Source organism: Tiliqua scincoides, chromosome 1 (genome assembly GCF_035046505.1).
Source record: "Tiliqua scincoides isolate rTilSci1 chromosome 1, rTilSci1.hap2, whole genome shotgun sequence".
NCBI classification, from domain to species: domain Eukaryota; kingdom Metazoa; phylum Chordata; class Lepidosauria; order Squamata; family Scincidae; genus Tiliqua; species Tiliqua scincoides.
The window spans coordinates 53,338,835-53,483,013 of NC_089821.1; the positions used below are offsets into that span (position 1 = coordinate 53,338,835).

Genomic DNA, 144,179 nt, shown 5'->3' on the forward strand with positions numbered 1-144,179 from the left:
ACGGTATGAAAAACCTTGCACTACACCAGCCATTTTCAACCACTGTGCTGTGGCACACTGGTGTGCCGCAGATGGTCTGCAGGTGTGCCATGGGAGTTTGGAGGAGGATCATTTGTCAGTAGGGCTACTGGGGGATGTGAGCCCCTGCTGTCAGTGCGGTGTGCCTTGTCAATTGTAAAAAAACTGATGGTGTGCCTTGACAATCTTTGTGCCTTGTTAGTGTGCCATGAGATGAAAAAGCTTGAAATTCGCTGCACTACACCATCCCCTTGAGGTCACAAGGGCTGAACCCTCAGGTGAGGGGGACTGAGGTGGGGGTCTGGGAAGGGGCGCCTGGACCCTCTGATGATGGGTGAGGCTCAGCCCGGGTTCCAGAGCCACTCTGGGGGAGCCCCTTCTGCAGCCACGTGCGTCCCTGGCCCAGCTGCGGGCATGCGTGGGGACAGCGCGGCGTGGCGCCCTCTGTCTCCCGGCCGGGCAGCTTGGTCCTGCTGAGTCAGAGCGGCGCTGCGAAGCCGGCTGCGCTGGACGTGTCGCGGGGCACGTCCCACTATGGCCTGCTCGGCAATGCCCTCCAGGGCGCCCGCCCCCCCGACGTCAGGCGCGGCATCGCTATTTAAACGCCCGCCGCCTCGCCTGTCCGCGCGGTACTGCAGTAGCGGCAGCAGCAAGCAGAGGACTCGTAGTCAGCGTGCAGAAGCTTCGCTCGGGCCACGACCGGGTAGGGGAGCCGCGCTGCTTGGGGGGCGCAGTGGCATCCTCGAGCCTGGGATGGCGTGTGGGGAGAGCGGGCGAGTGCGATCCTCGAAGGGGGTGCGCAGCTGGGGGGGACCGTGGGGGCATGACTCTTTCCCCCCCTACACACTGCAGGGAGGGAGGGAGGGAGAGGATGATGCTCTGACCCACAGGTTATGTAAGGGGGGCGGTGGAGGGAGAGCGATGCTTTCTGCCTGCCCAGGTCAGTGCCAGCGAAAGGCAGGCTCCTCCTGCCCCGGGCCCCCTGGCGAGTGTGGGGCGGGCGTTGTCTGTTGTACGTGCAAAGCTCTGCCAGTTGGATGCTCGGTGCGCCGGGAGGAAAGGGCTGCGCGCCTCCTGAGATGAGATCCTGTCGGGGTTGCTGCCTGTGGTCCTTCCGAGGCTCGGGAAAGAGGTGCAAGTCATGCGCCCGTTGACTCGCCTGCCCAGTGGCGTAGCTGGAGGGGGGGCAAAGCAATAACTTTTACAGCGAGCCTCCCCGCAGCGTGCAAGAGGCCCCTTCCCTCGGAGCCATTCCGGGCGGGGGGGAAGCAAAACGGAGGCATTGGCCAGGCATTGGCATTGGCTTGCACGCTGCGGGGAGGCTCGCTGTAAAAGTTAGTGCTTTGCCCCCCCTCCGGCTACGCCACTGCGCCTGCCCTCTGTGCAGGGCTGGCTGCTGCTGCAATTGCACTCCTTGCCACACACGAGGGAAGTGAGACTTGCTTTTCGGAAGCCGTTGGAACTCCGTCACTTCTCTGTGGGGAATCAAACAAAAGGGGGGGGAGATCAGGGGTTCCCACCTTTGACTGCTTTGGAGGTGCTCAGTCGCCCGTTCATGGAGGGGTTGGCAGCTCGTGTGGGGTGATTTGCAGGTTGCATATCCTCTTTACCCTCCCCCCCCGCATGGCACTTGTGCCTGCCAGGCCCACGAACGTGGTTGAGGTTGCAGTCTTCTGCACTTACCTGGGAGTAAGCCTCATTGACTATAGTGGGACTTACTTCTGAGTAGAGAGGCATAGGATTGGGCTTTCAGGCTGCAATCCTATCCACACTTACCTGGGAGTAAGCCTCATTGACTATAATGGGACTTACTTCAGGGTAGCCATGCCTAGGCTTGGGCTGCAAGACTCGCAGGCGTGCTGCTTGAATTCTGCCCTTGGGCTGGCAACGGGCGGGGCCGCCGAAGTTCCTGGGAACTTTTGAGTCATGCTTCGGCCGCTGCAGTCAGGTTGCTTAAGGGCCTTAAGGACTCCCTGGGCGAGCCCATCCCATTAAGGAGAGCTCAAGCCAGACTCGCAAAGCAAAGATGTTAGCATCCCTGGACCTTCCCACCCCCCATCCTGCGCGGCGCTACATCTACAGTCCCGCCTTGGGCTGGGTGGGTTGGTGGGTGGCTGGCGGAAAGAGAGGCATCCTACTGCTTAGTGTTCCGGAAGCAAGCTATGGGATGCCTGGGAGAGTACTTGGGAAGAGGCCATCAACACATCCTGCTGAGAAGGCAATCAGTGCCCCTTAATCACTCTATTCAGGGGTTGTAATCCTGGAGTAGCAGGATCTAGTACTCCTGGATCCCAAGGAATCGATCTCGTGTTTGTGGCTACAGTCCTATCCACACTTTCCTGGGAGTAATCCCCATTGAGTCTAATGGAACTTTTGAGTGGACAGGCATAAGATTGGGCTCTCAGGCTACCATCCTATCCACACTTTCCTGGGAGTAATCCCCATTGACTCTAGTGGAACCTATTTCTGAGTAGACATGCATAGGATTGGGCTCTAAAGCGCTGCACTTTACAGCGAGCAAGAAGGAGCCAGGCATGGAAGAGCGCCCCCTCCCCTTTTATTGTGCACACTGAGATTCCAGTGGTAAAACTGTGCGAGACCCCATTGAACATAACCCAATAGGAGTCATACAGTCCTCTGCTCAGTCCTCATAGGACAATAGGATTCATACAGTCCTCTGCACTGTGTTTTAAAGTGCGGGCTGGTTGCTTGAGCCACTGCAGCACACAGAGTTCAGCTTTCTAAGGCTGCAGTCCTATCCACACTTACCTGGGAGTAAGTCCCATTGGTCCCATAGGATTTGCTTCTAAGTAGACATGCATAGAATTGGGCTCTAAAAGTGACTGCAAATATAAATCCAGCTTTGCTTGATGTTTACCAAAAATACTGCTCTGTCATTGCCTGTTAATCCTGGTCTTCCTGGATCTCAAGCCTGTGTGCATAGACCTTCCACCTTATCCTCAGAGCTGCCCTTTGAGACTCTTTAAGTGAAACCTGAATGCTCAGCACACCCAATAACTGCCATGGCAGAGCTGGAATTGGAAACCTACTACAGTCAGTCCACTTCTTGTCTGCAGTAGACTTGCACAGTTCTGCTACTAAATATAAGCTCTGGCAGGACCCTGATATCGGGGAAAGAAACTAGTCTCAATTCTGGCCTGTGTGTCTTTTCTTTCTTTTTTTTTTTTAAAGAGATAGCACTATTATTCAGCAATTTTGAATACTGTATATGCAATTTTGACTTTAGACACTGACTCTGGAATGTAACCCTCTTGCAAGATGCCGGTGACTTACTTTGTAACATGAGACCATACTACTCTTGCATGTGGCTGGGGCTGCATGTGGCTGGCCATAGGCAGTGAGGTGGTGCAGAAGAACTTGAAGTGACTGCCTCAGAGCCAGACTGGCCTTGAAGCAGATCAGTGCCCATGGAGAAATAATAATACGATTGTGTAAAATACAGCACCACTGTAGAGACTAGCATGGTGAGCTTACAAAGAAATCCAGCGCACCTTCCTTTCTGAGACCATGCTGTGGGCCTTCCGCCCCCCGCCCCCGTCTGTTCTGCTCATTACAGCTCTTGGACCAATTTCCAAAGTACTATGGTCTACATTTTTTCTTCCTCCCTTATTACACATGCCTGATTTTGTCTGATCTCGGAAGCTAAGCAGGGTCAGGCCTGGTTAGTACTTGGATGGGAGGCCGCTTGGGAATACCGGGTACTGTAGGCTTATACCATAGTCTTTCGAGACTGAAGGTTGCCAACCGTTTTATTAAATTTAGTATACCCAAAGGCACAGAGCAAGTATCTTTTCTTAGCATCAAATTTGGAGCCTCTTCCAGACTTTTATCAGATTTAAGAAGTGTATTCAGCCACTTACAAGAGCCCTTGTAATTCAGAAATGTTTTGGTATGATGTAGTGGAGTTATCTTGCTTTCAAAATGGGTGTCAGGTGTGCTGATCTCATCCTGGAGGTATGGTTGTGGGAGGAACTCCTTCAGGCTACAATCCTATGCACACTTTCCTGGGAGTAAGCCCCACTGAACATAATGGGACATACTTTTGAGTTGACCCGCATAGAATCGCACTGTCAGTCATGTGATCAAGAACACTGAGGAAGGATATCTACATGGCATAGCTAACTGGAAAGCACTCTGCACTTACTTTCCATGGAAAAAGTCACAAAATAGCGCCATCCCAAGCATGTCCAGAGAGTTTCATAGCTGAGCAGGGATTTGAACTGGAGGCTCCCCTAGTGGTCTAGTCTAGCAGTTTTCTAACTACAGTAGAACCTCTTTAAGTTGACCACCCAAGGGACTGGAGGAATTGGTCAACATAGGGAGGTGGTCAACATGGGGGGGGAAGGCATTTAAATATTATCATGTTTAGCTCCCAGGACAACAAATGCAAGGCCAAGTTATTATTAGATTTTTAAAAAGTTATTGCAAATATCAATGAGAATTGATCCTCTTGTGATGCTTACACTTTATATCATCTATATCTATATCAAGAGACAGAGAATAAATAGCCCACAATCAGTGTTTAAAAAAACCCCTGAAAATTCATAAGCTTAAAAAAGTTAAAAAAAAAATGCTTGATTTCATAGCAGACAGGCAGATCAATGGTATCCCTTACCAGCCTATAGCATGTAGCATGTTACATAGCCCCAACAGCTAAAAAAAACAAAAACACGTTTTTACTTAGGCTGCCTGGCCTCCACTGGTTCTCCTCAGATTCACTAAATGCCAGAAGGTGTTTGATACTGTCCCTCACTAAAAGCTGTTGAGAAAACTCCACAGTCAGGGAATAAGAGGACAGGTCCTCTCACGGATTGGGAACTGGTTGAGGACCAGGAAACAGAGAGTGGGTGTCAGTGGGCAATTGACAAAAAAAGTGGGGAGAGGTGGAAAGTGGAATGCCTCAAGAATCTGTCCTGGGACTGGTGCTTTTCAACATCTTCATAAATGATCTGGAAACAGGGATAAGCAGAGAGGTGGACAAGTTTTTGGATGATAGTAAACTTTTCTGAGTGTTGAAGACCAGAAGGGATTGTGAAGTGCTCCAGAAGGATCTCTCCAAACCGGGAGAATAGGCAGCAAAATAGTTGTGTTTCAATATAAGTGTAAAGTAATGCACTGGTGATGGGAACCAAAGTGAAAGGACAGTGGCTTCACTATGCACAAGCAACCTCATGTCCCTCACAACTTGGTATGTGTCCAGGTACAATCGGCAGCCAGCGCAGGTCTGTCGGCTATGTACAGTGTGCCCACCTGTAAAAACCCTTTCTCATACATACTAGCAGGCATAGGACAAACCAGACAAAACACAGGCCCACAGTATCGCATTCAGTGGGCAACTTACGGCAGGTAAATTAATACTCTGTGCAATGGTTGAAGTGGTCAAGATATAACTTACGGAGGTGGTCAATATAGAGAGGTTGGTCTCCCATAGTGTATATGCAATGTCTGTCCATACTGTGAAAATTTGGTCAAGGAGGTGGTCATTATAGAGAGGTGGTCAACTTTGGAGGTTCTACTGTATTGCGTCACACTGGTGTGCATCATTGGAAAAGACCTACAAATCTGCTCAGCCACTTGGCAGTCTTCAGTCATGATACAGTTGGAGCTCCCCAGTTCTACGCCTCTTCATTTATTTATACTGGAATGTGGGTTTCTCAGCACAGGTTGTAGCTGCAGTTGATGAAATGCCATATTCAGTTTCTTTATGGATTGCCATTTTGTTTGTGTCAAATGTAACATGGAAAAATGTAGCTTAGTTACTCTGTCCAAGGCATAGTACTGCAGTTTGAGAATGCATTCTAACAGGAGGGTTAGAATTATGGCAGCCCTAAAAAGATAGTGTTTCATTCTGTAATATTACTAATCAAATGGAGACTTTACAACATAAAAAAACAATTTGACACTGGGCGTGAGTCATACTTCTGTCTGTACCGCCTAGCTGTGTACTAATCTTTCAGACTTTTATGGGCAAGGACCTCAAGCAGTGGCTTTTGGTACATGCTGTATGGGTTGACTCCTGCAGCTTAATAGCCAAGTTCTCAATTTTATGACTTTTGAAAATTCTAAGCAGGTGCACTCACCACCTGCTTTAAAACTTGTGATTGTACCCACTGCATCTTGGCAAGCAGATGCCTTAAATATAGATAGCTTGCTATGATTGCATGCAAATTTGCTGTATTCCAGACTATGGCTTGGTCATAATAATTTTTAAATATACGCAGTGCATAAACTCTTCCACATACCAATTACTCATAAATGACTAATTTTTTTTACAATGTGCTTTATGACACACAATGCAAATCTAAGCATGTCTACTCAGAAATAAGTTCTATTTATTTCTTACTATACTTACAACAGGGCTTAGTCCCTGTAAGTGTGTTTAGGAATGCAGCTTTCATAGTTCCTTTAACTAGTAAGTAAGCAGTGATTTTCAGATGCTAAGAATGTCCATGTGTGGAGGGATGCTGTTGCCCCAGTCAATTAGAAAGAAAGATATATTTCAGCAAGGTGCTCAATAGCAATACACCAAGGCTCTACTATAATGCTTCCCAGACTTACATGGTTCATGACACCCCTGCAGCCTCTTTGTGTCACAGCTGGGTGCCTCCATCTTGGATGTTGTAAAATTTCACAAGATCCAAGATGGTGGTGCCCAAGAGAACAGTTAGGAGGGGCCACCAGGTCATGCTTCAATGCCCTAGACATCACAGTGCACATTTTGGGAACCCCTGCTCTACTGGTTTAATTTGTCTTCCCACATGAATGGCTGTCATTGAGGGGCGTCCAGCCCAAATGTTTCCTTCCTCTGCACTGCTGCAGAATGAAGCTGTTCTTCCAATTTGGATTGCAATCTTTAATCAAACAGCGTATTATGTGAGCGTTTCTAAACTTCATGTTGAATCGTGAGTTGTGAAGAGGGATGTGTCCTCTTGAGATATGACTATCAGTGATGCAGAGGACTGCAGATTCTGTCCTGGCCTCTGTCTGGTGAAGTCCTACTGCCTTTCTTCTGCCTATGTTTCTCCACCCATCTTATCTCAGCATGCATGTGTGCCTCTCCACCAGTATATTACATGTCCTCTGCAGCCAGATTTTGCCCTCTTGTACCACTTTTGTGGTTGGGGATATACACATCCCTCCATCTGATCGCATCAGTCTTTGGGCAATTGTTTACTCCTGATTTTGATTTGGTGCCATGAGCATTGGCATCCTAAACTTTTGTGGTCTCTATCTCTGTCACCTCTGTCTCTGTAGATGAGCACACATTGCTCATCTATTGGCTGTTTTGTTTCCTGTCTCTCTGATTTTATACTTTAGTCCTTTATACCCTTGTATTTGTGCTTTGGTCTGGAGATAGATGCCTTCTGTTGCAGATCCAAAGGCCTGCTTCAGCAGAACAGCTAAGAAAATCCCAAACAAGGTTGGAGCAAGAATACAGCCCTGCTTCACTCTGCTTCGGATGTCAAAGGGGTCTGGAGCCATCAAAGACAACAGTGCCCTTCATGTCCTTGTGGAAAGATTTGATGATGCTGAGGAGCCTGGGTGGACACCATTTTGATATTGTCCAGCCTCTTTCTTTCTTGACTACCAGAGGCTGATTCTTTTTCAACTAGCCGAGCTTCTGACTCCACATTACATCTTGCATCAGCCCTGGTCCCAAACCTTCCATCCTGGGGATTTCCATCTTTCTCCTGGCCAGTTTTGGGATGATAGAGCTCTGCCAGCACTTACATGCTTCCTGTCAAATGCATACCACAGCTAGAGTGCAGTATCAGAGGTGGCAGAGAGTCTATCCCAAGAACTTATTTATAGTCAAGAAGTTTAATCCATGTTTAGACTGGCTTCCTATAAAATGAGACACTTAAGCCAAAAGTGTATTTGAAACATAAAAGCAAACAGAGAACAAGTATATGAGCTAGTGTTGGTTTGGTAGGACAAGCAAGCACTGAAATAGACAAAGTGCAGGTGGGACCTCAGTATCCACTGATTCGACTTACTACTGATACCAAAGTCTATCTTTAAATGCCTTGTAACAATAAAATAAAGCACCAAAATCAAATTCCCTGCCTTCGTGCTGTTAAATAATATAACTTCATTCCATTATTCACCTCCTCTAGTGGCTGAATGCAGTATAATGTCTATACCAGTGATTTTCAACCTTTTTCGTCTATTATTATTATTATTAACTATTTGTATACTGCTTTTCAGTGGAAAGTTCACAAAGCGGTTTACAGAGAAAATCAAACAAATAACTAATGGCTCCCTGTCCCAAAAGGGCTCACAATCCAAAAGGATGCAAAAGAACACCAGCAGACAGCCACTAGAAATGACAGTGCTGGGGTGAGGAGGGCCAGTTACTCTCTCTACCAGTGCTAAATAAAAGAAGAGCACCCACTTAAAAAGTGCCTCTTACCCAGTTAGCAGGGGTAAGTCTCATGGCACACTGACAAGGTACTAAAATGGTCAAGGCACACCACCAGGTTTTCGATAATTGACAAGGCACACTATGCTGTCAGTGGGGGCTCACATCTCCCATTAACCCTGTTAATAAATGACCTTCCCCCAAATTCCTGTGGCACACCTGTGGACAACTCACAGCACACCAGTGTGCCACAGCACAGTGGTTGAAAATGGCTGGTCTATACCAGTGCATCCTGGGGCAACTATGGAAGAGCAAGAAGTACAGCAGAAAGCTGTACTTACAGTCACAGGCAGAGCTTCAGGACGCTGCCAGGACAGCCAGTGTGGTACAGCCTAAGCAAGGAGCCCCATGTTTGAGCCCCCACTCTGCCATGAAGCTCACTGGGTGATCTTGAGCCAGTTAGGCCACAATCCTATCCACATTTTCATGAGTGTAAGCACCATTGACTTCAATGGGACTTATGTCTGAGTAGACAAGCCTAGGCTTGGGCTCTAAGATTGCAATCCTAACCAAACTTTCCTGAGAGTAAACCCCAGTGAAAAAAATAGGACTTTTGAGCAGACCTGGTTAGGATTGTGCCCTTAGTCTCCTTTCTCAGCCTGACTTATCTTACTGGGTGGTCATTGCCTAGGTGTCCTTGGACAAATGACAAGGTAGGTCTGGGTCCTGTCCAATTATTCCAACTCCCATCTAATGTCCACTTTTTGGCTAATTAACCCTTTCTTCTTCAAAGAACAGCAGCTGCAGTGTGCAAAGGAAGTGACTAGAACTCCTTATCAGTTTGAGCAATTAACCAGAATTTATTGCTACAAACACAGACACTCTCTGCACTTCTTGTCCAGAGGCTTTCCCTCCCCCAAGCTCCACTTAATTTAGTGGGTAAAGGTCTGAAGCCTCCAGTCCAAGTCCACAGTCTCCAGAGCACAGTCCAGTCTTCCCAGTGTCAGTCTGTCCTCCAGCAGGGTCCTATAGGTCCAGGTCCTGTAGGTCTGGGGTGTCCCATGGGTCTTTGCTCCTTCTGAAGCTGCCTTTTATCCTTGGATGTTCCATTATCCAAAATGCAGCTCAGTTGTGAGCTACCTTGTTAGCCCATGACCATTCAAAGCCCCATCAAGGTCAAATGAAGCTCAGGTGTCCATCAGAGCCTTGGCCTTGATTGATTACAGCTGTGGAGCCAGCCCTGCCCTTCCCAGAGCGGTCAACCTGCTGTCAAAACATGGGAATTGCTGTCAACACCACATCATCCACCTGATTATCTTTTGATCTTCCATTACAATCTCTAATAGGGATAATTCAGGGCTCTACTATAATTGAAAAGAAGCTGAGCTTCTTTCAGTTTTTAAACTTTTGGCTCCATTGGGTGTTTTTATTGGTTGTTGATAATGCCTAGTTTTGGATTGGTTGTTTTCCAGTTTGTTTGTTTTTTATTATATTTGTGCTCTGAGCTGTCCTGAGTTCCTATAAAGGTGGAATAGAATTGTTTTCACTTCCTGATGTTTACTTTATTAGCCTCAGGGAGGATTTATGATCCTGCAAGGAGTCCTTGTTCTAAAAGTTCGAAGGCCTCTATCTTTGGAGGGTAAGGGCCAAGCTACACATTACTGTACATTAAACTTGTGGTTTGGTCCTGAGTGCTTGCTTTATTGTACCTTAAATAGCAATGGGGGGGGGGGCAAGTGGCATTGGAAACACAGCATGGAGGGTTTGGCTTCTTTTTTTAAAATCTTACCTGCCATGGTTCTGGTCTGGATTGAGATTGCTTTGGGGTGGATAAATCCCCCACCCCTCCCACAGTCCCAATCATGTTTGCTCCTCTTGTAGCTCCTATTTAAATTGCAAAGAATAAGCACTTGGGGTCAATTTGCATGCTTAACATAACTGGCATGTTAGGGTCAATTTCTGGGGTGAACTTTGGATTGGACTTTTTTTCCCTTCCTCTGATTCAGAACAAACACTCCACTCCTAAACTTACATGGTCCCTTTGATTTAGTAATATTTATCATGCTGCAGTTGTAAACCCTTGCTCACTGGTCTGTTCCACTGTCCTCTATAGTATCTCTTTGGTTTTATGCTCCATAGCTTGATGTGTCCTTCCATTTGCCTGAATTTTACAAGTGACCATATCTCTAGCTTTTTAAAAAAAATCCTGTTTCTGACCTCCGACTTTCATTTATGACAGTTCAGCATCTCTTGAAAGAGCATCTCTTCCCCCAAGCATACTAGGATGTAAAAGCATAGGAGGGAAAGCCTTGCTGGCTTAATAAATACCTGCGGTCTGGAGTTCAGTGAGGTTGTACCAGGATGTACAGGACTGGGTTCATAACTCAGTAGCATTCCTGGTTTTTAACTTGACTTAGGGCCCAGTCCTATCCAATTTTCCAGTACTGGTGCAGCTGTGTCAATGGGACATGCACTGCATCTTGTGGTGAGGCAGCAGTCACAGAGACCTCCTTAAGGTATGGGAACATTTGTTCCCTGACCTTGTGGCTGCACTGGTGCTGGAAAATTGCATAGGATTGGGCCCACAGTCACTTGCGCTGTGGCACTTCTATGATCTATGCACCAAGTACTTTTCCAGAGAAAAACCATACAATTGCTTTTACCAGTCTTGTTTGCATCAGTGTCCCTCAGTTTCTCAATCGTAACTTAGACTTCGTACCTGAATGTGTACTGACTGGCAGAGGACTTTGTTACATTATGCCTCTCCCATCATGGCTTGTCCTTGTCAGATCCTGTGATAAGCTACAATATGGTTTCAACTTGTACATTCTCCTCTTTCTGAAAATCCCAGTTTTCCACTGGCAAACCCTCCAACTTTTTAATCCATCTGATTTCACAGGACAGTGAAAATAAAGCTATGCAAACAATGTGTGTGAAGGCTGAGAAAGGAATGACACAACTGAGTGTCTGTCCCCAGTTGTGTTCCTGTCCCCATAAAGAAATTGCACAAACTTCCAGGGTATATGCCTTTCCTCTCTGTGTCCTTGGTGCTTATGAAAATTAATAATGCAAGCCTATATGTGCCAACTCAGTGTTCAATGGGATTTCCTCTTAGGTATGTGTCTTTAGGGTGGCAGAATGAACCTTTGGTTCTCATTTGCACTATGCATATTAATTTAGAAGGACAGGGGACATTGAGAAAGTCTGGCTGACAAGAGCCATATGTGCAAATGAGGTGATGTGGATCTTTTTTTTTTTCAGTGCCACAAGATGTCTCTCAAGGAAAAGCTGATTGCAACAGTCCACACAGAAGAGCACCCTCATGCTCACAACAAGATCACCGTGGTTGGAGTTGGTGCAGTTGGCATGGCTTGTGCCATAAGTATCTTGATGAAGGTGAGTGACAAGTAGGTTGCTTCTTTGCATTGTGGAAGAAGCAGGCTCATGGAAATGTGCAGCTGTGAATGGGATGGTTTACTTGTGCTGTGATTATTTGTTCTTCTAATTTTAACAGAGAGCACCATGGATCTGGTCCTTTAAACATGGAATATTGTACTCTAGCCTATTTGACTATGGAAATGGTAGTTTTCATTTATATTGCTATAGACATATGACTAAGGGTAGTTCATACATGTCTACTCATCATTTGTTTGACTCATCAAGTAATGAGTTGCATGTCTGAATGAGTCATTAGAGATTGATCTCCACAGAGAACTGCCAAATCTCCTGATGTGCTTTTAATTGGAGACAGTACACACAGGATCAAGTAGTGCACATATATGTGTGTGTGAAACAAGCTGGTTATTGACTATCTGCACTCTCACATCTGTTTCCGTGGGGGATGTGCATGATGACTGAGAGCTCAGTCCTGTCACCGACTTTGGCTAGTGCAGGCCCCCTGAGCCAGCCCAGGAGTGTTGCGTATGTGCATTAAAGCATGTTCATGACTATGCTCGAGCTGACTAGGCCAGCACTAGGATGTGCACCAGATCCGGACTCGGTGTGGGGGGTAAGTTTGCACTGGCCCAGGCAGGCTGGCACAGGGGGGTGGGAGAAGATGGCGGGAGGGCATTCCAGGGGTGGGGAAGGGACATTTTTGGGTGGCGGTAAGAGGACCAGGAGGTGAAGTGGGCCTGGGAGGGCGGTGGGATCAGTCGTGGTAGCATAGGTGAAATCCTGACCCTCGCACCTGGCCCAATTGGCCTTATGTGGGCCGTTCAGATTTGCTGTTGCAGATCCAAGTAGCCCCATAGGGATGGCTGGGGTGCAACAAGCGGTAAGGGGAACAATATCCCTTTACTCTGAGCTGTGCTTCAGATGATCTGGATACAGTGCAGGCCATTTGGCCTGCCTGTTCCAGCGCAAGTTAGGATTGGACTGCCCGTTACATTCTTGAATATAGGGTTACCAAAATACAAATATGGGTCTTCTTGCTCCTGAGGCACTTTTTTTGTAGCTGATAAATTGGCACCCAAAATGTCAAGGGCACAGAGCAAAATAAACTCATAGAGGTACAACAGTACCATGTGTTGGGCCTTGCAAATCTGCCATGCATCATGTCAGTTGCAGTCCCATTCAAAACTGTTAGTGCCATGGATCTGGTGCATTGGTTTGTGCTGACAGAGAGAGCTCTCTGATGGCATTTAGAATGGTGCACAGTAACTATTCCTTATCTGGCACTTCCTTATTTTGCCCTCTGCCTGTTATCAGATGAACATAGTACAGTATAACAGCCATCCTGCCCAGCTCTTTCATGCAGTTTGCAAATGGAGAAGAAACCTGAAGGTTGAGACATTACGTAACTTCAGTTGTATGAAAGGAAACTGTATGAACAAGCATGCTTAGAGCTTCTCTGCTGAGTTCTGTGTTGCAGGATTCATACATATTACAGTGGGGGCTTCTTTGCTGTAAGAGAAAATGTTCTGTGGTGAATCTCAGTTGGAGGGGTCTTTGCAGGCAACTCGGTATATCTAAACAGCTTGTTGGCTAGCCTTGATCATCAAATCACAGTTGTAGTAGCCTTCACCAAACACTCCAGTTTTTCCCTACCTCTGTACTCTTCCTTCTCCTGTTCTAGAGTAGGATAGGCAGGAGTGGACCATGGCTATTTGGCCACATTTGGCAGAGGAGAACTGGATGCCTTCACCAGTTGTCGGGGCTCTGGATTCCGCCAAGTAAATTCGTCCACCCTGTGCTTTTCTTTCCTACTCTGGAGCAGGAAAGAAAAGTCTGGGAATTTGCTGTTAGGCCATGCTCAGCTGAGGCATTTAGGGTTCCTCAGCTGTCAAGACTTTGGTAAAAGCCCATAGGGTTACAACCCTTTAATTTTGTTCTAGAACTGCATACTCTGCATGATTAGAACTTAATCAGCAATACTTGCCTTTAGTCACTACTCTAAAGCAGGTCTGCCCTACCTGTAACCATCCAGCTGAACACTGACGCCAGTTACGTAAGGTCTGTACGTAAGCTTCGTAAACCTCTTGTCTTCGCTGCCTGTTCAGGCCTGCAAAAACAGGAGATTTATCAAAAACAGGAGATCTATGCTCTTGGCAGGTGGCATCACATGGGTGGTAGGATGTGTTTTGCCTGATGGGTCTCAAGTTGGGCAGATCTAGTAGAGGCACAGAATTGTGTGTATCATGACAGTGGAACATTTAAAAAAAACACAACCAGTGGAATTGCATTCCCTTTTGCCTCTGGTAGGACTTGGCTGATGAAGTTGCCCTTGTTGATGTTGTGGAAGACAAACTGAAGGGAGAGATGCTGGATCTTCAGCATGGCAGCCTGTTTCTCAAAACACCCAAGATTGTCTCTGGCAAAGGTTAGTATTTCCCTTTACTACACACGCGGTCCTTTGTTTTGGGTGTCAGTGTTCATGCATCCATGGAAGCTGCTGTCTCTACTGTGAAAACCGAGCTTAGTTTTAGTGGCTTTTTGCTCTCATTTTAGTGGCTTTTTTTTCTTTCTGAGCTGCCAGACTTAATATGCTTGAATACCAAGCAACAGAGCTGCAAGTTGTGGCATAGTCATGACTATTGTGCACCTTCTCTTTTCAGAGCAATACAATCGACCATCGTAACTCCAAAAGGCCTGGGCTATATACAAAAGCAGCTGGATTGGTTGCACTCTTGTTGTTCTCTTTTAAAAGTCAAAATGCACACAAACAGGCCCAACCCATGTTAAATTGATGCCTGAAGCAGGACCCAAAGTGTCCAGCCTTGCTTCTTAAAGTATTTGTGTGTGCAACAGCATATGCATCCTGCCACCACCATCTCTTCCTTCTCATTCAGCTATTTTTTAAAAACAGGCTGGGCTCTAGGTATTGTCACTCAGCCTGTTTGAAGAAGCAGCTGGGTGGGTTAGGAAAGAGCAGGGCAATGCAGTGATCAGAGTGCCCTCTGACCTTTTACCCCTTCTAGTCCCCACCAGGGACTGGTGATAGACTGGATACAGCATGCTGGAAGCAGCTGAAGAGTCTGCTATCAGCATGTTACGTTCAGCCTGTTATTTGTATTGAACCTAGTTGAAACAGGCAGGCAATGGAAGTAAAGATAAGGGGGGGGGCCTCTCTGATTTCTCCTTTGTTCCACAGCTGACCTTTTGGATAAGGGGATGAAGCCAGAGTGATCTTGTTCTGATCACTTAACTGGAATGGGAGCGATAAGAACAGGCTTGCTGCTGCCCCCCTGCCACTTCTTCCTCAAGCACCGCAATACACTTGCTTGCAGCACCAATGCTGGAGGAAGACATGTGTGGCTGCCGTCCTGGTCCTCCTCTCCGTCATTCTCAGTGGACAGGAGGATTGGGCACATGATGAAGCAACTGAGTGGAGAGTGGGGGGGAGAGCAGCAGGCAGGCATGGGTTGCAGGGCACTCCTAATCAGTTTGCAGCCTGCACGAGCCTGTTGCTCCAAGTAGCCACTGCAGTCTGCCTTGTGGCTGGGCCAGCCCCACACAGAGGCTTTTTGTCCTTTCGGGAAAGGAAGTAGCAGAAAAATGTTACAATTATGATGTAAGGTACGCACGTGTCTTGTATCTGAAACATACAAGAGCATTTCAGACAAATACAGACTTGTTTTCAACACTCTCTAAGCAGCCACGTCACATTCCATAACGCTTTCTTCATGCTTGCGTGACTAAACTTAACTAAATGGTGGGATTTCACTAGTCAGCATGGAAATACCAGCTTCTAGGACTCATGGGACTCTTTAGACAGTGTTGTGGGAAGAACAAATTTCTAGCCCTTCATTATAGAATGAAATTCTTGGAAATGTGTAGTAGGCAGTTTCTGCAACAGGCTAGGGAAGTGGGAGATCTATGCGGGACTTCACCTTCTCTTCTGTGCACAGTTCCAAGCCCTTGCAGGAATCCATACCTCTCACTCGTCCCCTGGATGACATCTCCCCTTCCTCACTTTCCACGGTGCTTTATCCATTTCATTTATCTCTATCACAGCTGCACTCTGTAAACCAAATTTTGGTCAAATGCAAATTCTGTTTTGTTTTTTCACAGACTATGCCGTGACGGCACACTCTAAACTGGTTATCATCACTGCTGGAGCTCGCCAACAAGAAGGCGAGTCTCGCCTTAACCTGGTCCAGCGCAATGTGAACATCTTCAAGTTTATCATTCCCAATGTTGTCAAGTACAGCCCTGACTGCAAGCTGCTCATAGTTTCTAATCCAGGTTTGTCATATCCTACTTTGCCTGTTCATGGATTGCTGTTCATTTCCCAGTGTATTGAAATCGGGGCTCGCTGGCGTGATGAAGGAAATCAAGAGACTGATGTATAGACTTCTACCCATTTTTTTTCTCTGACTGGGAAAATAGAATAACTAAAATGTGCAAATTTTCTTAGTAGCCTATAAACCGCAATCAGTTCATGGGTGGTGACATTTGTCATCAATGACAGCTAACATTGCCATCAAATGCTCCTCTCTTGCTTGTGAACTCAAAGAGAATTTGCAGATGAACCCCCAAGTCCTCTGCAACATTTGAAGGATTCTGGCATGGTCCTCTGTCTTGGATGGGGCATCTGGGCAGATCAGATGTGATTCTCTCACATGCCCTTTCTGACCTGCCTGAGCATTCCACAGGAAATGAGTGTTTCAGTACTGCTCATGCAGTTCACTATCCCTAAGTCTGTCTAGCTCCCAACCACATTCTGAAGTAGGGGTACCTTGCTTTTTAATGATCAAGGCTGCCTTGTTTATTTGGAGATGCAATCTGGACAAGTGTGTGTGGCTTAAATTCTCAGACGTCACAATTTCTGTATCCGTATTTGTGTACAGTGCTTGATGGCCATTTGCTAAGCTAGCCGTTTTGTCTCTTAACAGTGGATATTCTGACCTATGTGGCCTGGAAAATCAGTGGCTTTCCTAAGCACCGTGTTATTGGAAGTGGTTGCAATCTGGACTCTGCCCGTTTCCGCCACCTCATGGGCGAGAGGCTGAATATCCATCCTCTTAGCTGCCATGGCTGGATAGTTGGAGAGCATGGAGACTCCAGCGGTAAGCATGGGGCATTTGCCCATTATCTTGTGAAAACAATAAGAATTGCTCTGGTGTAGAGAAGAAGAATCAGTCCAGATTGCTCTCTTCTAGTGAGCCCAGGACTGTGGAAAAGGTTGATACGCTGTAGCCCTCTGGGAACCATTTTTTTCTATTCAAGAGATCTTCATGCCGGTTTTCTGTGGCTCAAGCATCATAGATACGGTGTTAGGTTCTAGAACCTTCTATATGGTCTTGGAGGGAGCTAGAAAATACTAATAAACGTTTAGGCTTGCTGTCATAAGCTTGCTGACATAACAGAATGCTTGATGAAAAGAAGTAGTTTTAGACCAGTGCTGAACAGATGAAGAAAGTTTTTCCCCTACCTCTACCTCATGTTAGGAGTATAATCTATCCTTCTCTACTACATTAAGTAACACTAGATGGTCTATATTTGACTTGGGCAGATCTGCTCAGAAAAGGTCAGCCCTGTAACCCAAGTAGGCCAAACCCAACCAGGCCAAATTCTACCCTTTACTCTTAACAGGCGACTTCAGGGTAAGTTCCTTCATGTAAAAGACCCCCTGATGAATGCTGGTGTTCTTTAAAGTCGCTTTTTGAAAAGGCATCTAGCTTGCTGTTCTGTCAGTCTATATTTAGGAGTTAAAATACAGGGTCAGGTCCTCGCAGTTGTTCGTTAGTCTAGTCTCTCGGCACAACATGCAGTGATAAGTGGAGTGGTTTCAAAAGAGACTTGGCACTTCCTCGCGGTTCATGGCAGAGAAAAACCTAGCGAAGTTCTAGCTAAAACCTAGCTAAGTTTAAAAAAAATCATCCAAAACAACAATAATACTGCTAACAGACCATGTTTGATATCAGTGCTTTGCTTCCCAGCCAAGTGAATGGCAGGACATCTTCTCCAAATGAGGTCCTGTGTACCTACAGGAGCGTACTTCAGTGAGTGACATGAAATACCAGGATATTCTTGCTCTCTGAATAATAAGATGTTTTGGACAGTTATAGAACTTCCTTGGCAACTTTAAGAAAATGAAGTAAAGGCATGCTTGAGGTATAGAATGTCTGCTTCAAAGACAGGATGAGGCACTGAGATCCCTTCCAGTGCCAGGACCTGCATCTGCAATAACCCAGCAGTGCTGCTAGACTTCTGCTTCAGTGTGTGAACTCAGAATTGTTGCATTAGGCTTAGGGCGCAATCCTAACCCATTTTCCAGCACTGACATAAGGGTAATGCAACTTTGAGGTAAGGGAACAAACATTGCCCTACCTTGAGGAGGCCTCTGTGACTTCTCCCCAACAGCAGGATGCAGCGCATGCCCCACTGACACAGCTATGCGCCCTTAAATTGCCTTTCATTGCACTAAGTCTTCTTGACTTGGAAGCCCATGGGAACAGCCAGTGATGAATCTAAACCTGCCACTATGGGAAGAGGAGCACAGGGATAATAATAATAATAACAACAACTAGGTATTTATATACCGACTTTCTGGTCATTGGATTACTCCTCTGACTTTATTCAAGGCGGTTTACATAGGCAGGCATATTCAAATCCCTCAAGGGGATTTTTACAATCATAAAGGTTCTCTCTTTCAGGAACCAACAACATTTCAGAATGGATCTAACTAGTTTGGTCTCACTTCTGGCCTCCAGTTCTCCCAGGCAGGCTGACAAGCAGCTCCATCTCTCACATGGAGGGCAGCCAAGATGCTTCTTGCTCACACCAAGAGCAGGTGGAATCACTCAGCTGGGTTTGTCAGAGGCTTCAAGGTCTTGCCATTCTCAGCCGTTCAGGGAGCTGCTGGTGTCCTCGAACTGGCGACCTTCTGATGTTATCTTCGGGCTAACTGAGGCTCTACCCTCTAGACCAGGCCTCCTGCTAAGATAGTCACTTAATGGAGCTTTTGGGGTCAAAGAAAATAGGGGATGCTGGAAAAACATCACCACTTACTCAGTAACAGTTTGCAACCCTGTAGTAGTCTTTCTATATCATTAACTGCACAACTCAAATGATAAGAGAATGCAGTGAGAGGGTTCTGAAAGGGAGTGTAGCTTTCTAAGTCACACTAAAAATGTTGTGTCTTTTTATTCAGTGCCTGTCTGGAGTGGTGTGAATGTTGCTGGCGTCTCCCTGAAAAGTCTACATCCTGAGATGGGGGCAGATGGTGACAAAGAGAACTGGAAAGAAGTCCACAAGCAGGTGGTAGAGAGGTAATGTTTGTAGCTGACATTGTCTGAAGAGAAAGAATATTGGAGCTAATATACCTGTACTACATTGAAAGCTATCATCACCTAGGTTTGCAAGGGTAATTCACCAGTATATAGGCTTGCTGGTCAGCACCTACCTATTTATATGTTGATACATATATAAACCAAGTTCTTGAGGAACCTATTGCTGCCCTTGGAACAATGCAGTGTTCATAAACTTCTGTCCCTTGAGCAACAGAACTATTTACAAACTTCTGCTTTGGGTGCTGAGACAGTTCTACAACCAGGAAAATGAGGCTTTTTTTTTTGTTAAATTATGAAAATTGATATCACCAAGAGCTCAGCCTCCCTACCTGATGCCGTATGGAATTTGAAGAGCAACAGCCCCAGACACTCAGCTAAGTCATTGGATAGACATTCTATTTTTGCTTGGTAGATAAGTAGTTAATTTTTTTAAAAAGACTCATCCAGGAGCATTACTGGTGTTAACTTCTTCATGTCAACTCTTGCAGTGCTTACGAAGTTATCAAACTGAAGGGATACACCTCATGGGCTATTGGCCTCTCTGTAGCTGATCTAGCTGAAACCATCATGAAGAACTTAAGGAGAGTGCATCCAGTTTCTACAATGGTGAAGGTGAGGTCATTATGAGGGGCCTTCTGTTTGGCAGTTCAGGTGTTTAGTCATGAATTGCTTGTAGCTGCTTCAGCATAAATTGGTTTTTCAATGGAACAAAAGCTGGTTCATACAGCAGCAACTAGGTTGGTTTTCTGTTAGAACTTTCTATGCCAATCCTGTTGAAAACAATCCTGATTGGTTGTGAAGTCATCTTCCTCTGTGACCTTCATGTTGGAAAAGTTCACTTCAAGCATGTTACACAACCTGGTATTCTAGAATACTTGTGCATCAAATAGAAATCTGATAAACTGTGAATTGGGCCCAGTTATAGTTCTACACCTATGCTTAGTGACAAATGTGGATTTTATGAAGTTAGCTAAACTAGCAAGAGTAGCAGAAGAAAGTGTTAGAAATCTGGTCAACCTGAGGAGTCAAAAGTTGAGCAGACCTTGCGGCTTGTGGGGAAATGGAAGGAGGTATGGAGGCACTCTGCTACAGTGCATTAGCAGTTCCATCCTTGTTCTGTCAGTGATTGAAAATGCACCTTTGGTAGCTGGTTATGTTGTGCAATAAGCCTGTAGCACCAATTTTTTTTTTTTTTTTTGCTTAATCGCTGCTTTGTTGATAGTTTGCTTGATTTTATTGTATTTTAGCATATCAGCTGCCTTTTGTGCCTCCTCCCTAGAAGGGGAACGGCAAGATACTTAGATTTTGTCATGTTCTTTCACTAACTTCAGCCTCATTAACATTCTCTCCTTTACAGGGCATGCATGGAATTAAGGATGACGTCTTCCTAAGTGTTCCTTGTGTCCTGGGCTACTCTGGCATTACAGATGTGGTAAAAATGACACTGAAGAGTGAAGAGGAAGATAAACTGAAGAAGAGTGCAGATACACTGTGGGGAATCCAGAAGGAGCTTCAGTTTTAAGCCAAGCATTCTCTCTTCACTGCTTACTAGTGTCAGTGGATCTTAGTAATTGTCATGTTGCACTTTTCAATTAGGTCAGCTCCTTTACAGCGTGTATTAACTACAGAAACACATACAAAGCTAAATTATGAACAAATGTTTCCTGTTCAGTAGGAAACTTGCCACTCTTCCTGTTTACCACAGTCTTGATCTGTTGCCAGAACTGGATCATAACCTAGTCTTAAGTGGTGTGAAGTAGATCCAGCACACTCTGAAGCAGCACTGCCACATGAAACCCTCTTGCCTTTCCTCAGCTAAATCTAACATAACTTCAGAGGAACAAAATTGGTCTTCAAACATTGTAGAAAACCAAAGACTATATGTTGTGATCAATAAGGATTGGCAAACACTGACCAATGTTCTCTGTTGACAGATGACTTAAACCTCCACTAATGAGCAGCTCTAAATGTATTTTTCCTGCTGCTTATGTCTTTGTGCACTCTTTCAGGAGAACTGTGTATTTTAGTGGAGTAGTAAGGTGTCTTAATGTAAAGTAAAAACCTCTGTATCCAACGGTTACACTGCTGCATTGTCCAACTGTAGTACCAGCCCAACCAATAAAACAATCAACTGTTAACTTCTGTGTCTTGGTATGTATTACAGATCTTAACATAATTCCATGCACCAAACCTTAAACTTTATTTCAACCTGTTTAATATTAAAGTGTTAACTTGAATGCACTGTTGCATAAGAGAGTGCATTTCCTTATAGCTGCAATTTTCAAACTCTCAGGCAGTTTGAAAAATGCAGTAAGTCCTTGCAGGGGAGGGGAAGGGGGGGCAGTGGGGCAGCAAAGCAATCCCCAGGATTGCTTAGCTCAGGGGAGCTGCAGGAACTGGGATGCACTCCCTGCAGCAGCCGTCCTGGGGTGCTGGGAGCCCTGTAGATGGTTGTGCAGGGCTCCCCAGGCTTCTAGAAGTGGAGCGAACACGCTCCACTTCTGGTTTTGCAGAGGTGGAGCATGATCGCTCCACTTTCACTTTTGAAGACATGAGGAGCCCTGCAGACACTCACACAGGGCTCCTTGCACCCTGGGAAGGCTGCTGCAGGGACTGGTAAGTGCATCCTGGTCCCTGCAGCCCGCCTGAGCAACGCGATCCTGGGGATCACGTTGCTGCCTTCCCCCCGCCCCCACCCCTTATTGGGGCAGAGGCCAGGCCCTCAGGCTGAGGCATCGCAATGCCCTAATTTGAATACCACTGCCTTATGATGGTGGAGGACTGGCTATACTTATTGTGTACATTAAATATTACTGGTGGCATCCTGACAAGCTCTTCTGCTGTTGGGAGCTCCCTCCTCCATTCAGCTTTCTTTTCCAATTCAGATGAATTGGAAGGAGCAGTCTAGTTGCAGAAGCAGTTCTTGCGCAAGTGGAAGTAATAAACTAAACTTTTTTTAAGATGCAGACTGTTTTGTTGCAGAAAACATGGAAAAGTACTAGACAGGGATTGTGTCTTCAAAGGAAAGAAACAATCTAAAGCTGGAATCAGAAAACAATGATACTTGTATTATAGGATAATGGTTTCCAACCACAAGTTAGATTACTTATGACTAAGAAGCAGAATAAAGAAAATTTGACCACCACACTGCCCAGGAGAAATACTGGGATTGCTTTTACGCATCTTAAAAGAAAAAGATGCTTGGGTCCTAGCTAACATGATGTTGAAACAGTTCAATGGCCAAAACTCAGTCTTGATCATTTGGAGAGTAAGACTGCTTGTCACAATGGGACTGAATCTCAAATTCTACCTCTACAGAAATGCTATTTGTGAGTTCTATGAAGGAGCCTTCCATTTCCACAGAATTGTTGCCTGCTTAACAAAACAGTAGGAAAGGTTGTACCTTATACATTTTAGGCAATATGATCATTGCAACTTAAAAACAGTATATTAATAACTACAGTTAGTGTCAAGGTCTATTATTCAGGTATCTTGAAAAAACATACAGCCCAGGAAAAGGCAGCCTCTTTTTTTTTTAAGACAGTCTGGTTCTTTGTATACCCTAGCAATGATACCAACACTGCAGAGATTCATGGTACAAAAATAGGTCAGTAAGGAAGCAGATACAATTTTTTAAAGCAGATACAATCTAAATCAGGGTGGTCCAAGCTTTTCAATAGGATGTGGTATGAAGCAAAGCCAATCCAAAGTAATGAGTGCAATCTGAAATGCTACCCTTCTTCCTCCTAATTTGGTTTGACTGCTTAATGACTCCTTTACTTTTACCTAGTCCAGTGATTTACTTCCCACAGTGGTCTAGATCAGGGGTCTCCAAACCCCGGCCCGGGGGCCAGATGTGGCCTGCAGCAAGCCTCTTTCCAGCCCATGGCTAACGTCCCCTGAAAGCCTCTGGCCCACTCAACTAAACATGACCAGAACTGTGCTCTGATTGCGTCTAGAGGATGTTCTGAGGGCCAGGGAGGTTGAATGAAGGAGCCCATTCATTCATTGATTCACTCATCTAAGTTCCATCTCTAATTTATTAAAATTTAATTTTTTTCCCAGCCCTCCACACCACGTCAGATATTTGATGCGGCCCTCTGGCCAAAAAGTTTGGAGACCCCTGCTCTGGATGCTACAGGGAAATCCACAACCTTGGCATGAAGTTCACAGCTCTCCTGTGCTGTTCCTTCCCAATAACTAGTATTTAGGCACAGAGAGCCTCTGAAATTGGAAAGTTTCACATAGCTACCATGGCAATAACCATTGCTAGACCTACCCTTCATGAACAAAAACCCAATTCTCTTTAAAAGCCCTCTAAGCTAGTAGCCATCACTACCACATCTTGTAACAGTGAATACATAAAGTGGTTCTCAAGCTTTTACCACTGCAACTCACTTTGCAGGCCACAGTGGCTGCATCACACCCCAGAATGCAAGGCAGTCCAGGGTATGACACAGCCATCAAAGTGGGCTGTATGGCAGTGCTACCCAGAAGCTTTCCAGGTCACGCCAGCCCTGTGACCCACCAACAACCAGGTCACAATCCCATACTTTGAGAATCACTACAATAAAATACATAAGGAAAGGCCCAAAGTTTGAAGCTGGTTATAAACTAGCTTTTGGAGATAGTCTCAATAAATTGATTTGTAGGTACTGGAGATCGGATCCTGTGCTCACTGTGTGATGGGTTAGAGCAGCAGTTCTCAAACTCTCAGGGAAAGTTTGAGACGCAGTAAGTGTGCACAGGGACCGGGGAAGGCAGCAATGCAACCTGCTGGATTGCACCACTTTTCAAGGGGTGCAGGGGCTTACTGCCACTTAACAGAAGCTGCAGCTGCCCCCAGGTGTGCAGAGAGTCCCCACGCTGCAGAGACCCTCAAAATCACGATCACTTCCGGTTTTGCCTTCACAAACCTAGAAGTGGTCACAATTGTGATTTTGAGGGTCTCTGCATGTTGGGGAGCCCTGCAGGGGCTGGCATGGGGCTCCCTGCAACCCCAGGAGGCTGCTGCAGGCTCTGGTAAGTGCAGTATGCCCCTGCACCCCTCCAAAGCAGCCTGATCCAGAGGGTCAAATCGCTACCTTCCCCCCTCCCCGCCCCTCAAGGGGGCAGAGGCCAGGGTTCGCTGGCTGGGGCATTGCAATGCCCCAGTTTGAGAACCATTGGGTTACAGGATGTCACATCATTTGCCTTTGCCTAGAGGTTGGCCTCCATCAGTAATTTATTATCAGTGTCCATATCATGCAAAAAGTGGCCCTTTTCATAGTCACACACTCAACTCCACCAAAAACACAGCAACCAAAGTTTTGAGGAGAGGCTGTTAATTGTTTCAGTGACTTTTGTTCTGTGTCCAATGTGCACAAAAGACAATGCTTCTAATGTTACATTGTAATAACCTTGGGTTAAATATAATAAAATTTAGGTATTAGGTCGTTAAAGGCCACAATCCTAAATACACTTACTCTCTAATAAACCCCACTGAACAAAGTAGGATTTATTTCTGAATAAATATGCATAAGATCAAGCTGTAGAACAATATTCCAGGCAAGATAATACACATTTTAACCCAACCTCCAACTATTTTGTGCTTTTATTATAAATTAAGGTACACAGATGAGGTTTCCAGCAGCAGACAGCATTGAGAGAACCCCAAGTTACTGCAGTATATCCTGCCTGCATTAAATTAAGCTGGTCTTTTCAAAAAGAAACTTAACAGCATATAGGGGGTATTCACTACACAAATGTTTGAAGAAAAAAACAAATGTTACGCAACAAATTTTATTCAGCCATCAGTCCACCAATGTAAAAGGCTTACAGAGAATAGAAAGTGCATTAATAAAAGCTAGTCCCAAAAAAGAAAAAGAAAATATATTATCCATTCAAAATATCTTACAATTGAGTGATGTAATAACTTAGTCTGGCCACCTACTGATTAAAAGAAAAAAAAACTAAGTGAGAATATGACCACTTCATGTGCATCACTTTTCCTAAGCCATGGGTCAGTAGAGATCACTAAGTCCAGCAGTCTTTCTGGCTTTCTGCATAAGTGCCCTCAGCTGGAATTGCTTGCGAGACAAGAGACGGACATGCTGAGAAGACATAAAACAAAACCAGTGTCATAATCTAAGCGTTAAGAAGACAAAAACGTTACTGCTTTCATTTGAACTCAAACTTGAACAGGTTGTCTCCTTTACTGAAATGAACATCTGGAATTGCAGGCCCAGGTCCTTGTGGCATTTTAAGAGCCTGGTATGTAATTAGTGGAAGACACTATTCAACAGGGAAATAAAAGTGGAGTATTTATTCTGCAACTCAAAGAAAATCATGACAAAAGGTACACTGAAATTAATGAGACCAAGTCACAACTAACTTCAAGTACCTACTTATGACTAAGTTTCTTTGCATGCAACTCGCAGCATTCAAAACCCAACCTACTAATCAGTAACCTTGCCTGAAATTCAGGCCTGTGCATTGAACTGGCTCCTGCTAAACTTGCTCTGTCGATCTTAGTGTCCGGTGTGAGAAGCACGTTTTAGGCTCCTTTTGGTGTCTCAGACTGCACACAGTTTAATTTCTTCCACAAAACCTGAGCTAGTTCTACCTGCTAACCCTGCCTAGGTTTCTGTTCAGACCAGAATGCAACAGTGTTGGAAAACTTGCTTTAATCCCCAACTAGTTTAGCTCTGATAAAAGAAAGTCTTCTTAAAATTTGATGAACAATTGTTTACAAAATTTGTACAAAGAAAATCTGGTACAAACATCTCAAACCTGACAGAGTACATATGCTCAAAAGCAGACTCCTCCAAAGCATAATCATGTTGACTCTATGAACAGATGGTAAAGAGTTCATCTACAAAAGACAGATTTGTGGACTAAAGCATGCCTCCTTCCTTTTGCATTTGAAAAAAAATCTATTTGATCTGGAGAGAAAGAATGCAGTTTAGGTACACAGAACAAAATGTGAAAGAGATATGACATCCAAAGAAAAGATGTAGGTTTCAGTAGTTGTGATGAAGTACAGAGACTAGGGAGGGGAGAGAAAGTGCTTGTGGAGAGGCTCTAAACTGCAGGTTTGTTTATGATGTGGAGAGAGAGAGAGAGAGAGAGAGAGAGAGAAGGAAAACATGTATTTTAGTTCATTAATGGTTCCAAAAGAAACCACCAAGATATATATCTGTGTTAATTTACTCAGTGACCTGGAAAGACAGAAGTGACCAGTCTCAAAGCACTCCCCATTCTGTCATTCACACACACAACCCTTTGTGTACTTTGCTATTTTGTCAAACCTACCTTTAGAAAAATATCAAGATCTATAACTCCACGTCTCAGTGCTTCACCCAGATAAAAGATGGTATCTTCGATGGCATTTTCCTCAGCATACAAATTCAGAATTTGCTTGTAAAGTGGTGCTGTGGGAACAATGACTTCATCGATGTCATTATTTTCGGATTGACTTTCCATTTTTTCCAAGGCAGAGCTCAGCTCTTCATCTTTCTTTTTCAGAAGGTCAATGTTCTTGTCAACATCAGCCTAAAACATAATGTATCTTAAAATGCCTTCATAACCATTTAATGTTCTAAATCTCATAATACCATTGAACATTGTTCTATGACTAATACTTTGAACATATTCATGTATAAAGCAATTATCTGCTATTTAAAAGATAAATGTCCTATTTCATTTTCAAAACCTGCTACTGTCCTTACAATCAACCCCGCTCCCCCCCAAAAATTTCTCTTTTACCATCATAGTCCTATTGTCTCTCACATACCTGGCCCAGGTCTTCCCTGCTGCCTAGGGTTTGGTGTTGCCTTCCTAGTGGTATGCAAAGCATGGTGACCAAATCTTCCCTCCCAGCCCCTGGATCACACCAGCCACCAGATCAAACTTCTGAGAAGAATCTCACTGGGTAATGCGGAAAACAAAATGCTGGACTCAACGAAAACACTAGTGGATCCAGCAGGGCTACACTTATCAGGGCTGGTGCCAGGCTGCACCAGGTTCCAGAACCATGCTAGAATCCAGGCCCCTGCACAGCTTATTTCCGTCTCACCTCTGGTAGGTGAAAAATTAGTTTTAATGCCTCTGCAGTGTGTGAAATGCAACTCCTTTCCCATCCCTACAGCATTTCTTCTTCTTGCCCTGTTCACTGGTTACTGGCAGTATTGCAGGAACCATCCAGGAGAAAGTCCATTGAACTAGTCAAGAACAGAAGCATGCAACAATTTGATATTTAACTCTACATACAACAAGCAGCAAGTTGCATTTAGAGACAATATACAGAGTCACTGCACTGTTCAACATTTGCTTATGCTTACTAGTTCTAAATGCCATGACTTCTGCAGCAGCTCCTATAGGACTTGATTCCTCCTGGTTGGGCCTTCATGTCAGCTCTCAAATCCATGCTGGTATCTTTGCCCACTCACAGCCCAATCCTATCCAACTTTCCAGCACCGCTGCAACTGCAATGCAGCCCTGGGGTAAGGGAACAAATGTCCCCAAACCTTAAGGAGGCCTCTGTGACTGCACCTCCAACACAGGAAGCAGTGCAAATCCCATAGGCACAGCAGCACTGGCACTGGAAAATTGGATAGGATTGGGCTCCCATGACTTTGGTTAACAATTCTAGATTAGCTTTCTTTACAGTGAACCCCTCTCTATTCCCACATCAACAACCTCACCTCGACCTGCTCATCTCACAGCTATTACTCCTCATGTTTTACTGACCCTCATGGGTCACCAGAGATGTGGGACTAACTAATGTCAGCATTGTACATGTATCTGTGCATTCAGAAAGTCAGCTGTGCAGTAGAATAGAAGGATTGCAAGGGTAGGGATAGAATCCTCTCTAAGCCTTACAATTGCCTTCCCATCATACAGGGGATGCCTTTTAGATGAGTACCACATTCACGAAGAGTTCACATTCACAAGCAAGGAAAAAGTTCTAGGTACTCTGAGCAACCAAACTGTCTGCATTATATTTCAGAAGCAAGGCATGCACTCAAATGATTAACAGTGTAAAAGGAAAAATAGATATGCACAGCAAACGTCTCATTTTGCTTACCACTTCTTGATCAAGGCGAGTTACCATCTCTTCAAGTTTCTGATGACCCTTTTTCAGATCCTCTTCTGTTCGTTTCAAGGCATTAAGCTCTGCCTGGGCACGGTCCATTTCTTCTTTCATTCGCCATCTCAACTTATCACTGACTGCCGAAATAAGAGAAGCTCGAATTGTATCCTCGCTGATTGTGCCATCTCTGCTGGGACCTGCAGAATAAGAGTCACAGTCAGAAAAATCCTTCCACTTCTATCTCTGAGGGGATTTGTGGGACATGACTATTCTTAAAAGCCTTGCAAACAGACACGTTGGAGTACATTATATCAGCTTAATTTTCAGCAGTTACACTTTAAAGGATGTATCATGAACTTCCAAAGAATCTGCTTGTACTTTCCCAACTTGTTTCATCAGAGTGCAACTGAAAATTTTAAATAAAATTCTTCTCTACAGAATTCTGCATTTAGAGAAATAAGAACCAATGGTGTGTTTGTGCATTCATTAAACAACAACAAAAAACCCCTTGTACAAAGGTTTGTCCTCATACACTTGAGCTTCATAGCTATCCCGTCCTTCTTGAATTATTCATGTGTAAATGGATACACCCCAGAATTTAAAAAAATTATATTCTGGAAACAGAATTTGGGTTGCACAACTACTCTTATTCATCATTTGAGAAATTGGAGAAGGAGCTGCAACAGAGCTACATGCCATGAACAATTAAATGTTGCTTTATTTTTGATACAAAATCTTGCTTCCGCATTAATATTATGTTGTATAAAAAAACTACACAGCGAATTTTATTACCATTTAACATATAATTCCAAACATTTGTCAATCATGCACAGTTTCCTTATAAGATCCTTCCTTCCATCCACTACAAACTCACAGCACACATTCGAATCTGCAGTTTTTCCACTTTCTCCTTTCAGGCGATTTACAAGTTTCCTTTACATTTAGGATTTGAAGTTCTATCATATAAATGTCCTGTCTGAACTATGGCTATTAGTAGGCTAAATATATTTTTAGTAAGTATTTGATACACTGTACAAGTTACACACCACAATACTGAAGCTAGCAAAAATTAGGAACACCACTCTAGTATAAAAATCATATTTTACCTTAACACACCAACTCAAAGTGCCCCACAGGTTTCATATGTAGTCAGAATTTGCCGCCATCCATACGTTGCTTATATTACACTCTTCTTCTCAATTAAACTTTCACAATTAGTCCATTCTTTTTCTTTTAAAGTGTGTCCAGCGCCACAAACGGCATTGAGTTGACAGAAATCATTAAAGTGTGTCCAGTGCCACAAACGGCATTGAGCTGATAGAAATCATTGTGTTATGGTCCATCCCAGCAATTTCCTAAGCAGGTAATATGCAGTGTCAACTAAAGCGTCCTCCCAAGGAAGAGAAGTGAATTACTGAGAATGTCCATTCATGCTGCAGTTTTTGAATCTGCTCTAGTCTTGCTGATGCTTCATCTCTTCTGGTGGGATCTCCAGGATAAAATTATTTTTTGTAACTAAAGTTTCCGTTTCAAATTTCTTATTGTGGACTCAGGACTTCACTTCATGAAAAAGAAGAGTTATACTATTTGTTTTCAGCATTTCTTTCTTCCTGCTTTCATTTTTCTTCATTTGATTACATTTCAATGCGTCATAGTAAAAACAGGTATAAGCTTCTTAACTTCACTGCAGAATTATGGAAGACTGAATCACTCATTTTACATTTTTAGATCTCTTTAATGCACCGAAAGTCCAGTTAGCAATTTCATGACAAAGCAGGGTGCTGTTATTGACCACTGTTTCCATTCTTCTATCTTGAGTCCAGTTGAAGTTCATAGTCCTTACAGTGCCTCAATCATTGCTCCCTAAAGTGTTTCTGCTCTTCTCTTGAGAATGTATAAGCTCAAAATATACAAGGAACAATGAAAGCTGGTGGCACCACACGAAGAAATTCTTCTGTATAACAAACTTCAGATCAATTATACTGAACATTCTTTGAACACAAATACATTAATGCACCTCGGTGTTCTACACTTTGTTTTTAAATATGGCTATACTTCATTTCAGAGTTTTTAAAATGGAAGAAAAGACCTACAGACACTGCCAATCTTACTTTTCTATTACATCAGAAATACATTCAAATAAATTTTGATAATTTTTTTCACAGAATAAGATTCCCCTTCTATCCAGAATCATAAAGAATCTTTCAAAGCCAATGTGTTGTATCCATTGGGGGGGAGGGGAAATCATCAGCAATTTCCTCTTCAATTCCTAAGTCTCCTGCCATCCTATTCATGAGGGTCCCCTTACCCACAGAAGCCAATTTTTGCAGGCATAGGGAGCTACAGACAGAAGAGGAATTGGTGAAAATCTCCCCTACAGCATGAACCAAGTGCCTTCTCAGAAGAATTTAGGATACATACTGCTACAAATTCAAGCTTCACATCATTACCAGTATTAAACATTTCTTATACAACACAGTTCAGGCTTAAAGTACGCACCTTTCCAAACTTATGTGAAGAAATTTAAGTCAAGACATGCTGCCAGATGCATATAATTTGTAACAACAGAAAAGACACCAAAACAGATTTTATTGAATTCCTATAAGTTCCAAAATAAACATAGGCACACAAGGACTGGAATGAACACCTATAGAATAAGAACTAGAGAATACAGCCTATCACAAATAAATGCATAACATGTGGGGGTTTGTTTTTTTAACAAAACATTCAGAATCCATTTAATGGGAAAAGTGAATTTATAACATCAAACATATGAATGTATTAAGCTGCTTTATACAGAGTCATACTATCTGTCCATCAAGGTCAGTGCTATCGACACTAATTGGCAGTGGATCTCCAGAATTTCAGACAGGGGTCTTTTCCAGCCCTACCTGAAAATGCCATCAGGTGACCATCTGCCTCTGAAGCATGTGCTCTACCACCTATTCAAATGCTAGCACGACTCAAAAACCATGAATTCAATTCAGTGTAAAACTGGGAAGGAAGTCAGGCTACACAATTCTATTTTTCATGTCCTTTTAGTTTTAGAAGTTTAATGAATATGTGGTTGCCCTCATGAACTGCTGTCTGAAGGTAACGGTCCTGCGGTTGCAACAACTGACTGCTACATGCCATTCTGCACCCATTCTACATCTAACTTTTACCACTGAGCATGAGATGTTAAGCAAACTGCTTTATAACACTATGTAGGATAAATGCAGTATCAGATGTTAGGTGTACTGCAAACATTGGAAAATAAAGTACTTTAAAAGCATTGAAATATTAACTTTAACTAAAACATAAACGAGAGACTTGTGATCCAAGCAAAGATTCTTATGTAGACCAACAGGTTTAAACCTTTAATCCCTTTCAATTAATGATCAATTTTTTGATCAAATTATTTTGGTCAAATTATTTTCCTTTAAAACCATTAACATTCTTCGCCTACAATCCTATACACACTTACCTGGAAGTATGCCCCACTGAACACAGAGGAACTTACGTCCAAGTAAACATGTACAGGGTTCCACTGTTAAACTAGTTGCTATCTGATTGGTGCTATCAATACCTTTAAATAGACAAATAAAAACAAGCACTCTAGTGAACTAATGGTGAGTTTGTAATGAATTTTTAATGATCCATGTGCAACACAGGCAAATGGATGGATTCAGTGCACGATTTGTGGAGTTACACAACTCAGCATACAAAGTCCAATCACTTTCTGGTGCCACAAAATTGCTTGATGTAAACACTTAAGTACCAACATTAAAATCAGTAGAGACATTGCAAGCCTTTTGCAGCCTCCTCCCACCAATATTACACTGCCTTATCTTAAGACAGTTCAAAACAATAGCATTTTCTAGGCAAATGGGCCCTAAATTGTTACAATTTAATGTTCTTGTTTTAATTCATTGGTTGCACTTTCAATATCCAAAAGGGAGTGTTTTAATGTTCTAGAACTGACTATGCTTCACATTCCATGTTATCTTGGCTAATCACATTGAATTCTGCATGAACTATGAGTTCTGAAAAGCAGAATACTGTTCCATCAATATGATTTTGGTAAGATATGGTGTTCTGGGGCAGGGGGACTGGTCCAGGAGGGGGGGTGGGACTGGCAGAGCCGCCTTCTTCCTGATCCTATGGCCCATGTTGAGCTCGGAAGCCCAACACGGAGCTTCTTAAGTGTGCGCCATCGATTTAGCAGGCACAGACTTGAGAAGCCCCATTGTGGAGCTGCTTTACTTGGGGTAAGGGGACAAATGTCCCCTTCCCCTGAGGAGACCTATGGTGGCTTGCCTGGCCCTGCAGGATAGAGCACTGGCCATTTCAGCGCCACTATAGCCCATGGCACTGAGAAGCATAGGATTGGGCTGCTCGTGAGAAGATAAGGGTTTGTTTATACTCTCAGAACTTAAGAGTCACAGTGAATCTGAACTGGTCTGCATTACAGTATGCCAAAACAAGTCATCTAGACAGGCCTAACAGAGAAGACTATAGGACAATATACAGATAGCAGAACAAACCCACACAGCTTAAGCAATTATACTGTGTCATGTGCTAACAAGGAATGTAAATATTGCTCAGAATTATATCCTTAACTCTGAAAATGCTTCTGAAAAAGTCAACACAAAAAATAAAGCCCTGTATATTTTCTTCCTCAAGCTTGTTAAGCTGTCCACAAATATATGAAGTATGCTCTATATATTAACATAGTAGAACAAATACAGGCACTCCCTCCCTGCATCTGCAGTTTCACTGCAGTTTCTCCAGTTTCACTTATCTGCGGATCTCAAATCCCCCCTCCACCACGCCATACTTCTCCAGTTGCAGACACTTTGCAAAAGGGAGATTTTTCTTCATTTCACTCTGGAATAGGAAGCAGTAAGCAAACAGTGAGAACGTTAAGACTGTAGCTGATAGAGGCAATAGCAAGAACGTTAACAGGAAGTCCTCTTGCTAGGTTCTCACTGTCTGCTCCCTGTTCCAAAGCGAACAGAAGAAAAATCTCCCTTTTGCAAAGTGTCTGCAACAGAAGAGAGGCGAGTCATGAGCGTGACCTGGGGATCTGAGTAGGGTTCACTGCTATCCAGATATCTGTGGTAGTGGCAGGAACCTATTCCCCGCTGATACTGGAGGACACTTGTAATAAGTTCTTGGCTAATGCTGCTGCTATGAAACCTCTTCAATAAATGAGGCAGGAATGCAAATTCAGAAAACCAATTTGCACACTTGCACATAAAGTTTAAGTGCACAAAACAAACTAGGGAAAACTCAATGGTTTGCAGAGCTCCTTAAAGAATATGAGACCTTAACATTTTCTATCACTTCCATAATTAGCCACCCTTTAGTAAGGTTTTATGGCACATAGCCATTTCTCCCAGGGAACACTCAGACATTTAACCTTTGCCATACAGAGTCTGGTTTCAGAAGTGACCTTATGGTATTGACCTTACAGTACTGCAGACGAGCAGTTGAGTTTGAAAAAAAGAACTGGTCAAGGCTTTACTTTTCAGTTCAAGAAGTTGAAGATCTACTTAATAAACAAAACTAATTCATCAACAAGGCAGGGCTACTGCATAAAACAGTGTTCAAATTTCAATATAAATTGTGTATTGCTAAACTATGGTCTAGCAAAAAATCTTATCTGTTGCATTGACATTCCTTAAGAGGAACACAAGCAAAATATAAAAACTGGTAAAATAAAATTTACCCTTATATAGGTTAAACTGCTATAGCTTTGTCAGATTTGCCTGAGTGGGAACTGAAGAGTAAATTTATTGCAAAAGGTAGGTCAGAGATCTAAATAGGGTCTCTAAAAAATTTAAGATCACCATATTTGTTGACTACTAAAGAATGTGGAATAACAAGTTTCCATTGATTCAATTTCGAGTGGGTAAGAAGTTTGTTTGGATAAACTGTTAACTTAAATCTGAGCAATAAAGACCTTTCTGAAAATAAAATCTACCCACCCAGATTTCCAGCTTACTTGAAGTCAGTTATTTTGAAATAATCCTATTCATCTCAGTAACTTTTTAGCACAATAGCCATAAAAATATGTCAGAGATACTTTCAGTATCTCCTCCTACACTGTGTTCCCCTACCTCAAGCTTGGGGACCTCTCCATAATGCCATACACAAGGTACAAGGGGTTGCTGCTGGAATAAAGTACTGTCCCTTCCCCATGCACTAGCTGAAGTGCTTTCTACTAATACACTGGAAAGTTTAGATTCTGGCAGATAACAGGAATACAAAATTATGAACAACTGCATTTTAATTTAACCAAAGAGTAGAGAATATTCTTAAAAAATGATAGTAAAAATCACCAATTTTCTCAACATTTTGAGAAGATTCCATTCTAACTACATAAAAATTCTATTTACCCCACAGGGTTAAGCATGTCTGCAAACCAAATAGATCCTTGTAAGGTGTAACATGCACACCACTGTAAAAAAATGCCCTCAGGAAACTTGAGTATTCCACCAAGACTATTGGAAGACAATCTTTCGAATTCAAAATGGTGATCAAGGGATAAGCTATTAGCGAACATAAAAATACAAAAGCAGATTTCACATTAACCACTAGTGCTGTTTATTACAATGCACTAGTGTGCTATGTTTTTGGTGACTTTAACCACTATACTGATCACAAGCAATTGTATAAAATATTAAACAGCAGTGATTACTGAATCTCCACTGCCCAAATTTAATAACTATGTGTACAACAAAATGTTTGTATACCCCCATGAGTAGATAATTGTAATCAACTCAGGTATCAACAGCTACTGCCAGTTCGCTTTAATATGAGAATACATGGTTGCAGACCTCTCTATTTTCTTTTTAAAAGGTTAAAGAGTTGGGGAGAAATGTGAACATGTTTGATAGAAGAGTGCAATCATCAGCCTAAAAAAATATGACTTCAAAAATTCGTGGAGAAAAATAATTCACATAATTCAGTACTGATTGCTAACATACCACATAAGGACTATATAGATTAATATTTATTTATTTTTAAAATACATATCACCAAATGATACAAATTAGATTTATTAATCAAACACTGTCGAACATCAGTAAGAGAAAAGAGTAGGTCCTGCCAGAATACTGGAACTTAAAGGGCCCACTACAAGCAAGCATACAAAATGTAGTTTGTTGAGAACACAGTTAAGTGCTGCTGTGTCCTCCGATGGAAAAAGCTGGACTGCTGCATACATATGTAAAATTCAGCCCTAATTTCTCCTAAAGGCTATATAATTTGCCTCTTTCTAGTGGGGAACTTTCAAAGGTATTCAAAGCAAACACATTATTTAAGGTTTATAATCTTATGATGCAGTGAAGTTCATTTCTATAAGATGCAACATCTTGTTTAGAATTTGATTCCTGTTACCCTACATTCCAGAAATGTCTGTTTGAATTGTAGCTTTCAAAGCCCACTTTAAATTGAACAGATTTGGAAGTTTGGTCATATTAAAAAAAATAGTGAAGAATTAACTAACATTCTTCTGGGTAGTGACCTCACTTCAAGTAAAGACGGGAGACCATATTAGACATTCAAGTTTACTGCTCCCTTTGCCTCTCTTGTGAAAGGAACTTAAAAGGCACAATACTATTTTAAAGCAATTTATATGAAATTAGCAACCAACACCCAAGGTTATTTTTTAATGTGACTTTTTTACAACAGATTTTTACTTAAGTTTCATGTATCAATAGCAAGAATGTCAATCAAGCAGGGATGAAGAGACCTGTATATCCCTTTCCTGTGTAATTAAAAAAAAAAACAGAAATCATGTGTTTACATTTCCCTGTATTTTACATTTTTCCTAATAACACCTAAAACATAAATATGGTATTGTGTTCTAAGCCCTTATTAAAAATATTCTGGTTCTGGACTTCTGCCTTTTTCCCAGGAAAAGACAACAAAGCAATGCCAAAGCAAACGTTGCTCAACCCAGAGACACTGTCAAATAGTTAAACAGATTTCAGGCCAGCAAACCCCATATGTGATACACTTAACATATTCTACAACGTATTTTTCCCCATCCCATAAGATACCTGTTTCAAAGAAAATACACACACACCCTGCTCTCACCTACCCAACTCTCACAGCTACTATGAAACAAGATCTTAGGAAGTACACAGTAAGACATTAATTCAAGGTGGTGAAATCATAGCAACAGCACTTTCAGTGTGCCATAATCACCCTGAGAAGTAATGGGTTAAAAAAAAATATTCCTACAAGCTAGCAAGCTGCTCTAGGTCTCCCAAGCTAAGAAACAATTCTGCTCCCATCACAGAATAACTTCTCCATGTGTTTCTAGAAGAAGCAAATCTTCAAACGCATTCTTATGTGAACTGTTGACACAGATCTGTTCTCCCTATAAAAATGAATGCGGCAGCTTGTATGCAAAAGTTCCAAATCTTTTGGAATCCAAAAGTTCCAAAGTGACAAAGGCTGCTTTGTCTACCTTTAAAACTCCAACATCTAGACTAACACATCAGTTAAAAATCTCATGTATAGGTACATTAACCTATTACCTTTCAGATTGTGACTATGTTAATATAAATAAGCATTCAGATGGTCAACACTGTTCCACAAATAGGTTCTGAACCTACTTAACTGTATAAAGCAAATCTATTTGTGGTAACATATTTTCAAAGATATGGGACAAAAAAATGCTAGAGCTTTAAATCACTTGCCTGGTTTATCTAGAGAAACCCATCTCTTTCAAGGTTATACATTTTTTGAAATTATAAACTGTAATATTAGGTGCCAACATTTATGACATGCAATGTTCAAATCTGTTTTATATGGGCTGGACAGAATACAATATTACTTGCAATTTAGGTAGCTATCCCACAATGTTGCATCTGCTGAGCATTTTAGGCTATAAAGGGGTTAAACCAGTGGTTCCCAAACTGTGCACCATGGCACCTCAGGATACCAAGGCAAACTCAGAGGGACAACACACGATGTCTCTTCTCCCACAACCTCTTCTTCCCAGCTCTTCCTGGGCACCACCATTTTGGATCACATGAGATCTCATGCAATCCAAGATGGTGGCGCCCGGGAGAGCAGTGAAGAGGCTATTATGAAAGGGCCATGACCATGATAAGTTCAGGAACTGCTTGGTTAAACTATCTGGCAGTGTCTCTAGGCAAACTGCAAAAGTTAACTGAGTTCAATGCATTAAAAAAAGGGAACACACAAAATAGCTATGTATGAGGGTAAGTGCCTCATTGCAGTGGTTGCAAGACAGTACCACAGGTGACAAACTCCTTTACCAATAAATACCCACCATGATACTAATAGGGCAACCCCAGTGCTTGAACATTCTTTGTACCACACTGTTTACAAGTTTCTTCTAATAATCTCTAACCCTGGAGAGTTTTCATACTGGTTTAAAATAAAGCTTGTGTTAAGAATTCTTCCTCAAAGTAACAGTCAAATCAAAGTCTCCAAAACACTCAGTAAATCCAGATTGAAGACATCGGTGCCACTTTCAGACAAGAGGACGCCATCTAGATGGAACAATCCAGGAGACTCTGGTACAAGTGAATCGTGTCTGATCACACTCCCACCGATATACTCTATGAAGTTGCTGATTTCCCTATTGACTCTTCTTCTGATTTTCTCCACCACTCTATCAGGCAACTCTTGATTCCATACTTTGCGAGGCACAATACTGGACCAGACCAGAATACTATTTTTGAATATTTGTTTAAGGTGTCCTAAATCTTTCTTCATTCGCTGTACAATATCCACATTTTCGTCTGTCCCCAGGTCATTTCCTCCTAGATGGATCACTAGAATATCAGGATCAGTTAGTCGTCGTCGTGTATGCAACAGGATGGGTATTAACTGATCCCATGTCATGCCGCTCTTTCCTAGCCAATGTACTTTGGCATCTTCCACTCGAATGCCCAACTGTGGGCCAAAGCTTCTTTCGAGTGCCCGTTTTTCTGCCCAGAAAACATAAGAATGACCACATATCCATACCTGTTTCTGCTTTCTTCTGCCATCTGCTATCAAGAGAACAAACATACATTAATGCTTCATAAACTTTGTGTTCTAAGCAGTTCCTGAAAACTTTGCCCAGTGTAGCTTATTCTGCATTATTCCATGTAAATCTAAAATAAAAACATGAGACAGATGCCTCCATCCTAAAATACATGGCTGTTCAATCTGCAAAGGCAATTTTTTTATTTGAATGCATGTCCAGAAAGCTGTACAACAAGCAGGTGTCTGAAGGAAATTTACCTTTCTCACATGTTTTTACTGGTTAAAGTGCCTGCACTCAACTTATAAAACCAAAGAAAAAGAATCCATTTTCATATCCCCTTCTGATCGATCTTATAAAACCAACTGAAATGTCTTTGTCACTTGTAGAGATGAAGAGATGCTAACTCACATTTAGCTCTTTACAAAGCATTTAACTGAGTTTGACAGACTTGGTCTCCTCAGATAATGAACATTAATAGATTACGGATTGTCATGTTCGCCCAGGTTTTTCAAAAAACTAATGAAAGGATTAGAGAAAAAGATAGAAGAATGCCTACACCTTTCAAGAAGGCAAACCAGCCTAGAAAGCTGGGACTATTAAAGCTTTGCAGTCATACAGTTTGTCAAGGATGGCAGATGACAGTTGAGAAAGCTCTGCAAGCAGAAAGGATCTTAAGACTGTAGAATTATACGTATTCCATTTCCCCACTGCTTCAGACAGGTCATTTTTTTTTACCCAATTTCTTTTCCAAAATAAAAATGCTACCAATCCAGAAAGCCTGAATTAAGTAAATACATTATATGTGTTACCCTTGGATATATACATTTGAACCCTCCCAAATAAAGTTTCAAAAGCCGTGTTATTCTTTCTGCAACCCTCATAGTTCAATAAAACTGAAGACAAGATTTTGCAATACAAATACATCCTTTGTGGTATAGGGGAAATTATGACAGCTGGGAGAAAAGCTTCTCAATTCCGGCCACCTGTCCCCATACTGAACAACATTGGGTTTTCTAACCCACAGTCTTATCATGGATTGTCAAGTTTTGCTTATTGAACCATCTTTGTTGGAGGCAAATATCCCTACACATGTAGAACTACAGCATATGGCTTTCAAATGATTTACTCCCTGAGCAGGACTGACTACTTATATATAAGCAAAAGATGCAGATCAGTAGTTGTCTTCCATTTTACGTTATTTTCAGTATGGGCATGGATGCTGAAAGGATTGCTCATCTGTGTACATAGCTAAGTACTGTATAGTGTTAAGCTATGTTTTTCATATGATGACACTTCTTCTCTTGTACCGGGACAGGGGCAACACACATGCTGGAGTAGCTAGTTCAGGTCCAGTTACGCATCCACAAAACAGATGTTCAGTGGCATCGATTATATAGTAACCAACACTTCTTCAATTAACTTCATCTGTAACTGCTGTTCATCATCCTCAGCTGACATGCGCAAAAGGTTTCTAAACAGACTGTAGTATCGCCACTTGAACGGCAGTTACATTGCATTGGCTATGACTCTTCACTCTGCTCAACTGGAGAGTATCTTCAATGTCACAGCTCCTGATGTGCTGAATAGTCCGATAAAATCCTCCTTCCCATCTAAAAGCTCATAGCTACAAATCAGCCCCTCAGAATAATGACATTAGAGAAAATAATAAATATGAAGTTTTGTTTTATTTGCTTTCTGGTTTTATTACACAGGTCAATTAATAAAAACAAAACCTTTCAAAGTGTGAAAAAGAAAGGCTGTTAATGAATGTTTTGTAAATAAAACAATGGAGGAAAACCAAAATCTGTGACACCTTTAATGGTGAAGATATAATGTAACTAATGTTTTCACCAAAATATCTCTATTGATGCACATTATGCAATTCCTTTATTTAGAAGCTCAAGTTTTAAATACAGCAATAACATGATGCACTTAGAAACACACTTTTTTGTTTTTCTATATACTTACAGCCAGACATGTCACACACTAACTCTGAAACGAGGACAATTACTCACCAACAGTAGTCACAGGAGGCTGAGTAGGGTAGATCTGTGTGCTAGTTGTTGCTGGAAATGGTCCACTAGGGGGAGGGTAAGGATAGCTTTGGTAACCGCTTGAAGGGAAGAGAAAAGATATTCATTAGGTAATATAGTCCTCTACAAAATAAGTGTGTTATAACAATTTTAAAACTTAAAATAAAGATTAGGAATTCAAATATGAAGGTCAGAGTGGTGAACTGTGGTTATTCAAGACAGTGAATAAACTCATTATCATTTACAGATTTCAGTGACACCACAGTATTAAATAAACCCATTCTAGTTCATGTTTAAAAAATACATGACACAATTCAAAAATTCTATACTTCTTAAAAATTTCCTGCTCTGCAGACTTGTTCACATTTGTGGATTCTACACAAATCCACATGGATGGGGTAGACAGTCTATTCAGTAATTCATGCATGTTGACAGCTAGGGATTTTGCAGCCTGCTTTATCTTTAATATATAGAGGCATCTCTAATTTCAGCTATAGTATGGCCATGAACCATGCTCCAGTGGGGCACAGTTTAGGATTTCTGCAAAAGTTTAGAGTTTCTGCTATTTTCATGCTTAGATAATGGGAAAATTTAACCCCTGGGGGCTGGGGGCTAAGAATAGGCCCTCAGTTTGGCTGTACTTGTCGTAAGAGGCGACTAAACAGCCACCGGGTAGATGGGACTCGTCAGCCTAGGAAGGCAGCTCATCTAAGAGAAGGAAACTCTGACCTCAAACCTCCACTGCCTTGTGGCTACATCCAGTTCTGGAAAAGGCTTCAGGAGTCAACCTCGAGGCAAAATCAGGAGCCGGAGTCCCTTAGGCAGTTCATGGCTGAACACAGTCACGTTCTGGCAACTCCTGCGACGCCGCTGGAACCAACCGTATTGGCTTCTGCCTTTCCATTGGACCATTCCAGCGACGTGGAGAGGGGGGATTTGCTGCATGGGTAACAGCCTATCCTCCATACCTTCTTTACCCAGGCTTCGCGCACTGGAGAGGACACTCCAACTAGACGCTGTGCCAGAACCACCTTTCAGAGCGCGATACCATAGTCTTTCGAGACTGAAGGTTGCCAATACTAATGGGAAAATTGATTTGTCTGGTTTAACAACCTACCTCAATGCTAGTCAAAATGGAATTCTGAATGAACGCTTAAAAAAAACATATTCCTATGCTTTGAAACCCTAATTTATCAGAAACCAGCACACTACAGCATAGTCTGATCACTGTCAGTATTTACCAGCCACACAAGCAGATTGACAGAATCATCGTTTACCTTGGGTTAGGAGGGGGTCCTGGAGGGTAAGGAGACATTCCACTTGGCATACCTGGCATGTAGGAAGCTGGGCACAACAATTTTGAACATTTTTACAATTCAGGATAGTGTTATTAAACAGCAAAGAACAGTTCTATTAGAATACTACTTTTACTACCAAGTAGTTTTACTAATATTAGTAAATTCTACAGACTTTTAAATTATAATTTTTAACAGCCCAAATGTATGCAAAAACAGGTTTCCAGATGTCCTGACTCTGGAGCAGGCAACCAGCAGCACAACAACATAATCTTTTTTCTAAAGTCTTCCGATCTGGTCCCCAGTATGGCATCCAGTCCTAATAACCCCACCCATTTTGCACTTAAGCGTTTTGCCTGCACAAACTGCGAAAATGCATTTTAACTCTCTGTCCGAATGCCAGCAACCATGGATGCTTATCTCACTGCTTAAGTGAAACTTTCAATAATGCTGCAAACCTTTAAACCCTGATAGTTTTTTAAAAGCCACACAATTTTTAAACTAATTTTAAAATTTTAAGATTAAATTACTAATGAATTAGGAAATGACCCAAGATAAGACTGCTAAGATCAAGATAAGACTGCTTCTGCATAAATCTATGGTATAGTCATATTTAGAATACTATGTGCCACTCTGGTCACCACACCTCAAGAGGATGTTCTAGAGCTTGGTTGCTCAAAAGAGGGCAACCAGAAAAATCAGAGAGCTGGAACACATTCCTTACAATGTTAGACTATAGCATGTGAGATTTTTTAGCTTTGAAAAAAGGCAATTAAGGAGAGAGCATGATTAAGACTTAATTTATACATGGTGTTGACAGAGAAATTTTTCTTTGACTGTTACAATACTAGAACCAGTGGTCATCCAAATGAAAGTGACTGGCAGGAGATTTAGAATAGACAAAAGAAGGTACTTCTTCAAACAGGACATTATTAATCCGCCACAAGATGTGGTGAATGCCACTACCGTGGATAGTTGGACAAATAGACTGAACAAACTGATAGAGGACAGGTCTATCAATGACTACTAGTCATGGTGGCTATGCACTACCTCCAGGTTCAGCAGCATTTAGTTGCAGGGAAGAGAAGCATGCATTCTCTCCTGCTTGTGGACCTCCCAGAGGCAGCTGGTAGGCCACTGTGGGCACCGGAATGGTGAACGAGATGGGTCTTTGGCCTGATCCAGCAGGTCTTTTCCTATATTATCTAAAACTAGGAATTAAACAAATATGTGCTTGCAAAAAACTGATCTTGTAAAGTCTTATTTAGTCATTAGTTTGAAAACCTTACTAGACATCTATACCTGACTGACACCTACTGGCAAAAATTTTCACTGTGCCATTTCCCTTAATTTAATGTAGCAAATTAAATTAAACAGGAATGATTTTTAACCTATCTAACACATTGCTGACATTTCTCAGAGCTAACTGGACAGATTTAAAACATCGGTTCTATTCAACAAGTTCTCCCACCACAGACTGTCTTTAATAAAGGCAAGCATCAATAACATTGTCAATGGACAATTTAGAGGTTTTTGTCCTTTAGAACTAGCAATTTGTACAAAATATTTTACAATTTGAAGAATCTGTAAAAATAAAAGCTATCAAAACCGTTGATCTTACAAAATGATCTTAATAATCAAAATGATCTTACAAAAGCAGCAAAATAAATTCCCGAGGGATAAAAACCTTCAACAAATATAATCGACAACTCTCCTTAAGCTATGTGTGGTAGTAACAAACACTGGTTTCTTTCCAGAAAACAAAGCTGATAAGGAGTTTAGCAATCTTAAAACAAGGATCTTCTTTTGCCAATAGCAATTCCTGTTTCCAGGGTAATAAAAGCATCATTTACCCATTTGCACAGAGAGGGATAAATAAGAAGGAGTTCATTCTTTGACAGATGCCCATTCTGAGGACAATTAACCACTTCAGTAGCACCTGTCAAGTATGGGTATCAAGGGCAATGCTTTCCACACCCCATGTCTAGATATGACTGGGTTAGTTTGAATCATGCACATTTGTCTGTAACATTTAAGCCTTAAATACAGAAAACACAAATATATTTTCCACAAATGTCTCTATGCTCAGCATGTCTGTGAACCTAACTAAAGAACCTAAAGATTTAAAGTGCTCGTGGCCATACAGACAATATGGACCAAGTTCTGATTATGAATGCTTCTCTCTTAAGTTCTGCATCTGGATCTTAAGCATTTGGATCAGGTCACTTTAAAAGACAAGAAACCAGACTGAATATACCATTGACCTGATCCAGCAGGATTATTTCTTGCTCTATAAGTAATACAAGTATTTGTAATGATAACCAACCATACTTCAACAATAGAAATGCTTCAGCACAGACAGGTGCCACACAACAAGTACACCCTTTTAAGAAAGCACTGTGGGTTTCATCCTAAGTAGCACTCATGCAATGAAATGAGAACAAGCCATCTTCCTCATCTGTTCCCCCAGCTTCCTGGCAAACCATACCTGAAGGTTGGGGACATCAGGAACAGTGGGGATGCCATAACTGGGCAAGACACACTTTTTCAAGTGGTGTTCCCCTTATACACAGGAGGGGGAGAGTAACTATCTCTTTTCAAACCAGTACAGCATCTTTTCTAATGGCTATTTGCTGGTGTTCTTCTGCATCTTTTAAGATTGTGAGCCCTCTTGGGACAGGGAGCCATTTGATTTTGTCTCTAAACTGCTTCATGAACTTTTTTGTTGAAAAGCAAAATATAAACACTGTTGTAAACAAAATAATAATAATAATAATAATGCACATGGGGCTGCCTTTGGAAGGAAAACTCCAAGAAAGTCATGCAGAGACAGCTTCTGTGAGCAAAAGGATATAACAGGGGCACAATTCGGATATAATACTAGCATTACAAGCATAAACACTAAGCATTACACTAGCAAATACTTAGCATTACTAAGCAAACACTAAGCTTAAGCTCACAAACTCTCTCCCTCAACGCTCTCCTCAAAGTTATTAAAAATGTCTGGACCTAGTTTAATAATAAGTCATTGCTTTCCATTCACTGAAATCAGGCAAACAGTAATTTGATTCTGGTTGGATAAAAACTGGTTTGTACAAATCAAAGTTGGCCAGGTTTCGACAGAAAAGCAAGTTCTGATTTTACTGCTAAAATGCAATTGGAAGTTTTGAGTTGCAGTGCGCAGGAGGCAGAAGAGGAAAAAGCAACACGCAAGTTCAAAGCTCATACCTTTGTGTTTTTTTAATATTATATTATTTTAATAGAGTAATTTAACATCCATTTATTTGCTTTCATTGCTACTTATTTTCATGTAAAAAGGCTATAAGTCACTTACTATTTGGTGGTCCTGTTGCCTGGTAGGGTGGGTAGGCTGCTGAAATTGTAGGCCGAGAAAAGACTGGAGGTTCCTCTCCAAACACAACTATCATAACTTGAATCAATCCTATCAAATCGGACTGTGGCTAGAGAAAAAGCAGATCAAAGACTGTTGATCTTTCTCCACAACCCAAAATAACTTAATTGCTCATTAACAATCTACATCAATGGTAGAGGATGGCAATGATTTAAAATACATTTTATGGGAGATTCATATCAGTTACAGAGCAGATGAAAGACAGCAAGCACGGCAAAAGCATCAGCATGATTTGCTGGCATAGGTAAAATACATAGCACAAAATTTTAACAATAAGACTGGGACAAAGCTCTTGCAATTCCAACAATCTATTTCTCCACATAAAGAGGAGATTCTCAATTACTCCTACATGATGCCCCGCCAACAATAAATCCAAATATGCTGCTTTCGGGAAAAGTGGATTAAAACGTTCTGTCACTCCTTCTGCTAACATGCCAAAAGGGTGGACTTGACTCTGTCTCTAGGAGTGGAACTCTGCATTGCTCATGAAGGCAATGGCTAACAGAATGCTGTGTTCAAGAGTGTGAAAAGAGTTCAGTCTTTTAGCTTTGTTTATTTCCTGCCTTTCCCCTTGCTAACAATTAGGAGTACCCACTAGGGGAGACGTGACCTAGAGTGGTACCACCTTGCTCCACAACTTGGAAAAGGAAAAAGTCTCTTAACATGCTCTTCATGTGGTTTTTGAAAACCTGGAAGTGCAAGACTACCAGTTTTATTTAAAGGGACTGTGCAAACAAGGGAACCCCTTCATTCACACAATTCCACAAATAAAATCAGAATAAAACCAAAAGTCCTGCACTTCCAGGTTTTAGAAAACCAGGTAAAGAGCAAAGTAATAAGATAGGTGATTTGCTTTTCACCCAAGTGATCAGGAAGCAGATAAATGTGGTTCACCTTCATGGTGGGGTGGAAGGAGGTGGCAGTAGACTCCGCTACTCCCCTCACAATATGCTGCTGATACAAGCAGCATCAGATGGCTTGGTTGGGTACCACTCATCAGGACTGCTTGAAGCATTGTGCTTAGCATGCAACAACTCTGTATTTCACACAAAAAAGGAAGGGCGAAACTACATCTTGCCTTACTCCTTCAATTACGTTTTGAATAATCTCTAGGAAACATGCTATTAAAGATATTTTTATACTGCATATCAACAAAACATTCATAAAGTGGTTTACACAGCAAAATTATTGACTGGTCAACTTGTGGGGGCTACAGGTTTTGTAGTGGGCACCTAACACTCCATGTCACCTTATTCATAGTTCTAAGATTTGGAACAGCACCTATTCAGCTCCCTGCCCCTAGATCTTCCATGGATGGATGGGAAAGGCTGTTAGATCAAAGGGAAAAACCATTTAGTGTGCTTAGAGATGTGAAGGCCCAGGAGAAACTGGAAAAATTCAAAACACTTTTTTCTGTTCCTACTCCCTGAACAATTTTTAATTTTTCCCTAGAGAAACACTAGAAGTTTGGGGGAACGAATTCTGATGAAACCTTTTTTCTTTGGAATGAGTGAAACAATTTTTTAGATGAGGTTTTACTCAAAGTGCCACGCTGTGTAGTATGAAGATTTTTATGTATGATAGTCTACAGCAGTGGTTCCCAAACTGGGTCATGACACCCCACAGCCTCTTCTTTTCAGCTCAGCCAGGAGCCAGCATCCTGGATTTTCATGAAATCTCTTGAGATCCAAAATGATGGCAACCAAATCATGCACTGGCACAGCAAACCTTTTGGGAACTGAATCGTGACATGGAAAATGATGCACAAGCATGACCCCAACCCAACTTCCAGGTCATCCACCATTTTAGGTTGCCACCTCCTGGGCTAGCCGGGCTCTGGATCCAACTGTGCACGATGTAGTGGGTCACAAAGGTAAGATGTTTGGGAACCCCTGCAATGAAGTTATCTACTGAAGAAATGCTGAGTTTTCTTTCTAAGGGAAAAGAGACAACTTCCTAATGATGCTACTTCAACAGCACTTGAAAAGGAACCGAAAGACTGGGTATTCTTTCTGCACTTGAGGCACACAACCATGCACAGGGTCTTCCTGTTTAAGCACTTGGACAGAAGGCTCAACAAAGTTCTAAAAACTTCTGAGATCAACTCTATGCACATACACAACTCCACGTACATGCAGAATTCCACAATGTGCCAATGCAAAGAAACCACAAAGAATAAAGGAACATTAAACAACATTGTCGCAAATGATAAAACAATTTTGGACCCAATTTAAGCATTTTAAAATTGTACTTACATGCTTCCATTCATGTAGATACGGAAGATATATCTTGCCATTCGCATCAACATGCTTCCCAGTTTTAATGGTCATTGAACTAGTTGGTTTAACAAAACAGATTGGGGGATTGAATGGGTATGTATCCAAGAGCCACAGGCATACTGGGATATTGTATGTGTTACCTGCATAGGTTTAAAAAGAGTGGTAAATAAACAAGTCTATTCTCTTCCTCACCCCAAACAATAAAGTTACAAGACAGCAAACCACGATATGGATGTTGCAATACTATTTCTAAGTACAGAATACTTCAATGGACTACTTCATTGCAATAGACCAGGGATCTCCAAACTTTTTGGCATCAAATATCTGGCACGGTGTTGAGGGTCAGAAAAAAAAATTAAATATAAAATTTAAATAAATTAGAGATGGAACTTAGATGAGTGAATGAATGAATGGGCTCCTTCATTCCACTTCTCTGGCCCTTGAACACCCTCCAGACACAACCAGAGCATAGTTCCAGTCATGTCTGGCCAAGTGGGCCAGAGGCTTTCAGGAGACAAGAGGCTGGCCACAGGCTGGATAGAGGCTTGCCGCAGGCTGCATTTGGCCCCTGGATCAGGGTTTGGAGATCCCTGCACTAGACCAAAGTCCATTTAGTTATGTTCAGTTATGTTCAAAGTCCAAAGTTATGTTTTTATCTGCTTTTAAATTATGTTTTTAACTTGTTTTAACTTTGTTTGTAAGCTGCCTTGAGTCCCTTTGGGGAGAAAGGCGGGGTAAAAATAAAGTATAATAATAATAATATTCCAGTATGCCACTTCTATAAGGTTGAGACAGATAGACGCCTATGAAAGCTCACAAACAGGGGCCACTCATCCATTCACTGCTCAGAGGCATGATGCCTCTGAACATGAGGCTACTTTTAAATATCATGAGCAATAACCATCGACAAATCCATTCTTTAATTTGCTTCATGTATATTTGAAGTCATCCATACAGTTGTACAACTACTGGAAGAAGTTACAGTGACTGCACAAATAACATATTTGTACTTATAAAAGGATAAATTTGTATTCTTTCAGTTAATCTGTACACAAGCTACCCAACTCACACATACCTCTGTAAGACACAGGAATGGTTCCAGTGAGGCTCATCAATTCTCTGGATGAACCATCATTAAAAACTAGAAAGAAAGACACATTCTAGTCATACTACAGTCAGATATTCAAGGTTATATGTACTGTGACGAAAATATATCTACGGATCTGAGAGAGGCCTCTTTCATGTACAAGTAATTTTAAGACACAAAGGGCACAATCCTAACCAGGTCTACTCAGAAGTAAGTTCTATTTTGTTCAATGGGGCTTACTCTCAGGAAAGTGTGGTTAGGATTGCAGCCTTAATAGGCAGCACCATACAGCACAAAATGCTTCTGAACCTTTTGCATTATAGGTAAATCTGCACCATTCAATTAAGAATTTATGACAAATGCTGCCATGTAGGAGTGGCATCTTTTTAAAGTAGTTATCAAAATTGCCTTCAAAACAAAACGTAGGGTGAAGGCAAACAAAATCTTTATGTGAAGACCACTCACTTTACTTAACTATTGCTTTGGAAATATTCCCACCCACCCCCACAAATAAGAATTATTTCTGTCAACATTTCACAGAGTGAAATGATCAGTAAAGACCACCTGCAAGCAACATAATGAATATTCCATTCTTTCATAGAAAATTGACACTGGTTACCTGAATTTCAGCAAGTACATTTTACTACAAAGAACTGTATCCTAATCCTAAACCCCAAAATCCATGGAAAAAACTTCTCACATAGGAACTTCTCTGCCCCCTTCTTTTGACAGCAGCCCCACATCCAAAATCCACTCCTTAGGATTGGGGGAGCTTTTGGCAAACCATGAGATGTACCACGGGGTGGCATTCAACAACGATAACGCCATTCTTAAGCAGAGGGAGCTGTCTTTCATTCATGTGAATGAAAGTTAGAATACAACCAGCTTCAAAAAAAATGCAGGATGTGATCACCAGTACAGAATACGTAAGAAAGGAACTCACCATATCCATCCATTACAGGTTTGAGGTCTTTGTACTGGCTAATAACACTGACTGTTTCCTGAACTGTCAGATCTCTGTACTTGTACTGTGGGTGGAAAAATACACATGAGTTTTATAGCTTAACATACATAAATATAGTAGGGGAAAGTTCAATTGAAAATATTTGTAACCAGAGTCAAATCTGAGCTGAAACATCCTTTTCCATTTATGATAGCTGGAATATTCATAAGCACACCTGGCCTTCTCTGCTTCTTTACTCAGCAAAAGTTCAATTTTTGTTGGATTGTGGTCAGATATTGTAGGACAAGTATGACATTAGGGTCAGGTACAAACCTGTCATATGTTGTGAAGTGAATCAAAAGTTTCCATATTTAGCATCCTCATAGGAAATGAAACATCTACAATCCCAAATATGATGTATTTCACCTCAAAATAAGCAGATGTAGTTGCACAAACAAAGTGAGTATCTTTATGAATCTATAATAAGTTTTGTGGTTGCCCAACAGCATCCACTTCTAGTCACATTTACCAAGGTGTGCATGTGCAGCTTCACACTGCAGCATTAAACATGTGTAAGTTTGCAGAATACCTCACAGCATTTTCCATGTAAGTAATAACTTACTTGAGATGTTGGTCAAACAGTTGTGCAAAAACCCTCGTGTGTGTGTGTGTGTGTGTGTGTGTGTTTTTAAAACAGAAAACAGGTTCTAACAGTGCCTTGAACAAGCAAAAAGACATCATTGCTTGTGTCAGGTGTCTCCCTATTGCAGCCCCCCCCCACCTTCCTATACTGTTCCAGAGAATTCTCCAACCTTCAAGAACGTATTTTCAGGGGGCATGGGGAGCTGCAGTGACAAAAAGTGTCTCACTGCACACACTAATATCCACTTGTTCCTTGAGATACAACCCAATGAGAAGAATTATTGGTCAGATCAACCAGATGGTAAAAATAAAGACCAAGTTATCTTCTAGCTGCCTATTAATGACATGCTCAAGTTATTTTCTCAACACCATTATTAGATATAGAAAAGAAAGTAAAACTGATACGGTTTCAAAGAAGTTCTGGAACTCCTAATGTGCTTCTCTAATTAGTCTTGGTCAATCCACAAAAATTAGCTTCCATGTATAACTTTTGTATATAAACATCCATAAACTCTAAAAGACACTTTATACATATCAAGCTGAGTAAACACTCACATTTATCTGTCCAGCCTTCCTTAAAAATTCTCACAGGGCAATATTCTCACAGGGGACCTCTTTGTTCTGCCTACTCTTTGGGCCAAACTGCACTTCTAGTTATTCACAGTAGGAAAATGGGAGGGAGTGGCATCAGAAAGGATGGAAAACTCAAAAAAGAGTCTTATACTCAAAGGGGGATATTTATTGTGAAGAATATGTCCAATATATTTTAACATGCTGTCTTTTTCAAGACCAAAGAGATCCTATAATAATAATAATAATAGTACAGGTATTTATATACCGCCTTTCTTGGTCATCAGATTTCTCCTCAGACTTTATTCAAGGCGGTTTACAAAGGCAGGCTGTTCTAAATCCCGGTAGGGATTTTTACAATTGAAGAAAGGTTCTATCTTTCAAGAACCACAACATTTCAGATGGATCTTTCTGATCTGGTATCACATTCTGGCCTCCAGTTTCCTCCCATGCAAGCTGACAAGCAGCTATACCACTATCACTGTAACAGTTCCCTTACTTTGCTTTACCTTTCCCCATTTATGTACCGGGAGTAGACAGACAGAAGTTTTGCCCTTCAGGGCCAAAATATTTGGTTATTTGAAGATAACGGGAGCTGAAACAAACAGCCATGAATGAAAGGAGATGGAGCCACAATGAAAAAGTTTTGGCTTTATCTTGACTCCTTTCTCTCTTTTGCTCCCCATAATAAGTATGTTGCCAAATCAAGTCATTTGTCCCTCCACAACACTGAAAGAATCTAGCCCTTTCTCTCTACCCCCTAGCAAATATCCTAGCCTGTGCTCTGCTAGCCTTTACTGCAGCCTCCTCCTTGCTGGTCTTCTGCTGGCTCATCACAGAGTTCCCACCTCCAAACATTGCTGCTAACTACATCACCCTACTCCTTAAATCCCTTCACTAGCTTTACACTTGTAATCAGATCCAACTCAAGCTCCTTGTCCTTACATTCAGAGTCCTCCACAGCCTCACCCTTCCGTACTTCTCAGCTCTAACATCCAACAACATTCTTGCCTGTGAATTTTGCTCTTCCACCACCAACCTCAACCATCTGAAGATCTCCCAATTCCTCAAATAACACTGTCCTTTCTTCTCTGCAGTCCTATATGCCTAGAACTGCCTCTTGGAACACCTGCATGCTCCCTCACTCACAACTTTCAAATCCCTTCTGAAAGCCTAGTTTTTCTGTGAAGCCTCTGGTATCATGCCTTAGTCCCCATTCTCTGTTGTAAACAAGTACTACAAGTGCACATGTGTCTGTTTGCCCAACCTTCATCCCCTCACCTCATGCCAGTTTTTAGATTATAAACCCCTTAGTGCGAGAAACCTGCTTTCCCCCCCTACGTAAAGTGTCATGTACACTGATAGAGCTATACAAGTAAGGGGATACTCTCAAATAGCAAAATTATCCAAGTACTTATTTTTGTTCCAGCTAGCCAAAATAAAAATATGACTTTTTTTTTGTATTCTGAGATTATAACTTTGTTAAAAAAAGTTCCTTCCCTCAATTAGAATTAAAATCCTTAAAATTCATTTACATATATTTCATTCTGCCAAAATTACATGACAGTTTACATTATTTACAGGCCAATCCTGAGCTCCAGTTGCATACAGCTTCAGCGGCACCAAAAACAGCTGCCACCGGATCCTGAGCGCCATGGGTTACTGCAGACAGCACCTCGAGAGAAGGGGACTTTTGTCCCCTTCTCCTGGGTAAGGAATGTAGCCCCACAATGGGGCTACTCAATTCACTGCTGACCAAAAGGTGAAGTGAAGGCTGGGTGCCCACCTGGTGCTAGCCCAGCACTGGCCAGCGCTGGGCTAGCATGGGTGCTGGCCCAGCGTTAGTCCTTGCAAATGTGCTGTAAGTGCGCGCTGGCGCTAAGCCAGCGTGTCAAGCTAAAGATTGGGCTCTCAATCAGTTATAAAAATGCAAAGTAAGGAACAAGAGTTGATGTTTTCACACCAAAGTGTCAATTTGATTCCAGCTCTTAGTAATATTATAGTTGTTTATTAACTTTTATGGCCACTCTGGTTCACCATCAGACTAAAATTAATAGTTATGTTAAATTAATTTCAACAGGAAAGTGTATCACGTTCATAACTGCCTCCATTAAAAAAAGTTGTATCCTAAGAAAGTTAATGATCAGTAACTTTCTTAGGATGTAACTCAATTTTAAAATGAAAATGAAAAGCGCTTGGGTCTTGTTGGATCATGCCCCAGTGTAATCCCACAAAAAATGCTGGCTACATAAGGGCTTTGTGAATTAAGCTGCTGGATGGTACAGAAAAGAAATATTTATATTTCCACCAACATCTGCCAAATGTAGCATGATTGTAACATTCCTGAATGTGACTGTTACACTTGCAGTCTTTTTATACAAAGTATGTTTGTCAAGTACCTCAGGAAAAAAAATCACGCACTTAAATTGTTAAGTATGACAGGTGCTGCAATTCTTAGGAATACTCTTTCTATTACATTTGCTGCCTTATATTACCCCTGCTAGCTGGGTAAGAAGCAGTTTTTAAGTGACTGCTCTTCTTTTATTTAGTGGGGGGAGAGTAACTGGCCCTCCTCACCCCAGCACTGACTTTTCTAGTGGCTGTCTGCTGGTGTTCTTTTGCATCCTTTTAAATTGTGAGCCCTTTGGGGACAGGGAGCCATTAGTTGTTTGATTTACTCTGTAAACTGCTTTGTGAACTTCCTGTTGAAAAGCAGGATATAAATACTGTTATTAATAATAATAATAATTAATAATAATAATAATAATAAGACACCAAACTTATTCCTCAACTGTATGAAAACAAGTCATCTATCACACATTAGCCTGTTGCATCTAAACAAACGCAAAAGCATCTCAACACCAAATTCTTAACACTTTTTGTTGTTGTTTTGTTGTCCTCCCTTATGATGTTTTATTAGCTACCTGGACTTCTATAGCTACTAAAGCCGATTCACGTACAATACACTTTAGCATAACACAGTCCATAAAGGACAGACACAGATTTGAAACGTTCACACGGGCAAAAAAAGGGGGCACCTGATCGAAAACTTTGAGAAGCGAGAAGCCGCAATACATCGAACTGGGGAACCCTGAAGGAGCCGAGATGACAAATCAAGGACTAGGAAGTCCCTAAAGTAGGAAGCGGGCTTATTGTCCCAACGTGTGTCGGTCTGTGGAACTCCTTGCCACAGGGCGTGATGATGGCATCTTGCCCAGATGCCTTTCAAAGGGGATTGGAGAGATTTCTGGAGGTAAAGTTCGTCATGATACAGCCTCCCGGTTCCGGAAACAGACTGCCCCGTTAGGCCGGGCGCAAGGGAGGGCACCAGGGTGCAGGCCTTTTGCTGTGGTCCTGGAGGCATCTGGGGGGCCACTGCGGGGTGCAGGAAGCTGGACGAGACGGGCCTGAGCCACCAGGGCTCTTCTGCCGAAAAGAGCGGGCTGTGGCTGGGAGACGGCGGTGGGTGGGTGGGTGGCTCTTCCTGCCTGCACTGCGGGGGCGGCTGCCAGCCAGACCCTCGCCCGCCACTCCTGCCACAGGGAGGTTCACATGTTCACTTGCTCGTGTCTGAGAGAAAGCCGGCCCGAGCAGAAGGGGGGAGCGATGCGGGCCCTGAAGGCGGGGAGGACACGACCAGCGCGAGCTGCGAGGGAACCACCCGGGAGGGGCGTCGCGCCTCACCTTGCCGAGCATTTTCTTCAGCTGACTCTCTGACACGGCCATGGCGGCGGTGGCCGCGCTCTCCCCGGCACCGCTGGGCCCGCTCCCGACCTCGCCCCCTCCTCTCGCGTCGGCCTTCCCTACGCGCAGCCCACCCCCGCTCCACCCTCGCACAAACAGGAAGCCCGCCCCGGCCTCGCTCCCGAGACTCCCTTCCGCTCGTTTCCGCCTCGCCACGCGACGTCACTTCCAACGGCTCCAAGCCATCGCGTCACGCGGATAGACGTGCGGTATCCCCCGTCGGCTTCCATAGCGTAGAGTTCGACCTGGGAAGCCCGCCCCACAGAGGCGGAAAGGCTAGAGTGACGCGTGCGACCCATAGAGGTAGAAAGGCTAGAGTCGCACTATAAAGTCTAGAGTCACACCTTAGAGAAAGTCTAGAGTCTCTCAGCAGGACCTGATGGCTTTCGCAGGACAGTGAAGGGCGCCTGTATTCAGCTGGTTGAGAAATGGCTTGTTGGGAGGCAGCTGGAGGAGAGGAGCCACTGACCAGCCTGGCCTTTGCAGCCTCACAAGCCCAGAGTGTGTGGTGCTTGTTCAGCTGGACAGGCCAAAGAGCCATGAGGCAGACACTCCACAAGACAGAACTTGCAATGCTGCATTTAACAACTAGAGTCGGGTACAAAGTAATGCCTTGGGTGTGTTCGATGTTCAGAAGGACATCACAGCATAAGGCAGTACAACACTCCACGACACTGCAGAAAACTCTCAAACCACTCCCACAACCCCAACCTTCCAGGGATGTGTGGTGGGTGGAGAGGCAGAGGAGGCTGAACTCCCCACCAGAGTCCTTTGAAAAGCGCCACATGTGAGGTGTGGAGGCCCTCATAACCCATACGCCATGCGGCGCTGATGGTGGTATGCAGCCTCTGAGTTTTAGAGGTGCCCTGTCTCCGAATACCAGGTGCCAGGGAATGGAAACAAAACACAAAATGCTGTCAGAGGCATCTGGTGGGCCACTGTGAGATACAGGAAACTGGGCGAAATGAGTAAAGGGCCTTGGCCTGATCCAGCAAGGCTCTTCTTATCTTAGACCAGTTTCTTTGAATAACATGATTTGAGTCTCTCTCTCTCTCACACACACACACACACAAATCACAGTATTACTGGTATTGCCTACTTGTCAGGCCTCAACCAGAGAAGGTCAGGCCTAGTATCATCGCAGGTATTGACAGATCATTGACACAGTTCCAATAATAGCAGCTCTTTGCAGCTCAGCGAGTGTAATTGCTGGTGCATTCAGTTGTTACAAATTTGCAGAGATGGTTCCTAGTGCGCCTATGATTATTGGCAGCACTTTAGTGTGTTTCATCCACAATCGGGTGGTTTCTACACAGTTTGTAGTACTTGTCTATTTTTTCATGTTCCTTTTCTACCACCCTGTGGTCACCAGGGATGGCAATGTCGGGAATTGTGGTCAATAAATGTGATATTGGACGTGTTGGCCTCAACATGTCGGTCCATTTGGATTCTAAAGTCCCATAAGATTTTGACCTTCTTGTTTTCCAGGACCCCCCCCCTCTCTCTCTCTCTCACACACACACACACACACACACACACACACACACAGGCATGTGTCACTTGATGGACAGCTTAATGACAGACTGCATATATGACTGTAGTCAAAACACAACAAAGAGGCTCTTAATGAGGCAATCAATCTGTAACTATAGCCTGCAGCAGAGTGTCTGTTTATACAGTAAAGAAGAGGCGCTTAATGAAAAGAAGAGGAAATCAGTTTCCAGTAGCCTGCACAGTAGAGTATCTGGCAGAGAGTGTCTGTTTACGCAACAAAGGCACTAGATTGGGTTGAATGTTCACTTAACAACTAATTGCATAACAACAGGGATCAGAGAAAGTATCCCTGTCATTAAAAGATGAATAGCTCTGTGTGTGTGTGTGTGTGTGTGTGTGTGTGTGTGTGTGTGTAATCCATATGTAAAACATGTTTTAAGTGTTATTTTTTAAAATTTTTTATCTATCCCACTTATTCAGTGCAATTGAATGGTGACAGATTCACGAAAAACACACAACACAATTACTAACTGGAATTCATTCCTACAAGATCCAGTGGCCTCTAGTTTGGATGGCTTCTAATGTGATTAGACCTGTCTTCCTTGAATCTATCAATGATTCTTATGACTCAGGATAGCTAAATTGAACCTCCATATTTAGAGATACTATGTCACTGGATATCACTTGCATGGTCATGTAGGTAACAGTAAGAAAAGACAGTTACCTTCATCCCCTGCATTATTCTGTTGACTGTTAGGAACAGGGTGTTCCTACTGTAGTCTTTGTTTGAGCCAATAAGGTTTTTCTTGTGTTGGTGGACAGTTCCATAATATTTTGTACCACCTCTGGTACTGCCACCATGCAAAATATGGATTAGCACTAGTGGAATAGTGTATAACTCCTCATAATTAATTCCCCATCTTGAAACTGCTATCAAGAAGTAGTATCAGATATTCTTTGAATACTATGTACAAATTCTTTTTATTTTTATTAACATTATCTTACACTGAGCAATATTTTTCTACAGTGGTTGAAATTACATCACAAAATGCCAAATTTCATTGCAATCATACGTAAGTACCCTGGCATCCTGACCAACACTTCTACCACTGAGAGTTCCCTCTGCAAGTGGAAGCTTCCTCCATGAACAGAAAAAGCATTCTGCTCACGAAAGGAGACCAAGGAATGCTCCTTCAGTTTACAGAGGAAGATTCTGTTTCACTGGCAGAAGCAATAGCTGGGATTCCACCCTAGATATACAAGCTACAATATTTAGATTAGTTAATATTAGTAATTTTAATGCTGGTTGCAATGCTAGAATTGATTGTGCCAAACCATGCTGTCGTACAGCATGGTAAAACTTGCCAGTGCATAAGACTGAGCATTTGTTCTGTCCAAGGACTCAGGCTTGGCAACAGCAATAATACATATATTTGCTCCCAAAGTTATGGATGCGAGAGTGATAGCTGTGTGGGCACTTTGCACTGGTGCTGTATATCCTTTGTGGTGCTTTCCCACATGTGTAATAGTGATGGGTCAGCTCTTTCAAGATATTTATATTCCAGCTTTCATACCAACCTCCAGAATGGAACTAGTATGTATGTTGGGGACTGAATCCTGAGCTCAATGCGCCGGCTTACCGCCAGCACACACTGTCGAGTTCTAATGCAAGATCTAATGCCAGGCAAGCGCCCATGCTAGCCCAGTGCGGACCGGTGCTGGGCTAGCACCCGGCAGGCGCCTGGCCTCCGCCACTCAGCGGTCACATGGACCACTGAGCAGAGGAGAGGAAAGCAGGGATGCGAGGAGGTGTTCCAGGGAGGGGGGAGGCGAGCAGAGGGCAGGAAGGAGGCATGATGGGGAGGCAGGAGACGGGGAGAGGGCAGGGGGGAGGTGTGCCGGCGGAGGGATTGGGGAGGGAGGGAGGGAGGCAACGCTCCACCAGATCCTGAGCCTTCAAGTCAGGCTCAGCGCCTGACACCAAGGCTCTTACCTCAACCATTGCGGGGCTACTCCCTTTACCCAGAGGAAGGGGATGAAAGTCTCCTTCTCTCAAGGTGCCCCCTGCAGCTGCCATGAGTGCGCGGGATGCAGTGGCAGCCGTTTTCAGTGCTGCCGCAGCCACGCACCTCAGGAGCTCAGAATTGGGCTCTTAGTGTACTGTGAGAACCGACTTTCCAGTTAAATGATACAGAAATTAAAGCTACCCCATCTATTCTTAATCCTTTGTTGAATTATTTCTAACTCAATTCCTTTAATGAAATTTTTGCTAACTGTACCCCAAAATGGTTTTCTTATCATTTCTCTATATTTAAAACATGAAAAAGACACACACACACAAACATGGGTAAAGGGGTACCTGTCTTAGAGTGTTTAGCTGTATGTATTTTACTGCATTCCTCAATTTCCATCCATATGAAGCTACTATATTATTTAGTTCACAAATAAGAACCAAGATCCAGTGAACCGCATATCTGAGCAGTAAGCACTAATGAATCCATGCCTGGCCCCTGGATGCATTCTCCCCTTGTTAAACCGCTGCATCACAAGTGACTTCTAGCAATTTTCTGGGTTTCAGAGAATAGCTTTTCAAGGGCAGGAAAGGAATGCAGGTGGGCGAACTAAAAGTTCCAGTGCAAACATGGGACCTCATGCACTTTGGATCTCAGTCATTTTAATAAGACATTTTAAAAAGACAACAACGAAAACTGTGTTTTTTTATATAGATAGCACCCTTGTAACTGAAAGTGTAATAATCCCAGAATGTGTGTGTCTTATAGTCCCATTCCTCTCTAAATTTTTGGATGATTCAGTCAAAAAAGTATAATAAAGTATTTTTGGATACATTAAGGCTAAATAGAATTGATCTACGGTCCCCCCCCAATTCTAGCTGAGGTAGCTTAATTGCAATAGTTTCTCCATTTCCTTCTAACAATTTGCTAATGTAAAACTTTATTTATTTTAAAAATAATGAAACCAGCTGAAACATGAACAAATCTTGCTGCTGATCCTTCCTGACCTTAGGTTATACGAACGTATAATATACATACATGGCTGGTTCCCGAGAGTAAATATGAGAAACATCAGTGGCATATCAAATCCCAATATAAAGGTATCAGAGAGCAGCCCTATCCTATTGAAATTCTGCTGCAACAATGAAGTGGGACCAGCGCAGCCGACATTGTACCCTATGGGGGAATTGTGCAGTCTGGAGGTCTCCTCAAGGTAAAGGGACATTTGTACCCTTGCCTTAGGGAAAGCCACAGCTGGACCTGCACCTGCTAAACTGCCATGCAAATCTAAGTGGATCCGTGTTGGCAGATCTGGTCTGGGAAGAGCAGTAAGATACAGTGTGCACCACTGCCACTGATCCTGCTTCCCTCCTGGGTCCAATCTGCCCACCCTGCCTCCCCACCCCTCTGTTGTCTGGCATGGAGTTTACTTGTTCTAGTAAGCACTGAGGCCTGCACTGGCCTTCTCACCAGCACAACTAACTTCTTCACGGTCACAACGTGCTTTACAGCATGTTTGCAACAGCCTGTGCCAGCAGAGCATGCACTCTGCTGGAGTAAACAAAGTATAGGATTGTGCCACTGGTTGGTCAGCACCTAATTTTGCTGGATGACCACTAAGAAAGTGAAGAGATGGGGTTGGGACCTGGTATGATGGTGTGCTTTCAGCACAGTATGACAAGTTGGGGGATGGGTGGGAGCACATCACATTTTACACTTTACATTGTCATGTAGTATTTGTATATTTACAATATTTTGATTGTAACTATCTTTTTGACAAAGGGGACTTTAATTTTCTCTAACATTATATATACTAATAGAATCTAGTAAAGCTTCAGTGTATGTGTATGAGGCACTTTTGGGGCAGCCAAGTAGGCAACAGAGTCCTTTTTGCAACTCTTAAATACAGAAGGATACAAACTCTGACTCAATGGCATTCAGAGTTTCAACTGTTGCTGAAGATCATGAAGGGATGCAGCGCTAGCTTGTAGTTTCTGTGCCACAGTATCCTCATCAAGTGGTTTGGATATCTCAGTCACTCCATTGATTCCAAGTACACAAGGCATACTTAAAAATACTTCACAGTTTATATTATAATACCCCTAGAATAAGAAAAAAAAATAGGCATATTCAGAGAATGGATTGTTGTGTATATATAAATATGGTTGCACTTCACTGAAAGGACATGAAAGCAGCTAAAGTACTTGAGTACCATAGATACTTGCCTATAAGACAATATCATGGATAAGGTGAGGGCAGGTTTTCAGCCAAAAATAATGGAATGTTCCATGACCCTCAGATAAGGTGGGGGTAAAATTTGGGAAATGGTACTTGTGAGGAAGAGCTGCAGCTTGCCCTGGAACCTGATTAAAAGACGGGAAAGAATCTGAATTGTGTCACTGTTTTTGAAGACATTAGTGATGTGTTTATGTAGTACTGTGTGCCATTTCCCCCTTCTGTGTAATGGAACAACCCAGGGGGGGAGGAAGAGAGGGGAATTTTTCCGCTCTGTAGTTGTACTGAATTTGTATAAGGCGGGTTTAAAGACCCAGTGGCAGCCTGCATGCTTGCCTACCGCATCACATGCTGGCAAAATGGAGCTGTTGGAAGAGGCAAAGCATGGCCAGCTGGAGTTGAGCTCATGCCTGCTGCTCCTCTGGGCTTCTTCCGGCTCCACAACACCCCTGAACTGCCTTGAGCCTCTGAGTGATACACAGAGAGGAGACACTCTACGCTGGATTTTTTGGGTAAAATTTCTTGCCTTATAGGCAAGTATCTGTGGTACTTTGTACAGATAGAAAACTGAAATTTTGACACATCAACCCCAGTGCAAAAGCAGATATGACTGGGCATATAAGGAATCTTCTTTTGGTATTTAAGATGACCATGTTACCTGTCCTATAAAAAGAAGAGAGATGTTCTTGCATATTAAGGAATTGTTTAACTCTTTCAGCATTTTTTAAGCTGAAGGTCACACATGCTTGTGTTTCATTCCCTTTAAATCCTTTAGGTATCATCTATTGGTTAATGCAGTGGTATTCAAACTGGGGCATTGCGACGCCCCAGTCTGAAAGCCCTGGCCTCTGCCCCCTTAAGGGGCAGGGGGAAGGCAGCGACACAATCCCCAGGATCTTGTCGCTAAGGAGGCTGCAGGGACTGGGATGGACTCACCAGTCCCTGCAGCAGCCTTCCCTGGGTGCGGGGAGCCCTGCGTGAGCGTCTGCAGAGCGTTGCACTTCACCTCTGCAAAACTGGAAGTGGAGTGCGATTGCTCCACTTTCACTTTTAGAAGCCTGGGGAGCCCTGCAGGCACTTGCACAGGGCTCCGCGCACCCCTGGACAGCTGCTGCAGGGACTGGTGAGTGCATTCCAGTTCCTGCAGCCCCCTTAGCGACATGATCCTGGGGATCCTGCCTTTCCCCCACCTCCCACTGCCTCCCTCCCCTCCCTTGCAAGGACTTACTGCAGTTTTCAAACTCCCAGAGAGTTTGAAAACCACAGGGTTAATGCTTAAATAAGAACAGTCCTACACTTAAGGGTTAAATAAGAACAGTCCTACACTTACCTTCACCATAGTTGATATGGAATGTACTTTCCTTTTATTGTTTAGTATACTATCAGTCAGATCAGCGATTGAGAGACCAACTGACCAGGACTTTTGACCTTTTCCTTTCAGAACTTCCATGGCTCTAGAGTTAAAACAACATTGAGATTTAAAATACACTATCATAGCAAAAAATATTGTCTCTGTATATGTATATTTATATCTTGGATATAATGAAAATGCTCATTTACTGCTGTAAAAGTTTTACCTATCAGTCAACAGCTGCTGGGCATTCCGATTTGTTAAATCTTCACTTGGTTGACTGGTCGTCAAACTGGAAGCACTCCATGCTGTTACTAAACAAGATAATTAAACACATTTGAATGTTTATCATAAGAATTTCTCTTTATATCATGTACTTTTCATCTTACTTTTAAATAAAATATATATGGGATTTTATTCACAGACATTTGTATTCTTTCAGCTCTTAAAAATTGCAGTCTACATAATCCAGAAACTAACTTTTCCCCTCTCCAACTACAGTGACTAGTGGTTCTGCTTTCCTGAACATGGATATCAGGGCTAAGAACAATACAGAATGCATTATTTCAAGACAGCTTCTTGACTTGCACATGATCCAATATGCGTAGACAGGAATAAAGAAATTATGTGTAAGTAGCAGCAGCATAAAAATGCATTGAAACAAATGCATTATTAACAATGAAATACAGAAATGCCAGAAATATACATCACTGAAAATTCTGGCAGTGTGAACACCATTACCTGTGTCTGCACAGACCATAGAGAAGAACCCTTGAATTTCAACTCTTAGCTTTCCATTAAAGTAACCACAGAAGTTTAAACTTTCCATGCCTCCATGTTCAGTGCTTTTATGTTTAAAAAATAGAAAACCACTTTCTGCAACAAAGCAATTATGTCAATGCAAAAAGCAGACCAAGTATAAATGTGAAACTCTGAATGGTTCAGTATCATAATTTTACCTTTGTTTTCGCCTTGTTCACCAATAAGCCAAACATCTTTGCCTTTTGTTTGAGCTTTCAAGAGATTTGTAATAATATGTTGGAATCTGGCTGAGTCTAGATTACAACCAATCCCGATAACTCTGCTTTTAGGAAATCTACTCATTTTCCATGTCACGTATGTCATTATTTCCACTGCAATTTGATAAAAACATATTGAAAGGCAAACAGAATTGTGTTAAATTCAATGTGACTATACTGTTCAACTCAATCAAAACAAAATAATTTTTAAATTAATCTTTTAGATATCAGCAATGTTTGTTGCCTCAGAAATATGAATGCAATTTCTGACAACTATTGAGATGGATTTTTTTCTTCTATTTCTATGCAATTCTTTCTATGCAAAAGTCTCTATTATAAAATAATTTCTGAAGGACTGTTATGTTGACATATCCCATACAATTCACTTGACAAAGTTACAAAATAATTTACAAAATGGTATGCAAGGAATTTAAATTAGCACAATGGAAACACTGTTAAAATGTTGACATGCTAGTACACTAGAATGCTCATTAATGAGAGATCATGTGCCCTCAGTTTTTCAAATTGTCTGCCATGTTTGCCCACTTTGTACACTGTTGTTTTAATTTTGCTGCACCAATTAGTATGGTAAGTATTGTAAGGTACGGCAGACTCAATACAACAACATTTGGATTTCATGCTCAACTGTTATTTTTCAGCCAGTCATGGGGTTAAACTTTAATCCTGTAGAATTGCTTACTCTGGCTTTGCAAATGTGTTGTAAGGCCTACTGTGAGGCTTACTGCTGGGTCAGTGTCCGTGCTAGCCCAGTGCAGGCCAGCACTGGGCTAGCGCCGGGCGGGCGCCTGTCCTCTGCTGTCTCATGGACCACTGAGCCGCAGTAGTGTAAGCGGGGATGGGGAGGAGGCGTTCCGGGGAGGGGAGAGGCATGGGGAGGGCAGAGAGAGGGTGGGCAGGAGGCTTGCTGGGGAGAGGGAGCAGGGAGGCAGGAGGCGGGTCCGATGGAGCTCAGCTCCACCGGATCCTGGCCTTTTGTGTAGAGCTCAGCGCCCTACACAAACAACTGTACCTTACTGCTGACCTTCTGGTCGGTGGTAAAGTGAGTAGCCCCATTGCAGGCTACTCACGAAAGCTCCCGAGGCACCACCCGCAGCAGGCTGAGGTGCACAGGATGCAGCGGCAGCCATTCTCAGCACCGGCACCACTGCAGCCGTGTGCCCTGGGCAGCTCAGGATTGGGCTGCCCCTCTTTCCTTGCTTTTTGGAATACAAGTAATGGAAATTATAACACAGTATATCAAATATACATGTTTATTCAACCCTTCGGAATAAAGGAAACACAAATCTTCTTGTCTAGAGGAAGATATTAATTTCTTGTTTGTCAAGATGTACAAAACATACAAAACTTTAAAACAGGGAAGTTTCTGACTTTCTACTCAAAAATGCCATTTTATGGTTGAGCAGTATGACAAACAGTGCACATCTTGCAGTCTCCATTAAGAAACATGCCTACTAAATAACAGAATATTCATTACACAGATTGTTAGAAACCAATAAATTATAAAGATAAGTACTGCCTACCTGGTTGCGATGCCACAAGCAGTATGCTGTGTTGACTATAATGTGCTATTGATGGAATAATACCTCTGAACAGTTCCACATTACTTTGAACCAAATCCAGATACGACTGAGTATTGCCTAAAGAATTCATTGTAAGCACCACTACTTTTGAGTCTGCTGAGGCAGAAAAATCTAAGAAATACCAAGAAAGAATTGAAACTCTTTTTTATATTTGGTATATATAGTTATACTTAATTCTTAAGTATAAATATACTTAATATATACCTAACAGTATATTTTTATACTCTTTTATACATTCAGGGTTTGAATGTAAAATTCCCTTGAAGAAAAAATATAATCCAAACATTGGACCTGTGAAATTTAAAACTTCTTTTCGCTGTTTTACACATCTGTTTGCAGATATAGGGTGGCATCCAGGCTAGCGTGTCTGCTTCAGGAGTTCCCTCTGCCAAAGGAAGCTTCCTCTGTGAATGGAAGGAGTATTCCACTTGTGCAAGGATCACTTCTGCAACTACAGTGCTCCTTCCAATCCACAAAGAAAGCTTCTGTTTGAAGAAGTAACTCCCAACAGCAGAAGCGCTTATAAGGATGCCACCAGTAGTACTTAATGTATGCAATAATTATAGCTAGTAATGAAAGGAAGTCCATGACCAGTAGAAAACACTGCAACCAGTTCCCCAAGATTAATTTTAATAAAATTATTTATGGTCAACTGTTTAAGCACCAATTATAAATCACTTCGAGCCCAATCCTGTGGTCCGTGGCATGGCTCCGTGCTGTGGACCACAGTCGCAAATGTGCCGTAAGGCACGTTTGTGGAGCTCACCACCAGGCTCCCGCCAGAGCTAGCCCAGCGCCGGCCAGAACACCCGGGCTGCGCAACAGGAGGCGGGGGTGTGGCCGGGGGCGTGGGGGTGGCGTTCTGGGGAGGGTGGAGGCGTGCCAGGGGGCAGGCGGGAGGCGTGTCGGGGGAGGGAGAGAGGCAGATCCGTGGAGCTCTGCTCCGCAGGACAAAGGGCAGTTGTGCAGGGCTGCGTGCCCTACACAACGCCTTTACTTTAGCGTTGACCTTTTGGTCGATGCTAAAGAGAGTAGCCCCATTGCAGGGCTGCTTCCCTTACTCGGGGGAAGGGGACAAATGCGGGAGGAGCAGGATTGGGCTGCCCATTAGTAACAGGATTGCTACAGTCTTCCTATCTTTATAGGTAGGAATTTGTGTGAAAACTGAAGATAAACTGTATCATGTACTAATCCTACATATGTGTAAACAGCTATGTGTGATTACTTTCTGCATCCCAGTATATATACACCACATGCAGAGGTATCCATTTACATATTGTATATGTAGGATCACCCAAGCTTTATATTCTACATAGAAGATACATGCAAATTTCAAATCTATGAAAATGTGAAACATGAAATATTCAAGTGAAAATGCAAAATATTTAAGGGTTTGCAGTGTTCCCATAAGCTTAATTAACATGACCCAATTTAAATTTGAAAGCGCACAGAACAAGACTGCTTGTTTTCTTTCACTAATTTAGCACTGTACCTCAACTACCTTGTATTTCAAATGTCACTGCCAAGAATGAAAAACTCTCACCAACAATTCTAAGAATAACTTGGAAAGCTGAGTTTAAGAAAGCATACAGTGAAAAACACCCACACCAGGAACTAAATACTCCTGCGAATTGGGCACAGAAGCACCTAAAGTGAGGTCCCTTATATTTAGCAGGGGGAGAGCAACTGTCCCTCTTCAACCAAGCATGGCATTTTTTTCAGCGGCTGTTGCTACAAGTGCCTCTTCTGTATTTTGTTTAGATTGTGAGCCCTTTGGAGACAAGAAACCATTTATTGATTTATTTCTATGTACACCTCTTTGTGAACTATTCTTGTTGAAAAGCAGTATATAAGTATTCTTTAATAGTTATAATAAATAAATACACTACCTCTGCTGATTTCCACATTTGGCAGGGGGAAGATTTCCAGATCCATTGTTCCTCCTTTCATTAAATCTTCTGAGCAGTTCAGGACAACCACTTTATCAGTAACACCCTATAAAGAATTTTTAAAAGCTGTTCTTCAAGGAAAATATCTACTTACTTTGAAGAAACAACACATAATTCTTTTTTAAATATACTGCTGTGATAACAATTAAGCCAGCAACTATTTTCTTGTCATACAAATCACTTATCTGCACAGAGTCAAAATAGCTTGACATGATTCAAAGAAAACTAAGCATAAATATATCATATAAACCTGCAAGCCTGTGTATACTTACCTGAGAGCAAGTCCCACTGAACTCAATGTGACCTACTTCTGAATAGACAGACATACAATTGTTGGTTGGTTGGTTGGTTGCTTGGCAACCTTCAGTCTCGAAAGACTATGGTGTAAGCCTACAGCACCCAGTATTCCCAAGCAGTCTCCCATCCAAGTACTAACCAGGCCTGACCCTGCTTAGCTTCCAAGATCAGACAAGATCAGGGATGTGCAAGGTAACAGTTGCTACAATTGTGATGTTAGTCAATTAAGTATCTAGCTTTTAATCTTCCAATAAAACACATAAATATTACTGCAATGCAAGTAATAGTTTGATGCTCTTCAAGCAAGGCAACAATTTTTGACACAGGCAAGTAACTGCCAAGTCTGTAACTGACAGATAAGTAATCTGCAGACAAATAATTTTGAAAACTTGTTGGCTTAAGAGAGGTACAACAGTGAGATCTGAACATCACTGAACAATCTTTCAGTGTGACCAGTAGCCACAATCAACACCCCACAGTTTCAGGGCCTAGTCTCACAAAATTCCACAGCATGTGAAAGTCACAGATTCAAGCCAGCCTGTGCCAATGTCCAGTCACAGCAACCATGGACTCAGGCCAACTGCACGCACATTGATGGTATGAACTGAAAACAGCTGAGTTCATTCTTTTAGTACATCATTGCAAGAGCAGTGCTTGCAGTAACATGATGAAAGTCAGCACAGTCTGCCTTCAGCAGAAACTATTGGCACACACAGAGCACACTCAGCTTATGAAATCACAGCCAGAAGTCAGCATAGGATGAATAAAAACTGTGACTGCCATGAGTTGAGAGGTGGTGAAAACTGGCCCTTAATTTGTGATTATCTGCACAGTTACTTTCAGTTCTACTTTAAGTAAGTGTCACAGAGAAATGTATACCATATGACATGCAAATGTCCCTTGGTATTGTTAGCAATAATTATTTTATCCCAATTTGGAATCATTACATAATAAACAATTGTAAATCATGTTATACAAAGTATATACCTTTGCTGAAATAGATAGCGCACATGCAAGACCTAGATCTCCAGCTCCAATCACAGTAACCTTGTTACATCCTCCATCATTTTTCTTCCCATCTACCTTACTCTTTACTTGTTTGTTGTTTTCACCTAAAAGCATAAATGGTAGTTTTTTTAAAATAATCAATGCAACTACATTTTTAATTTATTTAGTAAATTTATACTCCACTTTATCTCTCCAAAGGACATTCAAAGTAGCTTACAAATTTCCTAAAAAACAATAAGACAATATTAAAAATATATTAAAAGCTGAAACAAAAGATAAAAACCAGAAGCAATCAATAAAAAGGGCAGGAACATAAAATATAACCAGCACAGAAATCCAAATACAGGCGTGCGCCCATATCTGTGGAGATTCTGCAAAGGAATCCCCCAAGGATAGCTGAATCCATGGATACAAGGGGACGCTCCCCCATCCTCTGGAAGAGAGGGGAGCTCAGCTGCCCTCACCTCCTGAGGGTATTCTGAGCCCCACAGAGGCCATATGCATCTGCCCACAGCCTCTGAGGACCTCAGAATGACTCAGAATGAGCAAAAAAAAAAGGCTTCCAGTTTTTTTGCAAAACCAGGGCATTAAAAACATCACTTCTGGTTTTGCAAAAATACCAGAAGTCACTTTTTTTCGCTCGAAGAGTCATTCTGAGACAGACGCGCACAGGCTTTGCAGAGCTCAGTACACCCTCTGGAGATGAGGGGAGTTTGTGCACAGGGGGGCCACAAATCTGATCACCCAATAATTTAACTGCAGATATGGGATCTGCAGTTACAGGGGATTCCGTATCCCATATTAATAAGCCCCAGACACAGAAAGCTGATCTAAACAAAAATATCTTTAGGCCCCACCAAAAAGCCTCTAAGGAGGGAGCAGTTTGTAAACTCAAAAATTCCATAGAGCCCACTACTGGGAAGGCCCTATTCCTTGCTGCCAAGGGACTGTCACCCCTCCTACCTCCATAGGCATCAGCACCTGTAAAAGGGCCTTCTCTGATGACTGGCAAGGACAAGTCAGGGATATACAAAAGAAGGAAGTCTTTCAAATGCCCTGGCACGAAGCCATATTGGGCTTTAAAGGTATATTGTGAAGCCTTACCTTGAAAAGTGGGCTAATAGGGCTTGCTGTGGCTGGCTGGAATAAGCTGGGGAATGTTTGAGAATGATGAAAATGGGCACTAATGCCATCTATGGACATATTGCCAAGATTGTTTGTATCCTAACAGTTCTTAAACTTGAATGTTCTTAAGTAGGGGAGCTTCTGTACCAAACTAAAAGTTCCCCCAAACTATGCACACCTTCAGTTATCTTTGAAATATAAGAGAGAAGCTCCAACTGTCTGGCTGCATCAGAAGATGATAATGAGTACAGAGGAAGTTCCACTTCAAATGTTGTGGCCATCTCCTTTAACAAGCCTATGATCATTGACTGTGGCTGAAATACATACAGCAATAAAGAGAATCACAATCTTAGATGCAAAGGCTTTACTTACAAAATGTCCTAATCAAAGAAAAAGAGGCAGTCCTCCATGACTGAAAATACAAGGCACTCCATATACAGGTACTGTGCACTGTCATTAACATACAGAGAGTTTATCAAGTAAAGCTTGTTTTCTGCATAGTAATATAACCCAACTTTCCACTACACAATTTTACATGACACTAGGATTAGATAGATTAGATATGCAGATGTATGTCTTCCATACTTCACTCATACTGTTACCAAAACGGCTGTTTTGTTTAGGACAGTGTTACTCAAACTGTGGGTCAGGACCCACTTGGTGGGTTGCGAGTCAGGTGGGTCCCCATTCATTTCAATATTTTATTTTGAATATATTAGACTTGATGCTACCATGGTATGAGACTGCATTTGGGGAAATGTTACAGACCTGTGCTTTTAACAAGCTGCTATGTATGTTTTTTTTAACAATGATAGTCCATGGGACTTACTCCTGGGTAAGTGCGGGTAGCCTAGGATTGTTAAATTTTCCTGCTTCATGATGTCACTTCTGGTCATGACATCACTTCCGGTAGGCCCTGACAGGTTCTCATTTTTAAAAAGTGGGTCCCGGTGCTAAGTGTGTGAGAACCACTGGTTTAGGAGAATTATTACACTGCCCTGATTGGAACATTAGGATCGTAAGCTGGATAACAAGATGGTGTAATGCAGAGAAATTCCCTTTTGGTTAAAGAGGAGAATGAGAGAAAGATAACTTGCAATAAAAGATTATGGTTTATTACAAAAGAACAAAGGTAAACATAATGCACATGGAGAAATATATTTCTTGGTACCTAGCTTTCATGGTGGTTGTGTGTGAAGAGTTTTGGTGCAACCAAGGAAATCAGAAAAAGGATGGGTTGTAGGGAAGGATTTTAGGGGTCCCTGCTATGCAAATCCCAGCTGATAACTAAAGATGGGGAGAGAAGGGAGGAAAAAGTGGGGGGGAGAAGGGAAAGAGTTCCAGGCACAAGATAGTTACCTGTCTTGTAGAACAGTTGGAGTGGGGGGTGGAAAAGTCCTGTGGAGAGGACCCTCTGACACAACACAAATGTGTTGGGCCTTGGAGAGAGAGAGAGAGCATGTGAGAGGATGCCCTCTCTTATAAGGGGTTGGGAGACAGTGCCTACATGCTGAGCTGGATGGTAGCTTGATTGCTAACACAAGGCTGGGTGCTTGGAGTATGTATACATTTGAATGGGGATCAGTTATCAGCAAAATTCAATCAGGGGTTGATGGCTGGCTTCCTAGAACTTAACAAAGACTGTGGAAAACATAGGTACAATGCAATGAATCAGAAACAGAATTTCAACACCAAAATCCTGGAAGGCAGTTCAAGTTTGCATACAGTAATGCAGGAGATGCTTAAACAGTGATTGGATTAAAACACAAAGGCAGTTCAAGTTTGCATAAACTGTGAATGGATTAAAACACAAGACTTCCTCGCCATAATGTGTAACTATGGGTGGTGGTGGTTGTGTAACCATGAGCTTGTGGCTTGACCAGAGTCCTGGAAATGTGGCCTATATGCTGGGAGAACAGTTTAGCTTGAATGATATTACAGGCCATAATAGCATAACCAGAAATATATAGAGAAAATCACAGCTAAAAGGCAAAAAGGGATTTTCACTTAACAATACGGGGGAAAAGTAAAGCCCTTCACTAGGGGATGCTATCCATTCGGGCAAAATCTGACTTCGGCATACATTGGTTGGTTCAGCCTTTGATAATGAAGATGATGGCTAGTAAGACTCATGTTAGCGTCTCACTCACACACTCCATTATGACACTCTTCAAAATGTTTTCAGCTAGTCAAATAAATACCATCTTTTTTCTCTCTCATATTGTGCATACATATACAGTATGTGTGTTTTTGGAGGTTAGCAAGTGCGTTAGCAAGTTAGCAAGGCACATATTCGTACAATCAGGGCACATTATGATTATACTGTATACCAAACATTTACAAAACACACATGCACACACATCGCTTACATGGCTCCAGTTTTGCAGATATGGCAAGTATATTCGTCCACGTGCATCTACGTGTTTTCCTACAGAAATTCCCATGTTTGCAGTGGGCTTCAGGAAGCAAATTGGAGGAGTAAAAGGGTGAGAATCTAAAATCCATAGGCAAATTGGAATGTTGTAAGAATTGCCTGTCAAAATATAAAACATAAACTAATGTGAAAAGATCACTGTTTTTTGATTGATTTGTAAACCAATGGTTTCTGTAAATCGGGTCACAATCCAACTGAAGGTCACGTGGATATTCTTGAGAGTTGCCTTCCTTGTTATTATTACTAACATGTACCAACTCTATGGGTCACCAGACTGACAGAAAAACTATTTTTAGGGTTGTGGTACCAACACTGAAAGAAAGAAATATGTTGCCAGATTGAGCGAAAAACTGTATTTAGGGTTACAGTAAAAATGTTTGGGAAACACTCATATACTCTATTATATTTTATACCTGGGATATTTAGCCTATAAAACATTCTCTGTGGACATTTAAAATGTTTAAAGGGAGTCACTGACTTTGTATATCTGAAAATAAGTGGTCATTTGCATCCCAACTTGTACTGAAACAGCTATGGATTTTAACAACCTGTATGGTACTGAGTTTTAGCCATGCTGAGGCTACTGTCTACTGTCCCATGCAGGTTCCCATAGATATCCCAAGACATAATTAGCATTCTTCTGGAAAATGGTAGTTACAATCCAGTGCATAATTGTCTGAACACACAGTTCTATGAGTATTGCCAACACACACAAGATATGAGCCCAGCTTGTGGGAAAATGATTCAAATCTGTAGTTGTTGATGCATGAGGTGGGCATGTGAACAGGCACTGACATGGGAATAATTCGGGACCTCACATATTTGGAGGGAACTGTGGCCCAAATCCTAACCAACTTTCCAACACTAGCATAGTGGTGCCAATGGGACATGTGCTGCATTCTACAGTTGTGTGTCACTCATGGAGGCCTCCTCGAAGTAAGGGAATGTTTGTTCCTTTATCTTGGAGCTGCATTGCCCTTATGTCGGTGCTGGAAAGTAGGTTAGGATTGCGCCCTGAAACAACTAAGGGCCCAATCCTATCAAACTTTTCAGAATTGGTGAAGCTGCAATGCAGTTCCAAGGTAACGGAACAAACGTACCCATATCTTGAGGAGGCCTCTGTGACTGCCTCCCCACCACAAGATGCAGTTCACGCCCCATTGGCACAGCTGTACCAGTACTGGAAAATTGGATTGAATTTGGCCCTAAATTAGGGCCCAATCATATCCAACTTTCCAGCACTGGTGTAGCTGCAATGCAGTCCTGAGGCAAGGGAACAAATATCCCCAAACCTTCAGGAGGTCTCAGTGATTGCCTTCCTAGCACAGGATGCCATGCACGCCCTATTGGCACAGCTACACTGGCACTTGAAAATGGGATAGGATTGGACCCTTAATCAAGTAACATTTGTATTACTTTTCTTTTTCACCTTGGCTGTACAATTAGAAATTTATATACTGAGGGATCACATGATTGCATATCAACCAGTTCAGAAATAAAACGTATTGAACTTACCTTGAAATTTCACTGGCACAGTGCCACTAATATTCAGAAGGTCTTTCTGGGACCCATCCTTGAAAGCTGAAATTCAGAAAAACATTACAATGAAATTCATAAAACATTACAATGCTATTAATTTTATATTGCTAAACACCACTTTATTCAATTTGATAGCGGAGAGCACAATCCTATGCATCCTGTTCTCAGAAGTAAGTCACATTGTATTCAATGGGGGGGGGGGTCACTCCCAGGAAAATGTGTATAGGATTGTAACCTAAGTTCCAGCACAATCCTATCTTGTGCTGGAACAGGCAGGCCAGGAGGCCTGCACTGTATCCAGTGCAAGATAGGTGCCCAAAGTGGCTCAGCCAGAGACAAGGGGAAACTCTTCCTCTTACCCCTGGGTAAGCCACTGCAGCCCCAATGGGTCTCCTCAAACTTGCACCACCAACAGAGGTGCTCAGGGAACAGGGTTGGGATCTGGCATAACAGCTGGGTCCCAGCCCCACCTCCCGCCTGCCCAACCCCAACCCCGGAACCACCCTAGAATGCCACCCTCCCACCTCCTCCCCACCCTCTCCAGACCTATCTGGAGCACTTAGGTACTTAAACACTTAAAAGCTGGCAAAGAGGCTGGATGCAGCCTCTGTGCTCCAGAGCACCTCCGTGTGCTGGCACAGCTTGCCCCTGCTTCATGGTACATTTGCAACCCTCCAGCTGGCCCAAGGGTGCTTTAAGATTGCACCCTTCAGTAATCAGTGCTCCAATTCCAACACTTAAAAGCATGAAAAAGATATAACAGTAAACTGATCTGCTAATGGTATTGACATTTTACAAGTACTAATTAATTATACTGTCAGCTCTGACATAATTCATAATTTACAATTACTTCTTTTATTTGTCAGATCTCTGTATGAATAACTAGAAAATAACATTCTAATGCAGTTTATCAGTTGGCCAAAACAGCTGCAGGTATTCTTACTGTAGACATTCATAGAAAATGTGATGTTGGGGTATAACTCATTTACGCTCCTCAGTTCTTCTATGGTCAGATCTCGGAATTTGTACTGGAGATAAAACAAAGAGAGTTTTTTTTAAAAACTTATTTTAAAAAATATTTAAACCATGACATAATTCTTAAATACTTTATAATGGCAGCTCAAATTCTACATCTCTGGGAGCATATGATGCGAACTCTTCTGAATTAGCACTGTTCTGGTGTATTCATTAGTAAGGGCCTAATACTATCCAACTTTCCAGTGCTGATACAGCTGCAATGCAGCCCTGAAATAAGGGAACAAACATTCCCTTACTTTGAAGAGGCCTCCATGACTGTCCCATGACTATAGGATGCAGAGCCTGTTGGCATGGCTGCATCAGTGCTGGAAAGTTGGATAGGCCTGAGCCCCAAGTCTCATTGTGTTAAGTGGGGCTTACTCCCACAGCAGTGTATATAACAGTGGTTCCCAAACTTTTCTGACTGGCAGCTCACTTGACCTACTGGGTCGTTGGCTGTGACTCCCTGTTAGGGTTACAATTCTATTCATTGTTTAGGGTGGCAATTTTTCCACAAGGTTTCTTCTGCTCCCCCGGCTGGTTTCCAAAGCTTCTCAGGGAGCCGTGGCTGACAGCTTGGGAACCACACTTTGGGATTGTGCTGTGAATGTGTTTTAATATCAAAATGGCCAACTTCTTCATCGATGACAGCTTCCCATGTGAGAATTAAGTTAAAGGACCATGGATAAAATTGTGGCTGCATATGTGGTTGTTTTTTCAAAAAGTCACCATAAGCATTTAAAAGTGTTTTAACTGTCTCAAGGTTCCTGAATTTTAAATTTTAAAAACTGTGGGGGGAAAATTTTTAGAAAGTGAAAAAAATAAAAAAAATTCTAAATTTTAAAAACCATTCACTGTGCACTTGATTTGTCTGAGCACAGTACACATTACACAGGACTGAGTCCAATCCTATGCATGTCTACTCAGCAGTGTCATTGAGCTCAATGGGGCTTACTCTCAGGTAAGTGTGGACAGGACTGCAGCCTGACAGCCCAATCCTACGCATGCCTATTCAGAAGCAAGTGTCATTGAGCTCAATGGGGCTTACTCCCAGGTAAGTGTGGACCTTACCAGCCACGTGGACCTGCAGCCACGTCACGTTAAGAAGAGAGACTTCACTCTCGCAAGCGGCTACCGAGGGAGAGCAGCCTTTGCTGGTGCAGCCGCGTCTCGTCAGCGCCCACTCAGCGGGCGGAGGAGCGAGAGGAAGCGCCTTTTCTGCTGCTAAGCAGACACTAAAAGGTGGGGGGGCGCGAGGGCAGCACTAAGGCGGTTGGGCGCTCCGTTCGAACCAGGTCCCGCCCCCCCGAACGCTGGAGGGTGGGCGCACGCGCGCGGGGCAAGAAGAACGCTGTCTCGTGCGCGCGCCTGCTTGCCTTGCTCAGCCACTTCTTCAGTCTCTCCTCAGAGAACTCCATCGTTCCATGCAGCGCTTCCTGTTGGAGGGAGACTGCCAAAAAAAGAAAAAAAAAAGACGGCAACCCCAGAGGCCCAAACCACATCACCTTGCGTTAGTCAGGCCGCCTTGGCCAATGGCTCTCTTGCTTTGCCTTATCCCAGGTGTGACTCACACCAGGAAGCTCTGGAGCGCCCCACCTACTGCTGGGGCTGTGGCATAGGCTAGGCCAAGGCCTGCTTTGGCTGCCCCTGGCCTGTTCAGGTTGAGGGGTAGTGCAGCTGCTGCTGGCACCGGAACCCCAATTAGTCTCTGCCAGGCCATCCATTTTGCTCCACCAGCCATGTCTGCAAGCACTTATGATGCCCAAAGTTCAGGGACGTGCGGTGGGTGGGGAGACAGGTGAGGCAGAGCCTCCCCAAAAGTGTGTGAGGTGCCCAAGCACCCACAACCCATGCACAGAGCAGGGATGGCTTTTCAGGAGGTGCTTTGCAGGCTCCTGGCTTTTCAGGAGGTGCTTTGACTTATATTGCAGGTTCCAAGCCTCGGGGAGTGCTGCACAGGGCAACCCACACCTCCTGCATCCTGATGCAGCCCTACACCATGCCAAGTAAGTCAAGCACCTCTCACCCCCCCTCAGCAGCATGATCCTGGGAGTTGCTGCCTTCCTCCCCTTCCCCTGCCCCTTAAAGGAACAGGGAAGCATTACATGAACTGGTGGGTCACGACCCATCAGTTTGAGAACCACTGCTATATGGGAAACCACTTGTGAAACTGAGTACATTCAAACTTAGATAGTGATTTGGTATGCAGGACCTGCTTTTTATTCTTTGAAGTAAAAAATGCCAGTGCCACATAGCAAAGGATGCATTTGAAGAGTTGCAAGGTGTTCTCAATTCATCCAACCAGCATCATATTTATTATAAACAGAGTAAGGGAACAATCCTATGTATGTATACTCAGAAAAGTATGTATACTTTTGTATACTTTTGTATGTATACTCAGGAGTATGTATACTCCTATGTATGTATAGTAGAAAAGCGTGTATAGGAGTGCAGCCATTATGTTAGTCAACCCATTTCTGCCCAGCCCACAAGTTTACACATTTGATCCCTGTTGCATATATGCAATGTTGGGCAGAAATGACTTAATATGGGGGGGGCTGATATATAGGGCTTCCTGCCTTTAAAACTGATGTAGCTTTTGACCCCCTTCCTGCCATGATTGTGGTTGTCCTGACTTTTTTTTAATGCCACTAAACTTGTTGAACATATGCAGGCGTTATCTGCTTCAGGCTGCAATTCTGTGCACTCTTACATGGTAGAAAACCCACTTAGGATGAACTTAGAATTTCTAAATTATTTCTAAACAAACATGCATAGGATTGGCTGCACATTTAAAAACAAGGGTGCTATAGTTATCCATAATAGCAGAGGACATAGAAGTCAATTGGCTGACCAGTCCATAGAATGAAAAATGTTGATTATTTACAGATAAAAAATCAAATAACTAATGGCTCCCTGTCCCAAAAAGGCTCACAAACTAAAAAGATACAAAAAGAACACCAGCAGACAGCCACTAGAAAAGACACTGCTGGGGTGAGGTGGGCCAGTTACTCTCCCCCTGCTCAGAAGAGGAGCACCCACTTGAAAAAGTGCTTCTTACCCAATTAGCAGGGGTAAACCCGATAACCTGTGTCTTACAGCTAAATCTTATCTAAATCCCCATGTGGCAATGCAGCCGCACCAGCGCAGCTACCACTGTATCCCAGGGGATTTTCAACTGTTGGAGGTCTCCCTTTGCCCCAGCAGACACTATGGGTCAGCTCGAACTACAGCCAGCTCAATTGCTGTCACAAGTCTCTGTTGACCCAGGAAGGGGGTTGGGATTATAGGGTATTTGCGTCCTGGATGATTGTGTCCCAACCAAACACATCTCAGTCATTGGCTTCTCTGGAAAATCGCTTCTTTTTTTTTCTTTTTTTACATCTTGGTTATTTGCATCCCATTATGACTGGGCAACAAACCCCATGTTATATATGCTAAGCTTCTTATCCCAGACCTAATGCTTTTTGCATTTTAAAATTAAAAAAGTAAATCTAATATCAATATACATATATTGGAACACAAATGTCCAGGACAAAAAAAAAAAAAACTTGGCACAAATGTCCAGGAATACCAATGACCAGGACACATTTGGCTGGGACAGTTGTCCAGGACACTATTGTTCATCAGTGTGCATTGCTGCCAATCCCACTCCTCTCCTGGGACTAATCCTCCCTCCTCTCCAGCTCTGCTCTGTTTCACTCACTCCCGCACTATTCCTCCCTCCCCACTTTCTTCCAACCATTGCTCTGGTGGGTCTTCATGGGCCCGCCAATGCACAGCAGGCCACTCCAGTCTCCATAGCAGCAGGCCTACAGTGCATGTTGGTAGAGGCTGCTTTGCAACTGTTGTAAAGCAGCCTCCACTGGAGCAATGCTAGTTACACTGGCGGGGGGGTGGTGGTGGTGGTGGTGGTGGTGGGTAGGATTGGGCCTTGAAATAGTCGTCAGGTTGTTGTTTGCTTTTGTATTTATATAAGTGCCTTTTATATTATCAGAGAAAATTATGGTGATGTCATGCTGGTTGAGGCAATTGTTACATAACAAATGATGTCACAATCAAGTTAACAGTCTTGTTCATCACATGTAGCCAACAACAAAGACAATGCCCTGGGCTACTTAGGATCAGCTGAGAGCTCATTTCAACCTCAACTCTTGCTCCTGATACTGGCTACATCAAGTCACATATCATAAGTGGAACAGCCTTGTGAGATACTACAATGATTGTAGTTGGTTGGATGGTTTTTCTTTTGGCTTTGCACCTGGTGCATAAAGTGTCAAAAACTGATAGGGTAAGTATACATTGAAATGTAAGTATACATTGGGCATCCCAATCCTACCTAACTCCCCCAGTGCCAATACAGCAGTACCAACAGGGCACACGCTGCATTCCACAGGGAAATTTTGGGTTCCGGAGGCCTCCTCAAGATAAGGAAACATTTGTTTCCTTGCCTCAGGGCAAGCCTCCACTGCCTCAACGGGTCTACTTTGTCTATGCCAGCTTAGGTACAGATCTGAGAGGACCCGGGTTGGGGTATCAAGGTCAGGAAGGGGGCTAGGATATTGGTGGAGCTGCTGCCATTAATGCTGCTCCCTTCCAGACCTCAACACACCGTCTTCCCTGCCACATTTTCTATTCCATTCCTCCTCTCCCCATTTCATCCACCCCTTGCATCAACATACTGGTGGTGACAGGGCTTCTCAGGTGGCTGCTGTTGCATGGGTGCAGCTGCTTGAGGTGGCAGCAAAGCAGAGCTCTATGTTGCATCATGTTTTGCAGCAGTCATATAGCACATTGCATTGCCAAGATGTGTGAGCCAGCCATACAGATAGAATTGGACTGAAAATCTCACCCAAAACTGCAGTTTGATGCAAAAAGAGTAAGTTCAAGTCCAGAAACCTGGGGTGGCTTTAGTCCACTGTATTTGTGTGTTCATGGCACACCCTCAGTTTTTTTCATCCAGACACTAGGAAAGCATCCATGTATCAAGCTACAACAATCACCATGATCTCATCTTTAAAACACTGCTTGACTCTTCTACCAGATGCCTACCCTATAGGTAAATGTTCATGAGGAATATATGAGATATTGTAATAAGCAACTAACAGCCATCAGTGAGTCAGGTGCAAAATCATCCTCAGCTACCAAAATCGCATCTGAACTGATGTGATCATGAATGTAGTTATGTGCCATAATAATGACCTTGTATCTTGTGTCAATAAAATTATCTTGATAGAAATTGGAAAGTTGTCTTAAGTGTATTCTCAAATGGTCTGGTGACTCATTATAAGAAGAGGTAACATACACAGTTGTATCTACTTTTATCTCCTTGCAGATGGGACCTCCTTGCAAATAGGTCCCATTTGCAAGGAGATAAAAGTAGATACAACTGGATGATTTTGGTAGCTGATTTTGCACCTGACTCACTGATGGCTGTTAGTTGCTTATTGTTGTTCAATGGGGCTTATTCTCAGGAAAGTGTGGTTAGGATTGCAGCCATAGTCTATTTTTGTTTTACATTGGAATGCAGACAGGGGAGAGCCATGGGCAAAGGGCCATTATCTGAAGGGGGCCAACTAGATTATTCACCATGAACAAACCAATGAGAAGAATGAACTAGTTCTTGGCACCAGGAATGACTTCCAAGCTATAAATCAGATGCAGAACATATGCTCTGTACAGAACATCACACTTTGAAACTGCATCTCAATAGAGGCCTCTGGAGAGAGAACTCAAGTGTGCCTTAAAATACAGCCCTTTATGCTCTGGCATCACTGAAGCTAGTTCTGTTGGTGTTTAACCAGTTTAATCTTCCATTTGGTTCTTTATGTTACACTATATTTCTCAGTAGAGTACCTCTTTCTGTGTGAATGCTGGTATAACAGCAAAATACTTTTCTCCAAATAATTCAATCATGTATCCCATGTGTTTGGCTACAGGTTGAACCAACAAAGAAAGAAGGTGAAGCAAATTAGCTGTCTCTGCCCTTACAGGCTAAGGCAGAATTACACAGCCTGTGGCAGAATTTCCACCTGTTTCAAGAATAATGATGTTCCAGTTGTAAAATGCAATGTAAACCCCAGCAAAAAAGAAGATTATAGTAATGTTCAGCGACTAACACCGAATGCAGTGTGACAACATTGAAGCAAATTGTATCTGTCGTTGGAGAGACATAACGCAATGGCACTGCATCATGTTGTATTTCATAACCAAGTTACCTGGGTCTTCAGTTTATAATATAGTTTGAAGTAGATTCATCTTATACTAGCAAAACCATCAAGTAGAAAGTTTCCAATTTGATACAACTTCACATGGTCTTGATGCTTTTGAAATTGCCTAGCAGCCACTGTGGTGAAATTCAAATGTTCACTGCAGAAAATATGAGTGGAGGAAACATAAATGTTAATTTCTGCAGAAAGATGTGCTTAAGCCCTGAATGAAGGCCCAGCGTGGAAGCATACATGATCGTAGCTGAATTCAGTAATATTGGACTGGAGACTGAATGGCCATTAACAACATTAGATGAATCACCACAAGTTCTCTAGACTTCATCATGTATGGTCATCATGCCCGTTAACACTTATAGGGGTCGTAAAGCAAAGATATGCACATTGAATTAGGTTAGATTAATACATCTAGCCTGCTTAGGTGTTATGAATGTTCACAAGCCATTGATAGATGCTGTAAATTTCTCATCTCCATCAGTACCATTTGCCAGAAGCACTGAGTAGGAAACGGTGGAAAATTTCTGAAGTTTCTAGCAAGACTTTCATTAGGAGCAACAGAACTTGTCATGTGACTTTTTCCATTGATCAGTCTGACATTAAATGCAGCTAATGTGGAGAGAGAGAGAGAATCACTGCAGTTTTCAAAATGTGGCTCTTCTGTATATAGTACATAATTCCTTTCTTGTAACCTTCTGCTGAAGCATTGAGCGACTAACAGTTTCTATACTACCCCCTGAAAATAATGTAGGACCCTCATAATTGATGGGTATCTGGCTGTTTTAGATTAGCTTTGACATTTTCCTATGGTCTTGCCCTTTATTGTTCCCACCTTTCTTTTTCTTAAGCCCAGCTGCAGCCAGACTATAGGCAATATGAACATTTCTACAGGAATGATGACCAATAGACTCTTTCCGCTCAATCAGATAGTAATGCTACTCATACAGCAGCTTTTGACAGTACATTTTCTAGATGTACACTGTGGATTGACAATTTAGAAGCCATTTTTCTTTAACCTTCCAAAACAACCAATCATGTTTACTTATTAACTACTTTGATCAGAAAGATCAAAAAAGTGAGCTGTACCCAAAGTTTTTACTTTATGAAGGAAATCCTTACAGTACAGAGGGAAAACAGATTTAAACCAGTGTGTTCTACCAAATATTACAGCATAATTATTGCAACACACTATCTGGAATTATCACTGGGGCAGAATGGATATGCCTTGCTTTCAGCTGGTCAGCCATAACAGGACACATCATAGTGCTGTTGCAGGAGCTGCAATTTAATTCCCAGCGCAACTCAAAGGCTGAGAACACTTACATTAACCTTGCTGCTTCCTCATGTGGGAAGACTTCATCTGTTTCCTCCATTGAAATCTGACTGGATACAGAGATTTTTCATTGGTAGAGACAGGGCTGGCCTGTGCATGCAGCAACTAAAAGGTGCTGCATTGAGCGGCAGTTTCTGTGAGGTCTGAGGAGGTGGTTTACGTGGGGTGCCTTTCATTACAGGTCTCCTACAGCTGTTTTTCTCCTTCAGTCCAAGGATGATTTGCCTCACACTCAAATGCAAAGCAATTTTGCATTCCCATGCACACTTCTGGATTTCAAGGCAACATCATAGTTCTATGCATTTTTAAGTTGGGTTTTTATTTCAGGTGGTATAGAGACAGCAGAACTAAAGATTGTGCCACACATTTAAAAAACAGTCTTATAGCACCTTAAAGATTAACCAATTTTGGTCAGTATAAGCTTATATGGACTTCATCAGATGCTTGAAAATAAATTCCCAGTGAGCAGACATATATGCATAGGTACAGCTGTGAAGGATGGAGTTATGGGGACAGGATGGAGGTGCTGTGAGTGACCATTCTTATGTAAAATACAGTAACAAGCACAGTAGATAAAGACATTTAGCTGGCTGTCCTAAGGAAATTAAGGATTGAGGCAGGAAAATGGCTATCAGACTTTTGAAGCCCAAAATGGCTACAGAAAGCAAGAAACATTGTGGGTTGGTGGTTCTTTTGAGAAGGTAAATGCATGCGCCAACTACAGTGAAATTAAATCAGCATTGATAGGTAATACACAGTCTTTTTGGCTGACATTTTAAAATGTGAGACAAAAGCTGCTATCCTCGTTCAAGCCAAATTGAAGAGTTTCAAATTTATTGATAAATTTTCATTCAGTTGTTTATTGTTGCAGTCTTCCTTTGTAATTTCTTCTTCTGGAAGTTCATGTTTTTGAAGTATACCTGCAGAAATGCTATTCTAAGGTTTTATTCTAAGGTGCCCAAGCATAAGGAAGCTTATGCAATAGAAGTTCTTTGTCTAATACTCCCAAAAGCATTCCCTTGCATTGCCCTAAACACTTCTGAGGATAAGGGACTGTCAAAGCACAGGGGGAGTGTGGAGGAAATTCCCCTCAAATGGGCACAAGAACCTTCTGTGAGCAGAGCTCTGCTCACTGAAGATGCCTGCACCCAACTGTGATGTATAACCCATGCAGCCCTCCCACACACTTACCAAGGAGAGACTTTGCAGAAGCACCACTGTGAAGAAGAGGAATGTTCCAGTGTGTGAACTTCCTCTTGCTCATGTAATTTCACTAGAATCTATTGTTTATATTTAAAGATAGGTGAGACCTATGTATTTTCTCAACTACATGTATCCTATACAGGTGCGGCCTATTTATCCACAGATTTTTTATCTGTGGATTTGTCTCAACGTGAATGGGGAGGGGGTACTGAAAGTCACACACACTTTTGCCTCCTTTGCCCTGCGCTGGCATCTCTATCCATTTCCAGGCAGCCCAAAACACTACAAAAAGGCTCTGCCTCGCCCAGGCAGGGAAATAGCCCTGGAAGAGGTTCCCCTTGCAAAGGAACATTAACACTCCTGGAGCCCCTGAGCCAGCAAAGAGGCTGAAGAGGGGAAGGGGGGGGGGCAAAAATCTCTGTAGCCAGAACATGTGCAGCAAGCTGGAGCGCTCGCTCACACACTCACTCACACGGGGCAGGTGTGGTAGCAACAGAGGGGATTGCTTTAAAAAACCCAGGGAGTGTTTGCCAAATTCCCCCCCCCATTGAGATGGTGCAGGCAATCACCGACACAAGCAACCCTCCCATGGTGCAGGCTATCACTGACACAAGCAAGCCTTCCCACCAAGCAAAGCATGAGATATAGCCTACAATCCTCTCCACACTTTCATGGGAGTAAGCCCCATTGACTACAATGGGGCTTACTTCTGAGTAGAAACACATAGGGCTGGACTTTTAAAAGATCAGCATCCCAACTGTGAAAGAAGCCAGGCAGCTGGCAATGGGGAGGGCTGAGTATGGAGGGGAGGGGATTGATAACAGTTGCCTTAGTTTTCTTCCATCCGGAAGTGTCAGGCTGCAGTGTATTTACATAACTCTATGGCATTTAGCACAACATGTTTTTTGTTAATCACGCCAAGTCACAGAACTAACGCAGATAAATAGGCTCCACCTGTATGTGCTCTTTATCATGCACTGGGAGTTCCCCATCATGTGTACAAATCCTTCTGCCACCACCTGGTGTGCAGAATAGCTGAAGCTTAGTATTTCAAGCTAATGGGAAATCACAACTTTTATGAAAAAAGAATTGTTGGCTTTTTCATTTTAGAAAGATGTCCATCCAAGGCCACTTTTCAGCATACAGCAGATGTAATGATAAGGACCAATTACAGCATATAAAAACCATTTTCAAAGAAAAAAAAAGACATGTCATGGACCTGATGAAACTTTTATCAACACATGTGAGAGAGGGAATCCGACATAGCTCCTACAGTAGGACATAGTCTGGATGCTAGTACTGAGAAGGTGGTTTCCTGCATAGCTGCCAACTGGAGTTCTGACAGCAGCAGGCCACAACAAGATCCTCCTCTGCTGATCATAGTAGATGGGGAGGATTATCTGGGAGGAAGCAATCCTTTAGGTCAGTGGTGTCAAACCCATTTCATACAATGGGCTGCATAGCATTCATGGCACCTGGCTGAGGACAAGAAGTGAATTAAGCATGAAGTGATGCTATTAAGCAGGTAATGACCAGAAAATAAGCATTTTTTTCTCAGGAACTCATTAGCTGCAAATGACAAGAGAAAAATGTGTAAATCTTGATCATCTTTTAAGATATGGGAGAGCCCAATTATTACATGGACCACCTTTTCATCAGCCTCTGGTCTGCCAAGGTGTCACTTACCAGATGAGAAGTGCTCTACAAAAATGATGCATTGGCAGAAGCACAACTCCTGGAATGGTGGCCCTGTTATGGTTGAGCTCTCCCAGCGACTCAGCAGCTTTTCCCATTTCCCTTTCTCACCCTTCTTGGCCTGCCTGTTACCTCATACTTTTCCACACCTGCTGAAGCCTCCTTCCATCACTTCCTCCCAGAATCTTAACAGAAGTGGCACTGATAAAAGGACTGTGCTTGAAGAGCCCAATTATCACATGGGCCTCCCTTTCAACCGTGACACCTCAGCAGAAGCAGTGCTGGGTAAAGGGTGGCCTTGTAGTAATTGAGCTCTCCCAGCTCCACCCATCACTTTGCAGCCTAGCACAGCTGACAGTGGTATTGGTAGAGTCCTATTATCATGGTGGTTGGATAATATCCGTGAGTCATATCTGGCCTGCAGGCCTTATGTCTAACACCCCTGCTTTAGGTATTCTGGTCCTAAGCCATTTAGGGCTTTAAAGGTAACAAACAGCACTTTGGATTGTGTTCCAAAACCAAACCAGTAAAGCAATATAGTGAACCCCCACTTTATGATAACCTAATCCAGTGATTTGCAACCTTTGTCATCTCATGGCACACCATCATTTTTTTGACAATTGACAAGACTCACTACCCACATCGCCCAATGACCCTACTAATAAATGACCCTCTCCCAAACTCCCATGGCACACCTGCAAATCATTTGCAGCACACCAGTGTGCCATAGCACAGTGGTTGAAAATGGCTGACCTAATCTGTTCCAGAGGCTCCACTGTATCATGAAAAATATCATACTGTGAACCCAATAATACACTGATTTTTAGTAATTCATTCCAAGACCTGGGAACCCATTCAACCTCTTATAACCTCTCCTACACCAAGCTGCAAGTCCCATAAGAACAGCCCCACTGGATCATGCCATAGGCCCATCTAGTCCAGCTTCCTGTATCTCACAGCCGCCCACCAAGTGCCCCAGGGAGCACACCAGATAACAAGAGACCTGCATCCTGGTGCCCTCCCTTGGCATTCTGGTGCCCTTCCTTGCCCTCCCAGCCCATTCTCTCACTGCCAAGCATAGTGCAAGTACTCCTCATTTCTCACGTCCATCTCTTGCAAAAGACCCATCCTCATCCAGTTGCCACTGCTGACATTTAACCAAAGAGATGCTGTGAGCTCTTTTGGGTTATTTGCTGGTTCAATGCACTACAAAATGCATCTGGGAAGGAAATGAGAGGAGCCACCTCACCCCTTCCTCCCTTCCACTTTGTCCTAGCAAAAAGGCTGAGCTGTCTACAGTGCACAGCCAACCACTGCCACAGTCACTCAGTCCCTTCCTTCTTCAGGTGTTCACCATGGCCCCGACACAGCCACTTGGGAAAGAGAGACACTTTCACTGGTTCCACAGCCTTGGCTTTGCAAAGTAGTGCTGTTGCCTTGTGAGGAGCTCCTCCTACTTATCTGCTCACACACTAACTGGTTGTAATTATTTGTTCCCTCTTCCCTTTCTCAACTTAGCCATGGCAGCACATACTTATCATAAGGTGCATGACTTGTTTAGTGAACCTTAGTTTATTATGGAGAGTCCACTGTAAAGTGATTTTAGCATATGCTAAACCAATGGTAAAATGGGGATCCACTGTATAACATGCTCCAAACACATTTTATCCTGAGGTACAGTTTTAAAACATAGAATATTCTAATCTAACTGTATGTGTAAAAGGTAACTTCTTTTTGTCATATACAAAGCAGGGTTAGCCAGTTATGTTAGGACATAGTATGCCTAAGAGCACAAAGAATGTAACACTATTTTGTAAACTCTTAACACAAAGCATGCATACCTTCTTCTATTTGATTTATGCTAGAACACTGAGTTTTGTTGCTGTAATAGTAACTGGAGTTTATTCAGCCCTTCCAACTTCCTCTAGCCCAGGGGTGTACAAACATTTTGGCAGGAGGGCCACATCATCTCTCTGATACTGTGTTGGGGGCCAGCAGGGGGGGGGGGGGAAGAATTAATTTACATCTCAAATTTGAATAAATTTGCATAAATGAATATTTAGAGATGGAACTTATATAAATGCATGAAGGTCTTTCAATAGCTCAAGGCCTATAAAAGGCCTTGCACAAAGCCAGCCAGCCTTTCCTTTGCTGCCTCTGCTGCATCACAGATGTGAAACAGCAAGCAGTGGAGGGTGCCCTCAACCCACAGCTAACGTGAGAGGGCAGACAGTCACCCTCACACTGAGAGCAGTTGCATTGGGCCAGCACGGGCTCCAGCAAGTCTCCAGAGGGCCAGAGACACATTGAAGACTGGGAGCTCCCCATGGGCCGGATTGGGAGTCCCTGAGGGCCACAAGTGGCCCCCGGGCCGGGGCTTGGGCACCCCTGCTCTAGCCCAACAGCCATATCACATTTCACAACAGGGCTATCCACAGATGTACTAAATATATGCAATGGAAGCCTTCCCTCATTCTATTTACATTGCACATAATGTGTTCTAGCATTGAGTACCTAGAGAACCCCAACAATTCCCTGGTATATTGAAATTACCAATTTAAGCAGCACAACAGCATTCACCATTAAGGCAAGGTGACCTCTGACCCTAGACCTGGATAGCCCAATAGAGTATATACAGAGTATTAAGAATTAGTTTAATATTATATGCACAATAGAAGAGAGCTGCTTGATTTTTAGAAACAAATGCTTAAACAGCTTGAAAAACCACACTGCTAACAGGATGGGAAAAAACCAGTATTTTTAGTTTCATAGAAGCTACACAGAGATTAGAAAAGAAACCAAGGCCACAAAAGATAGCAGGCTGCTTCTGGCAGGCGCACAGGTCTCCATGCCAGGTGCCAAAGTCACGTGTTTATTCTTCTAAAGAAGGAAAAACAAATAAGTGTAACCAACATATATGGAATATCTATATATCTATATAGATATAGATATAGATATATATGATAGTAATTAAATTAAATCTTAAAAAAAACCAATATGCTTAATTTTAGGAAAGTTTAGTTTCACACAGCAAACATTCCTATCAGTTGCCCTGTTCTTGGCAGACACCTGCAGAAACAAGTTTGAAACATCAGTTAGAAAAAACAGAACCATTCTTAAGAAAGTCTTTATATGAATAAATAACTGAAGATAAGATAAAGGGGTTAGTGTGGAGTTGCCTCAAAGGCAGTTTTTGCTGAAATCACATATGCAGAGTACTATTTAGGTTGTTTTGTGTTAAAATATAGAAAAGGTCACTTATATACTATATCACTTAATAGGTAATTAGTCATAAAATTATATAGAATTATATAGTAAAATTGTTAAAATGGAGTTTAAAGATTCTAGTTTACACAGGTTAGCAAGAGGGCCCACAAGAAATATACTAAATCCAGGAGAAGATGCATATGAGTAGCATGAGCAAAGCCATTCTAATTAAGAAGGATTTAAAGGAATAAAAGTCAATAAATGGGTAAGAAGTTCTGGCAAATTAAGATCATCACACCCATGTTTAGGTATTTGTGTGTTCTCTTTAATAGGGATAGTATGAAAACTTATTTTTTCAAAGAGGTCCCTGATTAGACTCATAAATGTGGGTGAGGTTCAGTGTTGGATAAAATGTTACAGTGAACCCTACTGGTTTTTGAAACTCTTGGAAAATTTGTAATTTTGGCAAAGTTTTGAGATGTAACCCCACCTGTATGTAAATAAGAGCCAATCAATGGTTTTGCTCACTTGTTGCCCACCTATTTTCCATCTTGTATGTAAATGGTATTTATCTATGTCCTATTAAATTGAGCTCCATTTATGATGTCAAAGCTTCAGCAAACGGGAAGTCTGGATTTCCAGACAAAGGATTGTGTAGTATAAAAGGGAAAACCATGCTCTAGACATGAGTCCCTTGGACCAATTGTATACAATTCAATAAAAGCCTGTGAACTTGCACCCTTGCATACCGAGTCATTCTGAGTTGCTTATTTGAGTGGCTGTTTGGCCTTGCAACACTATGACAGTGCAAAATTGTGATGACCAGGATCCAAGGAGTGCTTATATTAATCCAAAATAACTTCTAATGCTTCACATTGGAACAGCTGACCCATTGCCTTGATTACAAAGGCAATGAATTACTGAAAACATTAAACAGTTTAAAATCTAAGGTTCTTTAGCTCTCACAATTGTTTGGGGAAGCTATTCCAGCATAGAGATCAGGCCCGTGATCTATGTGACCAACTCTGTGGTATGGAAGCATATGCTATGCTATTAATTTTGGCATTACAGGTCCAGCCTTGTTATACATGGATTTGACTCAACATGAATGGCCACTGCAAATGAGAAGGAATGTGCTGATCCTTGGAGAAGGGGAAAAATGCACCCCTTTAAGATCAGTTTAAAAAACTGAACAGTCCTTTAACAATAGCCTCCTTCATGGGGGGGGGAGCTGGCTGACAATCCATCAATCCTCTCTCCAGCGGACCACTTCCTTCCCCCTGAGCACTTGAAAGAAAGGTGATCACTTTGCATTGGTGAAGGGAGGGTTTGAGTGAAGCGCCTTTGTAAGCGCTTGGAGGAGGACTGATTGATGGATTGTCTACTTAATGGCTCTTATCTTACATCACAAAGGTCAACAAGGCTGTTTTTAAATCAAAGAAACTTTGTTTTTTAAATTCATTTGCTATCATTATTTCCCTTTGTGGTTTTTAATTGTTTCTAATTTTTTAGACTGTGAGCCCTTTGAGGACAGAGAACCATTTATTGAGTTATTTTACTATGTAAACCACTTTGTGAACTACTTGTGTTGAAAAGCAATATTCTTAACATGTGTTTCCATTAACGTTTTATTCAGCCTAATATACTGCAGAGTTCAGTACCTATGAGGTGATCCAAGTCCATTTTAAGTCCCTTATATTAACAGTTAATAAGCCATCAGGAACAATCCTAGTCAAGCAACTGAAATTCTTTCAGATGGATCTGCTATTTCATGATTCATCTACTTTGATATTCTCAAATGATATGAAATATCCTACTACAATCTGTAATTCAACAGACCTGAGGAGCTTCCATATAGTACAGATTCTATTATTTTGCTGCAGTCCTATAAGTAGAGAATAGACTCCAATGAAATTCATTGGACTTACTTCTAAGCCTCTATAGATTGTGCTATTAGTAAAATGCAGAATATTTTTTTCTTAAGGTCTAAAATCAAGGGTAAATCAACTTTCTTCAAGGAGTCTTGTAGAAATTAGCAATATCGCATTTTAAATTTCCTACAAATTAAAGCAACCCAGTGAAAAATTCAATAAAATGTTTAATATCTAATTTATTATATACATAACTTACTTTAAATTGCACTCTGAATGTGCAAAAGCATACACTTTGACAGCACCAGCTTAACAGTTTTTACCTGATTTGTCACATTGTGTTTAACACAATGAGTTTCATAAAAATAAAAAAACACGGAGTCCAGAAGCATCCTCAATTATATGCTAACACTTGATTGTATCACTCTGATCCAACAAAATAAATAGAACTCCAACATAGTCATCGTACTTTATTCACTAGTCTCTTCAAGAATGTATTGTCTTTCCAGTGTGTTTTGGTCTCCTGCTATAGATGTAGAAATGCACTTTAACTAAAAGGGTAAATAAGGTTACAGAAAGCAAAGGTAAAATAAAAACAAGATATGCTGGGGCTTATATAAAAATAAGGGTTTATACATTTTATAAAAAGAATTTCTACTTCAAAGTACAGAGTTATTCATTAGGGCTTTCGTTATACATATTGCCCTGGCCTCCAATAAATACTGCTGTAAAAGTGAAAGTACAGCCTTAATAAAATACACAGAAGGCAAGTTCAAAATGAAATCTTAAATACAAGGTGCCCTTATGTTTCATTTACTAATATCAGTATATATTAAGTAATGAAGTTGTGCAAAGCAAGATGTGAAAGAGCTTTATGAAAATTACCTTATTTCACATTATCAAGCTTAAACAGCATCCTTGATAGCAGAATTAACCCTTTATCTTTTATTCCTACATTCACAGAAGGATTTTAGCATATAAAAAGGCACATCTTCTAACTATGGAACAGAGTGTGAAATTCAAGCTAGCTAACAGGATCTGTAAAAAGAATACAGTATATTCCAACCTTGCCTTTTTGTATCAATGTTTTATATATAAATAATTAAGGTGATGGGAAATTCTTCCTACTGAACATAAAGAATGTAGATACATGTTTTACTGTGTGTTTTAACAGCACAACATCTGAAAAGAGAATACAGTTATGAGAGACTACTTTTGGAATGCAAGATTATGCTGGTGTTATGGCAAATTATATGAAATTTCAATTTTAATAAATAGTGATTTTAAAAAAATGAAGTGGTAAAGGATGGCAAAAGAGATGTTCCAGCTATCTTTTACAAGACAAGTAACACTGAAATGTTTCAGAATAGTCTTGAATTTATATTTTGATTAAAACATGCATGTGGGTTATAAAGATTTGTAATAATTCTGGACTGTGTGGAATTCCAGTATCGAAAAATTCTTTAGCAATCCCAAGGCTTGCTGAGGTTTATATTTGGACTAAATATTTAGACACTCTTTCCTGTTAGAGTAACTATAAAATGAACAACAATTTGGTCATGTTTCTAACAGTCATTGTCTTGAATGAATAAATATACAAATGGATGTATGTGTTGCATGCCTATAGCAAACACATCAAGACAAAAAACTTTGTGGGGACATAAAATATAAAATTCTAGAAAAAAGCACTAGTAATCATAGTAATCTTTTAAATGAAGAGTTCCTGTTAAGTAACTTGCTGAAGGTAACAGTTGCTCAAACATTTCAGTTCAGAAAGGTTCTGTAAAGGAAAGTATCACCCCTACTGAACTGACGGGGGACACTACATAAATGGTATAACAAGCGAAGATTATTTCCCGTTTTCTTCAAGTTAACTTTGCTGATTAAACTCTACTTCCCATTTTGATGCATGAATTAGAAAAAACACTAGATTTTTCTTTCCTGGTATTTATTCTTTACATTAAACAAAGATATTAAAGATTAAATATATTATTTAAATTCTATCTCCCATATAAGATTCTTAGCCAATCTCTGCCAAAATAACCCATGTCAGGCCTTCTAATAACCGTCTAATCTTAGCTTTAAGAAAACTATCAAGTTCTTCACGGAAGCACTACATGAGGCAGGTTTGAGTGTTAATTATTTTGCTGTGACAAAAGGTCATGTATGCTTGAGAAATAGACATGAAACAGGGCTGAAATTTCAGAGCACAATTCTGAAAAATAGAATGGACCCAGTTCTTCTTGTAATACATAAGCATTTACAGCAGGTAACTTTACAAAGTTAGTTTTGTAGCAGGGCATAACCTGAAATCAGTGTGCAATCCATTTTTCTAAAATAGATTTCCATAAACTACAATTTTTTTTTGGTTTGCTGGAAATCTAATCAGATGCTTAGATTATTAGATTAGCACTTGAAATTATTGAGAATTTAAAAAAAGATGCCTGTAATGAGAGGAATGTAGATTGAATCAACACATATGCTGGGGAAAAATCTAGTACAAGTTATAATATAAATTGGCAGGCTTTGGAGTTCTTACATGTGATCTAAAACAGCAGACTGAAAAAACTGGAATAAAAAAGATAAACTAGGAATATTGCTAAAATGTACTGAAGCCCAAATCATAGAAATGATATGAAACATTGTAAATGTGTACGTTCCAGAATGTTTATCCTTTTCATCTTACTATTTTTGACAATGAAATCTCAGCCCTGAGGGACAAACTAAGCTTTTGGGTCCATTTCTTACTAAAATAATCTCTGAATGATGCAAATAGACCAATTCTATTTGTCTGCGCACAGTGAAATACAGACAGGATGTTCCAAAACTCTCTCAGTTCTGTATGCAAAAGGGGCAGAGAAGTAGCCGAGAAGTAGCCTTGTACTGCTGGCATCAGCAAGTTAGCTTAGCAAGGAGGCTAGAGGGGGTTTACACTGATCAGCACTGTCCCTTTGCCTTATACAGAATGCTGCTGCCACCAGTTCATTTTTCAGCTGATACTGCAGAGAACAGGATCAGGCTACACATTTGTGAACTGAAAGGTCTTGATTTTTCACCATCATGTTATTTTTTCAGATCTGTTCTCCAAGCAGGAATCACAGTAGAGGTTACTATTGCTTTCAACATCAATAGCAGCTAATTTTAAGTCTGCTTTATTCTGAACAGAAATAGTGACATTCTAAGAATCTTTACTTAGGACACAATTGTCTTGAGAGAGAAGAGAACATGGGCATTCTTCATTTTCAAAGTAAAGTGAAGAATACAGACTGCTTAGTGGTATAGGAGTCCACTTGTTGTAATCCAATACACTGTCAATCAGTAGTCTGCTGGCATCCTTGAATTTCTTTAGGCAGTAGTAACATTCATTGCCATTGTTTATTATATCTAATATTCTCCATTAGTGCATGATTTTATAAAAAGAAATTTTTGACAAGTATTAAAAATAAGTATTTGGGTTCAACTAAAGAATAATATTTCTGTGTTCCACCCCCACACTATTTGCTATTGTTTCATATACTAAGTAAACTAATGCTGAAATCTGGATCAAGCAGAAGAACAGGGGAAAGAAATGGAAGAGTAACAGAAAACTAAAGCAATGGCAAATTGCTAACGAGTTCTCAGCTTCTTTGCCTGTCTCTTGCGTTTTAATTCCATCTCTTCACGTCTAAGCTCTTCCAGATCTTCTTGCATTCCAAGTCTCAAGCTGCAGAAGAAAAGACTGAGTCACACTTAAATTCCAACATAATTCAAATCAAAACATAGAAGCATACAAAAAATCCCAACCAAAATAAAATCCAAACTAACCCAATCCAATACATTATGAGTCTGCCTGCAGAGTTTGAGCCAAGCTAGCCAATATGCATTTTCTGCTAGCAAAAGCAGAAAGAAGAAACAGTTCAAATAGTTCCCCCAATGAAGGACCTAAATGTATTAGCATGCTAGAAAAAGTCTGTATTACATATTGCTAGAAAAATCAATACCACCTCTAGAGAATCCTTTGTGCCTGATCAGGAAGCAGGGCTGAGGAGTCAAGAGTTGTGGAGTAAGAAAAAAATGTACAAATTATGACTCCGACCTCAATATAAAATCTCAAGAAAATCTATTTTAACACTTTTGCTACCATGTGAGCCACCAGTGGCCTCACACTTAAGGAGATTCCATAATACATTGAACCACAGTCGAGTGGGAATAATGCTTTATAACTTTGGCTCTGGTACCTTAAGAATACAAGCTGTCTACAATCAATCCATTTCAGTCATGCAGTGTTCCCTCTAAATTTTTTCTCCACTGTGTGGAACAGTTAACAACCTGAGCAGTCTGTAACCACTGTAATCTTAACCTGGGTACTAAGCAGTAATGAGATACTGCTCATGCAACACAACTAAGGTGAGCAAGTGGCAAGTAACAATGCAAGAATTCCTTTATATCTCAAGGTTGTAAGAATTGTTGCCCTAGTTGTTACTGCTCTGCCACCAACCCAAAACAGTACTAAGTGGTTGTTCTCTCTGCTGTGAATAATTAGATCAGATCTGAGGACATCTCTGAAGGAGGATCTGATGGAAGCTATTCTTTTTCTAACAATAAAGAGCTACTTAGGTTCACAAAATGAGCTTGTACCATGCCAGTGAAATTTGACTATTTTTCTTTGATCAGCTGATAGTCATGCTTTCAAATTGCTTTGGAAGCTCCCCCCGCCCCAAAACAGCTTGTCATGCACAATGGGGACTTGTTTTTGTCTTTCTCAAAGACAAGTCTAGCTTCCTTTTGGGCTCACAGAAGTAGTTATGTGGTTCTTTGAATACTGGCTAAGCAATTTTAATACAACCACTGAACTTGCCTCTCAATCCTTTCTCAAGGGCCATCTCACACATTATAGAGTATTTCTTTACATGAGTTTCTGCTTATACATTTTCATAATAAGTGTATCTACACAAAACGCATGCACTTCATTGAAATCTCTCATTTTTAGGTGTACACACTGTTAAAAAAATTTCTGTACACAACTAAAAAGATCATGTTTGAAGTAGCCTACAGACTAGTGCACAGATGAAATAGCCAGTACAATACTGTTAGGGCTATTTCACAAAAAGGAATATTTGACTTCATTCTCAATCATTTGCATCTGAATGTGTGGACTGAATCCACTGAAAAGCTTTAACTATATGATGCGAATGATTCTGCCTGTATGTTTGATCCACCATAGTGGTTTCACACATGCAAGTCAAAACCTGAAGCTGTGGCGGTCAAGTATTGAAAATACATGCATGAATCAGTTGATCTTAGATACAACTCATTAACAACAAAGCCCAAAGCCTTGCCTAATACAGGTGTGCACACCTTAGTGACCTACTGGCTTACACCTGGATCGCATATGCGCCAACCACATGTAGCCATGTGGTTGTTGGGGGCACATACCCCCACTCTCTGAATACGAGGGAAGCCTCCAGAGAGTTGTCTCCAGAGAGTTGTCCAAGACTTCCAGAGGCAGCGCATGTCCAAGCACTGCCTCTGCAAGACTCAAAAGACTGAGGAAAATCATGCCTCTTGTGTGATTTCCAGCTTCCTCCATGAAGTACCATGAAACCGGAAGTCACATGAGAGCCGCAATTTCCGTCAGTCTGAGTCTCGCAGAGGCAGCACTTGGATATGTGCTGCCTCTGGAAGGCTCAGACAACCCTCCGGAGGAAAGGGGAATGGAGCATCCCCTTCCCTGCGGAGTGTTCAGACTGTGTCGCGGTCCCAATCTCCATTATTAACTGGTGCATGACTGTACTTGAATCATATTACTTCTGATATAAAAAAAGAAGTATGGAAACTATATGAATGAAACAGGAAAAATATGCAAAGAACTTGCTTGCACATGTAAATAGGAGAGGAGTTGGATGGGACAGCTGTTCAAGATAAGAATCAGTGTGAAATACAGTTGCCTTAATCAGATCTCTCGAATTTTTCTAATCAGCGCAATTCTCAAAGCAACAAATGTGTCAGCTCAACAAATGCGTCAGGTGAATCACAGCAAACTTTGCATCTGTGACGCACACTATTGGACATTTTCCCCTGAGAAAAATTTTAGCTTTTTTTACTCATCTATAAAAGGAAGAAGGCATAGGTGCTGAAAACTGTAAAGGCATTATGGGAATGTTACAAAAAGAATAAAATAATTAGAAAAATAGGAGAAACGGAAGACACCTACAACTTGGTCAGTATTGTAGATTTACAGTCACTTAACAGCCCATTTCTGGTACAGGACCAAAAACTGAAGGATACATTTTATTCTAAGGCTTACCTCTTGGCTTCTTCTTTCTGTTGCTCTTTCCAACTGCTTTCCATGTAACGTAAGGCATAGTCACTTTCATCTTTATACCTGAAAGCAAAGTTACATGCAGTATATTCAAAATATCAAGAAAGATAAAAACACATTTCAGAATGAGAACTGCATATGCACAGGTGGGGTCTCTGTATCTGCAAAGGATCCATTCTCGGACCCCTGTGGATACTGAAAACCATGGACAAGCTAATTGTGGTTTTCAGCCCCTTAAATCCTCTCAAACGGATCAGAGCTCTGCTCCAGTCACCTCCAGAGGGCTTTCTGTAGCTTGCACAAGTTGCATGTATCCATCCATGGCCTCTGCAGGCTTCAGAATGGCCAAAAAAAGATACTTCTAGTTTCCTGAGGGAAACTGGAAGTGACACTTTTAATGCCTTATAACAATGTTTCTCAAACTGTGGGTCTGGACCCACTAGGTGGGTCGCAAGCCAATTTCAGGTGGATCCCCATTTATTTCAATATTTTATTTGTAATCTATTAGACTTGATGCTCCCATGGTCTGTGACTGCATTTGGGGACATGTGACAGATCTGTACTTTGAACAGGCTACTTTGGATATACTTTTAACAATGATAGTAAACGGGACTTACTTTTGGGTAAGTGTGGGTAAGATTGCAGCCTAGGAGTGTAAAATTTTTCCTGCTTGATGATGTCACTTCCGGTCATGACATCACTTCTGGTGGGTCCCGACAGATTCTCATTATAAAAAGTGGATCCCAGTGCTTAACTTGTGAGAACCACTGCCTTATAAGGCATTGGGAAGCCCCAGAGGGGCTTCAGAAGCTTCAGGTGGAGCCAAATATGGCTCAATGTTAGTCTAGGAGACCCGCGTTGAGCCATATCCACAGATATAAAATCATGAGATAAACGGGCTCCACCTGTATTTAAATAGAAATTTTTCAAGTAATGTTCCAATCACAGGGCTAAACCAAGCCACTTTCATTCACTAGGGAAAACACACTGCATTGCAGCCCAGTTCTATAGTGGCTGCCAGCGCTGTGGTTCAGCGGTGTCAAAATGGCCACTGCTATATCCCACGTGGCCAAGAAGCCAGCTGAAGATCTCCTTAGGGTAAGGGAAATGATGTTCCCTTACCCCATGTAGTACCCCTGAAGGCCCTATAGGGTCTACTCAGATCTGCACCAGAAAAATTGCTGTAGCCCACATAGGGCTTTCAGGCGCAAGGGGGTATAGGATGTGGTGGCAGCCTCTGCTGCCATCCCCATCTACCCAGTTTAACCCCCTCTCTGCCTTCCCCTGCTATGCCTTTCCGCTGCTTGGCGGGATATTCACTGCTGCGGGCTCTGGTTGGGCTGCAGACCGTCACAGAGGCCCACTGCTGACTGGTGCTGGCCTCCCCACAAGTACCTCTCATCTCTGTTCACCCAGAGGGCTGTTGCTGGGGCAGTGCATGGGCTGCCAGCACTGCTCCAGTATAGAATTGAGCCCTTTGTCTAACTAATAATATGCCTTGAAAAATACTAGGAACAAATGCTCTGGTTCAAGGAAATGTACTATAATTAGCCTTTTCTTGCCACCAGAACTAATGTAAGCCACACAACAATCCCAAAACAGTGTAACTCATTTTGTGAGATCATACTGAATGTGTGTATATTTTACACAAACATTAAAACTTTTGCTGAGTGTTCATTTGTGGAATTCCAATTAATTTCAAAGGCACTTAAGTAGAAGAAATGGTGAAAGCAGAAGGTAAATACATTTTTCCTCCTAAAATTCTCTTTTGCCAAATTTTTCCTGCATTTTATATAAATACTGCAAGTATACAACCATATGAAAATGACATTAAAGCTTCTTTCTCACCGATTCCGATCGTATCCAAATATTTCTTTAATGTGTTGAGAGATTACTTCTTGGGGCTCCCCTTCATCATCAATGAAATCCTCCATCTCAGAATCATATTCCTCATCGTCCTCATACTGTCTTTTAGAAGTAATAGGTGGAAGGAAAGGTCTTGGAAAAGCTAAGGAGAGAAATTCAGAATTGAGACATACATTTGCAAGCTACTTGCCACCAAAATTTGTGTGGCAGATTTTTCATGAGTCTCCACATATCTCATTCATTTGTTTTCATGAGTCTCACAACTTGTGGCTGTGAAGTATTTAAAGAACAAATAAGTTTGTCACTGTGAAGGCCTTAGCAACAAGAAATATTTGTCAGTGAAAATGAGAATATCATCAGTACTAGTATTATGATGGACAAACGCAGCCTAGACACTACTTCAGATTTGCATCCAGACTTGTATTCACAATCCTTTTATAACGAAGATAACAAATGAGTATTTGCCACGCCTTTTGCCATTATTTGTGAACTCTCAAACACAGTTATTTCATATGCTCAAAATCTAGTTTACATTTAACTCTATCCACATAACATGCTATGCTCAGTACTTGAAAATTACTGAAATGCCAAATATATGAAGGATATTTTGTAATAAGGACGAAATGTGTCTTGGAAACAATCAATGATCACCTCCTTCTCCAGGATGGTTGAGCATCCCTTTGCTTGGGGAAAAGGGACCAGGTAGTAGAGCTGCACCCAAACTACAGCAAGAGAAGCTTTGTTGTGGAATATTTAAGGGTCACTACATTCCAGAAGATAAAGGTGAAGCCCTGTCTGTCCTGGCATGCAAGACAAAAAACTGCCTCTCAGCTGAAGTGCCAGTGGACCTTTAGGTGCAAGAAAGTTCTTTTGGCTCCTCAATTGAACAGTAAGCGAAAGATTCTTAATTATACAGAGTACTCTTTGTTGTAGCCTTTCATACTCTCATATTATATGAACATACAGGAACTACAAATCATATTATGTCAACCTGCAATTTCATGAACACAAGACTTGCCAAAAATCTCACACAAGTGGTTTCCCACATTACACCATATGCATTGCTTGTGAAAGCAGTCATCGCTAGCGCAGTGCAGTTCCCACAGAACTTGTGTTTTCCTTTTTCTCTTTCCTTTACATTCATACTGAACTCAGTGGAACTCACTTCAAAATAAGCATGCATTGGATCAGGCTACCCTTGATCTTGGGAAGGACAGAAGCAATGAGAAGGAAATTTGTGTTTGAGAATGCTATCTAGGACATTTGAGAAAACAATTTCAAAAAGTTGCAATGGTACAATTTATGCATGAAACAAGGATGATAAATTAACCTATTTACAATGCAAATTTCAACAATACCTTGTGGGGGAATTCCAGATCTTTGAGGTGGAAATGGTCTCTTTCCATTCATCTGGCCACTAATTTGTCTTGGGACTAGATTTTTAGATGAGATTGTTTCTGATACAACAGTGCACTTTGGTTTTAGAGTTCCAACTGATGTGCTGCTGGGCCGACCTGGCCCAGATCCTGAGTTGCTACCTTTTCCCAGTCCAGTGTTCATGCTGCTACCAGGTCGGCCAGGTCCTGTGCTCTGACTACTTCCAACACGTGCTGGTCCCAGTTTGCTGGCTGCCATGCTGCCTGGTCGGCCAGGTCCCATGCTTGAGTTGCTGCTTCGCTGCCCTAATCCAGAACTGCTTCCTGATCTCCCTGTTACCATGCCTGAACTAGTGCCCTGGGACCTATGTCCAGTACTCAAACTGCTGCCTGGCCGCCCAGGTCCTGTACTCAAACTACTCTTAGGTCGTGGATTTGGTTCTCCTGTGCTTGAACTGCTATTACCTTGCCTGAAGCTAGAATTTCTAACACTTTCATGCTGGCCAGCAGACATATTAGTTGGTTTTGTATGACTAGCAGTTTTTTTCAGGCTTGGTTCTTTAGTATGTGGGTATTTTTGACTCCCATTGACAGCTGTTTTCAAGACCGGGATATGAGAGCCTGAGGCAGATTTTCCACCACTGGATGGAAGTTTAGCATGACTACTGCTAGGTGGGTTTTTTAAAGGTCCTTTGTGTGCAAGTTTTGCTTTCTCAGTGTGATTAGGTTTAGAGGAAGATAACAGCTTTGCTGGTTTTTCACTTAAAGCTGGTCCTTTGGATTTCTTATCAATGCCACTTTGTGAGGAAATGTTTCCTTTAGATATGGAATGTTTATCTGTTGACTGCTTGCTGAGTTTGGCATTTATAAATTCCTTTTGTGAAAATTCTTTTTTGGAAGAATTTGACGCCACACCTTTCACTTCTTTTTCTACCTTTTTCTCTTTTTGTAAGCCCCCTTTTCTGTTCTTCCGCTCCAAGTACTCTCTTTCTCTCAGTTCTTCTGCTGTCATGGGCCTTTCTTCTGTCTTTTTGACAACTTTTATTTCAACTGGTTCATATTGTTTTTTTTCAGCCAGCTTCAGAAGATCTGTAAAATTCATGGGTGGAGGTGCACTCTTAGGCAGTACCTTTGGTTTCACTGATGCTGTGGCTGGCTTTTCTTCATAGGCATCAGATTCATGCTCAGATTCTGACTGACTATATTCAAATTGCTCCATTTCATCACCTGTCATGCATTCTCCTCTATCTAGGATTCTGTCAGAATTGTTTTCACGACCTTGTCTCTTTCTAGGTTTCTCTTCAACAGGAATACCATTATAACCACGAAAGTTGTCCTTTGTCCGTGAAGCCATAGCCCTTGCTTTTCGGTCATGTTTCAGTTCCACACGCTTCGCTAGAAGATCTTCTTTTCTTCTTTTTTCCTCAAGAACTGTAAAAAAGAGTATTTTAAAAATTGTTCTTTTATACTTAAAAAAATAATTTTTATTTTAAAATATATATTATATAGAGGGTCAGAGAAATGCTATAAAGATCATGACTCAAGTTTATTATTTGACTATACAATATCAAAGTAAAAAAACACAGATTAAATTGAAATGTTAAACTTGGGGATAAAAAAGCAAAAGTTTAATTAACACTTTCTGTAAAACATTACAGCTGGGACCCAGAGAATGCACAACTACTTGAGCATACCCAAGGGGGCTCTGAGATATTTTCTTAGGCAGCAATTGCCATTCTACAAGGCAAACTAATTTTGAAATTGAGGTGACTTTAAAGGACCAGGAGTCTGCTGCTTGAAAAAAGCCAAAAGTCCTCTTAGGCATGGAAGGCTTTGGTGACCCTAGAGCAGATCTCTGCAAGATGGACAGAAACAGTAGCTTTGAAACTGAAAAAGATTCTGCTAAATACAGCCTTTTAAAAAAACAGCACAAGATCTCAGCACTACTCCTCAACCTGTAAGGTTTTAGTTTCTAACCACTCACGAAATATAGAATACTAAAAAAGTGTCAGCAGTTTTGAGATGCTGGAAGCCAAAGCATATCAAAAGGGAACCATGACAACAATATTCACAAGGAAATGCAGTGAAAAGTCATCTAAAGAACAATAGACAATTTTCTCTAATGAGGAAAAATGTAATTTAAGAATATACCTTTTTTCTTACGCTCATCTTCTTGCCGCTTGAGGAAAGCTTGCACAGCTGCTGAATGGACGCCCTTAACTTTTGGATCCTTTTTGGGAGGGCCTACTGCCAAACTGTATCTTTTCTGTAAAGATTCAAACAAATATTAATTCTAATAGAAAATTAAAGTTTTACTGATAAGCAATTGATTTAAGTGGAGTTCAAAATATTAGACTGGTACAGGAAGTTCCATTATAAGCAAGTGTGGTGAATAAGACTTTTTCTGTCTCCACAGGAATGAAGGAAAGCCTCTGCTTGTATGCATCACAGAGTCAGCTTCACTTAATCAGCTTGGAAAGCCCCACCATCAGGACTGCCACACTAGTACGTCCATTGGAAAGACTTAACCTGGAACATGAACTGGTAATACCAGTGTGGCTGACACCTGGTTCTGGGTAGAACAATGGTCCCAGTAGGACCCACTGATACTTCACTTTGCTCACACCTGTCCAATGATCAAGTCTATCCACCCAATGTGAAGTTGCATTTTCCTGCTGTTGAAGTAACAATGGGAAAGGAGAATCTAGATTTCCCCATATAAAAAGGGGCAGCTGGATTGAGATAATTCATGTCTGATTCCAGCACCTGCGGAGTTAATTGTATGCCCTGCTCCTCTAGACCAGGGGTCTCCAAACTTTTTGGCCAGAGGGCCGCATCAAATATCTGGCATGGTGTGGAGGGCCGGAAAAAAACTGAAATAAATAAATTAAAGATGGAACTTAGATGAGTGAATAAATGAATGAATGGGCTCATTCATTCAACCTCTCTGGCCCTCAGAACACCCTCCAGACACAATGAGAACACAGTTCTGGTCATGGTTAGTTGAGTGGGCCAGAGGCCTTCAGGGGATAAGAGGTTGGCTGTGGGCCGGAAAGAGGCTTGCTGCGGGCCACATTTGGCCCCCAGGCCGCGGTTTGGAGACCCCTGATCTAGACCTTGGAAGAAAACACTGCAACTTAACTAAGGGCCCAATCCTATCCAACTTTCCAGCACCGATGCAGCCACAGTGCTGCCCCAAGGCAAGGGAACAAATGTTCCTTTACCTTGAAGAGGCCTCTGTGACTCCACCACCACCACAGAATTCAGCGCACACCATGTTGGCATTGCTGCACCAGTGCTGGAAAGTTGGCTAGGATTGGGCTCCAAGTGAATGCATGCAGGAAGCTGTGCTAGGATTTTATTTCATTTTGTCTCTAACTTCAAGTGTCTATTTCAATCTTGTCTATTTTTCTTTAAAAAAAACTATTTCTATTTTTGAAAATTCACCAGCTTGTTTCATTCAGTGCTTAATAGTCAGCCACAGTGGTTCCTCACTCTTACCTATCACTGTATAGCTAATGCTACAAGGTTGTGCTTAGAACCTGAGGAAGGTTGTGCTTACAATGCTTACAATGCTGAGGAAGGGCAGTTGACCAATCAGTCAACTCTTCCCTCATTTTTTAAGCAACTGGCTTCCATACTAATGGACCCCTGATAATCCAAAAACAGGGTTTACCCTGTCTGATGGCAGCAACATACTCTTTGTGGGACTGTTTGTGCCAGGGTGCCACATCTGTCAGGATGACCTTATGAAGTGCCTGAGGTCAGGTACACAGGCTGTGAGCCTTGCTTTTCCCCCATTCCTATACAGTGGGCCACAGCAAGATTATGAGTTTGTGAAATTCTTAGTATTAAAATACTAATTTTCATGAAAAAGTTCACAAAGTGGTTTTATATAGCAAAATAAATAAGCTTTCTCTTACACCTTAAAAATTACAATTAGAACTTTGAGAACGACAAAACACCTCCCCAAACAAAATTTCAAGCCATCTTAGGTAATGAATCATTGTTTAAATTTACCAAATTTTGTTTCAATTGATATTGCTATTCCATGAATGAAGGAATATTAGAACAAAAGATGAAAAATTTAGCTTTAATAAAAACGTTCAGTTTGTTTGAGGCATGGACAGCTTCCATGCTTGCTCTATTAAATTACATGCCAGCTACTTGAGCTTTAACAGAACAGAACAGATAAGCATGAACATTCCATTCCCTGTCAGATAAAACACTGGCACCAGCCTTGAATTTATCCAAAAATTAGCCCCTCAGTGGTGAAAAGCACTGAAAAGCTACCCTAAAAGCTTTTTAAAAGCTGATTATCTCTTTCGGCACAGTAGCAGATAGAAACTCTGTAGGTAAATATTGCAGAAATGTGCAAGCTGATGTTGCTATTATTACAAAACATAGTACTTTTAAGTGATAAGCACTGAGTTAGAAAAAAACACATAAAGGTCTTTTTAAAAAATCTCATTTTAAAAAACTGGATTACATACTATGTGTCTTAAAAACACTGGCAAACATCAGCCCTCCACTACAGTTAGTATGTATTCCCACTCATTCGAACAGATCTCTTTTTAAACCTTATCCTCTGCAAGCTACAAGTGAAAACAGCACCTGGGTTTGGCTCTTCCATAAATTACTCAACAGTCTTAACTGTACTAAAGAAAGGTCTTAACCCTGACACAACTATGGTCAAAATGATCCACAGCATCCAAAGGTACAATGAGGCTAAAAAGACCCTGCAAAAAGAATACAATGCACAGTACAGAACCTTTATTTTAAAGCGTCACAGCCAATGACTAATCTAGTGCTTAAGAGGACCATAGTACATCTCAATATTGTGCTACTGCTCAAGCTGTTATAAATATTTTTGCTTTTGTACATATTGCTTTGTGTTGCAAAGCACTATGCGTATTTGTACAGAGCCGAAGAATCAGATTCTGCTCTGTTTTGGTTTATGTTTCAATATATAATGCTAAAATTAATGTTTTAATGCTGTGTTTTACGTTTTTCTTTTTACCTGATGTGATACTTTGTGGTTAATTATAAAGCTTTACAAGTTGCCTTGGGCATTTGCTTCAGCATGGGAAAGGCAGGATAAATAAATATCTGTACTTGGTTCAGATTCTACAGGTTATCTGCTTTAACAACTGCATTAGCAGTGGCCGCATTTAGTGGCACACGAGCTGCTTCAATTTGAAAACAGCAAATTATTTCTTAGCGTGGTTTCCTCAGGGAGATGATTCAATAGGTCTATAATTTTAGTAGGAGATGATGCAATGCTATTTTTTCTCCACTTCTCTCATCAGATTGCGCAGACAATCATGTAAATTAGGAAGAATTTTCTCATTCATCACTGAACAAAGGACGAGTTTTCAATTCTAAAATCTTTCTTAGTAATCAGTAAAATGTCAAACTAATCTTTTACTTATTTATTAACTATTTCAGAATGGTTCTTATATCTGAAATTATTTCCAAGACAATATAATACATTTTTAAAAAAGCCTAATCCATGTTTACTCAAAAGTAAGCTTCAGTACATAAAAAAGATTTATTTCAAAGCAAGCTTGCTTAAGACTGCCACCTTAGAAAAGGTAGATATCTGTTAACTTTACTGCACTGTGGTAAGATAACACCACAAGTCAAATAAAATCCAAGCAAATGTCCAACATTTTATTAATCAGATGTTATTAATGAGCTCTCACAGCATGAGCTTATCTTCTAGGAAGACAGAATCTAATTTGTTGTTGAATTTATGAATATATTGTAACCATACTGGGGTGGATTGAAAAAATTTAGACCAGTGGTTCCGAAATCACTGAGGAGTTGGAAACCAGGTAAGTATTTGCATGGGCGGGGACGGGGAGGGGGACAGCACCAGTACTGCAGTGATCGCAGTGCCTCTGCTACCAAGGTAAGAAACATTTTACCTTGGGGGCAGCACTGGTCTGCTGCAGGGTCCTGGAAGCTTGCAGCCCCCTCCAATGTTTTCCAAGGCTTCCATAAATAGTCCCTTATCTCCGATCAGCAGATACTTTAGGTTTATGTGCAAAAAGATGGAAATAGCTGCTGATCAGAGATAAGCACTATTTACAGCAGCTTCTGAGGACATCTGAAGGGGTTGCAAGCCTCCAGCACCCTGCAGGAGGGCATCACTGTCCCCAAGGTAAGAAACAAGACCCTTGATAGCAATAGTGCTGCAATCGCTGTGGCACCATCGCTGCCGTCAGAGCAGGGCCATTCCCCTTAAGGGGGAATGCCCTGCTTCCAGTTCCCCTGGTGGGTCATGACCCATCAGTTTGGGAACTGCTGATTTAGACTCTTTCCTGCCAGAGATGACACACAATACACATAAGGAATTTGTTTATATGAATAAAACACTATCTTCCTAACAGCTTCTTGAAAGACAGCAAATGCTTTCTTCCACACAAATCCTTCTCATTAATGAGCCTTACTGCTGAATTTATCTAAAGCATGCTGAAACCTATCCCGAGTCCCAAGAGAACTCCAAAGCAGACACCTCTGGACTCAAGTTTATCTTTAATTTATTTCAAATTAATAGGACAACCCAACTTCTCAATATTACCCACAAAGATGACTTACAAGAGCTGCAAATTAACTATTCAAAAACGATCTCTCAAGACTTATACCCAAAAAAGTTTGGAAGTAATCTATGGAACAAGTGCTAACAGTAAAAATGATCATGAATTATACAACATAACATTACCACTTTAGTGCAACATACCATATAAATTGAAGATCATAAATAAAAATCTAAGTGGGTCTTGATGGAGTAATGCAGAGTAATTAAAGGAGACTGTTTTACTCATGAAGTGACCAAACCTATCGAAAATATACTTGGAGCAACTATACTAAGACTACTCAGGATATACCTGTTGTCCAGTTACCTTTATCTGATTGTTTGCTTAAGACTGCAATCCTGTGCGCACTTACTTGGAAGAAAGTTCAATTGAACCAAGTGGGATTTTCTTCAGAATAAATGGGGTGAGCAATATGGTAGAAAACATGCTTTGCACACAGGAGGTCCTAGGTTCAAACTCCAAACAGGGTGGGGAAAAAAGTTCTGTCTGAAACTTTGAAGAATCACTGCCAGTCAATGTCAAAAATACTGAGCTAACTAGACCAGGGGTGCCCAAACCCTGGCCTTGGGGCCATTTGTGGCCCTTGGGAACCCCCAATCTGGCCCACGGGAAGCCACCAGTCTCCAATGAGCCTCTGGAGACTTGCTGGAGCCCACGCTGATCTCACGCAACTACTCAGTGCAAGGGTCAACTGTTTGACCTCTTGTGTGAGCTGTGGGCTCCCTCCATTGCTTGCTGCTTCATGTCTGTGAAGCAGCAGCCAAGAAACGGTCAGTCTTGCTTTGCATAAGGTCTTTTATAGGCCTTGAGCTATCCCAAGACTTTCATTCATTCATATAAGTTCCAATATATTCATTTATGTAAATTTATTCAAATTTTAATTTAAATTAATTCCTTTTTTCCTGGCCCCCAACACAGTGTCAGATAGATGATGTGGCCCTCCTGCCAAAAAGTTTGGACACCTCTGAGCTAGATCTATGGTCTTATTCAACACAGTTTCCTAAGTTCTTCCTAGGGCTGCATTTCTCAACATTGTTGAGAAAATGTACTGCTTTGCTTGTGTCCTCCTAACTTTCACACTACTGGAAGTAACTGGTGATGATGTCATCACCAGATTGGGAGGCCTGCCACAATGCAATAAACACCAGTAAGAGGCCCATAGTGGGTGGGAGAGCTTTTCAAGTGTGTGAAAATCATACACTGGAGCTGTGACCGCCAAGTCTCCTAACATTGTTTGCTGCATTGCATTCTGGTCTTGCTGCTGGGTGGCGGCTGACCGGGGGTGCCACATGTACCACCAGATACCACCTCACATACCATCGACTGAGAAACACTGTCCAAGAGTAAGCCTGTATAGGACCAAACTGTGAGGCATTTAGAATACAATTGGTTAACACAGCGTTTCTAGGTGGGTCGCAACCCAATTTCAGGTGGGTCTCCATCCATTTCAATATTTTATTTTTAATATATTATACTTGATGCTGCCATGATATGTGACTGCATTTGGGGAAATGTTACAGAACTATACTTTCAACAAGCTACTATGTATATTCTTTTAACAATTATAGTAAATGGTACTGATTCCTGGGTAAGTGTGGGTAGGATTGCAGCCTAGGATTGCTAAAATTTTCCTGCTTGATGATGTCACTTCCAGTCATGACATCACTTCCGGTGGGTCCTGACAGATTCTCATTCTAAAAAAGTGGGTCCCGGTGCTAAATGTGTGAGAACCACTGGGTTAACACATCATCTTTAATGGGACAGCAGCAGCAAAGATTACAGAGACCACAGCTGCCCTCCATTCAAAATTGACTGGTGGGAAACTGCAAAAAGATCAACTGACACTGGAAAGGAGGTATGCAGAAAAGAGAATGGCTTCACTACTCTGAGAAATGTGTTTTTCTAGAAGGTTAAAATCGAGTAATTAGAGACCTTCAAGTGGACATTTGATTCATGATGCTCTCTACCCATAAAAAAGAATACCTTCACCTCAATCCAGTAAACACTGAGGTTATAACACAGGCAGCCCCAATCCTAACCTGCACTGGCATAGCCAGGCCACACGGCCTACACTATATTCAGTGCAGATAAAAAGCAGAATGGAGTTCTCCTCAGGGTTAGGGGATATTTTTCCCTTTATCCTGAGTAATGCTCCAGCCTACCCAATGGGGCTACTTGGATCTGCGCTAGCTAAATTGCTGGCAGCACATCCGAGCAGCCCCATGTAGGCCTGGAGAGGACAGGATACGGCAGATCCTGAATATGTTACTGATTTTCCCAATCAGATTGCAGCTGTGAACTTACACCCATCTTACATTATGCCTGAAACTAATGTGGTAGGCTAATATTTTTAAAATGAACAACTTTTAGGTGAACACACAAGGAGTTGCATCATTACGCACACATACGATACCTGAATATGAATTAAACAAGGATTTAGATAGAACAAAGAGTTTACATACAGTTAACATACACAACCAAGGCAGAATTCAGGCTGCAAGAGGACCCTTCACATGGCTGACCCTATCTGTCCTAACTTTTTCTCCACTTTCCACACAGAAGGCTTAAGCCAGGGGCGGCCAAACAGCAGCCCCTGAGCCACACACAGCTCTACAATGCACAGCTCTCAGAAATATGTTGGCTGAGCTCCTTTTTGCATCACAATGAATATAAAAGGTTAATAAGAAATGTTCAAACTTTAAGATAGTTTACCAGGGATAAAGTGAGAGTCCACTGGATTAAAAAACGTCTGGATAACATCTGTGGTGAGTAAATACATCTCAGAATTTAAATGCTTCTTGAACATTGTGGCTCTCGAGTTTATTGCACGGGGCTGTTGCGTTAAACAAGTTCGACCACCCCCAGCTCAAGCTTTCATCCCAGCTAACTGCAGAAGTGTCAGATAAATGCCTGGTGGTTTCTTAAACCTAAATGAAAGTGTTATATTGAAAGCAGGACTTTGCTTGATCGTCCTGCAAAACGGGCTCCTCGCTGACTGTCAGCAGAGGGATGAGCCACAGATTAGTGCTCTTGGACAAGCCAGAGCAACTGGGCTCAGCTACTCCTGCCCTGTAATCGCTTCCCACGAAGCGTGTTTGCCTTCGCTTTGTGGCTGAATTGAAGCATCCAGTTACCTTCAGAAGAAGGGGAAGAAGAAGCCCACCTAGAGCCCAATCCTGTGCATGTCTTCTCAGAAGTAAATCCCATTGTAGTCTTTGGAGCTTACTCCCAGGAAAGTGTGGATAAGATTGAAGAGAAGAAAGGGAAGGGCTCCCATGTGCAGGAAGCAGTCAGGCTACAGTCCTAACCACACTTTCCTGGGAGTAAGCCTCATTGACTATAATGGGGCTTACTTCTGAGTAGACGTGCACAGATTGGGCTCCTTTGTTACAATCATACCCAGGTTTACCTGGGAATAAGCCCCACAGACTATAATGGGAGTTACTTCTGAGCAGACATGCACAGATTGGGCTCAGGCTACCATTTTATCCACACTTTCCTGGGAGTAAGCCCCATTGACTCTAATGGGACTTACTTCTGAGTAGACATGCATTGGATTGGGCTCTGAGGCTGCCATCCTATCCACACTTTCCTGGGAGTAAGCCCCACTGAATCCAATGCAGTGGTTCTCACACATTTAGCACCGGAACCCACTTTTTAGAATGAGAACCCACTGGAAGTGATGTCATGACCAGAAGTGACATCATCAAGCAGAAACATTTTTAACAATTCAAGGCTGCAATCCTAGGCGCACTTACCCAGGAGTAAGTTCCATTTGCTATCATTGTTAAAGCATATACATGGTAGCCTGTTAAAAGTACAGATGAGTCACGTTCCCCAAAATGCAGCCACATACCATAGTAGCATCAAGTCAAATACATTAAAAATAAAATATTGAAATGAGTGGGGAACCACCTGCTAGTGGGTCCCGACCCACAGTTTGAGAAACACTGCTCTAATGGGACTTACTTAAGAGTAGACATGCCTCGGACTGGCCTCTCAGGTTCCCATCCTAGCCACACTTACTTGGGAGTAAGCCCCACTGACTCCAGTGGGACTTACTTCCGAGTAGGCCCGCCTAGCAGTGGGCTCTCTGCGAGAGTCGTAGCTGCTGCTCCCCCAGCCCTCGCCTCGCCCTCACCGGCACTGCGCTGAATCCCTGCTGCTCCGACGCCACCACCAGGATATCGCGGAAGTCCATGCCGGTGCCCGCTCAGCTCCAGCAGAGAAGAGCGCGAGCCTCCCCCTCCACGGCCAAGCCCTTCCTCGCTCAGCTGACGGCAAAGTTCCTGGCGAACAGCCCCCCGCAGCCTCCTCACTTCCGGCCCGGAGGCCACCCGGCAGCGTCAGCCGAATTTTTGGAGGGCAGGCGTCACTTCCGGCAAGCACGCCGCACGCGAGCTCCTCCCCCTTCCGCAGGGACGTGTCTCGTGACGCGCCTCTGGGGAGCTGTGTGGCGGTTGGGCCGTTGGGCTTTGGGGCGCGCTTAGAACACTGCGGGGGCGGGGGGCGCGCGCCGCCTGGACGTCGCTCTGGTTCGCCAGGATGTGCCACAGTCGCTGCGTCGTCCTTTGCGGGTGCCTCAGCCGTCTGTTGCTTTCTAGGGCTCCCGCGTTGGAGTGCAGAGGAGGAGGCTCTCAGGTGCACACACAAAATGCCTCATGCACACCCACACGTGTGCACGTGCACACACAAAACATCTCACACACACGTGTGCATGTGCACACACTAAATATCTTATGCGCACACACAAAATATCTTGCACACCAAATATGCACACACAAAATGTATTACACACGTGTGCATGTACACACAAAAAATATCTTATGCACACACATGTGCGTGCGCATACACAACATATCTTACACGTGTGCATGTACACACACAAAATATCTAACTTTTATTTATTGAGAACTTAGTCATAAGAGAGCAAAGCTATAGTAATAATTACTCAGCATAGACTCAGGATAGCATGGTCCACCTTTGCAAGGAAGGTGAATGATGTGTCAGACAGTCTGACAAGGAAGGCACACTCAGAATGCGGTTGGGTGGGTTTAATGAGGTTTGAGATATAGAAAATTCCTGGCTTTCTATTGGCATAAGAAGCTACCATCAGTCACATGATGGTCCAACAGGCCCGCAGGCAGCATGTGGCTCGCTGAAAACCCAGCTGCAATCTCCCCCCCCTCCACTGCCTTATCTCGCTTCAGAAGCTTTTTGGTCTCCCTGCCACACCATTCTAGGAGAAGCCAGAATGGTGCAGCAAGGGGTCAGAAAAGCCATACCCACTTCTGCTCCTTGTGTTCTGAGCCACTTCGGCAGGCTCAGAACATGGAAGTAATTGGCAGTGATGTCATCACATCACTGCCAATTACTTCCAGGTTGGCACAGCCAGGGTCAAGCAATACCCAGCTGCCAAAAGTTGGTCCACCCAAATCTATCTATAAAGGAACTCATTTTCTTCTGTGGTGCTGAATTTGCACATTGCATCTTAAATGCTGCCCCAACCAAATTGCTATACTGGATTTATTAAGGCTTTGGACAAGAACCCCCACAAGATCTTAGTGGAAAGCTGGTGGGATGTGACTAGATAATGCCTCAGTCAAGTGAATCCAGGGCTGGCTGACAGACCATACCCAGAGCATACTTGTCAATGGCTCTGCAGACGCGTGTGGCCTCTGGGAACCAAGTGCCTCGGGAACTAAGTGCCAGGTAAGGCACGAGAGTTTAGCATCTGGGTGAGGAGAAGGCAAGGAGACCTCTGAGTTTTGGAGAAGGAGAGGAGGAGGAGGAGCAGGAGGAGGAGGTAAGTGTACTCATTCTAACACTTTGTCTTTCTAACTCCCTGTCTTCTAACCTTAACCTTACCTTTAAATCAACCTTAAATCAAAATTGAAAGTTAGCACCTAAGGGAGGTACATAGGTCTACTTGTGAGTAAGAGCAGAGTCCTACTTGTGAGTAAGAGCCCAAGGGTCAGGCATTTAAATCAAAGTTGAAAGTTAGCTGCACCTAAGGTCACACCTAATCGAAGGAAGGGAGGAGGATAAAGTGAAAAGCAGGTTTTTCTACTTGTTTAAATTAAACCTATACCTAACCCAGGTTAAACTTAATCTAAGTTAGAACATAACCTAAACAGGTCAGTAAATTGGGACACAAGATCTAGAGAGCAATAAATAATTAAACAAACCCAAATAAAAACTAGCTTGAGGTTACAAAAACAGTCCAGCCTAAGAGAACAGAACTAGGAGGGAAAGAACCTAGTAAGGGGCAATTCCCAACCCATTAAGAGCCCCATTAGGCTAATCCACGCAGTCCATTCAGGAACCTGCAGAGTAGGTCACGCCCATCAGCAGCCTTGTTGTCTTCCTGAGCTTTTGTAAACTCACCTGGGAAGGCCAGCCCCCTTTCAATCAGGAAGGGAGGAGGGGGGAGGAGCCAGCCAGGAGTATAAAGCTAGGCCGGCCATCGAGTGAGGCTCTCTGCAGACGCGTGTGGCCTCTGGGAACCCAGTGCCTCGGGAACTAAGTGCCAGGTAAGGCACGAGAGTTTAGCATCTGGGTGAGTTCAGCAGCAGGGCGAGGAGGCCAGGGCCCCATACACTGCCCTTCCTCTTCCCTTGAGAAGAGGGCTGCTATCCAGTGTACAGTTTTTAAAAGGACCCCTAAATAAAACAACAACAACAACAAAAAAGCTATGCAGTCAGACAGCCAGCAGCAGGGTGGGGGCTATCCAGTGTTCTGCATCGACTGCCACATGTATGATTATATGCCTCTGGGGCATAAGTCATGGGTGTGTCCTCGGAGCAAGGAGCTCCAGGGTCTCAGGGAACGCGTCCACTCCCTTGAAGCCTTGGTGGCCAACCTGGAGAAGCGCAGGCAGGCAGAGGAGGACCGTGGGGAGAGTTCCGGGGACGATCAGGCTTCGTCCCAACCTCAGGCGTGCAGCTCCTTGGCTGCCCGGGTGAGAAGTCTCGGGACTGGAGAACGTCATCCTGGAGAGGAGGGAAACAATCCCCTAGGGGGGACCCCTTCTCCAGGGGATGGGCCCGTATCCAAGCACACTCGGGATACTCCTCGGTGGGAGGGGGGTCGGGGGCTTCTTGTAGGGGGGGATTCGATTATTAGAAACATAGAGAGGGGGGTTTGCGACGGATGTGAGGATCGCATGGTGACTTGCCTGCCTGGTGCGAAGGTTGCGGACATCACTTCTCGTCTAGACAGGCTGGTAGACAGTGCTGGGGGAGAGGTAGCGGTTGTGGTGCATGTCGGCACCAATGACGTGGGCAAGTGTAGCTGGGAGGTCCTGGAGGCCAAATTTAGGCTTTTAGGCAGGAAGCTGAAAGCCAGGACCTCAAAGGTAGCGTTCTCTGAAGTGCTACCTGTTCCACGCGCAGGGCCAGCTAGGCAGGCGGAGATCAGGGGTCTCAATGCGTGGATGAGACGGTGGTGTAGGGAGGAGGGGTTTAGATTCGTTAGGCACTGGGGAACTTTTTGGGACAAGCGGGGCCTGTACAAGAGGGACGGGCTCCATTTGAACCAGAATGGAACCAGACTGCTGGCGCATAACATTAAAAAGGTGGCAGAGCAGCTTTTAAACTGATCCCTGGGGGAAGGCCGACAGGAGCCGGGGGGCATCTGGTTCGGGACTCCTCATCCCTATGGGATGAGGATGGGGAGGTTAGAGAACAACAAGACAAAGGCAGAGTAGGAGAAGAAATTGGGAAAGGTAGGGTGATGGGATGTGATAGACGGTTTGGGACAATGAGAGGATGCGGGGACAAAGGAGCGAATAAGCAGCGCATCCTGGGGCATTCCGTGTATAAATGCTTTTATGCGAATGCCCGAAGTCTACGAGCAAAGGTGGGAGAACTGGAATGTCTGGTGACAAGGGAAAATATTGACATAGTGGGCATAATGGAAACCTGGTGGAATGCGGAGAATCAGTGGGATACCGCAATCCCGGGCTATAAACTCTACAGGAGGGACAGGCAGGGCCGTGTTGGAGGTGGGGTGGCCGTTTATGTTAAGGAAGGGATAGAATCCAGCAAAGTAGAGATTGAAGGTGGGTCCGACTCCACCGTAGAATCTCTGTGGGTTAAATTACCAGGCTTGTGCAGCGATGTAATACTGGGGGCGTGCTATCGTCCTCCAGACCAGAAATCTGATGGGGACCTTGAAATGAGGAAACAGATCAGGGAGGTGACAAGGAGGGACAGGGTTGTAATCATGGGGGACTTCAATTATCCTCATATTGACTGGGTCAATTTGTGTTCTGGTCACGATAAGGAAACCGGATTTCTTGACGTGCTAAATGACTGTGCCTTAGAGCAGCTAGTCACGGAGCCCACCAGAGGACAGGTGACTCTGGATTTAATATTGTGTGGTACGCAGGACCTGGTTAGAGATGTAAACGTTACTGAGCCATTGGGGAACAGTGATCATGCTGTGATCCGTTTTGACGTGCACGTTGGGGGAAGAATACCAGGCAAATCTCTAACAAAAACCCTTGACTTCCGACGGGCGGACTTCCCTCAAATGAGGAGGCTGGTTAGAAGGAGGTTGAAAGGGAGGGTAAAAAGAGTCCAATCTCTCCAGAGTGCATGGAGGCTGCTTAAAACAACAGTAATAGAGGCCCAGCAGAGGTGTATACCGCAAAGAAAGAAGGGTTCCACTAAATCCAGGAGGGTGCCTGCATGGCTAACCAGCCAAGTTAGAGAGGCTGTGAAGGGCAAGGAAGCTTCCTTCCATAAATGGAAGTCTTGCCCTAATGAGGAGAATAAAAAGGAACATAAACTGTGGCAAAAGAAATGTAAGAAGGTGATACTGGAGGCCAAGCGAGACTATGAGGAACACATGGCCAGCAACATTAAGGGGAATAATAAAAGCTTCTTCAAATATGTTAGAAGCAGGAAACCCACCAGAGAAGCGGTTGGCCCTCTGGATGGTGAGGGAGGGAAAGGGGAGATAAAAGGAGACTTGGAGATGGCAGAGAAATTAAATGAGTTCTTTGCATCTGTCTTCACGGCAGAAGACCTTGGGCAGATACCGCTGCCCTAACGGCCCCTCCTGACCGAGGAGTTAAGTCAGATAGAGGTTAAAAGAGAAGATGTTTCAGACCTCATTGATAAATTAAAGATCAATAAGTCACTGGGCCCTGATGGCATCCACCCAAGGGTTATTAAGGAATTGAAGAATGAAGTTGCAGATCTCTTGACTAAGGTATGCAACTTGTCCCTCAAAACGGCCATGGTGCCAGAAGATTGGAGGATAGCAAATGTCATGCCTATTTTTAAAAAGGGAAAGAGGGGGGACCCGGGAAACTATAGGCCGGTCAGCCTAACATCCATACCGGGTAAGATGGTGGAATGCCTCATCAAAGATAGGATCTCAAAACACATAGATGAACAGGCCTTGCTGAGGGAGAGTCAGCATGGCTTCTGTAAGGGTAAGTCTTGCCTCACGAACCTTATAGAATTCTTTGAAAAGGTCAACAGGCATGTGGATGCGGGAGAACCCGTGGACATTATATATCTGGACTTTCAGAAGGCGTTTGACACGGTCCCTCACCAAAGACTACTGAAAAAACTGCACAGTCAGGGAATTAGAGGACAGGTCCTCGTGGATTGAGAACTGGTTGGAGGCCAGGAAGCAGAGAGTGGGTATCAATGGGCAATTTTCACAGTGGAGAGAGGTGAAAAGCGGTGTGCCCCAAGGATCTGTCCTGGGACCGGTGCTTTTCAACCTCTTCATAAATGACCTGGAGACAGGGTTGAGTAGTGAAGTGGCTAAGTTTGCAGACGACACCAAACTTTTCCGAGTGGTAAAGACCAGAAGTGATTGTGAGGAGCTCCAGAAGGATCTCTCCAGACTGGCAGAATGGGCAGCAAAATGGCAGATGCGCTTCAATGTCAGTAAGTGTAAAGTCATGCACATTGGGGCAAAAGATCAAAACTTTAGATATAGGCTGATGGGTTCTGAGCTGTCAGTGACAGATCAGGAGAGAGATCTTGGGGTGGTGGTGGACAGGTCGATGAAAGTGTCGACCCAATGTGTGGCGGCAGTGAAGAAGGCCAATTCTATGCTTGGGATCATTAGGAAGGGTATTGAGAACAAAACGGCTAGTATTATAATGCCGTTGTACAAATCTATGGTAAGGCCACACCTGGAGTATTGTGTCCAGTTCTGGTCGCCGCATCTCAAAAAAGACATAGTGGAAATGGAAAAGATGCAAAAGAGAGCGACTAAGATGATTACGGGGCTGGGGCACCTTCCTTATGAGGAAAGGCTACGGCGTTTGGGCCTCTTCAGCCTAGAAAAGAGACGCTTGAGGGGGGACATGATTGAGACATACAAAATTATGCAGGGAATGGACAGAGTGGATAGGGAGATGCTCTTTACACTCTCACATAATACCAGAACCAGGGGACATCCACTAAAATTGAGTGTTGGGCGGGTTAGGACAGACAAAAGAAAATATTTCTTTACCCAGTGTGTGGTTGGTCTGTGGAACTCCTTGCCACAGGATGTGGTGCTGGCGTCTAGCCTAGACGCCTTTAAAAGGGGATTGGACAAGTTTCTAGAGGAAAAATCCATTATGGGGTACAAGCCATGATGTGTATGCGCAACCTCCTGATTTTAGAAATGGGTTATGTCAGAATGCCAGATGCAGGGGAGGGCACCAGGATGAGGTCTCTTGTTATCTGGTGTGCTCCCTGGGGCATTTGGTGGGGCGGCTGTGAGATACAGGAAGCTGGACTAGATGGGCCTATGGCCTGATCCAGTGGGGCTGTTCTTATGTTCTCTTTGTTCTCCTTGAGAGAAGTGACAAATGGGGTGCCTCAGGGCTCCACCCTGATCCTGGTGTTGCTCAGTCTCTGTACAATATAAATAATTTGGAAGAAGGAGTGGAGAGGATGCTCATCAAATTTGCAGCTGACACCAAGGTGAAAGGGGTAGCAAATGCCGGAAGAAAGGGGTACAAGATCTGAGATTATTTTGAAGGAATGGAGAACTGGGTAAATGTGAACAAAATGAACTTTATTAGGGATAAATGTAAAGTTGTGTGTTTGGATATGGTCAGATGTGCATATATAAGATTGGGAATATTGCCTGTTCAGTAGTACATGTGAAAAAGGTCTAGTCATTTTAGTAGACAACATATTAAATATGAGTAAACCATGTGACTTGCCAGCAAAGAAAGTGAGTGTAATTCTGGCCTGCAACAACAGAAGTATAGCTTCCAGATTATGGAAAGTATGAGTACCACTGTATTCTGTTTTAGTCAGACCCCACCTGGAATATTGTATCCAGTGGCAGCAGCCACTCTCGCAGCTGAGCAACTCTGTTTCTTCTGCTTTAAAAAAAAGCGAGGACAACAGGGGTAAAAGAGGGACTCCTATTCTGCCCAGGGGTCCCCCCTCCCCTTTGAGTTCCTGGCGCCGTCCTAAAGAGCCGGGCCTCACAGTTTGAATAACACTGATCTAGGGGATCTACGTAGTTTACAGTAATCTGAATCAAATGGTACATCTTTTTCACACCAGACTGCAAATTGGAGGGAAGGGTTTGCATATGATAATATAGCAAGCCTTTAGTCATGCTTAGGGTTCACTGGGCAAACTACCCTACAGTGTTCCAGTGTGTTTTGTGTGTGCTAGCTACATCTTTTCCTGGCAGTGGACCAAATTCTTCTGGGAAATTTGGGAGAAAAAGCCTGATCTCTTATTTCTCTGTGTGTCACAAGCTCAGGGTGCCATGTTGAAAGTTAGGAAGGATAAGCCTTCAATAAATGACTTCATAAGAGTCTGCTGCTGGGATCAGGCCTCAGACAAGGGACTATGTAACCTTCTAGTGTTAACTGATATATCCTGCTCTCTTTTTGATGTTCTTCAGCTGTCTGTTTATCCAGATGTCACTTATCCTGTTTTTTCCCCATTTTGTTGCCATTACCAGCAATGTTTAATTACCTTCCTGTCCTCAGTCATAGTCAATTTACTGTATGTCCTGTAATGCTATTATTTTTTAATGTGCCTTTTGAGTGCAGATTATGTTGATTAGATTTATATGTGAGTAGATACCAGATAACCATTCTATATATGCTGATTTGGTGTATGATAAGATCTTATGCTTCTAATTGATCTTATTCCCACACCTTATAAAAGTCTTATATTCTGTGCATATGAGAATATATGGTGGAACTCTTTCTAAGAGCTCTCTTTACAAATGACCAATTTTCTTTCTTCAAGCCAGTTTAATTTCTCCTACAGAAACTATAAAAATAAACTTCCTACATTGTGGTTCAGAGTATGCTAGAATGATTTGGCAATGAATTGATAATTGGGTAGCTAGGGCAAGTGAGACAGCCAGCCTTGTCAAGTGTTTTATTTATTTTGTGCTTTCAGGAATGTGTTCTTCAGTTAGAAAAAGAGATGCAACTGAGCGTCAGTGTATCTGCAGCTGTGTTCTTGGCACCAATAATGAAGGATAATTTCTTTGGTTTTAAGATTACACAAAAAATTCTGGATTGCCAGAAAGAGACAGAGAAATTAAAAAATGAAGCTCTTTCAGCTATCAAAGAGCTAGTGCGTAAATGTGTAAATAGCTGGCATTAGAAATGTAACCCTATAAGATAATTTCAGTTCTGTACTTTACAAATGTTCCTTCTGTTGAAGAGGTGGTAAAATCTGACTTTAGCAGAAATGAATCATTTGATGAATTTTGTCCTTTTTTGGAGTAAACCCCCAACTTTTGTTGAAGGCCTTTACATCACTCCTGTACTGAAAATGACAATTATTTTTAAGCCATGTCTGACCAATGTTGCATATACGCAACATGGACCGAATGTGTACAGCTGTGGGCTGGGCAAAAATGGAGTAAAGTAAAATGCCCATCTTCTGCAGAATGTGTTTTATTTCAATCTTATCACAAGACACATGTTGAAAATGTGTTTAGTGTTAGAGACTGACAAAAGAATGAAATAAATCTGAATCTCGTGAAAAGCGGCATCTGTATCTGCATTCATACACTGAAATCTTTGATCTCATAAAGCAGGATAATCTTTAAAGCATAGAGTAGCTATCTCCAAGTATTTTAAGAAATAACCAAGGAGATTCTTGGTACTGTATGGGTGTCCTATTGGTTTTTTAAAGCCATTTTTGCCCAATGTTGCATATATGCAACAGAGACTAAATGTGTAGACCTATGGGCCAGGCAAAAATGAGTTAATCTGTATCATATGCCACCATCTGTATTAGGGATGGGAAGAGGCAACTATTTGAGGAGTAACATAAGAAGAGCCCCGCTAGTTCAGGCCAAAGGTCCATCTAGTCCAGCTTCCTGTATCTCACAGTGGCCCACCAAATGCTTCAGGGAGCACACAAAACAACAGACACAACCTGCGTCCTGGTGGTGTCCCCTGCATCTGGCAATCAGAGGCAGCATAAAACCAAGAGCTTGCACATACCTAATATGACTTGTAACCCGTAATGAATTTTTCCTCCAGAAATTTGTCCAATCCCCTCTTAAAGGCATCCAGACAAGATGCCATCACATCTTGTGGCAAGGAGTTCCACAAACTAATTGCATGCTGGGTAAAGAAATATTTTCTTCTATCTGTCCTAACTTTCCCAACACTCAACTTTAGTGGATGTCCCCTGGTTCAGGTGTTATGTGAAAGGGAAAAGAGCGTCTCTCCACTCTGTCCATCCCCTGCATAATTTTGTATGTCTCAATCATTTCCCCCTTCAGGCCCCTCTTTTCTAGACTGAAAAGTCCCAAATACTGTTGGTTGGCAACCTTCAATCTCGAAAGACTATGGTAACCTTTTCTTATAAGGGAGGTGCCCCACCCCAGTAATCATTTTGGTTACTCTCTTCTGCTCCTTTTCCATTTCCACTATGTCCTTTTTGAGATGTGGCAACCAGAACTAGACACAATACTCCAGGTGTGGCCTAACCATTCATTTAAACAATGGATTGTTTGTAATGTTTTATTACCCTGTTTTCCTGTATCCTCTTTTATAATATCCTGTTTTGTTCAAGGCAATCTAATGATTTCCAGTCAGCAGGTGGCGCCCTTTCCTCTCAGTTCAGATCCAGTGCATCAGAAGGTTTTCAGCATGCTGCATGGCTTCTGTATCTTTCTTGTACTCTGTGGCAGCAGTCTCCAAACATTTTGGCCAGAGGGCCGCATCAAATATCTGGCATGGTGTTGAGGGCCGGAAAAAAATTTAAATATAAAATTTAAATAAATAAATTAGAAATGGAACTTAGATGAGTGAATAAATGAATGAATGGGCTCATTCATTCAACCTCTCTGGCCCTCAGAACACCTTCCAGGCACAATCAGAGCACAGTTCTGGTCATGTTCAGTTGAGTGGGCCAGAGGCTTTCAGGGGACAAGAGGTTGGCCGCGGGCTGGATAGAGGCTTGCTACAGACCGCATCTGGCCCCCGGCCCAGGGTTTGGAGACCCCTGCTCTATGGTATTGAAACCTTGTTGCATGTGCTTTGAGGAGAAAACTTTGGAAGAGCTCCTTCTCTCATGTACTAGATTATATTCAGAAAGCTTTTTCCCTGGGGAGAAGGATACTGATCATTGTTCTCCTCCTATGATCCTCTTCCATCTGCTGTCTGAAGTGCTCATTCAAAAGCAATCCTAGCAGTTGGGTTCCAGGGAGGTGGCCTTTCTTTCTTCCAAGCCCAGCTGAAGATAGGGTACCATCCATGCTATCACTCTGAGCCTTGTAAAGACCTCTTGCTACTATCTGAAGCTCAGCATGGTCTGGGAGTTTTCCTTGTCTTTTGGCAGAAGAATGGGAGAAATCTCCCAGATCCTGCTCTTTGACTTTGGACAGCAGTGAGTCATCCCCCTCTCCCCATGGCGATTTTTTCAGAGAACAGGTAAAAACCAGAGGTAGAATCTCAAAGACTGACAAATTTATGTCAGCATCTTCATGGACCACAGTTTGACAGATGCATGATAACATCACAAAACAAGTGTTGCTACTAAGAGGTTGGTGTCTACAAAGAGGAGGGCTGACTTCTAGGTGTTAGAGCAGGGGTCTCCAAACTTTTTGGCCAGAGTGCCACATGAAATATCTGGTGCAGTGCTGAGGGCCAGAAAAAAATTTAAATATAAAATTTAAATAAATAAATGAGAGATGAAACTTAGATGAATGAATAAATGAATGAGTGGGCTCATTCACTAAGCCTCTCTGGTCCTCAGAGCATCCTCCAGATGCAATCAGGGCACAGCTCTGGTCATGTTCAGTCAAGTGGGCCAGAGGCTTTCAGGAGACAAGAGGCTGCCCGCGGGCCAGATAGAGGCTCACTGTGGGCCGCATCTGGCCCCTGGGCCAGGGTTTGGAGACCCCTGTGTTAGAGCTATCAAAGCAGAATCTCACCGCAAGGAACAGTACTCAATGGAGATCAAACTTTCCCTCTTAGCAGGGGAGGAAAAAGACTCAGTTGTATGGTTCCAAAAAGGCACACCAGGGTTTGTTCATATGCGAACAGAAATTGAGAAATGGATAACATAATTTGTATGATGATGAAATTTAAATAATTGTTAAATGAGTGAAGTTGATTCAGCCATGGCACAGTCTGTGTTAATGCTAATTAGAAGACTCTTAAAAAAAACTGTCCTTTCTCAAGAAATGTGGACCATATATGGCGCCACCAATAAAGTGCAGGCAAATTTGCAAGTCAGGTAACTGATGATATGGCAGTCAAGAATCTGGATTAAGTACCATAGTAACCAGACTGTATGCCAAATATTCCCTCTGCATTTTATCTGCATCTATCAAAACCTTGGCTAAAACGTTTTTTGGTTACTACATTTGACAACCCTGGGAATGAGAAATGGGTGCTAAGCAGAACCATAGAGAGTGGTTGGGAAGAACTCTGAATTTCATTCTTCCCTGGAAACCCTGGATACCAGTTCAATGAGCCTAGACAAAATTTGCCTCCCGTACAGCAAAACCTCACTGAGTGATTGGCAGTTGGTATCTTTTGACAACTGATTGCATTTGGAGAACTAGATTAGTGGAACAATAGAGGAAGAGTAATCAATTCGCCTTCTCCCCCCTTTTCCTTCAAATGTATGTTTCTTAAGAAGCCCAACCAGATTTCTTCTGCCTTCCACACAAGTCTTCTAGACTTGTGTTTCTAGACTTTCTGTTATTTGGTCATATGACGCCTGCCACCCTTTGCCATCTGAAGTGGTACAGGACCAGTGCTATTTTCTCACTTCATCCACTGTTGGAGAACTAAACTGAATTCCACTTATATATCCCCCTCACCCCAGCAAATAAGAATAGGATGGATTGTGGCATGGTCTGGGATTCAGAAATGATGGTATGCTGAGATCGCTAATGGGCACATTTAGTTTTCTGTGGAAAAAATAGGCTAAAAAGCAAGGCGGGGAATAGGCACTGGTATTGGTACAGGAACAGATATTGGTAAAAGTTCACTAGTAAAAAGGGAGAAGGAACAGCTCTGATACTGAAGAGGAAGTGATGAGACAACAGCCAGGATGCCTGTGTTGCAAATACAATCCTTATTCTTAATATCAAAGAGCAAAAAGTACAGGAATGGTCAAAAAGCATGTTTTTCTGTTTCTTTTTCCCACTTGGAGGATGGAATTTTCCAAGGGCGACTGCAGCTTATGCTGATGACCTGTCTAGACAAAACAGGCATGGCATGAACACTGGAACATCTTACCATCTAATTTAAATATGTCTGCTTTAACAAACAACTTGAACTCCTGACTCCAGGAATGTATCTGCCAATGTGAGATCTAGAATTGCCACATCCTTGTGTTTGTCCCAGTGATTGACATTCTTATCGTGCTTTAGAAGTTCATCATCTCCCAGTCTACATCCCTATGCCCCCTCTCACCTAAGAATTTGGTGATCCTGATTGGCTGAGGAATACATTATAGAATATTAGGCTCATCGGTCTAGAGGTGTATTCAATCAGGAGCTTGAAAGGTTCTCCAAACCGGTAAATTGGTGAGCCTAATATTGTATACTTTGAAAGGGTGGACATGACCCTCAGCCAATCAGGATTCACTTCCCCACACATGCTGAAAGGTTTTAGGAGTTGAATTTTGAATTCTTGCTTCACCCTGATTGTCCCTGAGCTTGTGTAAACGAGACTCCCATTGTGCCTCATTAAAGCACCTCCAGAACCTGGCCAGTTACTTTAAGACTGAAACATGTTGCTACTTTTTCAAGAAAGTTGGAACACTTTGTCTTCTCACCTCCCCTCACCCGCTTCTAGTTCTGGATTTTTGCTGAGTTTTGCCAACCTAGTACTTAAAGCTTTGTAGAGAATGTTTTACCTGTCTTTGCTAACATACTTTGGAGCACAAAGCTCTACCTCATGTAATAGAGATTTGTACACTAATACCCTGTGCCAACTTGCAAGGCGAAAGTACTGCCTGAACAAGAAAGTTCTGAAGAGAAGGCTGGACCTGGTATGGGATAATGATAGATGCTGTGCAAGTCTGCCTCTGAGTGGCTTTTGTCATATGGAACAAACAGAACTTTTTGTCCTATCCTTTTGTCCTATCCTATGGTGTCAGATATAACTACAGACCTATTTGGGGAGCCAAAACATTTCAGTTATCCAGTGTTTTGCCTGAGCAGATAGCTATGAAAATTAGTTAATTAAACAGAGAGAACAGGCTCCAGGCAAAACCCATAGATGCAGTGACCATACCCAGAAAAGCCTGGGAGGTCTGTTTATATGGGAATGACAATTCTATTACCGCTTTAGCAAGTCATGCACTAGGAAGTTATAGATATTCTGTTGTTCCTTGGTGTGGGGTCACTTTTAGTATAGACACTGTAGAATGGCTTTTTGTCGCTCCGTGAGTCAATCACATGCTACTGAACTGGCTAGCTGACATTGCACCTTTTGAGCACTGAATACATCAGCAAAGAAGTTTCTTTGTCTCTTCTGCAGTTTCCAGTGACACAAATAGTGGCTGTCAAATGAGGGATGGGAAAAAATAGACCATGTCTTTATCTTCTGTTGCTTCAGCTCAGATACAGCAGGAAGTGGAAGAAAGGCTCACAAAAAGTGCATTATCTTACCCCTGCTAATTGGGTAAGAAGCACTTTTTCAAGTGGGTGCTCCTTCTTTTAGCAGGGGGAGAGTAACTGGCCCACCTCACCCCAGCACTGTCTGTTCTAGTGGCTGTTTGCTGGTATTCATTTGCATCTTTTAGATTGTGAGCCCTTTTGGGACAGGCAGCCATTTAGTTATTTGATTTTTCTCTGTAAACCGCTTTGTGAACTTTTAGTTGAAAAGCGGTATATAAATACTGTTAATAATAATAATAATAATAATTATGCTAAAATTAAGAACTGCATGACATGCTCTGACCCAGTGCCAACATTATTCCTGACCCTCTGCAGGTGCTGATGCAAAGAGTGCATTATCATTGTCCTGATCGGCAGGGGAGACCCTACAGCTCATTGCAGTTGAACTTGACTTTGTTAGCTGTTATCATGCAGAAGATGGAACACTGTTCTATAGATTAGTGCAGCATTTCTCAAACTGTGGGTCGACCTGATTTCTGGTGGGTCCCACAGAGCCTTCAATAGTGGAAAGATTAATTGCCTCAAGCCCTGAGGCTATTTAAAAATCAGATAGCCTCTAAGTGCCTTGCAAAGATCCAAGCTCCTGCAGTTTGCAAGTTTAGGTAAATATAAAGAGATAAATGTTTGTGTGTCTTTTTTTCTGGTGTTTTTTTACCAAATCATCAATGATAGGTAGTGGGCACATGTAAAGGCTGGGTCACATAACTAAGCCCCTCAAGCCTATAGGCTATTCATTAGGGCTGCCTCATTATGAAAATGGATCAATTTTTTTTTTTTGCAAATAAATATTACTTGTAAATAAATAAATAATTTCTTTCTAGATCCACTGTTTTAAAATCTTGTAAAACTAGATGGGTCCCAACAGTGTCATTTTAAAAACTAGGTCCTGGTGCTAAACCTGGTCCTGGTTTGAGAACCACTGGATTGGTGACTTTGCATCTATACTACAGGTGCTATTGGCAAAAAACAATTGCCTATAGAAATAATATTGATTTATACCAGCAGGTGCCAAACCTGGCCCACGGCCTGGATCCAGCAGCCGCCGTGATCCTTCCCCTGGGTGAACAGAGCTTATTGTTCTGCCTAGGGGCCTCTCTGCTGTGCTGCAGATCGCCCCTGACCTTCACTCCAACCAATCACTCCAACCAGGGTCTGTTGCACCAGCAGGCTTTGCACCCAGATTTTGGCTGGTGGCTGGTCAGCGCAAAAGTCAGGGGTGATCTGTGTCATAAAACATGTTTGATGCTGAATGAGACAATAGGTTCACTTACCAGTACTCAGTACTATCAACATTGTGTTTCTCAGAATAATGTCTTTCCCAGCTCTTCCTGGAGTCATTAGGGATTGCACTAGCAATGAGCTGTGCTCCCTTGACCTCAAGCTCAGTTCCTGGCATCTCTAGTTAAAGGGATCTCAAGAAGCAGAACTAGGGAAGACTTCTGCATGATTTCTTGGAGAGCAATTGTATGAGAAGCTGACAGTGCAGTTAATTTTTATGGTCGTTGATCAATCAAATGAAAACCAGTCTTTTTCAGGCTCCAGTAACCCATGTATACAGTAGGGGGAGTTGTGAGAAGAGACTAGAAAGTCCAGGGAAGTATCAGCGTTTGGCAATGCTATCGACCGACCAACCGACCTACCTACCTACCTCACCAAAGCAAATGCCCAAACTTTGGCAAGTTTTTAGTTAGTATTTAATATTTATATATACCGGCACTCTGGATGTTTTAACACGTGGGTGATAAGCTGTTGCTAGATATGTGGTTTTATTTTTAATTGATGTACTGTAATTAATTTTTTCCTGTTTTAAAAAATGTTTTATGTCGGTTTTACCCTTGTAAGGTGCCTTGGCATGCTTGTGGACAAAAATAAGGAGGAAAATAAACAAAGGGGGATGCCACACTGTATCATGGGTATTTTCAGCTATAGTCACTGAATAACATCACTAATTATTGTAAAGTGTGTGGATGGAAGGAAGCTTGTAGAAGGGAACTTTCTTTTGCACAGTAGCTTTATTTACTGTACATGCCAAAAATTCCACTGCGGGAGTTGGAGCCTTCTAGAACAGGATTTTATGGAATGCCGAGGACTGCAGAGATAAGGTGAGATGGGTGAAAATCCTCCCCCTTAAGTGGAAGGCCCTTCCCTGTGTGGAAGAGGAACTTAGGATACAAACCTGAATAGTTTATTCAATGACTATAGATTTGATGATTTCCTGCATTCCCTTTTGGAAGACAATTCTATGGCTACCACTGATTTGGTTGCTGACTATTTGTTAGCCATTATAAGGAAAATACCTTCATGTGTTCCACCAATTTGAATTTTATGTTGTGAACAGAACCTTGTTGTATAGATTGTATTTTTTTTTTATGCTTTCTGTGTCCTGTTTAATATTTGTTTCAATGCCAATAAAGGTTCTTGAAATAGAAATCGACTATAGATTTGAATAAATTCTTACACCAGATTATTTTGAAGAAAACTGCACCAACTAGCCAATCCCATCCCCAGAAACAGGAAGAAAATTGTCACATAAAATATGCAAGCATACGTTTGCACCAGATGAAATGTACAAATCAGCAGGGAAAATGGCGGGGGGGGGGGGGTACAAAGGTGGACCACCTTAGGAAATGGTAGTAGTGATGTCAAAGTGGGAGATCAACTCATAATCACACAAACGTTTTCTATTGTTAAGAATTCAAGGGTTTCAAGTGCTGTAGCTGGACAAACAAACCTTCCTATGACACCAACACTGATTCTAGGGCTTCTGACATAAAGCATAACTCAAAACAGTTAATTCTAAATAGACAAGAAGTTGATTTTTCACAGCTTTATGAATTCCTTAATGGTACCACTTTCTAGCAGTATATCGTTTTATTACAAATATAAAATTAACATATACAAAGATCCACAATTTTTTGCTTTAGGCCCAATCCTATCCAATTTTCCAGTGCTGGAGCAGTTGCACCAGTGTAGTGTGCGCTGCATACTGTGGTAGAGGGGCAGTCCTTGGGGCCTTCTCAAGGTATGGGAACATGTGTTCCCTTAACACGGGACTGCACTGTGGCTACACCGAGCTGGAAAGTTAGATAGGATTGGGCCCTAAGTCCTTAAATATACAGAGTTCCATTTATCAAACTTTTTTCCCTTTAAGTGGAAATATTTTAAGCTAAAGAGGCTTTTAAGCAATTACAAATAAATCTCTAGCATAAGAGAAGCCTCATATAATTTTTCCTCAGGCTGCTAGCCATAGTGCTACACTATTACACCAAACAGAGTCTAGTAAGAGATATTTAAACATTCTGCAGCCAGCTAAGCCTTTGAGAAAGTTCATTGATTGCATACAATGAAGTGTTTGTCTCTTGCGATTTAACCAGTCACAGAAGGCTTATGGGAGACATTTAGAAAAACATTCACTAAAGCAAAGACAATCTGAAATGGGAATGAGGAACAACAATACATCAAATAAACCCACACATACATACAAAAACCCTTAGATTTATAGACATCAGAAGACAAAGCTGACAAAAGAGGCTTGTATAAAATAAGAAGTTACATCACTTCCTCTTTTGAAAAGCAATCCATGGATTTGGGATGAATCACCTTCAAGCTGGCAAAAGAAATAAAGGGCTTCCCATTCCTCTGCTGTAAATCAGGAATACTTGCATGGAAGCAACATCAGGAGAGCTTACACTAGAAATGGTTACATTGAAAAGAAGGAATTTTCAGACCCTAAAAATGTGTAGTTGTCCTGACAGTGTATGTTTACTATGAGCATCATACATTAATGATACAGATCTAAGAAATGAAAAGGCAGTTTTGCTACATACTCTTGAGAGCTTTAAGTTCCACACAGCCTGCAGAGTGGCCTTGGGGCAATGCGGCCCATGTCATGACATTGGACCCCGCTCTGGGGGGGGCGCACTGCTGCAGCCAGCATTTGGCAGCCTGGGAAGGCAGCGTGGCATGTGGGCTTGCTTGCCCTCTCCTGGAACTGCTTGGCCTGAAATGGGCCTCCTGGAAGTAGTTGGCGGTGACATAACAATGTCACCGCCAATATTTCCAGGTGCCATGCTTTGCACACAACACCACAGGTGTCTGACTTGCTGCAGCTGCCTAGTGAGTGGGGAGCCCCACATGAGCATGCCACATTGGCCCCGCTGGTCCTGAGGCTGGCCCTGCATTAGAACATAAGAACAGCCCCACTGGATCAGGCCATAGGCCAATCTAGTCCAGCTTCCTGTATCTCATAGCGGCCCCACCAAATGCCCCAGGGAGCACACCGGATAACAAGAGACCTCATTCTGGTGCCCTCCCTTGCATCTGGCATTCTGACATAACCCATTTCTAAAATCAGGAGGTTGCACATACACATCATGGCTTGTACCCCATAATGGATTTCTCCTCTAGAAACTTGTCCAATCCCCTTGTAAAGGCGTCCAGGCCAGACGCCATCACCACATCCTGTGGCAAGGAGTTCCACAGACCAACCACACACTGGGTAAAGAAATATTTTCTTTTGTCTGTTCTAACTCTCCCAACACTCAATTTAGTGGATGACCCCTGGTTCTGGTGTTATGTGAGAGTGTAAAGAGCATCTCTCTATCCACTCTGTCCATCCCCTGAATAATTTTATATGTCTCAATCATGTCCCCCCTCAGTTGCCTCTTTTCTAGGCTGAAGCGGCCCAAACGCCGTAGCTTTTCCTCATAAGGAAGGTGCCCCAGCCCCGTAATCATCTTAGTCGCTCTCTTTTGCATCTTTTCCATTTCCACTATGTCTTTTTTGAGATGCAGCGACCAGCACTGGACACAATACTCCAGGTGTGGCCTTACCATTGATTTGTGCAACAGCATTATAATATTAGCCGTTTTGTTCTCAATACTTTTTCTAATGATCCCAAGCATAGAATTGGCCTTCTTTACTGCCACCGCACATTGGATCAACTCTTTCATCGACCTGTCCACCACCACCCCAAGATCTCTCTCCTGATCTGTCACAGACAGCTCAGAACCCATCCGCCTATATGTAAAGTTTTGATTTTTTGCCCCAATGTGCATGACCTTACACTTACTGACATTGAAGCACATCTGCCATTTTGCTGCCCATTCTGCCAGTCTAGAGAGATTCTTCTGGAGCTCCTCACAATCACTTCTGGTCTTCACCACTCGGAAAAGTTTGGTGTCGTCTGCAAACGTAGCCACCTCACTGCTCAACCCTGTCTCCAGGTCATTTATGAAGAGGTTGAAGAGCACCGGTCCCAGGACAGATCCTTGGGGCACACTGCTTTTCACTTCTTTCCATTGTGAAAATTGCCCATTGACACCCACTCTCTGTTTCCTGGTCTTCAACCAGTTCTCAATCCATGAGAGGACCTGTCCTCTAATTCCCTGACTGTGGAGTTTTTTCAGTAGCCTTTGGTGAGGGACCATATTGAATGCCTTCTGAAAGTCCAGATATATAATATCCACAGGTTCTCCCACATCCACATGCCTGTTGACCTTTTCAAAGAATTCTGTAAGGTTTGTGAGGCAAGACTTACCCTTACAGAAGCCATGCTGGCCTGTTTGTCTATGTGTTTTAAGATTCTATTTGTGTGTGTGTGTGTGTGTGTGTGTGTTATAATATACATTAGTGTATTTGGGGGGGGGGGTTGTGTTTATACAACACCTTACTGAATTTCATCGATTCCTCTCCGCAGGAAGCTGACTGCCTAACATAGACAGTGAGGAAAATAATTGGGAGAGGCAGAAAGAAACAAAGCTAGGAAGGCATGAATGCAGCCAAATGCAGTTACATGAGCCTAAAACTGGGTTAGAATTGGGAATGAGGATTAAAGAAAAGTGAAAAGCCCAGGTCTGGCCCTTCCATGAAGCAAGGTAAGGATAACTGCCTCAGGCAGGGGATAGCTGAAGAAGGCAGCACCCTGCGCCCATGGGCAACCTCAGCTGTTCCCTTGTCTAGCTCTGATTTGTATCTGTATCTCTTCCTCTTTGCTTTGCCATGGTATGTTTTGAAACAGAGTTGCAGAGTGGGTTGGAACAAGGAAGCCAAGAGAAGCACTGCCCATGTCCACTTTTCCTGATGTCCTTGTTCTCGCTCCACTTTGTCACTCTGTTTCAAAACTTACAGCAGAACATCAAGAAGGAGAGAAATGGTGAGCTGGAGAACCTGCATTCACGGGCAAGGGGGAAGAGGAAGTAGTGACAATGAGCCTGTTCCTCTGATTGGGAAGAGGATCCCTGCTCAGTGGCATAACTAGGGTGTTCAGGGAGTGCAGATTGCACTGGGTGAAACCATTGGAGGTTGACACCAAAGAGGGGGGAGCCAGAAATTTCCTGATCAGGCTAACCAGAAGGCCAGGTCTGCTGGATGGGCTCCAGGTTGGGAAGGACTCCAACCAAGAGGCTAGGTCTACCCAGTGAGGAGGCCTGGGCTCTGTGTTGGGAGGTCCAGTAAGCTTGGGCTCCAGATATTTTTCCAGTCATCACTCCCCTTGTTCTCATTTCACTCCTCCTTCCTGTGTTTCATTCCTACCCGTTCCCCATTCTGCCCGCCCCTGTCGCCACCCTCCCCTTACCCCACAGTGGGTGATAGCAACCCCAGTGATGCCACTGCTGCTTCTGCTTTCTCTTCTCTGGAAAAGGGGTGGACCTTTTCTGGTCCTTCTGAACTCCTGAAGGGCTCCTGGGCCTTCTGAACTGAAGGTGAGGAGGAAGCAGGTGGCAGGGGGTGCCTGCCTGCCCATGTGGAGCTCAGAGCAGCAATGGAGTGGGTGACAGAATCTCTTGGTGCTTCAGGCAGCATTTTCCCTTGGGCCAGGCCTGGAAAGGCCACACAGAATAGATGGGCTTCAGGGAGAGAGTGATCAAAGGCTGACATCATGTACCTATCCAGGGAGGGAGTGCAATGCATATGGGGCAGCAAGGGAGAATGGACAGCCTTGTTCAAAGGGAGCAGGAGATTGTTGGTTGGCTGAGGGTGGTGAAGTTGAAGGAGCAGAAGTCATAAGAGGGACATATTGAGGAACTTGAAGAGGGGCAGAAGAGAGGATGGGACAAGGCCCCAGAGAGTTTTAGAGGTGAAGACAAGGAGTTGGTACTGTATGTGGAAAGGGATGGGAAGCTAGTGACAGAATCTGAGACATATGGTTGAGCAACAAGAGTTTAGTAATTTTGATAGCAGAGTTTTGGACAGAGGTGAGAGGTCTGAAGTGTGAAGACAGAAGACCAGAGAGAAGAAGCTGCAATGGTCAGGGCAAGAGATGAAGAAATCTTGATTTCAGGATTTTAGCCAGAGGTCGATATTTGCAGTATTCTACAGGGAGAAACTGCTTATCTTGGCAAGTGACTGAGTGGGGAACAACAAAGAATAATTGAGGATACAGTTAGGTCTGTGTGCCTTGGAGCCTAATCCTGTGGTCGGCAGCATGGCTCCGTGTGGTGGACCAGAGTCGCAAACGTGCCATAAGGCACGTTCACGGGGCTCACCACTGGGCTCCTGTTGGAGCTAACCCAGTGCTGGCTGGAGCTGGGCTAGCACATGGCAGTTGCCCGGGTTCCGCGGTCTCCTGGACCACCGGGCTGCGGAACAGGAGGCGGGGCGTGGGGGAGGCGTTCTGGGGAAGGGGCAGGTGTGCATGGGGGTGGGCGGGAGGTGTGTCAGGGGGAGGGAGAGAGGCAGATTCGCAGGGCTGTGCTCCACAGGATCCAGGGCGCTTGTGCAGGGCCGCGTGCCCTACACAAGCATCTTTACTTTAGCGCCAACCTTTTGGTCAGTGCTGAAGAGAGTGGCCCCATTGCGGGGCTGCTTCCCTTACTCGGGGGAAGGGGACGAACATCCCCTTCTCTTGAGGTGCCTCCCGCAGTAGCGCAGAAGGCGCAGGATCCAGCGGGAACCCTCCACAGAGCCGCCAAGACTGGGCGCTGCGGGCAGCTCAGGATTGGGCTGCCCGTCAACAGGGTGAATGGTCATGTTCACAGAGGCATGGAGGAGATGAGATGATAAATTAGTAGTTCATTAGCTCAATCAGTAGTTCCATAGATGGCAGTGACTTCCAAATGGATGAATTAGGCAAGTAGTGGTATGGAACTGGATGAAGGAGGAGAGGTTTGAGGCAGATAGGTGCAGCTGGGTATCATTTGCATATAGGGAGAACTGAATGCCACCTGGCGAGGCCACCCAGGGAGAGAAAACCTGATGATGACCTGATGGAGAGATACTAACAGAGTGGGGGGAAGGTAGAGCAGAAACTTCTGCCAGTGGAAACTTTGAACAAGCAATTCTACTGATCGGAGGGAGAAAGAACATTACTGAGAAGCTTGAAGACATGGACAAGTCAAGTTGGAGAGGGTGATCAATAGAGCACTCCTGTGCATGTCTACTCATAACTCGGTTCCATTATGTTCATTGGGTCTTACTTCGAGAAAAAGGTACAGGATTGCAGCCCAAATATATCAAAGACAGCAGAGAGGATAAAAACTTTCAATTTGGCAGTGGGGTGATCTTAGCAAAGGCACTTTCAGTGAAATACAGAGGGCAGAAGCTGAATTGGAAAAGACAGGTGAGGGGAAGGGGAAAAAGTCAAGACAGTGGGAGTGAATAGCAAAATTACTATCATACTACAGGTGAACAGCTACAAATAATTCCAGTAAGTTATTGAGCAAAGAAAGCAAAATGGCCATATGCTTTGCATCACCAAAGATTTCAAAGGCATAGCAGCCTGGTTTGTGCCTGTCTTTCCCAACAGAGGGGTAGAACACACCCAAAGTAAAGATGGAAAGAAGCAGAATAAAATGCCCCTTTTCTCCCATGTCAATTTCCTGACCAAGTGACCTAAGGAAACTATAGATGACCCTCCTTCCTAAGTCACTTCCTCAGCTTCCTCCTGATCTGGAGTGAAGTTCAGCTTCACTCCACATTAGTGTCAGCAGACTAAATCTTGCAGCAAACAGAATGCAGTTGCTGGGGATAAGGAGAAGTTTTGCTTCCTTGGCAAGTATCTCTAGTACCCATGGTTCACTGAACATTTGGTCCTTAGGAGATCTTTGTTTTATAATCTTCAAGAAACTCAGGAAGACTGCACAAGACCTTGCTGTTTCATGTCTATTGATGCAGCAGTGGCAGCAAAGGAAAGGCCGATCTTGCTTTATGCAAGGCCTTTTATAGGCCATGAGCTATTGCAAGACCTTCATTCATTCATATAAGTTCCATCTCTAATGTATTCATTTATGTAAATTTATTCAAATTTGAAATGTAAATTAACTTTTTTTGCCCCGGCCCCCGACACAGTGTCAGAGAGATGATGCGGCCCTCCTGCCAAAAAGTTTGGACACCCCAGTTATAGAAAATCAACAAAGTGCTTCCTCTCTTGGTGTGCTTGGTGACTACAGGCTCAACATTAACTGGCTGTATGTTTTGGACAACCAAAGCTTCAGTCATGAAAGTTAAGCTACAGACCATTTTTCTTTCTGTCCCATCCAGGGGAATACATAGAGCAGACATCAGGCAACTTCTGTGGCAGAGAAAGAGGGCAGTGCATCTACACCAGCCCCTTCTCTGCACCAGTTGTACTACTGGCCTACATCAAGTCATGCTCACATGATTCAGACATTAAGACTGGCATGACTGCTTGCCCCTGTTGCATATTCTAGGGCTAGAACTAGAATGGTTCTCCTACTCTACATCCTTTGTGAAGGACCTTGTGGTCTCTTCTGACATGGAGATTTTCAAATCAGAGCAGAATGCCACCACAGATGGAACAATTTTATTTTTTTTCCTGATGGTCACTTCACATAAGAATCTCCTGAAATGGTCAGCAGCCTGCTGACATTTGTGCCTCTTTATGAGCACCCATTCAGCCCAAACCAGACTGGACAGCTGAGTATGACTAGGAGGCAACCTCCATGGCATAGTTAATCACATCCACAGCAATAAACTTGTAACCCAAGAAGCATGAAAACAGATTTATTACAGATTTATTACTGATTCCATTATGGTAATTGTGGTATTGGTTCATACCTCCACAAGAATATAATAATAATAATAATAATAATAATAATAATAATAATAATAATAATAATAATAATAATAAAAAACTTTATTTATATCCTGCCCTTCTCCCCGAAGGGACCCAGGGTGGCTTACAACATATTAAAAACAGATTAAAAACATAATTTAACCACAAATAAAAACATATTAAAACACATTAACAGATACCCATAAAAACAGTAGTCAGATAAAAAGAGCAAAACGCAGCAAATCATATAGGAATCAGGCCTGTAAAAATACTAAAAGATATAGAAAAGATGTTTAAAAAGGCCATGAACTCAGAAGGCTTGTTTAAACAAAAAGATCTTCAGGCCTCGCTGAAAAGTCTCAAGAGAGGGAGCCATTCTCAAATCAAGGGGAAGGGAGTTCCATAACGTTGGTGCCACTACTGAGAAAGCCCTATTTCTTGCCGCCGCCCCACGTACCTCCTTAGGCAGCGGCACTTGTAAAAAGGCCTTCTCTGATGTCCTAAGAGGATGAGCCGGATTGTACGGAAGTAGGCAATCTCTGAGATACCCTGGCCCAGAGCAGTATAGGGCTTTAAAGGTAAAAACCAGCACCTTGAATTGGGCCCGGAAACGAATGGGCAGCCAATGCAGCCCCCGGAGAAGCGGGCTGACAGAGTCAAACCGCCTAGCTCCAGTGACCACACGGGCCGCCGCATTCTGCACTAATTGCAGTTTCCAAACCGTCTTCAGGGGCAGCCCCACATAAAGCGCGTTACAATAATCTAACCTCAATGTCACCATGGCATGGATCACCGTGGCCAGGTCTGCACGATCCAAGTACAGCCGCAGCTGGCACACCAGCTGAAGCTGAGCGAAGGCCCCCCTAGCCACAACCGCCACCTGGGAATCCAGGAGCAGCTGCGAATCCCGGTGGACCCCCAAGCTGCGGACCTGCTCCTTCAGAGGGAGTGCAACCCCATTCAGAGCAAGCTGATAGTCCAGTACCTGCATCGAGGATTTCCGAACCAGGAGAGCCTCTGTCTTATCTGGATTTAATTTCAGCTTATAAACCCCCATCCAGATCCTCACTGCTTCCAGACAGCGCTCCAGGCCCTCAACCACCACCCTGGAGTCTGGAGGAAAGGAGAGATAGAGCTAGGTGTCATCAGCATATTGATGACACCCCACTCCAAACCCCCGGATGACCTCTCCCAGCGGTTTCATGTAGATATTAAATAGCATGGGGGACAGAATTGAACCCTGTGGCACCCCGCACCTCAAGGGCCAGGTTGTCGAACAGGCATCCCCCAGCACCACCATCTGGGACCGACCCTCCAAGTAGGAGCGGAACCTCCTAACAGCACAGGTTATTCTAACAGCACAGAGCTTATGTTCCCAGTTGGTGGTATACAATGTCGTTGCTGATGTAATCAGCTCATTCATCCAGATCCAGTCAATATAAACTCAGCATCCACCTGCATGTCTTACTGAATGCATCAGGGGTGAAACCTGCATCTGAGCTATAACTGCTAGTGTGAGCTAACACGACTGAATGCTTCTCCCTCCACATAGAAAACAGGGAAGAGGATAGGCCAGAACCCTTTTTTCTGGCTTTCTGTGTTTGTATGTGTAAGTATTTAGGGCCCAGTCCTGAAGGCCCTTGGCGCCAGGGCTGAGCTCAAGCACTGGTGCTGGGTGTCATAAATGTGCAGTAAAGAACATTTGCGGCACTGTCAGAGTAGGGAGCACCAGTACTGGGCCAATGCCAGTCGGTGCTGAGCCTGATGTCAGACAGATAGTGCCCAGAGGAAGGTAAGAGCTTTGGGCAACATTGTAGGCTTTTGGGATGGAGGCATTCTGGGGTGGGGGAGGGTGGGGCAGGGAGAGGAACTGGCTTGGGAGGCAGGTGGGACCAGCAAAGGCCTCTTCTGTTGGATTCTATGTTTCAGGCTGTAAAGCCCAACCTGGAGGTTCTCAAGTCTTCGCCAGCAAAATAGCTGGCGCAGATGTGAGAAGCCTTATTGCAGGGCCTGGGGCTTTCCTCAGGGGAAGGGAGTGAAAGTTTCCCTTCCCCAAGGTGACTTCTGGCAGCTTCCCAGTGCCCATAGGATACAGCTGTCACCATTTTGGCACTATTGTTCCTCTGGGCGCCGGGACAGATAGCATTGAGCTGCTCATCGTGTGACTACATCATCTGCAATCTGAAATGAAATACTGTACTGTAATCCAGATAGACTCTTCTCTTGTTTTTAAACACACACACATGCACACACACACACACACCCTGCTCAAATATCTACAGAATGAAATGACTGCAAATGAGCCTCACACTGAGTTCATATCAATTTTTTGTGCTCTACATCTGCCCAACAGCATGAACTGTGCAGCCTTGGTAAACCAGAACATTAAACACTAAAGCAGATGTTACAGGATGTGGTGATGGCACCTGGCCTAGATACTTTTAAAAGGCGATTGAACAGATTTCTGGAGGAAAAGTCCATCACAGGTTACAAGCCATGTTGGGTATGTGCAACCTCCTGATTTTAGAAGTAGGCTACTTCAGAATGCTGATGCAAGAGAGTGGCAACAAGATGCAGGTATCTGTTGTCTTGTCATGCTCCCTGAGGCATCTGGTGGGCCACTGTAAGATACAAGAAGCTGGACTAGATGGGCCTTGGGACTGATCCAGCAGGGCTCTTCTTATGTTCTTATATTTGCCATTCCAGTCATGTACTCCACATCTCCACAAGGTCTCAACATACCAGTGAACAGTGCAACAAATCTGTGCTCTACTTATATTGGCCAATGTGTGCATTGCTAGTATCGGCACTTCCCTTGCAATCAGTGCAAACCAAAAAGTTCCAAGTGTAATAGCTCTGTAACTCTTGCATACTCATTATGATTGTTCTGCAGCAACATCATCACCATTTGTTGATGTAAACCACAACTGTGGTTGTGGGACTCTTAGGACTCCTGTTAGAACTCTTTATCAATCTGACACACTGATATCGAGACTGGTGAATTCTAATAGTTGCTGTGCTCCTCAATCCATTGTGAAATGTAATCTTAAAAGTCTTTTCCTCTAGTGGCTGGGATCTGGCAAGGTAAATTATGATTCTGTAAAGTTATATATTTGACCTGGTGCAGTAAAAAGGCAACCTGTGTTCTCATCTTGTTTGGTAATAGAAAAATTCTTAATGGTTGTCATCAAATCAGCAACTCATGTAATTACTAAAGCCCTTAATCGCCTGGGATCAGAATACTTAAAGGATTGTTTCTCCCCATTCAAATCTGACCACCCAGTTCATTCAACATCAGTGGCCCTGCTCTGTGTATTCCCCCATTCTGAAGTCTGCTTTAGGGAGGAACATGTGAGGGGTCTTTTTGGTCACAGCCCCCAGTTTATAAAACTCTCTCCCCCTTATGGCACATTTGGTTACTTTACTGACAGATATTTCAGTTATGCCACCCATGTTGGTGGTTGTTTCCTACTGTGTTTTCAGTTGGTTTTTTTTTCTCAGAACTTGGTATTCTGATTTACTGTTTTGAATTGTTTTTGTCATATAATGTTTTGTTATTATTTTTTAATTTGTGATGAATTTCTTGATTCTTGGTTTGTTTGTTTTAATATGTTATTAGCCATTATGTGAGGGCCCCCTTCAGGGACAGATTCACAACACAGATACAGAAATAAATTCCTTCTGATGTTGTAAAGGCCTAAGAAAGAGTTTCTTTCCAAGCACTGACACAAAGTGGTTATCAGAGCTGGCAAACTCCTGGGTAATGTGGTTGAAGCCATATTTTATTAAAGCTCTATAATGGTGCCACAGTTCTCTGGTTTCCATGGTAACAATCAATGAGAAGGAATGAATAAAAAATTCAATTACAAGTTGGATTCATAAACATCCCCATCCCCTTTATTAATATGACATTTCTGTGAGGAAAGCCTGATGGATATAGTCATGAGAAAATTCTAGAAAGGCTCCATTGGAAAGGTCTGGTGTCTCCCTGTCAGTTACACACAGCCGAACAATCAACAGTCTGAAGCCAGTGAAGAAAAATGTGTCATGAAAATCATTCTGTCAGCTGACTGAACCTTTACCTGCCAAAATAATACTGGTACAATGACTACTAATAAGCCTAGCTCAAACAGTGCAAAAGGAACCCACTGCAGGATGTTCCCGCATAAATTCTCTGTTTGGCCAAGAAATTTCATTCCTAGTAGATTTACGGCAGGTTCCTGTGATGTTCCAAGAACTGAATGAGCTCAAAGAAATGCAAGAAGCCAGAACATCAATTGTGTTGTTTTTGGCTTGTCCCAAGGACACAGTGGTGGGTGAGATTTTGGTTCAAAAAAGGATAAGAATTCAATCAACAATTGCAACTACATAAATTCCTTGTCTAAGCCTAGACGGGCTGTTGCTAGAGGCCAGGATTCATGTGCATGTCTCTAAGTAGACCTTGAAAGACCAACTCAGATCTCCCAAGACTCATACTCTATAAGTATTCAGTAAGTATAAGAAAAGGGAGTCTTTGCCCCTTGACACCGATGGCAGTAAAGAACTCCTGTTGAAAATAACTATCTTTGAGTTTCTGCTTCCAAGACACTTCTATCCCTACATAGCAGAAAGGACCCTAAAGGGCTGCATAAGTTCAGGCTTTGACAAAAAGCCTGAAGCTCATCCTTCTATCACTAGTCTTTTATAAGACACAGGCTGCAATCCTAACCATGCTTTCCTGAGGGTAATCCCCATTGAACAAAATAGGACTTACTTCTGAGTAGACCTGGTTAGGATTGTGCCCACAGTCTTTTCCATCCTAAGTCTTTTCCACAGTCTTTTCCATCCTAAGTAAGGACTGGCTGGCTCCTGCTTCCTATGTCCTTCAACTCAGTGACCAAGGCAGGGTTATCTCAGGCCCCATGTTTCTTACAGAACTGAATTTTCACAGGATATCTCAAAAGAAGACATTGGGTAGAACCTGCCAAAGATTTTGGAGCCCACCCTGGAATCTGTCACAGGCCCTATATGATCCCACCTTTTCACTCAGAGTGCCCAAGATGGCTTACAATTAGAACCAAAATACAGGTGAACAAGAACAGGAACAATGAAAACAGCAGGATGACCTTTCATCCTCCTGACTTGTGGCAAGAGGAGATGGGCTCTCCAGAATGACTAGAAGCAGAGGCGAGATGGTGGGACTTCTCTCATGTTCCTTTGGGCTGCCAAGGGTTGCCTTTGCTGTTTGTTGTGGGGGAGCAGGTCATGGAAGTAGCCCATGCAAATTGTATAAAGAGCCATAATGCATAGCTCTTGTTATAATTACCATCAGAACTTTTATTCCAGCCCCACAAAAAATATTTTGCATTCCATTCTTTGCTGAGCACACAACATTCCATTTGCTTATTTTTATTATAGTACACATTTTTTTAAATGAAGTTAAGGGAGGAAAGAAAGGAGTTTTCTTCCTCTCTCTCCTGTTTGCAGCCAATTTTTTTTCTAGCCTGGCATTGCTCCCAGACAGAACATACGCCTGCTCATGCTTAATCCTGGTGTGTGCCTGCACCCTTCTTTTGTTGTCATACATGTTGTCCCTCACCTGGGAGCAAGGCTACGACATTTGGATTGGTAGCACCAACGGTGGTGTACGTGAATTGGAGAAGGATCTGCATGCCAGATTGTTAGCCATAGACAGGAAGTAGCTGGATGGCTGGAATGGAGGCTTCTTGGGGTTGGATGACACCTCAGGGCTTTTGCCCACCTCTTTCCTGAAGCAAATAAAGGGGCAATGCAATGGTCTGGAAAACTTTGTACTGTGGTGCCACTGAATAGTCTCCGATTGTGCTTTTGACCTTCTTAACCAGGGACTTTTAGGTGAAGAGGTAACCTTGGGAGGTTGGTAAGCTGATAGAGCTGTGATTTGGACTTCTCACGAGAGGACCAAATTATTGATTGGGGTTTGAGAGTGGTAACCTGCTCTATTTGAGTAGATCTGCAAAACACTCTCCCCTGAACTCAAATCTGTGAGTTTTGGAAGCTATGGGGATCTTGAGGCCTTCCTCCAATTTAAGGTCACTATCAGAAGCATCCAGGACCTGGTAAATCACAAGATGCAGGTACATTAGAATTAGAAGTACAGTAATTAAATACTGTAACGATCTTACTAATGCTATGATAACAACTATAATCTAATGCCATTGGTTTTTACCATGCTACATAACTTTGTGCTGATGACACCAAATTGCATCACAAAAACCGGCTAGTACAGTTCTTGAAACGGCATTGATTAATCATTTGGCATTGTATTGCAGGAAGTAGCAAAACATTTGGCTGATAATTTCTATAATAAACAACCATGAAACAGTTAAAATTATATGCCAGAATGGGCTAAATGAATTCTCATTATGAACTTTTCATTGAAATACCTGGGGACTATACCTGAGCCCTCCCCATGCCCAGGAACACCTCCCTCCCGCCCCCTCCCTGCATTCTCCCCGCCTACCTTTACTGCTTGCATTGGCCCAGACAGGCTGACACAAGACTCTGCGAGGAAGGCACCATGGAGGCTGGATTCAGCCTCTGTGTGTCGGTGCATCTCGGTGCGCTGACGTGGCTTCCTCTTGAGGAGGCACAAACGTGCCTTACAGCACTTTTGCAACCCTCCTGGGCCAGCACAAGGGACTAGCACCAGCCAAACTCAGGTCAGGATTGCACCCGCAGTGGCAATCCTTGCTCTGGTACTGCCCGTTACCATGACCGCAAGCTATCACATCCTCCACTTCTGGGCTGCCACTGCCTGTCTCCCTTCTGGAGGCCCAGGGAGGCCACAGGCAGCTTCCCCGACCCACCAAAGGCCTTGTAAAGCCCTTGGAGGGCTGAAAAACATGGTTTCAGAATGCCTTAGAAGGCTTTTATACATGCCTTAGAAAGAATTCTGAGGGCCAGGGAAGCCTCCCCAGCCTTCTAAGGGCTTAAAAACATCACTTCCAGTTTCCTCCGTGAAACTGGAAGTGATGTTTTTCAGCCCTCCGAGGGCTTTACAACACCTTCAGAGGGTTGGGGAGGCAGCATGCTACTACTCAGGCTCTCAGAATGCATCTGGGCAAAAGACCAGCTGACTGAGGGCCCAATCCTATCCAATTTTCCAGGACCAGTGTAACCATGCCAACAGGACATGCACTGCATCTTGTGGTGGGGGGGCAGTCACAGAAGTATGGGAATATTTGTTCCCTGACTTCGGGATTACATTTTGGTTGCACCGGAGCTGAAAATTTGGATAGGATTGGGCCCTAAGTACTGGTAGCCGACTTAGAGCTGCAGGCAGGGATGGTGGCACAGTGCAACCTCCAAAGCCTGGTGCCCAGGACATTTGTCCCCCCTTGCCCCCCAGGAAATGACTCTGCCTTCTCCTTATCTTTCAACCTTTTGCTTGTTCCCACCTAATCACATTCAAATGAACAGACTTGGCAGACCATGCTGAAAGAGCACTGCCCTCTCCTCATCTGCTCTGCAGCTTCTTTAAACATCCCTGTGGGTGAGAAGGAGGTGGAGGCAGCAGTGGTGCTAACATGTGCATGTGCTGCATGCAAGGAAGGGAGGCCACAATGAGGCACAACACCTCAGGCACCACTGAAATGGAGGGTGGGATGCATGCTGACAGGGCTGCAGTTCTGCACTGTTTTGGGCAGGAGATCCACTTGTGCTCCCCTGAGTGATAGCATAATACCTCAAGCAGCTGTTCCTAGATGGTAGAAATTTGCAGACGCATTCTGTAGCTGTGGCATTGTGATTTGGGAGTACAGTCATTCAACTCAGAAGAATGCATTTCTGTGTAAACATGCATAGGATTAGGCAGGCTCTATCTATGCTGGGCCAAAATATTCCCTCCCTCCCCTCAAGTTTATGCCAGGATTCTTTTTATATACGGAATGAAAATGCAGGTAGATTAAACTAAGTTATGAACATCATTTCCATTATCAAGTCTTGCATTTTCCAAGCTTTGTCTGTACATTGCTTTTGTCTTTATGTTGCTTATGATGCTGGTACCGACTTGAAAAGATTTAAAGTGAAAATGTGAAGTTTATTATTATTATTATTATTATTATAAGTGCACACCTCGTTAGCATGGCTACACTCTTGCATGTCTCCCCATCCCCTCCTCTGTTCTCCCCTTGCTCTCATTATTATTATTAGTATTTATTTTATTCACATCAAAATGACAACACAACTGATAATGATCATATACACACAAAAAACACAACATTTATCAGCTGGTAAATCCTCATCCACAAGGACATCTGCCTGAATCTAGGTGTAGATGAGGTAGTGACGAAGGATGGATGCTGTGCCAAATATGGCGGTCTTCTGTAATTTGATTTGACTGGTGTTATTGTGCTGTTGTTGTTGTTGTTGTTAATAATAATAATAATATTTTATTATTTTATTATTATATAAATAAAATTTATTATTATTATTATTATTATTATTATTATTAACTGCCACGAAAGGATGCAGTAAAAAATGTCTGGAGCCAGTGAAAACACCAATAGAATCTGGTTGGATCCACATATATTAGTTCCATGAGGGCGAAGGCCTGGAGGGAGGCGGGTTTCACCTTCGGACAACCCCCGCCGCCTCTTCCCACGGTCTGCTCATCAGCAAGCAAGGCTCCTTCAGAGGAGGGCCGGGCTGGAAGCGCACTGGTGGAGGTGCCGCCCCCAGTGCTCTTTCCTCCGTGCATTCGCTCCGGCCAGTGTGACGTCACAGGGTTCTAAAAAAGAACGGAGAAAACAATCAGCATTGAGAAAAAGGGATACACTCCGGTGCGATTTAAAGGGGACGCTGCGGGCGCCGCAGTCCGCTCCGGCTCCAGCAATCCAAGGGCGAGCACTGCGGAGAGAAGGGAAGGCTGCTCAGCAAACATGGTGTCGCCGGTGACCGTGGTGAGTGGAGTGAGCTTCTGAGTCCCTGCTAGAGTGGAATTGGGGTTTGCAGCTGGGGGGCCGTGGGAAATTTTGCAAGCGTTAGCTGGTGGCCAGCCAGATGCAATGCACGGGAGAACGCCTGGGGATCGCTCTGGGCGCCTGCTTGCACTGGTGAGGGCGAGCATCCTACTCAGCGTAGCTCCATCAGTCTCGCCTCCAGCATACGTGCTGGCAGCTGGAGCAGTTTCCCTCCACATCGGTAGCCCTTTCTCCTACGCCTTGCTCCCCCCTCCCCACTTGGAAGGGAGGAAGATGTGGCCGTGGAAAGAGGCACTGCTTTGCTTGAACATGGGAAAAAAAAATCCCTGCGAAAAGTCAGTAGGATGAAAACATTGGGCATGTGACTAGGAAGCGTGACTTTGTTGATCTCACTCCTTGGGGCTCGCCGACTCAGCACCGTCTGCCTGATGGGGAGGCGGGGGCGGCAAGAGGCAGCAAGATCTGCCCTCTCTTGCTCGCCTCCCCACCCCTCCCCTGTTCTCCCCTTGCTCTCGGGTTGCGCAAGGGCTGCACGAGTGTTGTGGTGCTGCTGCCAGTCTGCGCCTTGTTGTGACCCATATGTGTGCAAGGCGTGGGCCGTTTGCATTAAGGCTGTGGACTCTCGCGTGGGTGCCTTCTCACGGGGATCAGCGAGGGCAGAGAAATCCGCACGCTTTATTCCTGCCTCTCTTTGTTCCCCTCTCCCCAACCAATAAACATAGTTATCAAAAAAAATCACTAAACATGGGGGGGGGGGGAGGAAGGAATATACTGTTTAAGAAATTGGCTTTGAGAGGCAGTAATTTTCCTGTGTAAATATATATCTTTAAAAACAAAAAAGGAAGCTAGCCAGAAATCATAACTTCTAGAATTAACCCAGCTAAAACAGAGACATATGCTGAGGTTTGAATCACTAGCTCAGTGTTTCTCAAACTGTGGGTCGGGACTCCACTGTGTGGATCACAAGCCACTTTCAGGTGGGTCCCCGTTCATTTCAATGTGTATTTTATTTTTCATATCTTTAGACTTCATCCTACCATGATCTATGACTGCAGTTGGGCAAATGTTACAGATTTATACTTTTAACAGGCTACTAAATATATGTTTTTAGCAATGATAGTCAATGGGGCTTACTCCTGGGTAAGTGTGAGTAGGAATGCATCCTTTGGGATGTTTGGGAAGTTGTTTTTAAACTGATCAGCCACTGCTTGGGAGGGTTAGGAGGGTTCTTCTGTATTCTAAATGAATTTTTAAACTTGCACTTATTGTAAACTTTTAATTTGCTTAGTTACTGAATTGTTTGATTTGATTTGATTTTGTCACATGGGGTGTTAAAAATTTTCCTGGTTAATGATGTCACTCTCTTCTGGCCATGATATCACTTACAGGTTATTGACATCACTTCCAGTGGGTCCCAGACAGATTGTCATTCTAAAAAGTGGGTCATGTGCTACAAAGTTTGAGAACCACGGCACAACCTGTTTGTGCAATGTGGTGTTAAAAGGAGAGGTCAAAACTGGTTCAGATTCAGGATCAACCATGAAGCTCACTGGGTAGCTAGGGCAAGTCACACATCTTAACCGAGTTGTGAGAATAAACTGGGCTAAGTTTCACACATGCTGCTCTGAACTTCATGGAGGAAGGCTGGCATAACAAAGGCTACAATCCAAACCACACTTACTTGGGAGTCAGCCCCATTGACTGTAATAGATCTGAGGAGACATGTACAAGATTGGGCTCACAGTGGTTCTTCTATCCTTGCTCCTATTATCCCATGGTTTTGCCCATCCTTCCCACAGTAGTGTGAAATTAAAACTGTATGAAGGAATAATGGCAATCAAGCAATCACTGATCATATGGTTGGCAACCTTCAGTTTCGAAAGACTATGGTATAAGCCTACAGCACCCAGTATTCCCAGGCAATCTCCCATCCAAGTACTAACCAGGCCTGACCCTGCTTAGCTTCCAAGATCAGACAAGATTGAGCACGTGCAGGGTAGCAGTTGCTGATCAACATCTTTTGAAAAGATGCTGAACTTTCAGGCCAGAGCCAAATTCCCCTGGCCCTTGAGATCAAGGGCTGGGACTGTTGTCTACTCCCCTCATGGCATATATGTTTGGGCCCATCACCCCCGGATTATTC

The 144,179-nt window shown here is 42.8% G+C and overlaps 4 protein-coding genes across 8 annotated transcripts; 1 reads left to right on the forward strand and 3 right to left on the reverse strand.

Annotated features, from left to right (window-relative positions):
* The first annotated feature begins 654 nt into the window (after positions 1–654).
* On the forward strand, positions 655–21,275 carry LOC136634056 (L-lactate dehydrogenase A chain). Its single transcript, XM_066609517.1, has 8 exons — positions 655–721; positions 11,663–11,797; positions 14,105–14,222; positions 15,914–16,087; positions 16,738–16,911; positions 18,999–19,116; positions 19,626–19,749; positions 20,495–21,275. The coding sequence occupies exons 2-8, from the start codon at positions 11,672–11,674 to the stop codon at positions 20,657–20,659; spliced, it is 999 nt and encodes a 332-aa protein (XP_066465614.1). The 5' UTR covers positions 655–721; positions 11,663–11,671; the 3' UTR covers positions 20,660–21,275.
* A 3,437-nt stretch (positions 21,276–24,712) lies between these two features.
* TSG101 (tumor susceptibility 101) lies at positions 24,713–54,307 on the reverse strand. Its single transcript, XM_066609526.1, has 10 exons — positions 54,156–54,307; positions 49,260–49,344; positions 48,305–48,370; positions 47,206–47,369; positions 44,873–44,999; positions 41,521–41,587; positions 40,226–40,323; positions 28,205–28,407; positions 26,431–26,670; positions 24,713–25,229 (listed from the first exon to the last, which is right to left on the reverse strand). Exons 1-10 carry the CDS (start codon positions 54,195–54,197, stop codon positions 25,140–25,142), a joined length of 1,182 nt encoding a protein of 393 aa, XP_066465623.1. The 5' UTR covers positions 54,198–54,307; the 3' UTR covers positions 24,713–25,139.
* A 2,408-nt stretch (positions 54,308–56,715) lies between these two features.
* Positions 56,716–74,741, reverse strand: UEVLD (UEV and lactate/malate dehyrogenase domains). Of its 5 annotated transcripts, none has more exons than XM_066609527.1 (12): positions 74,673–74,741; positions 73,223–73,307; positions 72,256–72,321; positions 70,676–70,839; positions 68,485–68,620; positions 67,161–67,285; positions 65,817–65,922; positions 63,868–64,038; positions 62,267–62,440; positions 61,534–61,621; positions 61,287–61,410; positions 56,716–59,823 (listed from the first exon to the last, which is right to left on the reverse strand). In XM_066609527.1, the coding sequence occupies exons 1-12, from the start codon at positions 74,712–74,714 to the stop codon at positions 59,659–59,661; spliced, it is 1,446 nt and encodes a 481-aa protein (XP_066465624.1). In that variant the 5' UTR covers positions 74,715–74,741; the 3' UTR covers positions 56,716–59,658. The 5 variants fall into 5 exon arrangements, with proteins under 5 accessions (XP_066465624.1, XP_066465625.1, XP_066465635.1 ...); XM_066609528.1 differs by lacking the exon at positions 74,673–74,741 and adding an exon at positions 74,368–74,431; XM_066609538.1 differs by lacking the exon at positions 68,485–68,620 and having other exon boundaries at positions 70,676–70,762.
* Positions 74,742–89,039: 14,298 nt separating this feature from the next.
* On the reverse strand, positions 89,040–109,286 carry SPTY2D1 (SPT2 chromatin protein domain containing 1). The gene is made up of 6 exons (XM_066611159.1): positions 109,116–109,286; positions 100,524–100,638; positions 98,355–99,803; positions 96,979–97,138; positions 95,116–95,193; positions 89,040–92,532 (listed from the first exon to the last, which is right to left on the reverse strand). Exons 1-6 carry the CDS (start codon positions 109,173–109,175, stop codon positions 92,436–92,438), a joined length of 1,959 nt encoding a protein of 652 aa, XP_066467256.1. The 5' UTR covers positions 109,176–109,286; the 3' UTR covers positions 89,040–92,435.
* Positions 109,287–144,179: the final 34,893 nt, after the last annotated feature.

What these genes read in the sequence shown, in the direction of transcription:
- TSG101 (XM_066609526.1), bottom strand. Translation starts at nt 54,197, where the DNA reads ATGGCCGTGTCAGAGAGTCAGCTGAAGAAAATGCTCGGCAAG. An exon ending in GGACCCCCTCCTAACCCAAG is followed by an intron (nt 40,324 to 41,520) that starts GTAAACGATGAT and finishes CTTCCCTTCAAG; the next exon opens with CGGTTACCAAAGCTATCCTT. An exon ending in ATCTTGATATTTTTCTAAAG is followed by an intron (nt 25,230 to 26,430) that starts GTAGGTTTGACA and finishes ATGTCTTCTCAG; the next exon opens with CATGTCCGTCTCTTGTCTCG.
- LOC136634056 (XM_066609517.1), top strand. Translation starts at nt 11,672, where the DNA reads ATGTCTCTCAAGGAAAAGCTGATTGCAACAGTCCACACAGAAGAGCAC. An exon ending in CCATAAGTATCTTGATGAAG is followed by an intron (nt 11,798 to 14,104) that starts GTGAGTGACAAG and finishes TGCCTCTGGTAG; the next exon opens with GACTTGGCTGATGAAGTTGC. An exon ending in AGAGCATGGAGACTCCAGCG is followed by an intron (nt 16,912 to 18,998) that starts GTAAGCATGGGG and finishes CTTTTTATTCAG; the next exon opens with TGCCTGTCTGGAGTGGTGTG.
- UEVLD (XM_066609527.1), bottom strand. Translation starts at nt 74,714, where the DNA reads ATGGAGTTCTCTGAGGAGAGACTGAAGAAGTGGCTGAGCAAG. An exon ending in AAATGTGGAAATCAGCAGAG is followed by an intron (nt 64,039 to 65,816) that starts GTAGTGTATTTA and finishes GGTATTTCTTAG; the next exon opens with ATTTTTCTGCCTCAGCAGAC. An exon ending in TGAACAAGGCGAAAACAAAG is followed by an intron (nt 61,622 to 62,266) that starts GTAAAATTATGA and finishes TATCTTGTTTAG; the next exon opens with TAACAGCATGGAGTGCTTCC.
- SPTY2D1 (XM_066611159.1), bottom strand. Translation starts at nt 109,175, where the DNA reads ATGGACTTCCGCGATATCCTGGTGGTGGCGTCGGAGCAGCAGGGATTC. An exon ending in AGGGATTCAGCGCAGTGCCG is followed by an intron (nt 100,639 to 109,115) that starts GTGAGGGCGAGG and finishes GAATCTTTACAG; the next exon opens with AAAAGATACAGTTTGGCAGT. An exon ending in CAGAAAGAAGAAGCCAAGAG is followed by an intron (nt 92,533 to 95,115) that starts GTAAGCCTTAGA and finishes TTTCTTCTGCAG; the next exon opens with CTTGAGACTTGGAATGCAAG.